Source organism: Ranitomeya variabilis, chromosome 5 (assembly GCF_051348905.1).
Source record: "Ranitomeya variabilis isolate aRanVar5 chromosome 5, aRanVar5.hap1, whole genome shotgun sequence".
Lineage (NCBI taxonomy): Eukaryota > Metazoa > Chordata > Amphibia > Anura > Dendrobatidae > Ranitomeya > Ranitomeya variabilis.
In genome coordinates, this window is record NC_135236.1 from 52559171 (window position 1) to 52681066 (window position 121896).

The following is a 121896-nucleotide window of genomic DNA, read 5'->3' on the forward strand; positions in this document are numbered from 1 at the left end:
TGCTGGGGCGTAAGAGGCGAGGATCTCGCCCACCTCTACTACCACTCGCCATGTTAAAGCTCGGTTTGGCTGGTCATGTTCCACCAAAATCCCCCAACCATGTCTGTTAGACCTTGTGCACTGGGCACAGTAATGGGGAACAGAAAAGGTCCTTCCACAAACTGTTCCCACAAAGCTGGAAGCTACAATTAAGATTTTCCTTCACTGGAACAAAGGTGACTAGGCTGACGACTGAAGAAAAACAAGCCCATAGCATTATCCTCCTCCAACAAGCTGTACAGTGGCACAATATATTCAGGCCGGTAACATTCTCCTGGTATTCACCAAACCCAGACTCCTCCATCAGACGCCAGATAGAGAAGTTACATAGTTACATAGATTAATAAAAAGGCCTACGTTCATCAAGTTTGATCTGTCACTTCACAGAACATGTTTTCTCTGCTCCAGATTCCAGTGGCGGTGGTTTAACACCATTGCATCCAAAGCTCGGCATTGTGCTTGGTGATGTAAGGCTGTATGCAGCTGCTCTCCCATGAAGCTCCCAGAGGAGAACATTTTTGTGGAGGAGGTTTGGACTCTGCAGTTATGGAGTCAGCAGAGCAGTGTGGTGACTTTTTTGTCCTCTGGTCTTCAGCACCCGGCCCCACTCTCTGTAACATTACGGGGACTCCACTTCGTAGAGGAGTTGCTACGGTTCCTTCCACTTCTCAATAATATCACTCACAGGTGATGGGGGAATATTGAGGAGGAATAAATGTCATTAACGAATTTGTTGCCCCGGAGGCTCCTATTATAGGACCATGTTGGGGTTAGGGAAGTCTTTACCACCGGCCGTTCTATCACATGTAAGAAAAGGCAAACGCATTGCAGGATTTTATAAATTGTGACAATGGGATTAAATGAAAAATACAAATTCGATGATTAATATATTTATCCCAACACTTTACTCCATATAGTTTGTTTAGGAACAGTTTTCTCCTTTCAATCATACACTAAGGGGAACTGAGACTTTCTTCTGTTAGGACGCATTTAAAGCGACCAGCCAAGACCCCTGTTATTGAGAAATCTAATGGTATACAAGTCCATTATTGCCTATTGGGCTCATTGATGTCCCTTCGAGAGGCAATTGGTGCTTCTGAGCCCTCTTATTGAGTTTTAAAAATCTGAACTTGTGGTTCCATAACTTTTCGAAAACCATAGAGGGAGGGTCAGCAGATCTACTGTATACATACACTGAAAACGTCAGTCACTTATGATCCTCAACACATCATGAACTGACTATTTACTGAGCAAAGTACATTAAAATTTCTCTGTAGAGCACACAGATAGGAGATCAGACAGCCCAGTCCTTGACTTGTGACCTGTCCGACGTCATTGCCCAAGGACGCCGGTTAGATCATCAGCAATATTAGCAACTATTCTCCAAAAGTCTAGCACATTCACTTTTTTACCCTTGAGCAGACATAGAAAACCAAATTAATCAGAAGCGTACATCATGTGTATTCTCTAGGAGTAGTCCGAAAGTTGAAGCCTTAAAGGGATTGTCCGAGTCTGCCGACACTCTATATGACTGCAGACTTGTGAGTCCTCCCAGTAAACTGCGAGGATTATCCAATGCTGGGAGCGGGCAGTCATGTGAAAAACTCTATGTTAAATGTGCAGAGTACCCCCAGCAAATGTTTTTTTCTAGGTAATATTTTGCCTTTTTATTTAGATATGTTCAGCACGCCATATTAATCGTTAATTTAATTACATGTGGGATGTGACAGAATGGTGACATATGTGTGACATGCATGTGTTATGTGTAGAGAGGTGAGTAATGAGTTCAGACCGAGTTATTACTGTAAATAGGAGGTGGTCTCGGTCACAAAGACCTGGTAGCGCTAGTAGTTTGACATATCGCTAGTAAAAGCAAGGATTTTGCAAGGTGTCCTGATATGTTCACTGAGTTTCTGGTGACATGCTTGGGACAGGGGACAACCTGGTGCCCACTTTAGCATGCACCTATATGCTTGTGTAACATCAAGTGGGCTTAAAAGTCAGGAAATTCCCATCAGTTAGGATGCAATTGCATATCCGTATTTTATTTGAATGCCAGGCTCCATCGTAGGCTTCCTGAACTGATGTAACGGACTGTTGGTTCAGGTCAGGAGACTCACAGTGTGGCCGTCCATTATTACACAGACCACAAATTATGATACTGTGAATGCACCCTAAACGCCAGACGCATGCATGTACAGTATATCAGGGTAGGAGAAATAGAAAACACTATTGCACACAGAAAAATGACTGTACTACAGCTAGCTGGCAAGTGGGGGTGAGTAGCACTCACTATAAAGTTGTGCTTTGCCAGGTTTTTCGTGAGGGAAACAGAGGAGCATATAAGAAGCACCAGCCTGAGCTGTGTTTGGTCAGGTTTGTCTCAGGTGAAGGAAACGAGCCCACCTGCATTTTTTAACTCAAATAAATTTTTATTAAGAATAACATTGCAATTGACATGTTACATTCTTGTTTTTAATACAAAGTTTTCCCCCCAAACGAACCCCGCAATCCCAACTTATCCCGCCCCCCCAATAAGACAGCCCTCCTTGTTTAACAGCTCCATCATCAAATCTATAGGATGACTATCCCCTCAGTTAGGACCATAGGCCACGTGTTATGTTTTCACCAATTCAGGGTCTTGATTCACCTGGTCTCTATAACAAACCTATCCCATGGCGAGCCACGGAGACCACAGCTTATCAAACATTTCAATTTTCCCTCTTTTCTGATAAAACCCCTTTTCCAGTTTCAGGCCGTGCTTCACATATTGGAGGAATTCTCTTCTTGAAGGCGGCTCGTCCTTAATCCAATTTCGCGCTATTACCTTCCGGGCCATATACAGTAATCTGGCAATAGCCGTCTTCAGGTTGTTATCCACTCCAATCTCATCCATGCACCCCAACAAGCACACCATCGGGTCCCTTGGCTCCGTGCATCTATATGCTCCTTCCACACGACTCAAAACTACCAACCAAAAAGCAGCCAATCTTGGACACGTCCACATCATATGAAATATATCAGCATCTGTAGATTTACACCTCGGGCACTCAGAATCATCACGCAAGCCTGCCTTATATAACACCTTCGGAGATTTGTAAACTCTGTGTATTACATAAAGCTGTGACAGCCTATACGGCTCGCTCAGAGACAGCCGTGGAACCCACTCCAGCACCGACTCCCAAGTTTCATTCTCCATGGGCCCAGATCCCATCGCCAGTATTGGAAACCTTAACAGGAAAGTGTGCAGCAAGTCTTTATAAAGAGTGGAAATAACCCCCCAGTAGTCCCTTCACCACACACATACTCTAACACTATATCCCTTTGAATTCTGATGCCTCCGTCCCTATTCTGAGCTCCAAATGTGTGTCTCATCCGCAAATACTGATATTCCCCCGCAGGCCCGAGATCAAATTCCACCTGCAATTGGGAAAAGGATTTCAACTCTCCCTGCTCAATTATCTGATAGACATATTGAATCCCCCTGGCCTGCCATTCTGGTAGTACCCCCATTGCCACAAACTCCTTAAAATTATTATTATGCCATAGCGGGGAGAATCTGGTCAGACCCACGTATATGTTTTAGTCTACCCCACAGCTTACATATCAATAACATAGTCGGATACAATTTCCCCAAAGCCCCCAGGGAGCCATCCTCCAGACATTGTACTGCTGGCCTTCTTTTTGTCACCTTTTCCATTAATTGCTGTACCGCCCTGGACGACCCTTCATGCGCCCAGCCCTTTAAGTGCTGACTCTGGGCTGCAAGAAAATATACTTCAGGGTTAGGCAATGCCAAGCCCCCATCTTCCATGGGTCGCTGAAGTGTCTCCAGTCTGATACGTGGATGTTGTCTCCCCCATACCAAACTCCTGAACAGGGAGTTAATCTGCCGAAATTTCCCGCGCGGTATCCAAACTGGCGCATTATGAAGAACATACAGAATCTTCGGCATCAAAATCATTTTGATAAGATTCACCCTGCCCACCACAGATAAATGCAGCTTAACCCAAGCATCCACTTTTGCCTTAACACCTAAGATCGGAGTCAGATTCCTATGTATGTAATCCGTAACAGGCATAGATACCCATATCCCAAGATATTTAAATTGACTTACTACCTTCAGTCGCCCATCCTCCAGCAGCTCACTCCCCTCCTCCCCTACGTCATCCACTTAACTAGCCCACCTGCATGACAGAAGGTTTGGTTTACTATAACAGAGGGGAGCAGAGAAGATTGTGAAAATTCCAGATGAAGAGAAAAAACTGAGAATATTTCAGTTACATGGTAGATTTTGAACTGTTTCAGACTATCAGATGCTATACTAACAACACCTCTCGTGCTCATTTTATTTATTAGTGCATAGGATGCCACTATTCTGTTTACACAGGACCAAAATGATGATATTTTGGCTTAAAAATTCACTTTGCCCATTCTTCGGGTGATTGGCAGCCTGTTTATATCGGATTGTGAGCGTTGCTCATTCGTGCAGTGTGAATGCACCTTAATATTACAGAGTTTCCTTTTATTTGGAAGGTAACAAAGAGAAAGAAAAACAGTGTTCTGCACATACCCATTAACCCCTTAATCCCATATGACGTACTATCCCGTCGAGGTGGGGTGGGCCTTAATTCCCACCGACGGGATAGTACGTCATAGCGATCGGCCGCGCTCACGGGGGGAGCGCGGCCGATCGCGGCCGGGTGTCAGCTGCCTATCGCAGCTGACATCCGGCACTATGTGCCAGGAGTGGTCACGGACCGCCCCCGGCACATTAACCCCCGGCACACTGCGATCAAACATGATCGCAGTGTTCCGGCGGTATAGGGAAGCATCGCGCAGGGAGGGGGCTCCCTGCGGGCTTCCCTGAGACCCCCGGAGCAACACGATGTGATCGCGTTGCTCCAAGCGTCTCTTACCTCCTATCCCTGCAGGAGACCCGGATCCAAAATGGCCGTGGGGCTGCATCCGGGTCCTGCAGGGATTACTTCCGGGTCCAGAGCAGGCGCTGGTAAGCCTGCAGCGCTCTAAGTCAGATCGCTGATCTGACAGAGTGCTGTGCAAACTGTCAGATCAGCGATCTGTGATGTCCCCCCCTGGGACAAAGTAAAAAAGTTAAAAAAAAAAAATTCCACATGTGTAAAAAATAAAAATAAAAAAATAAAAATTCCTAAATAAAGAAAAAAAAAATTATTATTCCCATAAATACATTTCTTTATCTAAATAAAAAAAAACAATAAAAGTACACATATTTAGTATCGCCGCGTCCGTAACAACTCAACCTATAAAACTGTCCCACTAGTTAACCCCTTCAGTGAACACCGTAAGAGAAAAAAAAAACGAGCCAAAAAACAACGCTTTATTATCATACCGCTGAACAAAAAGTGGAATAACACGCGATCAAAAAGACGGATATAAATAATCATGGTACCGCTGAAAACGTCATCTTGTCCTGCAAAAAACGAGCCGCCATACAGCATCATAAGCAAAAAATAAAAAAGTTATAGTCCTCAGAATAAAGCGATGCCAAAATAATTATTTTTTCTATAAAATAGCTTTTATCGTATAAAAGCGCCAAAACATAAAAAAATGATATAAATGAGATATCGCTGTAATCAAACTGACCTGACGAATAAAACTGCTTTATCAATTTTACCAAACGCGGAACGGTATAAACGCCCCCCCCCAAAAGAAATTCATGAATAGCTGGTTTTTGGTCATTCTGCCTCACAAAAATCGGAATAAAAAGTGATCAAAAAATGTCATGTGCCCGAAAATGTTACCAATAAAAACGTCAACTCGTCCCGCAAAAACGAGACCTCACATGACTCTGTGGACCAAAATATGGAAAAATTATAGGTCTCAAAATGTGGAGATGCAAAAACTTTTTTGCTATAAAAAGCGTCTTTTAGTGTGTGACAGCTGCCAATCATAAAAATCCGATATAAAAAATGCTATAAAAGTAAATCAAACCCCCCTTCATCACCCCCTTAGTTAGGGAAAAATAATAAAATTAAAAAAATGTATTTATTTCCATTTTCCCATTAGGATTAGGGCTAGGGTTAGGGCTAGGGTTAGGGTTAGGGCTAGGGTTAGGGCTAGGGTTAGGGTTGGGGCTAGTGTTGGAGCTAAAGTTAGGGTTGGGGCTAAAGTTAGGGTTAGGGTTGGGGCTAAAGTTAGGGTTAGGGTTGGGGCTAAAGTTAGGGTTAGGGTTTGGATTACATTTACGGTTGGGATTAGGGTTGGGATTAGAGTTAGGGGTGTGTCAGGGTTAGGGGTGTGGTTAGGGTTACCGTTGGGATTAGGGTTAGGGGTGTGTTTGGATTAGGGTTTCAGGTAGAATTGGGGAGTTTCCACTGTTCAGGCACATCAGGGGCTCTCCAAACGCGACATGGCGTCCGATCTCAATTCCAGCCAATTCTGCGTTGAAAAAGTAAAACAGTGCTCCTTCCCTTCCGAGCTCTCCTGTGCGCCCAAACAGGAGTTTACCCCAACATCAGCGTACTCAGGACAAATTGGACAACAACTTTTGGGGTCCAAGTTCTCTTGTTATCCTTGGGAAAATAAAAATTTGGGGGGCTAAAAATCATTTTTGTGGGAAAAAAAAGATTTTTTATTTTTACACTTGGGGGTTCAAAGTTCTCACAACACATCTAGATAAGTTCCATGGGAGGTCTAGTTTCCAATATGGGGTCATGTGTGGGGGGTTTCTACTGTTTGGGTACATCAGGGGCTCTACAAATGCAACGTGACGCCTACAGACCAATCCATCTAAGTCTGCATTCCAAATGGCGCTCCTTCCCTTCCGAGCTCTGCCATGCGCCCAAACAGTGGTTCCCCCCACATATGGGGTATCAGCGTACTCAGGACAAATTAGACAAGAACTATTGGGGTCCAATTTATCCTGTTACCCTTGTGAAAATACAAAACTGGGGGCTAAAAAATCATTTTTGTGAAAAAAAAATAAAATTTTATTTTCACGGCTCTGCGTTATAAACTGTAGTAAAACACTTGGGGGTTCAAAGCTCTCAAAACACATCTAGATAAGTTCCTTAGGGGGTCTACTTTCCAAAATGGTGTCACTTGTGGGGGGTTTTAATGTTTAGGCACATCAGGGGCTCTCCAAACACGACATGGTGTCCCATCTCAATTCCAGTCAATTTTGCATTGAAAAGTCAAACGGCGCTCCTTCCCTTCCGAGCTCTGCCATGCGCCCAAACAGTAGTTTACCCCCACATATGGGGTATCAGCGTACTCAGGACAAATTGCACAACAACTTTTGTGGTCTAATTTCTTCTCTTACCCTTGGGAAAATAAAAAATTGGGGGCGAAAAGATCATTTTTGTGAAAAAATATGATTTATTATTTTTACGGCTCTGCATTATAAACTTCTGTGAAGCACTTGTTGGGTCAAAGTGCTCACCACACATCTAGATAAGTTCCTTAAGGGGTCTAATTTCCAAAATGGTGTCACTTGTGGGGGATTTCAATGTTTAGGCACATCAGGGGCTCTCCAAATGCAACATGGCGTCCCATCTTAATTCCAGTCAATTTTGCATTGAAAAGTAAAATGGCGCTCCTTCCCTTCCGAGCTCTGCTGTGCACCCAAACAGTGGTTTACCCCCACATATGGGGTATCATCGTACTCAGGACAAATTGCACAACAACTTTTGTGGTCTAATTTATTCTCTTACCCTTGGGAAAATAAAAATTGGGGGCGAAAAGATCATTTTTGTGAAAAAATATGATTTTTTATTTTTACGGCTCTGCATTATAAACTTCTGTGAAGCACTTGTTGGGTCAAAGTGCTCACCACACATCTAGATAAGTTCCTTAAGGGGTCTACTTTCCAAAATGGTGTCACTTGTGGGGGGTTTAAATGTTTAGGCACATCAGGGGCTCTCCAAACACAACATGGCGTCCCATCTCAATTCCAGTCAATTTTGCATTGAAAAGTCAAATGGCGCTCCTTCCCTTCTGAGCTCTGCCATGCGCCCAAACAATGGTTTACACCCACATATGGAGTATCGGCATACTTAGAACAAATTGCACAACAATTTTCGGGGTCCAATTTCTTCTCTTACCCTTGGGAAAATAAAATATTGGGGGCGAAAAGATCATATTTTTTTGCAAAAATGATTTTTTATTTTTACGGCTCTGCATTATAAACTTCTGTGAAGCACTCGGTGGGTCAAAGTGCTCACCACACATCTAGATAAGTTCCTTAGGGGGTATACTTTCCAAAATGGTGTCACTTGTGGGGAGTTTCAATGTTTAGGCACATCAGGGGCTCTCCAAACGCAACATGGCGTCCCATCTCAATTCCAGTCAATTTTGCATTGAAAAGTAAAATGGCGCTCCTTCCCTTCCGAGCTCTGCCATGCGCCCAAACAGTGGTTTACCCCCACATATGGGGTATCAGCATACTCAGGACAAATTGTACAAGAACTTTTGGGGTCTATTTTCTCCTGTTACACTTGGTAAAATAAAACAAATTGGAGCTGAAATAAATTTTGTGTGAAAAAAAGTTAAATGTTCACTTTTATTTAAACATTCCAAAAATTCCTGTGAAACACCTGAAGGGTTAATAAACTTATTGAATGTGGTTTTGAGCACCTTGAGGGGTGCAGTTTTTAGAATGGTGTCACACTTGGGTATTTTCTATCATATAGACGCCTCAAAATGACTTCAAATGAGATGTGGTCCCTAAAGAAAAATGGTGTTGTAAAAATGAGAAATTGCTGGTCAACTTTTAACCCTTATAACTTCCTAACAAAAAAAATTTTGGTTCCAAAATTGTGCTGATGTAAAGTAGACATGTGGGAAATGTTACTTATTAAGTATTTTGCGTGACATATCTCTGTGATTTAAGGGCATAAAAATTCAAAGTTGGAAAATTGCAAAATTTTCAAAATTCTCGCCAAATTTCCATTTTTTCACAAATAAACGCAAGTTATATCGAATACATTTTACCACTATCATGAAGTACAATATGTCACGAGAAAACAATGTCAGAATCGCCAAGATCCGTTGAAGCGTTCCAGAGTTATAACCTCATAAAGGGACAGTGGTCAGAATTGTAAAAATTGGCCCGGTCATTAACGTGCAAACCACCCTCGGGGCTTAAGGGTTAAATAAGTTGCAAAATAGAATATGTTTTAGTTCATAAAAATGTGGTCAGAATTTTTTTTTTTTTTATTCCCTTTCCTATAAAGAAGCGGTATTCACATTGTATTGTACGATTTTTAGATTGTTCTATGCAGCATTTGTCCTGTTCTATGAATAGACCAGTGGATGATCATATATATATATATAGATTGATAGTAATGGCCAGGATTTAGCCTGTACATGTGATCACACATGCTTTACCCATGAATTTACCATTTCCATGATGACACCGTGACTTTTCCAGCTCAAACCCTGGAATAGAGGTGAATGAGAAACGACTTGTTTCCTTGTCATCCGTGTTCAACCATTTGCTAATACTGAAGGTACTGGGGGTGCAGAGAACCTTTCCTTGGCCACTTACTGATAAGTACTGGTATTGATCTTCTGATCTATATCGGTACCAGTTTATGATCAGTATAGGGCAGCCTACATAACCCACTAACATGATGAGGCAGTGGCCTTCGGCATCTACAGATGCCTAAATAATGCTGACACTGGATTCTCCACGGCTAGAAGGGTGTACTGATCGGAAAACTGTCTCCCCGAGAATCAGCTGGATACAGATATTTAATCGATGTATAAAAGGGGTTATCGGGGACTATTTAATTTTTTTTTACAATGTGCCAAAGCACTAAGTGGCAGGTAGTTGCTAACTACTTGCCTGTTGTGCTCGGCGCCGATCTCTGCCGACACGTCCCCAGACCGATCCCAGCGGCTTCTGCTGATGTCACGTCGACAGAGCAGTGGCTTCTCTCTGCTCTCTTGATGGGGCGATGTCATGCTGATTGACAGCCAGCTCTTCACTAGGAACCGACAAGTCAATCCGCATGACGTCGGCAGTCAGGACCCGTCGACAGATCAGCCCAGACGATGAAAATCTTCTCTGCTGATGTTGAGCAGCTGAATCGCCGGCAGGAGCGGCTGGTGACCGCTCTGAGTCAGCGCCGGGTAGAACGGGCAGGAAGTTGTCTCTGTTAACAACTACAAAGTCCTAGACAAGCCCTCTAAGAACTTTCCCTTTCAGGCAATTCCCTGATATGTAATTACATGGAAATAGAGAAAGATAAGAGTGGAGAAGTTACATTTTCTGCTGCCTCCTTGTAGGAACACGGGCAATATTACAGCACTGCATGTTCTGTTAATGGCCTTGTTCCCATATGTTCAATGATGCCACAACTGATTTTATAACTTTCTATAATTTCACCATTTTTGTCCATTTGTCGGGTGATTGACAGTGTGCAGACAATGGCCAATTATGAGACAATAGAAATGTCTGCCCTCAAAATCTGTGAGCATATCCCGACACCGTGGGGCAAGACATATGTCCCACAACAGGTAGACATTATTATCATCTGTGATAGATAGGAACGCAAGATCTAGATATTACAACTAGCAGGGAAATTAACAGTATATGTCAATATTATCGTGGTGCATGTTGGTGGTGTTATCAGAAGCAGTGATAACATATTCCTTACTTATAAACCGGATGATTGCAACACAACTTCCTTTTTTAAGACGGTTAGATAGCAGGTGAATCTATCAAAAGAAATTATAAAAGCAGCAATAAAAGATAATTATTGGATCAGGATACAATATTATTTTTGTATTATGATCAACACAATTTGAACTCAACCATTGGTCCATTACCAGACTTTCCCATGTTTTTGCTTTGTACTATATAGAAACAACATCACAGCTAGTAGTAACCTTTTCAGTAATCAAGTGCTTCGATACAATGATTGTAGGAAACTAGATCGACTCACACCCATTACCAGTCTGTGATATAGTTAATAATGCTAAACTACATTGTGAAGACTAGGTTCCTGATTAATTAAGACCGTCATTTTGTAATATACACAGGGGTGTGTTATAATACCGATATCTAAAATGATGACATAATATTGCCTATGTACAAGAATATAACTACTATAATACTGCCCCCAATATACAAGAATATAACTACTATAATACTGCCCCCTATGTACAAGAATATAACTACTATAATACTGCTCCTATGTACAAGAATATAACTACTATAATACTGCTCCTATGTACAAGAATATAACTACTATAATACTGCTCCTATGTACACGAATATAACTACTATAATACTGCCCCTATGTACAAGAATATAACTACTATAATACTGCCCCTATGTACAAGAATATAACTACTATAATACTGCTCCTATGTACAAGAATATAACTACTATAATACTGCTCCTATGTACAGAATATAACTACTATAATACTGCCCTCTATGTACAAGAATATACCTACTATACTACTGCTCCTATGTACAAGAATATAACTACTATAATACTGCCCCTATGTACAACAATATAACTACTATAATACTGCTCCCTATGTACAAGAATATAACTACTATAATACTGCCCCTATGTACAAGAATATAACTACTATAATACTGCTTCTATGTACAAGAATATAACTACTATAATACTGCTCCTATGTACAGAATATAACTACTATAAAACTGCCCTCTATGTACAAGAATATAACAACTATAATACTGCTCCTATGCACAAGTATATAACTACTGTAATACTGCTCCTATGTACAAGAATATAACTACTATAATACTGCCTCAATGTACTAAAATATAACTAATATAATACTGCTCCTATATACAAGAATATAACTACTATAATACTGCCCCTATGTACAACAATATAACTACTATAATACTGCTACCTATGTACAAGAATATAACTACTATAATACTGCTCCTATGTACAGGAATATAACTACTATAATACTGCCCCTATGTACAAGAATATAACTACTATAATACTGCCCCTATGTACAAGAATATACAGTGGGGCAAAAAAGTATTTAGTCAGTCAGCAATAGTGCAAGTTCCACCACTTAAAAAGATGAGAGGCGTCTGTAATTTACATCATAGTTAGACCTCAACTATGGGAGACAAACTGAGAAAAAAAAATCCAGAAAATCACATTGTCTGTTTTTTTTATCATTTTATTTGCATATTATGGCGGAAAATAAGTATTTGGTCAGAAACAAACAATCAAGATTTCTGGCTCTCACAGACCTGTAACTTCTTCTTTAAGAGTCTCCTCTTTCCTCCACTCATTACCTGTAGTAATGGCACCTGTTTAAACTTGTTATCAGTATAAAAAGACACCTGTGCACACCCTCAAACAGTCTGACTCCAAACTCCACTATGGTGAAGACCAAAGAGCTGTCAAAGGACACCAGAAACAAAATTGTAGCCCTGCACCAGGCTGGGAAGACTGAATCTGCAATAGCCAACCAGCTTGGAGTGAAGAAATCAACAGTGGGAGCAATAATTAGAAAATGGAAGACATACAAGACCACTGATAATCTCCCTCGATCTGGGGCTCCACGCAAAATCCCACCCCGTGGGGTCAGAATGATCACAAGAACGGTGAGCAAAAATCCCAGAACCACGCGGGGGGACCTAGTGAATGAACTGCAGAGAGCTGGGACCAATGTAACAAGGCCTACCATAAGTAACACACTACGCCACCATGGACTCAGATCCTGCAGTGCCAGATGTGTCCCACTGCTTAAGCCAGTACATGTCCGGGCCCGTCTGAAGTTTGCTAGAGAGCATTTGGATGATCCAGAGGAGTTTTGGGAGAATGTCCTATGGTCTGATGAAACCAAACTGGAACTGTTTGGTAGAAACACAACTTGTCATGTTTGGAGGAAAAAGAATACTGAGTTGCATCCATCAAACACCATACTTACTGTAAAGCATGGTGGTGGAAACATCATGCTTTGGGGCTGTTTCTCTGCAAAGGGGCCAGGACGACTGATCCGGGTACATGAAAGAATGAATGGGGCCATGTATCGTGAGATTTTGAGTGCAAACCTCCTTCCATCAGCAAGGGCATTGAAGATACAACGTGGCTGGGTCTTTCAACATGACAATGATCCAAAGCACACCGCCAGGGCAACGAAGGAGTGGCTTCGTAAGAAGCATTTCAAGGTCCTGGAGTGGCCTAGCCAGTCTCCAGATCTCAACCCTATAGAAAACCTTTGGAGGGAGTTGAAAGTCCGTGTTGCCAAGCGAAAAGCCAAAAACATCACTGCTCTAGAGGAGATCTGCATGGAGGAATGGGCCAACATACCAACAACAGTGTGTGGCAACCTTGTGAAGACTTACAGAAAACGTTTGACCTCTGTCATTGCCAACAAAGGATATATTACAAAGTATTGAGATGAAATTTTGTTTCTGACCAAATACTTATTTTCCACCATAATATGCAAATAAAATGATAAAAAAAACAGACAATGTGATTTTCTGGATTTTTTTTCTCAGTTTGTCTCCCATAGTTGAGGTCTAACTATGATGTAAATTACAGACGCCTCTCATCTTTTTAAGTGGTGGAACTTGCACTATTGCTGACTGACTAAATACTTTTTTGCCCCACTGTAACTACTATAATACTGCCCACTATGTACAAGAATATAACTACTATAATACTGCCCACTATGTACAAGAATATAACTACTATAATACTGCCCCTATGTACAAGAATATAACTACTATAATACTGCCCCTATGTACAACAATATAACTACTATAATACTGCTCCCTATGTACAAGAATATAACTACTATAATACTGCTCCTATGTACAAGAATATAACTACTATAATACTGCCCCTATGTACAACAATATAACTACTATAATACTGCTCCCTATGTACAAGAATATAACTACTATAATACTGCCCATATGTACAAGAATATAACTACTATAATACTGCTCCTATGTACAAGAATATAACTACTATAATACTGCTCCTATGTACAGAATATAACTACTATAATACTGCCCTCTATGTACAAGAATATAACAACTATAATACTGCTCCTATGCACAAGTATATAACTACTGTAATACTGCTCCTATGTACAAGAATATAACTACTATAATACTGCCTCAATGTACTACAATATAACTAATATAATACTGCTCCTATATACAAGAATATAACTACTATAATACTGCCCCAATGTACAAGAATATAACTACTATAATACTGCCCCTATGTACAACAATATAACTACTATAATACTGCTACCTATGTACAAGAATATAACTACTATAATACTGCTCCTATGTGCAAGAATATAACTACTATAATACTGCCCTTATGTACAAGAATATAACTACTATAATACTGTTCCTATGTACAAGAATATAACTACTATAATACTGCTCCTATGTACATAATATAACTACTATAATACTGCCCTCTATGTACAAGAATATAACTACTATAATACTGCCTCCTATGTGCAAGAATATAACTACTATAACACTGCCCCTATGTACAAGAATATAACTACTATAATACTGCCCACTATGTACAAGAATATAACTACTATAATACTGCCTTCTATGTACAAGAATATAACTACTATAATACTGCTCCTATGTACAAGAATATAACTACTATAATACTGCCTTCTATGTACAACAATATAACTACTATAATACTGCTCCCTATGTACAAGAATATAACTACTATAATACTGCTCCTATGTACAAGAATATAACTACTATAATACTGCCCCCTATGTACAAGAATATAACTACTATAATACTGCCCCCATGTACAAGAATATAACTACTATAATACTGCCCCTATGTACAAGAATATAACTACTATAATACTGCCCCCTGTGTACAAGAATATAACTACTATAATACTGCTCCTATGTGCAAGAATATAACTACTATCATACTGCCCCTGTGTACAAGAATATAACTGCTATAATACTGCTCCTATGTACAAGAATATAACTACTATAATACTGCTCCTATGTACAAGAATATAACTCCTATAATACTGCTCCTATGTACAAGAATATAACTACTATAACACTGCCCCTATGTACAAGAATATAACTACTATAATACTGCCCCTATGTACAAGAATATAACTACTATAATACTGCTCCTATGTACAAGAATATAACTACTATAATACTGCTCCTATGTACAAGAATATAACTCCTATAATACTGCTCCTATGTACAAGAATATAACTACTATAACACTGCCCCTATGTACAAGAATATAACTACTATAATACTGCCCCTATGTACAAGAATATAACTGCTATAATACTGCTCCCTGTGTACAAGAATATAACTACTATAATACTGCCCCTATGTACAAGAATATAACTACTATAATACTGCCCCTATGTACAAGAATATAACTACTATAATACTGCCCCCTATGTACAAGAATATAACTACTATAATACTGCTCATATGTACAAGAATATAACTAGTATAATACTGCTCCCTATGTACAAGAATATAACTACTATAATACTGCCCCCTATGTACAAGAATATAACTACTATAATACTGCTCCTATGTACAAGAATATAACTACTATAATACTGCTCCTATATACAAGAATATAACTACTATAATACTGCCCCTATACACCACTGGCTGGGGGCGCCTGGAGGAGTGGGGGCCCTAGGCAGCTGCCTGGTCTTCCTGTCCCTAATGCCGGCCCTGCCCATGGGTCAGTATAAATGGCCTTAAATACCCCATGACTCCTGTCCTTACAAGGGCAGTGCACAACATTAGGTGAGATATTTCCTGTTTTTCTTCTATAAGTGTAATATTTAGGTATTTCCTCATGCATTTCATATGTACTATATATGACCCTTGTAACTTCCAAGGGTTTTTATGACATATTGATCTACAGGTCTACTTTCTATAGAGATACATCGCCCACCCCTGTGGCTGTATGTTTCATTTAATCCTTATCTAAGGAAAATGGAGGCATTTTCAACTTTATCTTGCCGGAGCTGTTTTTACATACTCTACATTAAAAATTAAGTTTTATTAATTCTGACCTGGCTATTATGTGATGTTTGGGAAATACGAGATTGTTTGGGGCCCTTATTTCTTGTAGTCTTGGGCTATTTTTATTAAGACTAATGCATAACTCAGATACCAGGAGGAGTGAGGGTCCGGCTGCTCGCAAGCTACAATCTATGAGGAAATAGGGGAGACATGAAAGGTGACTGGTACAGTGTGCTTGAATTGTACGATATAACTAAGTAAATAGGGTATTCACACAACGCTGCATGACCCAGCCACCAGCCAATATGTGTAGAGTACAGACACAGAGGGCAGTTAACTGCATGGACAGTGTGTGAACAGATGCTACGAGGGTCATGCTTTTGAAGAAAATTTTGTATGGCCCAAATGGGGATAGTTAGATAAATGAGGTGGGGTGATAGGCCAGTCTAAAAAAAAACACTTGAAAGTGTGGGTATTGGGAATCAACTGAACCGTCCTGGCTAGTACACTCCAAAGAAATGGCGCAGCAGACGAGAAGTCTTGGAGACGGGAGTGGGAGGATTGGATTATTGAGGGTTTTAGCTTTACGTCATTAGCAGAACGGAGGGAATGGGTAGGATGGTAGACTGGGATGAGGAAGGAGATGCAGGGGGGTTCTGAACTGTGAAGCACTTTGTGGGTGAGAATTTTATATGGGACTCTATCGGATGGGCAACCGGTGCAACGACTGGCACAGAGTAGAGGCATCGGTGTAATGGCTGTCGACGAATATAATCCTGGCTGCTGCATTCTGGATGGATTGGAAAGGAGAGAGATTAGTAAGAGGGAGATGGATCAGTAGAGAGTTACAATAGTTACGATCTACACTAAGAGTTATTGCAGAGTCAACGGTAAGAAAAGGTCGAAATCTAGAGATGTTTTTGAGGTGTAAATGACATGAGAGGGCGAGTGATCGGATGAGGGGAGTGAAGGAGGGATAGGAATCAAATATAACACCAATACAGCGGGCATGTTACTGGGGAGTAGTGGTGGAACCACACGCGGAAATGGCAATGTCGGCATAGGTAGGTTAGTGGAGGGAGGAACCACAAGATCAGTTTTTGAAGATTCAGTGTTAGATAGAGGGAGGACATGATGTTAGAGACAGTGGACAGACAATCACTAGTGTTTTGTAGTAATGCAGGGGTGATGTCAGGAGACAATGTGTATAATTGGTGTCATCAGCATAGAGATGGTACTGGAACCTGAATCTACTGATTGTTTGTCCAATAGGGGCAGTATAAAAGAAGAAGAAGAGGCGGCCTAGGACTGATCCTTGAGGAACCTCAACAGTAAGGCTATGTGCACATGTTCCGGATTATTCCCAGATTTTTCACGTTTTTTGCTCATTTTTTTCGACGATATTCCGCTGCAAAAACGCATAAAAGACGCATACATTATGCATCCCATCATTTCCAATGAATTCCGCAATTTTTGTGCACATGTTGCGGATTTTTCCGGAAAAAAAAACGCATGCGGAAAAATACGCAGCACGTTCATTAATTTTGCGGATTTTTTGCGGATTTCCCACTATGTTATTGAATTGGGAAGCTCCGGAAAAAAACGCGAAAAATCTGCGCAAAAAAAAAAAACCGCGAGAAAAACGGGTGCGGATTTTATGCGGAAAATCTCCGGTTTTGTTCAGGAAATTTCCACATAAAATCCTGACGTGTGAACATAGCCTAAGGGGAAGATGAGAGGAAGAGGAACCGGCAAAAGATACAGTGAAGGAACGGTCAGAGAGATAGGAGGAGAACCAAGAGAGAACGGTGTCCTTGAGGCCGATGGAGCGGAGCATAGTGAGGAGGAGCTGATGATCCACAGTGTCGAATGCTGCGGAGAGATCCAGGAGAATCAGCAGGGAGCAGTGACCATTAGATTTAGCTGTTAGTAGATCATTAGAGACTTTAGTGAGGGCAGATTCAGTAGAGTGTAAAGAGCGGAGACCGGATTGTAAAGGAACTGAGCCGCAGTACCTGAGCATAGCTGCTACATAGTGTACAAAGACTCCGCTGTTCTGGCTCTGTGGTTCCAAACATAGGTAACAAGTATAGGTGAAAAGAAATGTGATTACTTTATGATGTGGAATTGTTCTCATAATGAAGTGACTGTGCAGGACTGGAGACTCCTCCATTATTCTCTCAGGGACACACTAAGCTGCCTGCAATGCACACCTACTGACTGCTCTTGTCATCTTGTAGGGTCACATACCTGTTTAGGGAGAATCTTGTCCCTGACAGAGGAGTGTGCGGTATAGAGTGAGTAACGCAGACGCAGCTCCAGCTAGGATTCCTGTATACACAGTGTACATTTGGTAAGGAGTCAAGGAAGCAATGCTGTCACTCCTAGCGCCATTTCCGGAGCACTAGACAGGAGCAGAGCCTTTAAACTAATCTCAGTTTCCTCGTAATATTCCGTTTATTGGACGCTGCTCCTGATGCTATAACATCATGCTGTTGTAGTCATTAATTATTTAAAGGCGAAGCTCATTTTTTGCCTACACAGCCAAAGATAAACTAAGTGGTATCCATAAATGTTCATTTCTCGTTCTACTGGCAGGGAGTAAAGCTCAGAAGGAAGAACGGGACATCTAAGGGTAGGTGCACACGATCAGTAATTGCTGCGGGTTGGACGCTGCGTACTTATGCAGCGTCCAACCCACAGCGGTCAGATGTTACAAGAAATCCCATGTCCACTATGCATCCAGAGACGCCCGCGGATCACCTGTGAAGACGGACGTACGGCGCGTCTCTCCAGACAGCAGCATGTCCATTTCTCTTGCGGAGATGGGTCGCCCGCCAGGGCCGTGGGGTACTCGGTACCGGGTCCCGTACTCAAAGGGGGATGTTACGGTGGCGGCAACCCGACCATAGCCCTGGGTGCCCATGTTAAAGGGAATGTCTTTAAAGGGGTTTTGAATAAAGTTTGTGTTCGTGACGCAACCTGTGGTGTTTGGTCAGTGGGGACCGACGCTGCTTAAAGGGGTCCTCTGGGGTGATGTTATGGCAGCTAGGATGGTATAATTTCCCACAGGTGAAGTAGGTCCCCAGGGCTCCCAGTATGTACAGTACAGACCAACAGTTTGGACACACCTTCTCATTTATAGATTTTTCTGTATTTTCATGACTATGAAAATTGTAAATTCACACTGAAGGCATCAAAACTATGAATTAACACGTGGAATTATATACTTAACAAAAAATTGTGAAACAACTGAAATTATGTCTTATATTCTAGGTTCTTCAAAGTAGCCACCTTTTGCTTTGATGACTGCTTTGCACACTCTTGGCATTGGTGAAGATGGTGCGTGGTGCAGTAAAGAATGGAGGACACAGGTGTGCAGTCTCTTTACCTGGTTTACTGGAGACTGGTTTACAGGCAGCCTCAGTCCAGGGCACCAGATCACAGGGCAGGCAGGGTCCGGCCGGCTTGGAAGCGAATTCAGAGTCCCCTTTACCAGGTGGAGTAAAAAGCCTTCCTAATAGCGCAGTGGTGTTGTAGTCCCTTACTGCCTATGGCTTCTGGCAAGGTCCTCACAGTTCTCTCTGTCCTCCATAAAGGTCGGACACAAACCCGTATGACAGGTGACTCGAGCCTTTTTACAGGGTCTCTATCATGACCCAGGCTCTATGCGCCACTGTGTCTCCTGGGTATTAGGTCAGACAGGTAACGTATAGTCCAGCTGTCCTACTGGTTTCTGCTGTGCCTCCAAGAGTCCAACACAACCTCGGTCCTCCGGCTACCAGTGTCTGCGCTCTGCCAGAGAGGTAGCCCAGTCGCAGCTTTCCTCCCCAAATGTCACTCTCCTTTGCTTCGCTCTCCTGCACGCTCACTACACGCTGTCCTTCCTTCTGTATTTTCTCAGTCCTGGAGCTGCAGCACCTCTGGCTGCACGGCCCCTCACACGCCTCTCTGCCTCAGACTGTTCCAGTCTGCTGTCTGGCATGCAAACTCCATCTCTTTCCCCCCAGACCAGAATATATACACTGTGTGCAGAATTATTAGGCAAGTTGTATTTTAGAGGATTATTTTTATTATTGATCAACAACTATGTTCTCAATCAACCCAAATGACTCATAAATATCAAAGCTTAATATTTTTGGAAGTTGGAGTGTTTTTTTTTTTTAGATTTGGCTATCTTAGGGGGATATCTGTTTGTGCAGGTAACTATTACGGTGCAGAATTATTAGGCAACTTAATAAAAACCAAATATATTCCCATCTCACTTGTTTATTTTCACCAGGTAAACCAATATAACTGCACAAAATTTGGAAATAAACATTTCTGACATGCAAAAACAAAACCCCACCAAAATTAGTGACCCATTTTGCCAAAAGAAAGGAAGTTGCCTAATAATTAAGCACACCTTATATAGGGTTTTGATGTCATTAGACAACACCCCTCCTCATTACAGAGATGCACATCACCTGGTTTACTTAATTGGTAGTTGGCTCTCAAGCCTGAACAGCTTGGAGTAGGACAACATGTATAAAAAGCATCATGTGATCAAAACACAACTTGCCTAATAATTCTGCACACAGTGTATGTAGGGAAGTTCCCCCTAAACCAGGTTTAGAGCTCCCCCTTCTGGCTTGGAGTGTGAACATGTTGTGTGCTTTGTGGTTACCTGATAAAAGAGATCCTTCCTCGCTTCCAAGCATGACATCACTCTCCCCGTGAGGAAAGCAATGCCACTGTGACAACCAGGACCCTGGGGTGTCACAGAGACACAAGTCTCCACAAAAGAAATGTCACCCATAGAATGTATTGGAAGCGGTGAATCCGCTCGGTTCAGAAATCACATGCGGATTCACCTGCATTCAATAGACGGCAGCGAGCATGTGCTGCATCCAAAGAGCTGCTACTGCCAGATCGTGTGCACTCAGCCTAAGGGTTTGCGCAAATGTTTAATTTTTGCTTAATTTTTTTCATGGCATTTGTCTATCTGAACAAAAACGTTAGCATTTTATAGTGCCAGCAAAGTGAACGAGATTTCTGATATCTCTTGCACACGCTACGTATTTTTTTCCTTGCAGATTTGAGACAGTTTCATATCTGCAGCCTGTCAATTCTTTCAGCGTTTTCCAGGGTTATTTTTCTGCCAACACATCAGTATTTGCAGCGTTTTCTATTGAGAATCCTGAACATGTGCAATAGATCCTAAAAACAACACGTAATTTTACTTCGACTGTGCTGAGAAAAGTGGACAACCACCATTTAAGTGGTTTAAAAGAGCATTTCATACAGTGTATGTCCACTTTTGAAGGAGACAAGTCAATATAAGCAGTGGAGTACGGACCTCTGTAAATACAGCATGGGTGACCTAACTCACCACAAAGGTGGCACCTAATCTCCACAGAAGACGCAGCAAGATGGCCGACATCCCTGCACAATGCACATTTCTGTACAGTGCCGTTTGCACTGAAGACCAAGAAGTGATCCCTACTCAGGAAGGAAGACAATGGAATAAGGGCAACCATACCACCTGAACACTTAAAGGGAATCTGTCAGCAGGTTTTTGCTTCCTCATCTGAGAGCAGCATGATGTAGGCAAAGAGAAGCTGAACCCAATGATGTATCACCTAGATTACTGAGTGCTGCCATTCTTACACAATCAGAGTTTTTAGATGCAGCAATGCAGCAGAGCTGAGGAAGCTAACCCCGCCCGCACCAGGCTCTGTCCATACAATGTCTATAGACAGTATGCTGCCTATCACAGGAGGGAGCCTGTTGGACCAAGGTTCACAGACCAACTAGTCACAGCAATGATAAGCTATTGGAGAAAAAACAATCATTGTAAGTAAACAAAACTTTGGAGATTGATAAGAGAGGCATCTGGGTTTGATCTGTGTTCACTACCACGCTTTGAGATCTTCCCGCGCCTTCGTATCGAATCCACAGCAGAAACCGGCAAGGGAAACAGGGCTTATACAGCGAGCTGACCCTGTGGCCGACTCAGTGGGTACAGGGATGGGGGCATATACATAGCTTACTGCTTCCTGAAGTTTCGGCATGGTCTTCTTAGCCTGTTTCTTCTGGCCCCCAGGTGCCTCCTCTAGTAGATGATCACCAAGGTGGAAGCTCCAAAGACACACTGGGGACTCCAGGAGCTTTATCTCTGCCATCCCTGGCGCTGTTGTCACTGTCGTCCTCTGACCCGTCAGAACTGCAAACGGATGTCACTGTCGCCTGTCCTGCAAGGAGCTCACTGCACGTGGTCTGCGGGTGACTGTCATCATCACTCTCATCATCCACCTAGCTCTCAGGATTCAGCCCTCTTAGCCTTTGCTTTCTTTTATCAGTCATATCTTTGAATCGGTCTACATTCATTAGTTTTTCTTTAGAGGTCCACTTTTTTCTCTGATGAAAGCTTTCCTTGCTTCCAGCTCATTAAGGCCGGAGACACACTGGTGCGAGATACGGCCGAGTCTCGGTGGTTAAAAGCAAGCTGTGGCACCTGCACTCCGGAGCGGAGCGTGCGGCTCCATGTATTGCTATGCAGCTGCACGCTCCGCTCCGGAGTGCAGGTGCCACAGCTTGCTTTTAACCACCGAGACTCGGCCGTATCTCGCACCAGTGTGTCTCCGGCCTAATTTCAAGTCTCTTTACCTCCGCCTGGAGATGGTGCTTCCTCGGTTTTGATGCACCTGCAGCTTTAGCACCTGATGGTCTTGCTTACTTCTTCATTCTCATGGAGGTGGCTCATTAAGTAGGAAGTAGGAGCCACATTACTGCGACTCCTGGTGCAGCGTCTCACCCCCAAGTCCTCCTATGTGCAGGCCGGTTGCTGGCTTCTCCTACACCCCGCCAAAATGGTTCGGGGAACAGAAGCCTGGGTCTTTTTCTCCGTTGCCCATGCCAGGAAACTCACTCTCTCCATGGGTAGGACAGAAAGCAGGTTCCAATGTGGAAAGGTCTTGGCTCTCTGAAGCTCAGGAGCACACAGCAGGATCAGTGGCGCCCACACTCTCAATTACCAGTCAGCAAAAGCTGATCAGATCTGCACTCACTATTCTGCTGGTGCAGTCACTGTGTACATAAATTACCTTACTGATCCTGAGTTACATCCTGTATTATACTCCAGAGCTGCACTCACTATTCTGCTGGTGCAGTCACTGTGTACATACATTACATTACTGATCCTGAGTTACATCCTGTATTATACCCCAGAGCTGCACTCACTATTCTGCTGGTGCAGTCACTGTGTACATACATTACATTACTGATCCTGAGTTACATCCTGTATTATATCCCAGAGCTGCACTCACTATTCTGCTGGTGCAGTCACTGTGTACATACATTACATTACTGATCCTGAGTTACATCCTGTATTATACTCCAGAGCTGCACTCACTATTCTGCTGGTGCAGTCACTGTGTACATACATTACATTACTGATCCTGAGTTACATCCTGTATTATACCTCAGAGCTGCACTCACTATACTGCTGGTGCAGTCACTGTGCACATACATTACATTACTGATCCTGTACTGATCCTGAGTTACATGCTGTATTATACCCCAGAGCTGCACTCACTATACTGCTGGTGCAGTCACTGTGCACATACATTACATTACTGATCCTGTACTGATCCTGAGTTACATCCTGTATTATATCCCAGAGCTGCACTAACTATTCTGCTGGTGCAGTCACTGTGTACATACATTACATTACTGATCCTGAGTTACATCCTGTATTATACCTCAGAGCTGCACTCACTATACTGCTGGTGCAGTCACTGTGTACATACATTACATTACTGATCCTGAGTTACATCCTGTATTATACCCCATAGCTGCACTCACTATTCTGCTGGTGCAGTCACGGTGTGCATACATTACTGATCCTGAGTTACATCCTGTATTATATTCCAGAGCTGCACTCACTATTCTGCTGGTGCAGTCACTGTGTGCATACATTACATTACTGATCCCGAGTTACATCCTGCATTATACCCCAGAGCTGCACTCACTATTCTGCTGGTGCAGTCACTGTGTACATACATTACATTACTGATCCTGAGTTACATCCTGTATTATATCCCAGAGCTGCACTCACTATTCTGCTGGTGCAGTCACTGTGTACATACATTACATTACTGATCCTGAGTTACATCCTGTATTATACCTCAGAGCTGCAGTCACTATACTGCTGGTGCAGTCACTGTGTACATACATTACATTACTGATCCCGAGTTACATCCTGCATTATACCCCAGAGCTGCACTCACTATTCTGCTGGTGCAGTCACTGTGTACATACATTACATTACTGATCCTGAGTTACATCCTGTATTATATCCCAGAGCTGCACTCACTATTCTGCTGGTGCAGTCACTGTGTACATACATTACATTACTGATCCTGAGTTACATCCTGTATTATACCTCAGAGCTGCACTCACTATTCTGCTGGTGCAGTCACTGTGTACATATATTACATTACTGATCCTGTACTGATCCTGAGTTACATCCTGTATTATACTCCAGAGCTGCACTCACTATTCTGCTGGTGCAGTCACTGTGTACATATATTACATTACTGATCCTGTGGTGATCCTGAGTTACATCATGTATTATACTCCAGAGCGGTATGCAATTCTTTGCAAACAGGCTGAGATGTTGAGAAAATACTAAATATTTCAGTCTCAAACGCTGCAGAATTGTGCATGCAGCTCTGGAGCATACTCCTGTAAATCAGCTGTGTCTGGTACTTAGCATCAGTGCATTTGCAATTAGGAGATAATTAATAAATGGAGGCTTCTTGTGCGATAGTCAGGAGCTTCCAGCATAGTCTCTGTCCATCCGAGCTGCTGCAGCCAAAGCTTCTGTCCCACCTCGTGTGACACTTCCGAGTCCGGATTGTGTTATGATTACACCATGAACCAAGATTTATCTAAGGCAGCTCCCTAAACGTTTGCTCAGGGCGCCTTTCACCTTTTCCTTTGTGTTAGGGTACCGTCACACAGTGCAATTTTGATCGCTACGACGGCACGATTCGTGACGTTCCAGCGATGCATTTACGATATCGCTGTGTCTGACACGCTACTGCGATCCGGATCCCCGCTGAGAATCGTACGTCGTAGCAGATCGTTTGAAACTTTCTTTCGTCGTCTAGTGTCCCGCTGTGGCGGCATGATTGCATCGTGTGACACAGGTTGTATACGATGTGCGCACAGTAACCAACGGCTTCTACATCGCAAATACGTCATGAAATTATCGCTCCAGCGCCGTGTATTGCAACGTGTGACCGCAGTATACAACGCTGGAGCGATACTTATACGACGCTGCAACGTCACGAATCGTGCCGTCGTAGCGATGAAAATGGCACTGTGTGACGGTACCCTTAGTCATGTAGCGATCCTAATGTTGACCTATGACAAGAGGTACGACTGTGAACCTGATTTTCTCCAATTACTGGGATCAGAGAAAGGGCCAGCATCAGCACCCGGGCAAGTGACGGGCCCTGACCAGGCAGGGGTGCCCACTCGCCGTCAGGCACACTGGCGCGCTATGAGGGCCCTGTGTTATTGACTGCGAGTGCACCCAGCCCACTTGTCCATGGCCCCGTTACTTGCAATACTTACCTCTCCTCGCTCTTCCACTACGGGGTCTTCTGACTGACATTTCAGGTCAGAGGGTGCGATAACGTCACTACTGTGAGCCCTGTGCTCTGAACAGTCACAGTGCAGAGCCAGAAGACGGTGACGCTGAGGAGTCCAGACCTGTAGCCAGCGAGGAGAGGTATTTCATTTTTTCTTTTATATGTTTGGAGCAATATATGGGGTTTATCATATACTGGAGCATTATATTAGGCCCATTATATATGGAGCAATATATGGGGCTCATTATTCTGCATTATGTGGTGCTAATTATACTGTATAGAGCATTACATGAGGCCGGCCCATTATACTGTACAGGGCAATATATGGGGCTCATTATTCTGTATGGAGCAATATATGGGGCTCATTATTCTGTATGGAGCAATATATGGGGCTCATTATTCTGTATGGAGCAATATATGGGCCTCGTTATATTGTACGGAGCAATATATGGGGCTCATTATTCTGTATGGAGCAATATATGGGCCTCGTTATATTGTACGGAGCAATATATGGGGCTCATTATTCTGTATGGAGCATTATATGGGGCTCATTATACTGTATGGAGGAATATATGGGGCTCATTATTCTGTATGGAGCAATAAATGGGGTCCATTCTACTGTATGAAGTGGGGTCATGAGGGCCAACAGCCTGAAACACCGTGTCTGCAAATTGAGATACTGATTTGGCTTTTTATCTTAAGTCATATTGCAAGACACGTTAAAGGGTTGATTGTGACTTGTAGGATCGCTACTTCCAACAGGTGGCGCTATAGAGTTCAAGTCCTCATTTTCTCTGAAGAGGCAATTTGCATATTACATTTCCCAGAGGAGCATTGCACGGCGAATAAGCCTCCCTACCTCGACAAGCCAGAGCTGGTATGTCACTCTCCACAAGGAGAAACCTTACCCCATAGACCTCAGTCCAGAGCCTCTCACCTAGCCTAATCAGTTCTCAGACTTTGCACTGATGAGGGCCAATAGCCTTAAACACCGTGTCTGCAAATTGAGATACTGATTTGGCTTTTTATCCTAAATCATATTGCAAGACTTGTTAAAGGGTTGATTGTGACTTGTAGAATCACTACTTCCAACAGGTGGCGCTATAGAGTTCAAGTCCTCTTTTTCTCTGAAGAGGCAATTTGCATACTGTATGGAGCAAATATATGGGGCTCATTATACTGTATGAAGGAATATATGGGACTCATTATTCTGTATGGAGCAATATATAGGGCTCATACTGTATGAAGCAATATATGGGACTCATTATTCTGTATGGAGCAATATATAGGGCTCATTCTGTATGGAGCAATATATGAGGTCCATTATTCCATATAAAGCAATATATGGGGTTCATTATACTGTGTGGAGCATTGTATGGAGTCCATTGTACTGAATGGAGCAATATATGTGGCTCATTATACTGTATGAAGCATTATATGGGGCTTATTATTCTGCATAGAGCACTATGTGGTGCCCATAATACTGTATGGAGCAATATATGGTGGGGCTTATTATTCTGTATAGAGCACTATGTGGTGCCCATAATACTGTATGGAGCAGTGTATGGGGAGCATTATATTGTATGTGGTGCCCATAATACTGTATGAAGCAATATATGGGACTCATTCTGTATGGAGCACTATGTGGTGCCCAGAATACTGTATGGAGGACTATACCGTCTGGTTTCTGACCTATTGTAGCATTTACAATAGCTATCACTCATGTAATGTAAGAAATCTTTGGCATTGTACTATACCTATATTTCTCTGCTGTATCTGTGCATCATGAATTGTGGTGTGTGTTAAAGGGGCCCACTGAGATTCTTTTGCCCAGGGCCAACGAAAACCTGGAGCCCGTCCTGGTTCAGAGATTTTCATTTGTAATCCACATCCAGAGTTCTCCTGTCCCTGTGCAGCCATCAAACCCGTAATCCAGGGCTGCAGAACCTGAAGACTAGAAAGCAAGGTCTCTTAGTTCGCGTGGAACGGAAAAGCAGCCCAATGAGGGATTTGTGGCGGTATGGGACCCAGTGACTGTTAGAGGGGTATTGTGGCTGCGATAATGGCCCTGTTTATGGGCACTGTATCGGTAACGGGGTCCAGTGGGGAAAAAATGTGGTGTGATAAAGGTCTCATGTCTCTCTTTAGTGTTAGTATGGCAGCATGCCAGTTATTGGGGCATGTGACTTATTATGGCACTATTTATGGTTATTTTGGCGGCACTAGTGACCCTAAATCAAAGTGACTATTTTTGGTGATCTGTGGCTAAAGTTGGGGCACTGCGTCTGTAATGGCAGAAGATAATGGTATAATTGCGTCAGTTTGGCTTTTATGGGCGCCTCGTGGCTACTATGGAGGCATGCTGGCTGTAAGTATTGTTATTCTTTTGGATTAATATGGGGTCACTGTGGCTGTAATGAGCATTGTGCAGGCAATGGGGCACCGCGACTGTGATGACTGCCCCGTTTAGGGTTGTTTTGGTGGCCCAGTGACGCCAATCGAACTAATTATTATTTTGGGACCTGCTCTATGTAGGTGCCTTGAAAGAAAATCTCCAGCATGTAGACTTATATTAAATCCCCCCCACACCTTAGTTATGGGATCACTATTGTATCACTGTTTACAAACAGTGTTTCCTTAGCGTCTGCTTTGTGCTTTGTTTCTCGCACCGCGAACTTCCCTCTACCCATGTACTCAAACAGACGTGCACACAGGCGGTTACCAGGAGGTGAGGGGAAACACGCCCGTGGAAGGATCACACCACTCCACAGCTCAGCCCCCTTCCGGCAGCAGAAAGAGATGGGAAGGAAATATTTACAATACGAGTGGGATTCGGGCTATCACTGTATATAGGAAGAAAATCAAGCACAAGCACAGCACTGGGCGAGTGGGGAGCCCATTGCTGTGCCCAAAATGCAATACTGAATGATGGGTACAAGTACTGATCGGGGGTGGTAAAACCTACGAAACTTGTAGGGGTTGCAAAAAGTTAGAAAAACATGGTTTCTATAAAAAAAAATACAGCACCACTCATGTCCATAGGCTGTGTCAGGTATTGCATGTAAAGGTTTTGTTCGTTATTACTATATGCCTCGCTTTCTTCTGTCGGACAAGTACAGTTGTAGCAATACTTCCTATTAATAGTACAGCAGCGGCCATCCCCTTATTATGTACAGTAAGTGCTCTTGTGGGGATGTACGATCCCTCCGTACAGAGGTTAAAGACAGATCAGAGCATATGACAGAAGCAGGATGTGGGCGCGTTGCCAAATGCTTCCTGTCATTAAGCCGTGTCATTGTGTACTGTACAGCGTGACGTTGGACACCTTCTTTTACAGCCGCTAGTTTCTATGAAAGGATTTAAAGGGAATCGTTCAGCAGTCTATTGCGACCCCATCCGAGAGCAGGATGATGAAAGGGCAGAGACCCTGAATCCAATGATGTGTCACTTACTGGGCTGCAGTTTTGATATAAAGTTTTATCTGCTGCAGATCTACCAGCTTTCTGAATGATGAGCTCTGTATAACCTCGCCCACATCACTGATTGGCAGATTTCTGTATACACTGTACATAGGCAGAAAGCAGCCAATCAGTGGTTGGGGCGGGGTTATACTAAGCCTATGAATACTTAGGACTACATGGCGGCAATCAGTGATGGGGGCGGTGATATACTAAGCCTATGAAGATTTAGGACTACATGGCAGCAGGTGATAATCTCCTGCTGATAAAACAGTGATTTTATGAAAACTACACTCAGCAGCCCAGTAAGTGACATCGCTGGAGTTCGCATCTCTTCCACTACATCATGCTGCGCTCAGATTAGGTGTCAAAAACCTTAAAACAAATTACCTTTAAATTCCTCTATATTAGTGATACCTTTAACAGTCCCTATTTACATGGGACTACGGGACCCTAAACAGGTTGTCCACTAATCGGACAACCCTTTCTTAAATATTGTATCCCAGTGTAAAATAAAAGATCATGGAAGGTTAGAGTTGGAAGGGACCTCCAGGATGATTGTGTCCAACCCCCTGCTACATGCAGGATTCACTAAACCATCTCAGACAGATCTCTGTCCAGCCTCTGTTTGAAGACTTCCATTGAAGGAGAACTCACCACCTGTCAAACAGTTATTTCTAATCTGTATCTTCTCTCTTTCAGTTTCATTCCATTGTGTCTCATTTTTCCATGGACAAATGAGAATGATGATCCCTCTACACTGTGACAGCCCTTCAGATACTTGTAGACGGCTATTAAGTCTAATCTTAGCCTTCCCAGATCCCCTAACCGTTCCTCGACACACTTTGCAGTCTGCTCACCATCCTGGTAGCTATTCTCTGAACTTGCTCCAGGTTTTCAGTATCTTTTTTAAAATGTGGAGCCCAGAACTGGACACAGTATTCCAGATGAAGCCTGACCAAGGAGGAGTAGAGGGGGATAATCACTTCACATGAGCTAGACACTGCTTCTCTTAACACATCCTTGGACAGTGTTTTTGCTGCTGCATTACACTGTTGACTCATGTGCAGTCTGTGATCTATTTGTATATCCAAGTCCTTTTCACACGTGCTGTTGCTTAGTTCTATTGCTCCCCCCCAACACTGATACAGTGATGTCAATGTCAGATCCACTACACTTGTTTGACATTATAGCACATGAGAAGTGTAGCCCATTAATGGCCACTGATTGGCTATAGTGCTTTCTCCTGAATGCCGGGAGACCTGTCACCAACATTGCACCAGTATCCGTTATTTATATTTTACACTTGGGAAAACAGTATTCAACATGGAATTGTACGAGTAGTATACAACCCCTTTTTGAAGTTGTAGCATATGCATGCTTGCATAAAAGGCAAGATAGGGTGGGGTAAGCAACTACAGCGCTACCTTACAGACAGTAAGAAGGGCATGCAGGCAGCAGTTATAAAAGCAATGAATGAACGGAGGAGAGGCTGACCTGGAAGGGAGGGGAAATAGGAATCTTCCTCCCTCCTACGAAGTAAGTGAAGTTTAATCCTTCTACTTCATACCGCCTCATGTGGACCTACCGTGCTCTTCGGCTGGCGCTCCCTTTTTTGTTTTTTCAGTTCTCTTATAAAAGCAGTCATGGAACGTGTAGTGCTTCACATTGGTAATCCCACCAACATCATTTCCTGGCTGCATCAAAACCACAGTTCTGCACAGGTAGTTAAAACGATAAAGCCATGTGCCCCGATCCTGCAGTATCAGTTTATGGAAGGAGAACAGGTGTCATTCAAGAGTTATGAAAAGAAAGACAGTAGCTTGAGGAAGTATTCACCCCCACCCCCTTGGCATTTTTTTGTGTTTTTCTACCTCAAATCCTAGAATTTCACTGGGGGTTTTTGAGGGTTTGCATCACTTCACGTAAAGAACATGCCTACAACTGTGAACATTTGGTTTTCTTTTTATTGTAAAGCAAAACAACAAATAGAACTAAATAACTAAAAACGTCAGTGAAGATAACAATTCACTCCCCTAAAGTCAGTACTTTGTAGAGCCTCCTTTTGTGGCAATTACAGCTACAAGTCACTTTGGATAAATCTCTGCGTTTTCCACATCTTGCCACTCAGATTTTTGCCCACTCCTCAAGGCAAAACTGCTCAGCTCCTTCACAAGTTAGATGGCGAACAGCAATCTTTAAGTCTGACAATAGATTCTCAATTGGATTAAGGTGTGGGCTTTGACTCAGCCACCCAAACATTTACACGTTTCCCCTTAAACCACTCGAGTGCTGCTTTATCAGTATGCTTTGGGTCATTGTCTTGTTGGAAGGTGAACCTCTGTCCCAGATTAAAATCACTGAGACACAAACAGGTTTTGCTCAAGAATATCCCTGTATTTTGCACCATCCATCTTCCCCTCGACTTGGACCATTTTCCCCGTCCCGCTGCTGAAAAACATCCCCACAGCATGATACTGCCACCGGCATGTTTCACTGTGGGGATGGTGTTTTTGGGGTGATGAGCTGTGTTGGTTTGGCATCAGACAAAGCGTTTACCTTGGTGGCCAAAAAGTTCTATTTTGGTCTCATCTGACCACAGCACCTTCCTCCATATGTGGGAAGTCTATCCATTATCTTTTGGCAAAATGAACCTTACATTTTGTGTGTAAGTAAAGGCTTCTTTCTTCCCACTGTAACATAAAGGCCACCCCTAATACGTAAGCAGCTCTAGCTGAGACCAGCTCAGGCATATGATCACATGTGAGGGCAGATGATCCCGCTTTTTAAAGACGTTTTTTCTCATAAACTGGTGTAAACGTTAGGTGAGGATAGTAACAAACTGATACTACACTAACATTTACACAGGTTTAAGGGGAAAAAAAATAATGGGAGACTTCATTACCAAAACATAATAATGGGCCTTATTCAGAACGCAATAGGTCCCCGACCCCAGGATTATTGAGGTTGATCTGTTAGTTCAGGTCATGAGATCACTGAGCAGGAAGAATGGGGATTGGACTGCAGAGGACGGGGGTAAAGTTACTTTCCCTGATGAAGCCCCCTTCTGACTATTTGTGACATCTGGCAGAACGATTGTCTGGAGAAGAAAAGGTGAGGCCGCCCTGAGTCCTGTGTCTGCCAACAGTAAAGTATTCCGAGACCATTCACGTGCGGGGGACTTTCATCCATCTTTGGGGGAGAGTCACTCACAATTTTGCCGTAAAAACACGGCCATGAATAACAAACGGGATCTAAATCTCCTCTAAGAGTAACATCCCCAACAATCCAGGAGCAATGTGGTGATGAACAAGGCCGGCATGATGGAGACCTTATGTCACAAGGCAAAAGTGATGACTAAGTGGCTCGGGGAGCAAAACGACGACATCTTGGGTTCATGGCCAAGAAACTCCCCAGATGTCAATCTTCCCGAGAACCTGGGGTCGATCAAAAAGATAAAGGACAAAGAAAAAACATAGAAATTGTGATACACTCCAAGCACTGATGAGACAAGAACGGGCGCTCATCAGTAAGGATCTGGACCAGAAACTGATTTATAGAAGAAAAAAAAAAGGGGGGGGCAAATGAAAAACAGGCAGAACCCCCACGAAAAACGAGACTACTGCAGTTTTTCCCCCTTTTTTTTTTAAATAAAAAATGGCTTACTTTCCGATGTGGATTTCTTTTGATGACAGTCTTTCTCAAGCATGAAAAAAAAAAAAGCTAAGCGAACATGCAGTAAATGTAGCTGATACGCAAACACATCAGGGAGGAAGGAACTAATGTGAACGTGGATCATGGCGTAAAAATGGAAACATCGGCGCAGACTGAATTACTTCAAGCAAAGCTGCAGCGCCCCCTAGTGATCAGTGTCACTCCAATGATGATGATGAAACTGAGGATGTTACATTATAAATTATAATGGAAAAGAGGTTGTGGCAAGTGAGGTGTGAACAGGACTGAAATGGGAGCAGGACACATGCAATGGCCAACTAACATTGCTCCCAAGCCTCTTCACACGCACCCTCAGTTTTGAAGAGCGTGCATGTGTTCAGTAAGAAGAGGGACGTAGGTGCTGCCAGAGCTCCCTGTTGGGGTTTTAGCTCTATTGAAATCCAATACGTCTGATCCTTCTTTCCCTTCTCACATCTGCCATCCCGTAGACATAATATCAGGGGCGGGAAATTCGTTTTTCCAAGGGAGCTTAATTTTGCTCAGTATTTTTAAGGTCTTAATATTGAGCAGAATTAAGCGTGTTGGGCAGCTGCTACTGCAAATACAATATGATGCCCCCACGGGTACAGACTGACCCCACACATCACCTATCCGCAGGATAGGAGATAAATTACTAATCGCTGGGAACCTCCCACTGGTCCAGAGAAAGGGGCTCTAAAGTGGCTGTTTTTTTCTTTTAATGGAGTTGTGATCATGCACAGTCCTTGGCTATGGCGGCATGCAAGAGTCAAAATTACTGTTATCGTGAACAGTCAAGCAAGTTGAAGATGAAATGATCTCTAAAAAGCCTAAAGTTAAAGCTGACACATTTCTCTTTTTTTTTTTGCTTAAAAAACAAAGTCCTCATTTATTTCATTTTAAAAAGTTACAAAAAGGAAAATAGAATTATTCTTACCGTTAATTCGGTTTCTAGGAACCTTCCACGACGGCATATGGAGGTTGCCTCTTTGCCCTAATGGGGAACAGGAAATGGAGAGGTTAAAAGGCCCTCCCACCTCCCTCTCACCAGTGACTTATAACTGAAAACCATAGCACCGGTTTACCTTGAATCCCAGATTTAAATCCAGGAGTATAGGGAGGGAACTAGCGCCGTCGTGGAAGGTTCCTAGAAACCGAATTAACGGTAAGAATAATTCTATTTTCTCTAGTCACCTTCCACGACGGCATATGGAGGAATACCAACTGATTGGCGCTAGGGAGGGACAACGGCCTGGAGTACTTTCCGGCCGAAGGCTAAATCCTTGTTGGGCATTACATCCAATCTGTAATGCCTGGAGAAAGTATGCAATGAAGACCATGTGGCTGCCCTGCAGATTTGCTCCGCTGATGCACCTGCTCTTTCTGCCCAGGAGACTGAGGTTGATCTAGTCGAATGAGCCTTGATTCCCACTGGAGGAGTTTTGTCTTGAGCAAGGTATGCTTCCGCTATTGCTTTCTTTATCCAGTTGGCAATAGTACTTTTGGCTACCTTTTTTCCCTTATTTTGTCCTGATGGATGGATAAATAGGTTGTGGTCAATTCTGTAAGAACTGGTTTGTTCTAAGTAAAACAATACAGTGCGCCTGACATCCAGCATATGGAATCTCTCTTCTTTGGAATTTGCAGGATTTTGGCAAAAAGAAGGTAGAATAATTTCCTGGGAGCGGTGGAAGTCCGATACGACCTTTGGAAGAAAGGAAGGGTCTAGGCGCAGTACTATAGAGTCATCTCGAATGGTTAGGTATGGTTCTCTTATTGAGAGAGCTTGTAATTCTCCCACCCTCCTTGCTGATGTAATAGCCACTAGAAAAATTGTTTTGTAGATTAGGTTTTTCTGGGAGCAGGAGGATAATGGTTCGAAGGGGGGACCTGTGAGCCCCTGTAATACTAGGTTGAGATCCCACAGTGGTACTGTTATTTGCTTCTTAGGGTTCATTCTGGAAGCTGATATCATGAATCTCTTGATCCAGCGATGATTTGCCAGATCCTGATCAAATATTGAACTGAGGGCGGACACCTGGACTTTTAAGGTGCTAGGCCTGAGGCCTATTTCTAAGCCCTTTTGCAAAAAGTCTAGAATTTTTGAAATATTCGGGTTGAAGGGATCCGGCACCTCAGGAAGACAGAAGGATGAGAATTTCTTCCAGATTTTATTATATATTGCAATGGTTACAGGTTTCCTAGATTTTTGAAGTGTGGAAACCACTGCTTCTGATAGTCCTCTGGCTCTTAATATTTGGGCTTCAGTAGCCATGCCGCCAGATTCCACTTGTGGGCATCTAGGAGATGGATTGGTCCTTGAGAAAGAAGGTCTTCTTCTATCGGAAAGTGGAGCGGCCCATCCACCTGAAGGTCCACTATCAGGTTGTACCAACTCCTCTTGGGCCACAGTGGAGCTACCAATATGGTAGGCGTTTGTTCTTCTCGCACTTTCTGTAAGACTTTCGCCAGTATTGGGATTGGTGGAAACGCATAAGCCAGTCGGAAATTCCACTTCTGGACCAGTGCATCCACTCCTTTGGAGCCGTCCCTGGGGTTCAGAGAGAAGAATGCTTCGACTTTCGCATTTCGGCTGGATGCAAAGAGGTCGATTTCTGGGAGACCCCATTTGTTCACCAGCATCTCGAAGCTTCGGTTGCTCAGGCACCATTCCCCCGGATGTATGTCTTGGCGACTTAGATAGTCTGCCTGAATGTTGGACGAGCCTTTCAGGTGAACCGCTGTCAGAGATAAGAGATGTCTTTCTGCCCAGGAGCATATCCGGGCAGATATATTCTTCAGGGAATTGTTTTTTGAACTGCCCTGATGTCTGATGTGGGCCACCGTGGTCACATTGTCCGAATATATCCGAACGTGATGTCCCTTGATCAGATGACCTCCTACTAGTAGGGCTTCTTCTACAGCTTTTAGCTCTCTGTAGTTGGAAGATTTCTTGCTTGTTGACTGGTCCCAGAGACCTTGGAAAGGGGTGTGATTTATCATGGCCCCCCAGCCTCTCTGGCTGGCGTCCGTTGTTACTGTGGTCAGTGGGACTTGCGTCCAGCTGACCCCTTTTTGTAGATTTTTTGGGGACATCCACCAAGCCAGGGAGGCCTTGACACGACCTGGTGTGTACAACCTCTTGTTTAAAGAATTGGGATGACCGTCCCAATTCTGCAAGATATGTGCCTGAAGAATTCTGGAATGGGCTTGGGCCCATGGTACCGATTGAATGCAGGCTGTCATCGAGCCCACAAGAGACATGCCTACTCTGACTGTAGGGGATCTGGTGTCCCTGAACGTTTTGACCTTTGATAAAAGGGTTTGACGGTGTTCCACTGGGAGGAAGGACATTTGTTTTGCCGAGTCCAGGAGAACTCCCAGGAATTTCCTGCATTTGGAGGGTCGTAGGTGAGATTTTTCCAGATTCGGCACCCATCCAAGAGATGTCAGGATTTCGAGAGTCTTGGATACATGGGACTCCAGGGCCTGTTTGGAAGGAGCTATTATCAGAAGGTCGTCTAGGTACGGTACTATACAGACGCCTTGCTTCCGGATAAAGGAGACTACCTCCCCCATTATTTTGGAAAATACTCTTGGAGCCGAGGAAATTCCAAATGGGAGGACGTTGAATTGATAGTGCTCTATCAGACGCCCTCTCTGTACAGCGAATTTGAGGTATTGGCGATGTCTTTGGTGAATAGGGATGTGAAAGTAGGCATCTTTCAGATCGAGAGTGGCCATGAAGTAGTGTGGACCTATCAAGGGGATGGCATTCTTCACTGATTCCATCTTGAATCTTCGGTACTTTATATGCCGATTGAGATTCTTTAGATTTATAATGACCCGGGACTCGCCCGATGGCTTGGGAACCAGGAATAAGCGAGAGTAGTGGCCGTGATCCCTCTCCGATTCCGGTATCTGGGATATCGCACCTGACATCTTTAGGGCTCTGAGACCGGACGCCAATTTTGACTGATCTTTCAGGGAGGGTAGGGAGGTGACTTTTAGACCCCGTGGGGGGGAGGAAATGAATTCTATTAGGAGACCCTCTTTGATGATATTGAGGATCCAGGGGCAAGAGGTGATGTTTTGCCACTGGGAGTAAAAATTTGAAAGTCTCCCCCCCACTGGATCGAAGTCACCGTTTCTCCTGTTGAGACTGCTGCTGCTGTTGCTGAGGGATGAGGATGTTTCTCCCCCCTCCCTTCGGGTAACTCCACCTCCCGGACTTGCCTTTCCCTCTCTGAGAGGTTTGGGACTGAAAGGGACGAAAAAACTTATTTTTGGGAGTTTTTTGTTCTGGGAGGGCTTTCTTTTTATCGGTTGCTTTCTCCAAGATGTCATCAAGAGAAGGCCCGAAGACGTAGTTACCTTTAAATGGTATGGCGCATAACTTGGCTTTGGAGGTGATATCACCAGACCACATTTTTAACCACAGCGCCCTTCTGGCCGAGTTAGTCTGTACTAACGACCTTGCAGCAATTCTGATCGTTTCCATGGAAGAATCTGCTAGGAAACCCGTGGCTCTAAGGAGACTAGGAAGGGAGTCTAACAACTCAGCTCTTGAAGTGCCCTGGGATATGTGAGACTCCAGTTCACCTATCCAGCGGAATAGAGCTCTAGCCACGCATGTTGATGCGATATTAGCTTTGAGGGCTACCGAGGAGGTCTCCCATGATTTTTTTAATAGACTCTCTATCTTCCTGTCCATCGGATCCTTTAATTGTGACGAGTCCTCAAATGGAAGAGCCGTTCTTTTAGCCACTCTTGCCACCTGAGAGTCAACTTTAGGGACATCCCATTTGGTCATTTCGCCTTCTAAGGGGAATCTACGCTTCATCTCGGATGGAGTACTGAGGCGCTTTTCAGGTAATTCCCACTCTTGGTCAATCATATCGGAAATATTCTGGTGGATTGGAAACCCCACCCGTTTACCCTTAGTTATGCCACCAAACATCTGGTCCTGTATGGACTGGGGTTCTGGTTCCTCCTCCAGCCCCATAGTACTGCGTACTGCGGCTACTAAGTCCTCAATCCAGTCAGAAGAAAAGAGATATTTTCTGGCCTCAGATGTAATAGAGGATGCAGATTCCTCCTGACGACCTGAGGATGAGGCATAAGAGAGGTCTGACTCAGATTCAGAATCCTCTTCCTGGATCTTCCTTTTTTTGGCTGGAGAGTGCGGAGGGGGTGGCGGAGGGGGTGGAGGGGTAAAGGCTGCTAGGGAGGATTGCACCTCTTGCTTGACCAGGGATCGGATTTCCTCTAGTAAAGAAGGTTGCTCTGCCCTGACAACTTTGTCAGTACAGGTCCTGCAGAGTTTTTTCTCCCATGAAGGTGGCAGCTTAATGGTACAGATGGCACACTTCTTTTTAACAGTAGTTTTGGGGGTAGACCTTTCTCCCTGCAATGAGAGGGGAGAGAGAGAGTGACCAAGGATACCCCAAAGTTACTACCTAAGGACCCCTGTCCCTGCGGCACTTACTGTGGCAGGGGCAGCGCTGGGCTCTGCAAGCGCAGGGCAGGTACCGCTCTCCATGACAGGAACAGTCTTACCTGCGACGTTTTCTGGCAGGTTTTATACACGGTGGAATGCACCTGCCCCCAGCGATCACCTCTTCCCCTCCATAGTCCAGCGTGGAGGACGCCGTCCTGCACGAGACACCGCCGGCGGAAGTGCCTCCAGGGAGCGCAGAAAGGACCGGAAGTGACGCGCGCGATCACTTCCGGGTTGCCAGCAGCGTGTGTGGAGGGGAAGGAGACCGGAGAGCTCCAGGAGGACTCCGGTCAGAAACACTAGCCTGCTTTGCCCTCACGGGGGCGCGGGAAGGCTAGGCACAGGTCCCGAGGACACCGCAGCGCGGCGCGACGGGAGCAGCATAGGAGGGGAGGTAAGATACGACCCCATGCTGCCCGGTTATACACAAGCCGACGCTTGTGAGATGCAGCAGTCACCGGCCACCACTGCATATGAAGTAAACCTCTCCTGTCCCATGGGGAACAGGAAAAGACACTGGTGAGAGGGAGGTGGGAGGGCCTTTTAACCTCTCCATTTCCTGTTCCCCATTAGGGCAAAGAGGCAACCTCCATATGCCGTCGTGGAAGGTGACTAGAGAAAATGGGCCGATGCAAATGTTTGGGCACCCTAGGAGATTTGTCTGTTTAGATAACTTTGACCAAGGTTTCAGACCTTAATTAGCCTGCTAGGGTTATGGCTGTTCACTATCATCGTTCGGAAAGGCTAAGTGATGCAAATTTTCCAACTTCATAAAAATCCAGCCTCCTCCAACCTTGTTAAAAAAAAACAAACAGCCATGGGTTCTGATAAGCAGCTGCCTAGCACTCTGAAAATGAAAATGCTGGAGGCCCACAAAGCAGGAGAAGTCTATAAGAAGATAGAAAAGCGTTTTCAAGTTCCCCTTTCAGTTTGAAATGTATTTAAGAAATGTCAGTTACCAGGAACAGTGCAGGTCAAGATAAGGTCTGGAAGACCAAGCAAAATTCTCAGTGAGCTGTTTGTAGGATTGCTGAAGAGGCAAATCAGAACCCCTGCTTGACTGCAAGAGACCTTCATAAAGATTTAGCAGAGTCTGCAGTTGTGGTATATTGTTCTACTGTTCAGAGACACCTCTAAAAATATGTCCTTCATGGAAGAGTCATCAGAAGAAAACCTCTCCTGTGTCCTCAACTGCAGGAAAAGAACATCTTGCCAACCAGTAAGCATGAGGGTGGATCAATCATGCATTGGGGTTGTGTTGCAGCCGATGGCAAAGGAACATTTCACGGGTAGAGGGAATAATGGACTCAATGAAATTTCATAAAATTCTGGATGCAAACATAACACCATCTGTAAAAAAGCTGAAGATGAAAAGAGGAAGAGGATGGCTTCTACAAATGGATGATGATCCTAAACACATGTCAAAATCCACAATAGATGGGCAAGCTGAAGGTTTTACAATGGCCCTCACAGTCCCCTGATCTGAACATCATTGAAAATCTGTGGCTGACGGCCCAGGACTCAGAATCTCACAGAACTTGGGAGAATTCTCCAAGGAATAATGGAGGAAAATCCCTCAAACAAGAACTGAAAGACTCTTGTCTGGCTACAAAATGTGTTTACTAGTTGTGATACTTGCAAAAGGGGGTGATACTAGGCACTAACCATGCAGGGTGCCCAAACTTTTGCATCATACCAGTTTCCATGTTGTAGTTTTTAAAATGTAAAACACAGCACAGATGTCAACCCTGACCCCATACGCACAATTTTTATGGGGGAAACAATTCTTGCCAGATTACACACAGGAGAATGAAGAATCTCATGAATCTCCTTGTCAGGAGACTTTTTTTTTTTCACTACAAAACATTCTAAAGCCATGTAAGGACTGTTTTCTCTAACAAATATGCCATGTGTGAAAATACAAACATTCATTTCAACAGTCCAGAAATCAATGGGCTTCTCTTAGCAGATTAATGAATCCAGTAGCATTATCCTCCTCCACCAAACTGGACAGAGCGGGCACAATGCAGTCAGGGGGTAACGTTCTCCTGGCATTCACCAAACCCAGACCCCTCCATCAGAAGCAGAGAGAGAAGTGTGATCCGTCACTGCACAGAACACGTCTCCTCCAGAGTACAGTGGTGGTGGCTTTACACCGCTGCATCCGACGCTCAGCATTGTGCTTGGTGATGTAAGGCTGCACACAGGGCCGGCCTTTGCCCTGTGCGACCTGTGCGGCCGCACAGGGCGCCAAGCAGTGGCGTAGGAAGGGGGGCGCAATGCGGGGGGCGGCACAATGCGGGGGGCGGGTCGCCGGCGGCGCAGAATTTACCTGTTCGCATGTCGGCTTCAGAAAAATGGCCGCCGCGATCTCCATCTGCGCATGCGCGGCATCCCGCGGCCATTTTCCTGAAGCCCCAGGCAGCAGAGCACTCCACCTGCGCACGCGCGGCCTCAGGAAGATGGCCGCCCCCACCGATAACCAGACAGAGCAGGATCGCGGTCAGGTAAGCAGAACTTGTTTTGTTTTTTTTTTTATTGAGAGCGGCGATCGGGGGGGGGCCCAGGGCAGAAAGCTGGACACTGGGGGGCAGAAAGCTGGACACTGGGGCGCAGAACGCTGGACACTGGGGCGCAGAACGCTGGACACTGGGGCGCAGAACGCTGGACACTGGGGCGCAGAACGCTGGACACTGGGGCGCAGAACGCTGGACACTGGGGCGCAGAACGCTGGACACTGGGGCGCAGAACGCTGGACACTGGGGCGCAGAACGCTGGACACTGGGGCGCAGAACGCTGGACACTGGGGCGCAGAACGCTGGACACTGGGGCGCAGAACGCTGGACACTGGGGCGCAGAACGCTGGACACTGGGGCGCAGAACGCTGGACACTGGGGCGCAGAACGCTGGACACTGGGGCGCAGAACGCTGGACACTGGTGCAGAACGCTGGACACTGGTGCAGAACGCTGGACACTGGTGCAGAACGCTGGACACTGGTGCAGAACGCTGGACACTGGTGCAGAACGCTGGACACTGGTGCAGAACGCTGGACACTGGTGCAGAACGCTGGACACTGGTGCAGAACGCTGGACACTGGTGCAGAACGCTGGACACTGGTGCAGAATGCTGGACACGGGCAGAATGCTTGACACAGGGGCAGAATGGAGACACGGGGCAGGATGACAGACATGGCGTCATGACTGGAGACACTGGAGGCAGGATTGGAGACAGATGGGGCAGGATGGATACGATGGAGACAGATGGGGCAGGATGGGAAGATCATATGGGGCAGGATAGATACTCATTAGGGCAGGATGGGAGAATATATGGCTGACGCCAGGAATGAGACACACGGGGGCCAGGATGGCGAATATTATTACCATAGGGGCTAATTAAGGGATATTATTACTGCAGTGATGTATTTATTTTATTTTTTGAGTATACTGTTTTAAATGGAGGGGCGGTCCTATTACTGTGTAGAGTGACACTGTCGCCTTCTTCATGTGGTGTAATGTAGAAGTTGGGAAAATTAAGTAATGTGTTCTGCAAGTGGAACTCGAGATAACTTATTTCCTGCAGAGACGAGTCCTGGCTGGATGAAGTGATGGCGGTCTGTGCGGGATGAAAGATGAAGGACTTCACCTAGAGATGTCACTGGTGAGTCAGTGTGTTACCTATACACTGACACTATACACTGTATACTATATACTGAGGTCCTGTGTATGTCACCGGTGATCACTGTATTACCTATACACAGACGCTGCATACTAAGTACAGATCTCCTGTGTATAATGGCACTTATGGTGATAGTATTGTGGGTTTTTTTATTATTGATCAGTATTGTAGTATTCAGTCACTATGTGGTGGTAATATGTGGTCTGGTCATGATGTTGTGGTATTCGTTCCTTGTATTTGATATTATTCGATCACTGTGGTGGTAATATGTCATCTGGTCATGGTGTGGCGGTGTTTGGCCTTGCAGGCCGCCGCTCTGCACTCTGATTGGCTGTCAGCCCATATGGCTTTGGACCAAGCGTCATTTTTTCCTTTTGGTCCGCTTTAAAGCACTTTATAATTCCCGTTATTGCAATATTAGTGTTTCTTCAAGTGTTTTGCAGGGAAACACAAGTTTTCTAAGTAAACGTGTTGTTGTGAATATTAAAGAGTTATTGTTTTCTTTCAAAGTTTGGAGGGGGGGGGGGGCGCCGTCCTGCAGTCTCGCACAGGGCGCCTTTTGGGCTAAGTCCGGCCCTGGCTGCACACAGCTGCTCGGCCATAAAGCTCCCAGCAGGCGCACAGTGTTTGTGCTGATGGTAATACCAGAGATCTTGCAGTTATGGGGTCATCAGAGCGTTGGTGACTTTTCTGCCCTCTGCTCCTCAGCCCACCGCTCTGTAATGTAACAGGGTCTCCACTTAGTGGCAGAGTTCCCAATAGTAGACAAGGAGGCCGACAGCGACATACCTGGGGGCCAACGGGGACCGGACGCTACACACCAGGGGGGACGACAGGGACCGGATACTACACACCATAGGGGGACAACGGGGATCAGATGCTACACACCATAGGGGGACGACGGGGATCAGACGCTACACACCAGGAGGAAGGGTGACGGGGATCGGACGGTACACACCATAGGGGGGCGACGGGGACCGGACGCTACACACAAGGGGGGACGACAGGGATCGGACACTACACACCATAGGGGGCTGACAGGGACCGGACGCTACACACAAGGGGGATGACAGGGACCGGACGCTACACACAAGGGGGGACGACAGGGATCGGACGCTACACACCATAGGGGGACAACGGGGATCAGACGCTACACACCAGGAGGAAGGGCGACGGGGATCGAACGGTACACACCATAGGGGGCCGACGGGGACCAGACGCTACACACCATAGGGGGCCGACGGGGACCGGACGCTACACACCATAGGGGGCCGACGGGGACCGGACGCTACACACCATAGGAGGCCGACGGGGACCGGACGCTACACACCATAGGGGGCCGACGGGGACCGGACGCTACACACCATAGGGGGCCGACGGAGACCGGACGCTACACACCATAGGAGGCCGACGGGGACCGGACGCTACACACCATAGGGGGCCGACGGGGACCGGACGCTACACACCAGGGGCACAGTAAATACAATCATTAAGACGCCCATGACTTTTCTCCCTCTAGAACATACACATAGTCCGATGCTCTATCGTGTGAAATAAAACCACAGTTGTCAGAATGAAGACAGACGCCTCCCGCTGTTCCGCTCTTTACCATGATTTCATCATTTTATTTTGTTGTCCCATGACATTAAAAAATAAAATAAAAAACACAAAAAAACAAAAAGAAAAAAAGAGCCCCAATCTATACAGAAAGATACCAGTCAGTCTGGACGAGGTATTTCATCTGGTTTTAATTTATAATCCAGTGACACTGACACACAGACATACAGCTACCACTGCCGGGCCCCTCCCTGTGCAGTGCGAGAAGGGGGAAGGGGATGCGGCGTCATCTTGACCTGTTTATTTTTTTTTCTTGTAAAATACAGTACTAATGAGTGGATTGCTACCTGCATGCATCCACGGCTGACACTATAGTGATTCCCATACTGTAACTCCAACAGTACTGCCGTAACAAAAAAAAAAAAAAAAAAAAAATAGATTTATATATAATCAAAAAAGTCATATTCCTCTTACCCTATCCTGAGAGGCCTCGTGGTGCCGCCAGATAGTTAATGCTACAGGCGGTACCGTCCCTACGACTCCTCAGTTATATAAATATGGAAGAATTTCATTTTTTTTTGTACAGTTCACTACATTTCAGGCTACCCGTTAGCGTCCTACGGAAAGAGAAGAGGGCGAAGGGCGGGCAGAGTGGCGGAGAAGGCGTCCTTGGTGGCACCCAATGGAATGAGACATGGAACCATCAGTCGGAATGGTCTGTAAGTGTCAGTCGTCCTCTGTCCCGCTGCCGGAGCGGTCCTGCAAAAGTAACCGGAGAAAGGAGGTCATGTACAGAGAGGGAGAAGGACGGGATGAATATCAGGTTTCGCCTCAACTTCTTCAGGGGGTGAAGTTGGTTTGGGTGAAGTGCTGCCATCTAGTGCTTGATCATGGTAATGCGATGTCTTGAATTATATTTAAATGTGTTTTTTGTTACATTTTGTAAAAAATTAGCAAAATAAAATTAATTTATAGCTTTAGTAATCAGGAGTACTCTTTCTATAGAATACCCATCTTGGCTCTATTACCAATCCCCCCCTGCTTTTTTGAGGATTGCTTTTTGGTATATAGGTTCAACAAAAAGAAAAAACAGGCTGAAGCTTCTAGGATTGGAACCACATCCTATTTCCCATGCAGATTAAGGCATCATTCAGATGTCTGTTTTTTTTTCTCAGAAGTGAAGAAAAAAAAAAAAAAAAAAGATTTCCATCATGTCAATAAAAAATGTGCCGATGTGTTGGGGCCTTCTGAGGGCTGCTATGGCTGAAGCCAATGGCCGAGCTTCAGAGGAAACTAGTAAATATATAATACCCTTCAACACTAACATTGCTGTGTATTGTAGGGGCGGTTCATGTTCCCTAAAATAACACGAAAAAAGTTATAAAACAATTTGCTTAAAAAAAATAAATAATAATAATACACATACATCAGAACAAGTTTAGATTCCCCTTTGTCCCAAACTTAAAATGGCACCATTTAAAAAAAAAAAAAAAAAGGAAAAAAAACACAAAAAAACACCACATTTTGCGTCGATGCTTTAGTAATTAAATAAATTAAAGTATTTATCCAGATACAATGAACATTTAAAGAGGGGGATGGGGGTGGGTAAAAAAAAAAACAAAAACAAAAAAACAAAACACTGAGCATAAACCCAAAAAGTGTAGTTTAAAAAAAAAAAAAAAAAAAAAAAAACCCCAACAGTCAAAATAGACCCCAACTGGTGGGGTGAGGAAATAGTGTTCGATCCATAAAGATAATGGTAACAGAAAGGTAAAAAAAACATGTAACATGTATTTTGGTGGTGTTCTGTTTATAACTAACCCCTTCACCACCCTGGGTTTTCTAGTTTTTGAGTTTCCGTTTTTTTTTTTATCCCCTTTTTCCCCAAAGCCATATCTTTTTTTTTTATTTTCCCGTCAATATGGCCGTGTGAGGACTTGTTTTCTGCAAGAAGAGTTGTACCTTTGAACGACACCATTGGTTTTGCCATATAGTAAATGAGAAAAAAATATGATCTTTTGACCGCCCGTTATTGCATTTTAACCCCTTCATGACCCAGCCTATTTTGGCCTTAATGACCTTGCCGTTTTTTGCAATTCTGACCAGTGTCCCTTTATGAGGTAATAACTCAGGAACGCTTCAACGGATCCTAGCGATTCTGAGATTGTTTTTTCGTGACATATTGGGCTTCATGTTAGTGGTAAATTTAGGTCGATAATTTCTGAGTTTATTTGTGAAAAAAACGGAAATTTGGCAAAAATTTTGAAAATTTCGCAATTTTCACATTTTGAATTTTTATTCTGTTAAACCAGAGAGTTATGTGACACAAAATAGTTAATAAATAACATTTCCCACATGTCTACTTTACATCAGCACAATTTTGGAAACAAATTTTTTTTTTGCTAGGAAGTTATAAGGGTTAAAATTTGACCAGTGATTTCTCATTTTTACAACAAAATTTACAAAACCATTTTTTTTAGGGACCACCTCACATTTGAAGTCAGTTTGAGGGTTCTATATGGCTGAAAATACCCAAAAGTGACACCATTCTAAAAACTGAACCCCTCAAGGTGCTCAAAACCACATTCAAGAAATTTATTAACCCTTCAGGTGTTTCACAGCAGCAGAAGCAACATGGAAGTAAAAAATGAACATTTAACTTTTTAGTCACAAAAATGATCTTTTAGCGAAAATGTTTTTATTTTCCCAAGGGTAAAAGGAGAAACTGGACCACGAACGTTGTTGTCCAATTTGTCCTGAGTACGCTGATACCTCATATGTGGGGGTAAACCACTGTTTGGGCGCACGGCAGGGCTCTGAAGGGAAGGAGCGCCATTTGACTTTTTCAATGAAAAATTGGCTCCAATCTTTAGCGGACACCATGTCGCGTTTGGAGAGCCCCCGTGTGCCTAAACATTGGAGCTCCCCCACAAGTGACCCCATTTTGGAAACTAGACCCCCCAAGGAACTTATCTAGAAGCATAGTGAGCACTTTAAACCCCCAGGTGCTTCACAAATTGATCCGTAAAAATGAAACAGTACTTTTTTTTTTTCACAAAAAAATTATTTTAGCCTCAATTTTTTCATTTTCACATGGGCAACAGGATAAAATGGATCCTAAAATTTGTTGGACAATTTCTCCTGAGTACGCCGATACCTCATATGTGGGGGTAAACCACTGTTTGGGCACATGGTAAGGCTCCGAAGGGAAGGAGCGCCATTTGACTTTTGAATGGAAAATTAGCTCCAATCATTAGCGGACACCATGTCGCGTTTGGAGAGCCCCTGTGTGCCTAAACATTGGAGCTCCCCCACAAGTGACCCCATTTTGGAAACTAGACCCCCCAAGGAACTTATCTAGATGCATAGTGAGCACTTATAACCCCCAGGTGCTTCACAGACGTTTATAACGCAGAGCCGTGAAAATAAAAAATAATTTTTCTTTCCTCAAAAATGATTTTTAGCCCAGAATTTTTTATTTTCCCAAGGGTAATAGGAGAAATTGGACCCCAAATGTTGTTGTCCAGTTTGTCCTGAGTACGATGATACCCCATATGTGGGGGTAAACCACTGTTTGGGCGCACGGCAGGGCTCGGAAGGGAAGGCACGCCATTTGGCTTTTTGAATGGAAAATTAGCTCCAATCATTAGCGGATACCATGTCGCGTTTGGAGAGCCCCTGTGTGCCTAAACATTGGAGCTCCCGCACAAGTGACCCCATTTTGGAAACTAGACCTCCCAAGGAACTAATCTAGATGTGTGGTGATCACTTTGAACCCCCAAGTGCTTCACAGAAGTTTATAACGCAGAGCCATGAAAATAAAAAATAATTTTTCTTTTCTCAAAAATGATTTTTTAGCCCACAATTTTTTATTTTCCCAAAGGTAACAGGAGAAATTGGACCCCAATAGTTGTTGTCCAGTTTCTCCTGAGTACGCCGATACCCCATATGTGGGGGTAAACCACTGTTTTGGCACACGTCAGGGTTCGGAAGGGAAGTAGTGACGTTTTGAAATGCAGACTTTGATGGAATGCTCTGCGGGCGTCCGGTTGCGTTTGCAGAGCCCCTGATGTGCCTAAACAGTAGGAACTCCCCACAAGTGACTCCATTTTGGAAGCTAGACCCCCAAGGGAACTTATCTAGATGTGTGGTGAGCACTTTGAACCCCCAAGTGCTTCACAGAAGTTTATAACGCAGAGCCGTGAAAATAATAAATGTGTTTCCTTTCCTCAAAAATATTTTTTTAGCCCAGAATGTTTTATTTTTGCAAGGGTAACAGGAGAAATTGGACCCCAAAAGTTGTTGTCCAGTTTCGCCTGAGTATGCTCATACCCCATATGTGGGGGTAAACCACTGTTTGGGCACATGCCGGGGCTCGGAAGGGAAGTAGTGACATTTGAAATGCAGACTTTGATGGAATGGTCTGCGGGCGTCACATTGCATTTGCAGAGCCCCTGATGTGCCTAAACAGTAGAAACACCCCACAAGTGACCCCATTTTGGAAACTAGACCCCCGAAGGAACTTATCTAGATGTGTGGTGAGCACTTTCAACCCCCAAGTGCTTCACAGAAGTTTATAACGCAGAGCCGTGAAAATAAAAAATAATTGTTCTTTCCTCAAAAATTATGGTTTAGCAAGTAATTTTTTATTTTTGCAAGGGTAACAGGAGAAATTGGACCCCAACAGTTGTTGCCCAGTTTGTCCTGAGTACGCTGGTACCCCAAATGTGGGGGTAAACCACTGTTTGGGCGCACGTCGGGGCTTGGAAGGGAGGGAGCACCATTTAACTTTTTGAACGCAAGATTGGCTGGAATCAATGGTGGCGCCATGTTGCGTTTGGAGACCCCTGATGTGCCTAAACAGTGGAAACCCCTCAATTCTAACTTCAACACTAACCCCAACACACCCCTAATCCTAATCCCAACTGTAGCCATAACCCTAATCACAACCCTAACACACCCCTAACCACAACCCTAACCCCAACACACCCGTAACCCTAATTCCAACCCTAACCCTAATCCCAACCCTAACCCTAATCCCAACCCTAACCACAACTGTAACCCCAACACACCCCTTACCCTATCCGTAACCCTAACCACAAGCCTAATCTTAACCCTATTTCCAACCCTAGCCCTAATTCCAACCCTAACCCTAAGGCTATGTGCCCACGTTGCGGATTCGTGTGAGATTCTTCCGCACGATTTTTGAAAAATCTGCAGGTAAAAGGCACTGCGTTTTGCCCGCGGATTTACAGCAGATTTCCAGTGTTTTTTTGTGCGGATTTCACCTGCGGATTCCTATTGAGGAACAGGTGTAAAACGCTGCGGAATCCGCACAAAGAATTGACATGCTGCGGAAAATACAACGCAGCGTTTCTGCACGGAATTTTCCGCACCATGGGCACAGCGGATTTGGTTTTCCATAGGTGTACATGGTACTGTAAACCTGATGGAAAACTGCTACGAATTTGCAGCGGCCAATCCGCTGCGGATCCGCGGCCAATCCGCACTGTGTGCACATGCCATAACCCTAACCCTACCCCTAACCCTACCCCTAACCCTACCCCTAGTTCTAACCCTAGTTGAAACCCTAACCCTAGTGGAAAAAGAAAAAAAAATAATTTCTTTATTTTATTATTGTCCCTACCTATGGGGGTGATAAAGGGGGGGGGTTTATTTATTATTTTTTTTATTTTGATCGCTGTGATAGAACCTACCACAGCGATCAAAATGTACTTGTAACGAATCTGCCGAACGGCAGATTCGGCGGGCGCACTGAGCATGCGCCTGCCATTTTGGAAGATGGCGGCGCCCATGGAGAAGACGGACCGACACCGGGAGCCTCGGTAAGTCTAAAGGGGGGGGGGGGAGATCGGGGCACGGGGGGGGGGGGCGTCGGAGCACGGGGGGTGACATAGGAGCACGGGGGGAGCGGACAGGAGGACGGGGGAGCGGAGCACAGGACGGAGGGGACTACGGGACAGATCGGTGGCTTGGGGGGGCGATCGGTGGGGTGGGGGGGTCACTTCAGTATTTCCAGCCATGGCCGATAATATTGCAGCATCGGCCATGGCTGGATTGTAATATTTCACCAGTTTTTTAGGTGAAATATTACCAATCGCTCTGATTGGCTGTTGAAAGTGAAACTGCCAATCAGAGCGATCGTAGCCACGGGGGGGGGTGAAGCCACCCCCCCTGGGCTGAAGCACCACTCCCCCTGTCCCTGCAGATCGGGTGAAATTGGAGTTAACCCTTTCACCCGATCTGCAGGGACGCGATCATTCCATGACGCATACGCTGCGTCACAGGTCGGATTGGCACCGACTTTCATGACGCAGCGTATGCGTCAAAGGTCGGGAAGGGGTTAATGCAATGTTGCAAAGACAAAAAGAATGCAATTCTGGAGTTTTGATTTTTTTTTTTCTTCACTCTATGCCGTTTACAGATCGGATTAATTATTTTAATATAAGGATAGATCAGGCGTCTCATCGCAGGGATACTAAATAGGATTTTTGGTTACTCACCGCAAAATCCATTTCTTGGAGCCTTTATTGGGGGGACACAGGAAACCATGGTATTTGGATTAAGGCGTGGCAGGCGGAACTCTCCTTCCAGATCTCGCTCCTTCCTCAGGCCAAACCTCGCCATCCTCCTTTGAAGCGCAAGTTTCGGTACTTTCTCTTCGACAGAGGATTTCTCCCGCCAAGAGAGGCCACAGGATGGCCAGGATAGGAAAAGGGTTTCCTTTAAGCCCACCCCCTCCTGGTGTCCCCGTAACGCGCCGGGTAGATCCACCAGGACCAGACCTGGCAGAGTTCCCTCTGCATGCCTCACCTCCAGATTCAAGGGAAGATGGTTTCCTGTGTCCCCCAATGAAGCAATAGAGAAATGTGTATTTTTTTAATTGTTTTATTTTGAATGGGCAAATGGGGGATGAGATATAGATATATATTTTTTTAAACACTTTTTCTCACTTTACACTTGCTTCAATAGACTCCATAGGAGACTAGAAGCAGCGACCATCCGATCGCCTGTGCTGCACACAAAAGGGCTGAAGCTGTGCTCTGTGTAGCAGAAATGCTAGTGGCGGCGTTCATATCTATCCGAATATGACAACCACAGGGTATGCTGCAGACCTCAGGTTGTCATCCCAATCCACTGGTGACCCGCGGTCATGTGACATGGGCGCTGATGAGCGGGATTAGTGACGCGCTTCCCGAGTGGGCACATTAAATGCTCCGGTCAGTGATTGACAGCGGCATTTAACATGTTAACATGTTAACATCCACGGGTGGATCGCGATTCCACCCGCGGCTGTCAGGGCACATGTCAGCTGTTCGACATGTGCCGTAAAAATTGTGGGCTCATCGCCGGAGCCCAATGCAAACAGGGTGAAGCCACCTTGTCCGTAACAAAAGAACTTGATTGATTTAAGTTCTGCTTGTGGCCAGCCATCCAAGTAGAGGTGACAAGCCTGTAGCCTTCATTAGTCGTCCTGCCGCCATTACAGACCAGCCCCTTTCAGATGAATGAGAGAGTCACAGACATTTTTTGTGCCACAAATGTGCCTTGTGTGACTATACCTTTACACTTCAGAGCTGCATTCACAATTCTGCAAGCTTCTCCTCATACACTCTCACTAATGCCTGCAATAACTTGAGCTGCGCCATATTCTTTAATCCCCACCATCGAGCTTTTCCCGTCCATTTGGCAATGTCAGGAGTTGATGCTAAACCTTAATGTGTGACAGTAGAGGAGCGCACGAGCTGCAGCAATGACACTCACCTCTTCTTGGTCCTCTTCACTGTCGTCATCACTGACTACCGGCTTGGCCCTGCATCCTCGGCTGGTGCGCCTGCGCCCCTTCATTCGCTCCTGCATCCTCTCCTTACGACCCAGTTTAATTTTCACCTTGACGGACCGAGCTGAGACAAAGGGCATGGACGACGTAAGAAAAGGCACAAAATATCATAATCACAGTTGCCTGACTGGGGGAACACAGCAGCATGTTGCCATCATCAGACGAGACACTCACACTCAGATTCTGATCCTTCCTCTTCCGCTTCCTCGTCTTCTTCGCTCTCGTCTCCCTCACTCTCGTCTTCCTTCTCAATCTTCTGCCTAACACTGGTAAAGACGGACTGAAGCACGATGGAGTCTTCATATATCTGCAGATTACAATGGATCACCATCAAACAAAATAAGACCCAAAACACCAGAACTGGACAAATTCCCCCCTTGTGGTGTGAAACCGCTGCGTGAGGATGTCGGTCTTTATTTAGCGCAAGTTTAACTAACTTTTTTAGGCTGAATCCAGACATCTGAATAGGAACTACAATGCATGGACCAGCCATGGGTCAAGACCAGAGCTCATCAGCCATAGAGACATGTTTGGGGCCAGAATATCCATGGCCGGTCTGTGTATGGACAGCGATTCTCAGTTTATGATTAGCCAAGATAGCGAGACATCACCTGTGCGCCACACAGACGACATTTCCCCAGCCTGGCTAACCAAACACCATGACTGTGAACCAGGAATATCAGAGAATTCACGTGGTTCCTGCCCACAGTCAGAGCACTCAACTGGACCATGTAGCAACTTATCATGGACGTCTGGAAAGGTTAGGTAGTTATGGGGGGTACCTGGGAATCACTGCCATGGACGTTGCATTAGCGGACGCGGTGGTCTACTGTGGACTGACTCACCAGAGATCCCTCCAGGTTGAAGGTCTGTGCGTTCTGACACAGCAGCATGACGTCCTTCTCCAGATCATTCAGATTGCGATATTTGTGATTTCTGATCCTCTCCTGAAACAAGAAACCACTTCCAGATCCATTCGTGTTTTACAGGAAAACCCAATATCGAGGGGAGATCAGGGCCATCCGATGCCAACCTTGATCTTTCTGAAGTCCACCGGCTTCCGGATCAGCTCGTAATACTCCGGGAGCTCCTTACGGGATGGAAGCTGGATGAAAACTTCACTGAGCTGCCGCCCGGAGCCACTGCCACAGGAAAAGACGGTGAGGCAGATTGTGCTTCTTAGCATACCACTAGCTGGTGACAAGGCGGGAGCCGTTACCTGTCCTTGTATTTGATCACAGCGTCTACGATCTTCTTCATTTTCCTGGTGAGATTAGGAGGGTTGGGGGAAAGCTTTTCTGCCGGGGGTCGACCTCGTTTTTTCTTTCTGCCATCATCCTCCTTCTCCCGTCGCGAGCTGGTAGTTGGGGTCCCGAAGTCCACATCTCGTTTCCGCTTACGGGTGGTCTTCTTCTGACGAACCTCTTCCTCGATTTCCTCTAATGTCCCTTCCTCGATGGCCTGCAGAGACTAAAGTACTTAGTTGCAGCAATCACTTACAACTTAACTTCAGCTTTACCGTCTCCTAGATGGCTGTCCGGCTGCTCACGTCAACATAAAAGATGGTGCCCAGAACGTCAGACCTCACGTGTATCATTAGAAGAGCACAAATGCAGGATGTCTACCGATGGTACATGTGGCTCAGGAGGCCATATCATCGGCACCATGGACGGGAACAGAACTATAACTGCAGTAGCGACTGATTGCCGCCACATGGGTGGCGTTCCGGCTCATAAGCAGTACCACTCGTCCGATAGTCAAGGTCTGAGCACGGACTGTTCTCCTGCCATGAACTCAACATCCTCAATGACAAACAGGAGGCCGAATTCGGGTCAGGAGACCAGCGACCGGCCATTGAAAAACACGGGAGTGTCCAACTGTCTTCAAAGACATAAGAGCAAAAACCTTTAGCCACTGCTTCTCTGTGAGCGAGTCGCTGTAGTCCACCTCCTTCCGATTCCGGGATCCACGTCCAAACATCTTCTCCTCCTCCTCTTCACACGTCAGACGCTCCACCTCGGCGTCATCTTTAATGATCCAGCACGGAAGCTCGTCCTCCTCCATTAATCGGGGTTTGCGTTTGGGGTTGCGGGCTTCCTCTCGCCGCCTATCTAAATCCATTCTCTGAAATTGTAAAAAAAATAAAATAAAGTATAATAATAATAAGAAGAAATAATAATAAAAAAAAAAAAAAAAAAAGGTAAAAATGAGAAAGTTCTGCAAACGCTAAAAAGATAATAAGGAGCAGAGGCCAAGAGCTGTGCAAAAATGGGGTCCCCAATAACCAGAATAGACATTACATTAACCCCGTAGTCCAGAATGGAACTTACCATAAATAAGTCGAATTCTTCCTCATGCCTTGCAATCATCTGATTGACCGTTTCGTCATCAGGTACCTCATCTTCCTCCTGATGGCAGACATAGCTCCATAGTTAGTATATGGACAGACCCATGTAAGTGAATGGACTGGTGGTCACAGACGTGCACTATTACTATTCAATATTGTATTCAGTGACCTAAAACTGAAGTAATCGAGTAGTCGTGGAACTACAACTCCCAACATCTCCACCAGCGGAATACTGCAGACCCCTAATGTGATTGTGCTGCTTCCTCACCTCATCCTGCTCCTCGTGCTCCAGGATGGCCTGCAGGAAGGCTTTCCTCTCGTGGCTGGAGGATTTCTGATCGAACATCCCGGCCTGGATGACTTTCTGATCCACGTTCAGTTTGTATTTAGCCGCCGCCAGGATTTTCTCCTCCACGCTGTTCACCGAGCACAGACGCAGCACGCGCACCTCGTTCTGCTGTCCGATACGATGAGCGCGATCCTGGGCCTGCAAGTCCTGAAAAATCATTAACGATTAAAGTGAATGGTCACTTGTGAAGGGGGGCAACCATAGCCTGGGCTGGAATATTAGGAAACTGCAAATATACTGTATTATCGGGATTATAAGACTCACTTTTCTTCCCCCAAATTTAGGGGTAAATAGGGGTGCGTCTTATAATCCAAATTGAAGCTGCGGTGGTTTGGGCTCTGAAGGAATATTCTGGCACCAGCGGAACGATGCCTAAGGCCCGGGTGTTCGGCGGTGCAGGGGCTCCGCCAACATTTTGTGAAAGCCCAGAGCCCTGTACTTTCCATACTCTTCAATGCAGTGGACTCCGGGAAAATGGCTGCCGAAAGCAGCGCTTGCACAGATTGAGACCTCGGCACCAAGATCCTGCCTCCCTAGATCTAACAGGCGCATGCGCTTCCTTCAGCTGCTATTATCCCGGAGTCCATCACATTAAAAAGCATGGAAGATGCGGGAATCCAAGCTTTCACTTAATGTTGGCAGAGCTGCCGCACTGCTGAACACCCCGACCTACCAGTTGAGGCCCTCAGCATCGCCTCGCTCCTGACGTCGACGAACAACCCGTCCTACCGGCATCTCCTGCAACGGCGACAATGCCACCTGAGACCCCGCTACATCACTGCTGACCCCAGTTTAGCTACCGTAAAAGTGGATTATAAAAACACGCCACCATTACATTTTTTTTCCCCAAAAAAATTTTGGGTGCGTCTTATAATCTGCAAAATAAGATACTTGTATAGCTGGGATTACTTTATGAGCAAGACAGCATTGGTCCACGGCAAAAAAAATGGCTTCTTTAGGCTATGGGTGACTCACTCAAAAAAAGATCCTAAGTTATCAGAAAGGAACCACTCGGCCATGTGGTTCGGTCTGGTACTGCAACACAGACCCAGGTGCTTCAGCTTGTTCCAGCCTCCGTCACACACAAATATATGGCGACGCGGCGTCAGTATATACATATATACCTGATGTGGATTCCAGTCGCTGTCATATATGATAACCGTGTCAGCCGACTGTAGATTGAGACCCAAGCCCCCGGCCCGGGTACTGAGCAGGAAGACGAAGTACTCGGACCCCGGCTCATTAAACGTCTTCAGTAACATACCACGGTCTTCGGCTTTCGTGGTTCCTGGGGGTGGAAGGAAGGGAAATAAAGACTCGGTTAGTGCAGACTATAGGGAAAGGAAAAACGTATATAGTAAAAGAATGAACGAGCAAGAGAAGTCTATAAGTGCAGGAGAAATATGGCTGACGCACTGATCGCGGGGGATATGGAGGGTCTGCACGCCCATACTTGTGGCTCCTAGTCCTACCATCAAGTCATTACGGGCTCAGTCCACCTGACCCAGTGATAGGGTCGGGGGTTTACACACCATCTAACCGGAGGTATTTAAAGCCCCGATAAGCGAAGTAGTCCTCCATGAGTGTCATGAGCGTGGTCATCTGACAGAAGAGCAGGACTTTGTGGTTGGTGGCTCGTAGCTTGGGAAGGATGCGATCAAGTAGCTCAAACTTTCCAGAGGCTCGGTAGAGGTCCTGCCTATAGACGGGGGCAAGAAAGGGATAAATGGGGGTCAGCGAAGTCTAACAGTACAGACCTACAGAATAGGATTGTGCCATTATATGGAAGACTCACCCCTGCACAATGCCTCCTGTGAAGCCCAAGTGTTCAGAAAAAGACTCCTGGAGAAAAACAGCGACAAAAGGGTCAGACGGAGGCGGTTCTCTGGCCCTTGTGAAATGAACAAGTAAACTCTGGGATATCGGTGGGTATAAAGAAGGTTCCTGAATCCCCCCCATATCACAGAGAGATACTACAAAGTGCCGCCATCATACACATTACTGCACACAACCCACCTCTATATGCTGGAACATGTACGGGTGGTTGCAGATCTTCCTAAGCTGCATGATGGTATTCATGAGGGTCTTGGTGCCACCTTTACCCTGCGGGAGAAAGTGACATCCCGTGAGCACCACGTGGCCTCCGCCCCACCACGTACAGATGGAGGCAGCGAGGCTTACCTTCTTATCCTTCTCCGATCCGTCTGTGAGGAGAACGCCCTTGGCCTGCATGTGTCGGTATAAGACCCGTTGTAGCGCAGACATGTCGCACTTAATCACGTATTCCACCTGAAGAAAGAGGAGACGTTGCCCAAATGGTGAAATGATCACATCGCCTCTAATGGATCATTAATACGACACCATGACATACTAAGCCCCGCCCACATGGCACTATAGCGGTGCTGCCCGTACAGGACCACCCACCTTCTCCGGCAGCTGAGCCTCCACCTCCTTCTTCAGTCTCCGCAGTAAGAAGGGACGCAGAACTTTGTGAAGACGCCGGATGATCAAGATGGTTTCTTCTTCATTTAAATCCACCTAGAAAGCGAGAGCCGAGATCAGTCACTCATATCGGCCCAGATATCAGGACGGAGACACTGCTCATCTGCCACCTCATGTGAGCGCAGCATGAAGGGGCAGAGACCCTGATTCCAGGGATGTGTTACTTACTGGGCTAGAGATCACTAGAGCATTAATACCCGCTGCCATCTAGTCCTACATATTCATGAGTTCTGTATAACCCCACCACCGATTGGCAGCTTTCTGCCTATGCAGTGTTCACGCTTGACTGACGGGTCAGCGGCTACAGATAACATAAGGGTCACGTTCTCAGTGTCCTAAGCTGCCAAGACTGAATGTACTATCCCCCAATTAGCACTGTCATGGTCGCTGTCAGCGCTGCTTTTCAGGAACAGAGGCGAACAATGTGGCCGCTGCAACAAGCAGCACCCAGTTTGTAGACATTTCAGGCCCTGGGTAAAAAGGTCTATAAACTGGGTGCTGCGTGTAAAGAACAATAAACTATATTAAAAATATGTGTACATTCTGTATGGGCAATGATTTGGGGGCTATCCTATACAATATGAACAAAGCAGAACTTATATCTCACTCACCCCTGACCAGACCTATCGACCACAACAAGTGACATACCCACTTTCCCCTGCATCACAAGTCCACTCCAGGAATGTAATAAAATGACCCACGTGACATAATTCAGACAGTAGCCTGTCCTAGTCACGTGTCAGAATGTGCTGCAGTCTGAAGAAACTACTCCAGAGAACACTGTCTCAACTGTCAGAGAAGCAGTATTCTAAGTAATGAAGATGAGTGGATCACTGCACACAACCCTTATCCATGGTCCAGATAAGTGCTCCCTGCTCGAGGACAGACTCTGCGCAAATTTCCTGAGCTTCCATGTTCCTCGTCGTAGTGTACATAAGCTGCTGACTTGGAGTGACATCATCTGTGCAGCGCATGGGTGGCTTCTCACCAATCCAGCTAAATCAAAAGCATAGCCTGGGATCCTGGAGGGTAAGGAATTTCGTCCAGCTTTTGTACACGGCCAGAGAACACCGACCTGGACCATGGATCAGGGTTTCATGTAGCAATTTTCTTATCTCTACAAAGCACACATACCAGAGCCTCAGGAGAATATTTCTTCTCCTGTCACAAGCCCTTCTCCAGAAGCTCCAGTGTGTATATTTACGACAGTTCCTCAGACAGTTAAGACACAGGTCTCAGGAGCTGTGTTTTTTTTGTTTTTTTTTTACACACTGCAGAAGATTCTGATACATGACTAGGAAAGCCTGCAGTTTGAATTATGTGATGGAGACCCTTTTACTACATTCTTGGACAACCCTGAACTCCTCTGTTTGATTAATCCTCCTCTACTCTAGCTACTCCTCACCCTCTGCCAATCACTTCATTAGCTTCCAATTCTCCAGTGAATCATGTGTAAAAAACAAACAAAAAAACCCCTAAAAAATTACTTGTAAGGTTGATCAATGTCTCCTCCACACATCTCCTGATACCTTTCTACACATAATCCTTGGTCATCAGAAGAGGCAGAAACCTACCCTAGATGAGGTCTTGCAATAGGGACTGCCATTTGCTAACACATCAGAACACCTAGAAAACTGCAGTGATAGGTGGTGGGAAAGTTCTCGTCTACACAGTAGCTAAACAGAAGCAACAGCTACGCCCCATACAGTTTACGGTTATTGATATACAAGGGGGTAGGAGTCAACTCTCACCCCTCCAGCCTCATACCTTCTCTCCAGTCATTGCGAACGGAGCGTTGAACCATTGCTCGAAGGTGCTGCAGCTTTTAAATATGGTCGGGAGCAGGAAGTTTAGGAGGGCCCATAGCTCTGGCAGCTTGTTTTGCAGAGGAGTCCCGGTGAGCAGCACGCGACGCGGAGCGACATAATGGGTGTTCAGGACCTGCGTCAGCTTACAGTGATGGTTCTTCATACGGTGACCTTCATCCACAATCATGTACTTCCAGCGGATCTAGACCCACGATAGAAAAACATTGGAGAATCCAAGACTTCAGATCCCAAACTATAAATGTTCCTACGAGCCGTGGCTGTGGGTACCTTGGCCAGGATGTGCTTGTCCTTAATGATGTATTCGTATGTAGTGAGGAGAACGTTAAATTTCCCGCTACGTAGTGTGGGAACAAAAGCGCGGCGAGCAGCAGGGGAGCCCTGGAAGAAGGAGAGGAGGTTACACAACCTACGGGAAGCCTCGGACTCTGCGGCCGAAAGATGGTCCACGTTACCTTGTACGACACCTTCACCACCGACGGCCCCCACTTGTCAAACTCATAAACCCAGTTAGACAGCGTCCTTAAAGGGAAAAAAATAATAAATAGGACAATTCCCTTTCATATATCAGACAGTGATCCTCCGCTCACATGGATGGGAAATAAAAGCCTTAACTTCTGCGTAAGAGGAGGAATCGCCCAATTACCGTATTTTCCGGCGTATAAGACGACTGGGCGTATAAGACGACCCCCCAACTTTACCAGTTAAAAAATAAAATCTTCTTAAAAGTCGGGGGTCTTCTTATACACCGTATGTCGTCTTATAGGACCGGTGAATATGTGCCTTTTGGGGGGGGGGGGGGGAGTGATCCTGATGACGACGAGGGGGCGTCTCACAGGAAAGTGAGTATCCCCCATTACCTTATCATAGCGCTGCAGCGTGGGGTCTCTGTGCTGGGAGCGGCGGCTGCTGTGCTGTGGTGCGGCGGCTCCTCTTCTGCAGTGTGGGGCCTCTGTGCTGTGGGGTGGCGGCGTCGGCGTATCTTTATGCAGTCGGGGCTCCTCCGGCATCTCATTAAAGCTCGGAGGCCCCGCCGGCAGCTCCATCGGTACAATGCGGTGGCCTCCGGGAAAATGGCCGCTGCTCAGATTCAGATCTCGTCCCGAGATCTCGGGAGACGAGATCTGAATCTGAGCAGCGGCCATTTTCCCGGAGGCAGCTCAATAGGTGCGATGCGGTGGCCTCCGGGAAAATGCCGCTGGGGGCTGCGCATGCTCAGATTCAGATCTCGTCCCGAAATCTCGGGAGACGAGATCTGAATCTGAGCAGCGGCCATTTTCCCGGAGGCAGCTCAATAGGTGCGATGCGGTGGCCTCCGGGAAAATGCCGCTGGGGGCTGCGCATGCTCAGATTCAGATCTCGTCCCGAAATCTCGGGACACGAGATCTGAATCTAAGCAGCGGCCATTTTCCCGGAGGCCACCGCATTACACCGATGGAGTTGCCGGCGGGGCTTCCAAGCTTTGAGATGCCGGAGGAGCCCCGACTGCATGAAGATACGCCGCCGCCACCGCCCCACAGCACCAGAGGCCCCACACTGCAGAAGAGGAGCCGCCGCACCACAGCACAGCAGCCGCCGCTCTCTGCACAGAGACCCCACGCTGCAGCGCTATGATAAGGTAATGGGGGATACTCACTTTCCTGTGAGACGCCCCCTCGTCGTCATCAGGACCACTCCCCCACCCACCCACCATATACACCCGGCGTACAAGGCGATTCCCGGCGTACAAGACGACCCCCGACTTTTAAGAAGATTTTCAGGGGTTAAAAAGTCGTCTTGTACGCCGGAAAATACGGTATCTGCCTACCAGACCAGTGGGTGCCATGTCACTATGCCAGTGTCGCCCACAGAGCGGCTCCATCCAACAGATATAACTATTGTTTTACCGCTGATACCAAAGTATGAGGATATTAGAAAATGGTGGGGGTGGGGGTTGGCAGCCGCAACCCTCCCCCCCTCAATTCTGCCATTGTTTTTATGACATTCGTTGCGTGGTAAAAATGACCTAGAAAAATTATTTTCAAGGTTTGTATTATTACGGCAGTAATGAAATTGTCAAAAAATATTTTTTTACATTTTAAATTTGTGAAAAAAAATAAAAAATGAAAAAAAAAAATAAAAAAATTGTATGCATGTATGTTTTTTTTTTTTCCAGAAAAATTGGAGGCAGCACACTGTTTTGTAGTGAAAAGGAGCTATTTAATCAGCCCAGAAAGCGACGTTTCGGTCCCAACAGCAAACCTTCTCAAACTTTTTTTTTCGGAATGATCTGATGTTTTTAGTTATACTTATTTTAGGGTACAAGCAAAGATTTGATCACTATATTTTCATTGGAAATGTGACACTCCCCCCCCCCCCCCCCCCCCTCTCCCAAAATGGTGATTTAACCCTTTCACCCCTGGGTATTTTCCATTTCTGCTTCTCCCTCCCCTCCTTTTTCCGTCAATATGGCCGCATGAGGTCTTGGTTTTTTTTTGGGGACGAGTTGTACTTTTAAATTACACCATTGATTTTACGTTATAGTGTATTGGAAAACTAGAACTAAATTCCAAGCGCGGTGAAATTGCAAAAAATGAAAAAAGGGCAATTATTATAATAATAATCTTTATTTTTATATAGCGCTAACATATTCCGCAGCGCTTTACAGTTTGCACATTATCATCGCTGTCCCGGATTGGGCTCACAATCTAAATTCCCTATCAGTATGTCTTTGAAAAGTGGGAGGAAACCGGAGTGCCCAGAGAAAACCCACGCAAACACGGAGAGAACATACAAACTCCTTGCAGATGTTGTCCAAGGTGGGATTAGAACCCAGGACTCCAGCGCTGCAAGGCTGCTGTGCTAACCACCGCGCAATTCTACAATTGTTTATTTTTTCCCCTTTTATTTACTATGTTCACTGTAAGCTAAAACTGACCCGGTAGTAAGATTCCCCAGGTCAGTATGAGTACGCAGACACCAAACATGTAAAATAGGGATTTTTGTGTACTCACCGTAAAATCCTTTTCTCAGAGTCATTCCTTGGGGGACACAGACCGTGGGTGTATGCTGCTGCCACTAGGAGGCTGACACTAAGTGATACAAAAAAAAGTTAGCTCCTCCCCTGCAGTATACACCCTCCTGCTGGCTCTCAGCTAACCAGTTCGGTGCAAAAGCAGTAGGAGATCAATAACAAATGAGCGTATAGCATGTCATATTATATATAAGAGTATAGCATGTCAAATTATAAAAACAAGCACAGGCTAATAATAGGGTGGGAGCGGTGTCCCCCAATGAATGGCTCGGAGAAAAGGATTTTACGGTGAGTACACAAAAATCCCTATTTCTCCTTCGCCTCATTGGGGGACACAGACCGTGGGACGTCCCAAAGCAGTCCCTGGGTGGGGACAACGTCAGATCAGGCCCTGTGTAACCGCTACTTACAAGTGAGCCACCGTGGCCTGCAGAGTCCGACTGCCCAGACTCACATCTGTGGAAGTGAGGGAATTATAGTGCTTCAAGAATGCATGCGGACTGGACGAATCCGCAAGCTTGCAGCCGTGCTTGCCAACGTCTGGTGCCTAGAGCCCTCAGACAGGGAGATAGGCTGACATGTAGCACGGAAGGACTCCTGGATGGTGAAACGAATCCACAAGGCTAACATGGCTGATGAAACGGCTACACCCTTCCTGTGACCGTCAGGAAGCCTTCTTCTTACTGTCGGGAAGCCCGAATAAAGTGTCTAACCTTCGGAAGGAACGCCGTCCTCGATACGTACCTACTCGGAGCACTCACTTCGTCCAGATTATGGAGAACCCATTCTGTTTTGTGGACTGGAGCCGAAAGAGATGAGAGAAGGACGAAGCCCCTGCAACAGTGGGAATACAATACCACCTTGGTAACAAGGGAAGGGGGTGGTCTGAGGACAACCTTGCCTTGATGGTAATAGGGAAAAAGGTCTGAAAGAACAGAGCGGCGAGTTCTGAAGACTCATCAGGATGACAAGAACTCAGAAAAAAGGGAGCCACCTTCCCTGATAGTAAAGTCTGTCCGGATCAAAAAAGGAGTCTACTGTAAGACCCCCCAGGACCATAAGGGTCCCAAAGATCTAACGGTATGCAATAGGGAAGAACCACAGGTGAAGACTCCCCACAAGGGGAGTCCATATCTGCAGTTTTATTGCATTAAGATGGAAAAATACTAGTACCGCAAGCGAGAAATCCTGACATGGTCAGTGCAGGTCTCCCAGGATCACTGGGGCCCTTTCTGCTTCCAAAAAGATCTCAGAAGTAGTGGAAGAGGGGTTATGGAAATTGATACCATGGAAGAACAGAGCATGCGCTGCGATGCTCTTGGATCTCGAGGTGAACCATGAACTCGAGTACATTGGCGTTCAGTTTGGACGCCATCCGACCTACATCATCTGGAGTATTCCAGTGAAGGCAGATCTGATGGAAGACTTCCGGGTGAAGTTCCCACTCACTTGAGGAGAAACCCTGACGGCTGAATATGTCTGCCGCCCAGTGTTCTACTCCAGGGATATGTACTGCCGAGATCACCGAATGATAGATCTCGGCCCATCAGAGAGTGTGAGGTACCTCGGCCATGGCGCTTGACTGTGGGTACCTGCTAGATGATTGATGTATGGCACAGCCATGGCATTATCCAATTGAAGTCGGATGGGGTGACCCACCTGAAGGCAGTGGACCTGCTGTAGGATTAGCCATACCGTTTTGGATCCCAAGAGCAATGATTGGGAGAAGACAACTGGCATTGGTATTCACTATTAACCATTCGACAAGGAGAAGGCCCTGGATGAGGAAGGAGCTCAGAGACTACCCTTTGAAAGCCTGATTGACTTGTTGAAAACGAGCGGAGCAAAGGAAACTGCTCCCATTGTCGTCACCATTTTTCCTCAGAACCCTTCTAGCGAATCGAATGAACTGAGGGGGATGAGTGATCAAGTGCGCGAGCTCCCTGTTGAAGGGTCACGACCTTGACTCGAGAGAATTACCATCCTTCTTGTGCAGGATCACCCTCAAACAGGATCTGCTGGGCTGGAAATGAGGAAAAGTTTAGCTGCCAGCCCAGGAGAGAGGGTATCGCAAGTGATATAGACGACTAATTGTAGTCCTGGAAGAGCGGCTAGAAAGTCGACCAAATAGGGCAGGACAACCACGCTACTAGGGTGCCAGAGGAACCTGACAACCGCCATGACCCTTGCGAACACTCTGGGTGCGGTAGCCAGGCCGAAAGACAAGGTCGTGACTTGAAAATGCTGTTCGCGAATGGAAAGGTGAAGGGATTTTTGTAGAGGGGAAAAATAGGAATGTGAGAGTAAGAATCCCGAATGTCGATGGATGCCAGAAACTCCACATTTTTCTGTTGAAGTAATGGCTGAGCGGAGGAACTCCATCCAAAAAAGGAGGACCTTGTCAAAGGTTGTTAGAAGTTTGAGGTCCGGGATTGGTCTTACTTTTCCTTCCCCTTTTTTGGAACCAAGATCCCTTAGATCTAGACTGTTCTGGACAACCCTTCCACTGCTGGTTGGGTCTGTAGAAAAAATACGATCCCTTGTTATTCTCCCGCTCAGAAGATTTGATTGGCCAGCTGTACTGTCTTCGGGGAAAGGTTACTTGTGTGAATCGAAGTAGTTAAGGTCTCCGACCAGGAGACCATTGCTCAAGCAACCCATGTGGCGGCTAAGGAAGGGTAGAGCGCTGAACCGGAAGGCACAAGACAGAACGAACCAGATTTGCAATCCGACTGTCTGTGGTATTTTTAATTTATGATACATCGTGCAGGGATACTGGTAGGTATGCCTCAGGAGATTCTACCCGGTTAGTCTGCGAAGTGGCAGAATGCGGTCAGGAAAAAAACGTCTCTTGCCATCGTCGCTCTCTTTTGACGGTGCAGAGTAGAAAATTAGGAACCCTCGATCCACCATCCTCTTGACAGGGAAGTGGAGAGGGATCATCCGCCTTCTTGCATCATCCGCTAAATAGTGGTGATGCAAAGGGGGGTGCTCGGACGCCAAAAAGGGGTGCCTCTGTACATCCCCAGAGTTAAGGTCCCCAGGTGGACAGGGCAGGTTGTCTGGCATTAGGCCTGGATGCAGAAAAGGATACATGGAGGCGACACTCCATGTGCTCGTCTGTTGATGGTGTGGGGAGATCGTGCCCTTTAAGGGACCTGTCGCCCTTAAAAATCAGACCAGGTATGGCATCCCACGTAGAGGCTTCTGTCCAGTGAATCGCTCGTCAATTTGGTTGATATAAATAGGCGAGTCCATCCTATCCTGAAGCTCTGGTAACCCAAGGCAATATCTGATCCATATTCAGAGCCTTGTTCTCAGCAAATCATTGGGGAGAGAGATCAGGAAATGAAACTTCCGCTTTCTAGATGCCTGTACGTTTCTAGACGCCTGTACGTTTCTAGAATACTTGCGGCCCCTGCTAGCTGATGGCTCCCATGTAGGAGAGGGACCATGTATATCGGTCCTGCGAGCACTCCGAGCCACAGAGGGTTCACAGAGGGATTCAATCTGTTGGTCATAGAAACCATGGATTGCGGTTAGTGACAAAGTCCACTGAGGGGGACTAGGTACTCTGGGATAAACTGGGATTAGTGGCGGAGGGCTCCAGAGCTCAGTTAGGGTGACCGGCTTCGGATTGATCATGTGCCTTTAAAGACCAGGGCATACTGGTCATGTGCCTTTAAAGACCAGGGCATACTGGTAATGTGCCTTTAAGACCAGGGCATACTGGTCATGTGCCTAAGACGAGGGGCATACAGGTCATGTGCCTTTGACCAGGGGCATGCTGGTCATGTGCCTTTAAGACCAGGGCATACCGGTGAAGTGCCTTTAAGATCAGGGCATACTGGTCAGGTACTGATGTAGAGTCGTTGTGCCCTTTTAATGCAAAAAAACGTCGCCCCTGTGTGAGCCGGCCGGGTGGACCAAGATGGCCACCGAGAGTTGCAGAGGTGGTAAAATCTCGCAGAGAGCGAGAAGCGCCAATTCAGCTGGCGGAGCCACAGACACTGTGTGCGGAGCCTCAAGACTTCCATGAATATGCCCAAGCCAGGGCCTAAATTTCTGCGGCCGGCAGGGGCTATACCAGCGGTAGAAGTGAGGCGAGAAAAATCGAGCGTTCCCGTGGCAGGCGAGAAGCGCCAGAAAAGCACCATAGTGCGGACATGGCTTCCGGGAGAGATCGGTGCCCTTGAAGGGACCCGTTGCTCCTAAGAATCAGCCCAGGCCTGGCATCCCACGTCGCAGGAGAGGCGACACTCTCCGTGCTCGCCTGTTGATGGTTTGGGGAGATCGGAACCTTGAAAGGATCCGTCGCCCCATTCGTCTGCGGCCTACACATCGGCCAAAGCCGGGGGCTAAATTTTTGCAGCTGGCCGGAGCATTACCTCAGGGAGGTGGGCCACAGGGAAGCTGAGGCCCATCGCTGACTGGATCCACTCACCATGGGTGCGCGTCCCGGCATGGAGCCGCCGCGATGACTGGGTTTCAGCGCCGAGGAAAGCGCTCACTCTATTCAGCTGCAGGTCAGGTTTTGCAGCGTGGACGGTGCAGGGATAAAGGTGTAAGGCTCAATCGACCATCCCTTTGTTAGTGAGGTGGAGAGGAACCGTCCGCCTCCTTGTGCCATCCGCTTTTACAGTGGTGGGACAGTTGGGGCTGCTCGGACGCCATAGAGAGGGGCCTCTGTACATCCACGGAGTTCAGCCCCCGGGTGGACAGGGCCTGTTGTCCGGCATTAGGCCTGGCTCCAGGAGAGGATACTTGGAGGCGACACTCCATGTGCTCGACTGCTGCTGGTGTGGGGAGACCGGGACCGTGAAGGAACCGTCGCCCCTGAAGTGAGCTCAGGCATGGCTTCCCACATCACAGGAGACGTATACTCGCCTGTTGATGATTCGGGGGAGATCGGAACCTTGAAAGGATCCGTCGCCCCCTTCACTCCGTTAATTAAAAAATAAAAAATGTATAGAAAAGTAAAAAATAAAATAAAAACGTTGGGGTCTGAACCAGACTGGTTAGCTGAGAGCCAGCAGGAGGGTGTATACTGCAGGGGAGGAGCTGAGAGCCAGCAGGAGGGTGTATACTGCAGGGGAGGAGCTCAGAGCCAGCAGGAGGGTGTATACTGCAGGGGAGGAGCTGAGAGCCAGCAGGAGGGTGTATACTGCAGGGGAGGAGCTCAGAGCCAGCAGGAGGGTGTATACTGCAGGGGAGGAGCTCAGAGCCAGCAGGAGGGTGTATACTGCAGGGGAGGAGCTCAGAGCCAGCAGGAGGGTGTATACTGCAGGGGAGGAGCTCAGAGCCAGCAGGAGGGTGTATACTGCAGGGGAGGAGCTCAGAGCCAGCAGGAGGGTGTATACTGCAGGGGAGGAGCTCAGAGCCAGCAGGAGGGTGTATACTGCAGGGGAGGAGCTCAGAGCCAGCAGGAGGGTGTATACTGCAGGGGAGGAGCTCAGAGCCAGCAGGAGGGTGTATACTGCAGGGGAGGAGCTGAGAGCCAGCAGGAGGGTGTATACTGCAGGGGAGGAGCTGAGAGCCAGCAGGAGGGTGTATACTGCAGGGGAGGAGCTGAGAGCCAGCAGGAGGGTGTATACTGCAGGGGAGGAGCTGAGAGCCAGCAGGAGGGTGTATACTGCAGGGGAGGAGCTGAGAGCCAGCAGGAGGGTGTATACTGCAGGGGAGGAGAGAACTTTCTTTGTATCACTTAGTGTCAGCCTCCTAGTGGCAGCAGCATACACCCACGGGCTGTGTCCCCCAATGAGGCGAAGGAGAAAGCTTATTTATTTTTTTATTTTTTATCATTTAAATGATAAACAATTTCCAAAATTTTTATGAAAAAAAGATTTTGCTTAGGTCGCCATTTTCCAAGACCCATAGCGTTTTCATGTTTCGGGATCAGGGGCTGGGCGAGGGGCTTATGTTTTGCACCCTGAGGGAACATTTTTATGGATACCATTTTAGGGCAGATACGATAGCGGAGGTCTGACACCCCTAAACTCCACCAATCTGATAGAGAAAGTTGTCAGTAAGAAGTTAGACAGTAAAGCTACTCACGACAGCGGCACGATGATGAGGAAGGGTCCGTTGATTCGCTTGTGTTCCATGAGGTATGTGATCAGGGCGATGGTCTGAATCGTCTTCCCCAGACCCATCTCATCAGCCAGGATCCCGTTCAGGTTATTGTTGTACAGAGACACCAGCCACTCCAGTCCCTTGATCTGAAAAAATAAAAATAACGACGTGGGGGTGAGATCAGCACGGGCCGCATGCGCCATGTTGTCCTCTCGCCCAGCCACCGCATAGCCCTTACCTGGTACTGCTTCAGGATACCGTTCACCAGCAGACTAGACTGCTTCTCCACCTTCTCGGTCACAGCGTGCGCCACGGCGTAGTACGACTGCAGGCCGGCCTCCAACTGCGAGATGCTGTACTCGTCATCCACATCTTGCCGGGCGCTCCTGAGTGGAGGGAAAGTCAGGAGTTGTTGGGTGAAAGGAGTCATCACCTATCCACAGATTAGGTAAAAACTTGTTGTTCGGTGGGGGTCCGGCCACTGGGACCTGCGCCGATTACATCCCTGTTAGAATAGTTCTGCAGTGCACATGTGGCAACGCTCTCCATTCTTTCTCCAGGGGACTGCGTTTGGCTTTTTCCAGCAGCCCCACAGAGAATGAATAAGATACCCTGTGGACAACCTCTTTCAAAAGAACAAGACGCACACTCCCAAAAATTGAGTGAAATCGCGTGTATAAATCTCTGCGCTCCCCCGATTCTGACACTTTTATCCATTTTGCTCTGCGTCGTTCCATAGTGGAGATATTCACATTTGTTTCTTCTGGAGCTCAGCATGTGAAATTTCCACTTGCAGCGCAACTGGGCGTTTCTTCAGAGTCTTCTGTGTCGTGAGCTTTAACCTCTCCCCTTACACATGCGGCCAATCCAGTCATCTTATGTAGCAGCCTAGCCTTCTCAGAGACTGTCAAGCTTGAGAAGCATCTATACCATTTACCAGAACGGAAATTGACAACACATGAAAGACCACCTGTACACAACATTAAGGCTTTCCATGGAGACCCTCTTAATGTTAGACGACACTGGAGTCTGGTTAAACACGCTCAATAACCTCCATCCAGCGTTACCCCACAAAAGAGAACTCACTCGATAATCACCCGAGCGTAGACTTCTGAAACGTCATCGCTATCTGGGTCGGGAATCTTCTCATCCACTGGAGGTAAGTTGGTGACAAGTGGCGCCGTCTGCTCCTCCTCCTCCTCCTGGAATTAAGACGTTAAATTATCAAAACACATGAAACAGACTGAATAAAGTAAAGGTATGGATGAAGACACGCTACGCGAATCTCTCACCTCATCTTCCTCCTCTGATCCACTCTCCTCGCTGTCCGATCTGGGGGCAACTTCATAGCTAGAAGAATAAGAATGGAGTCATGGACTTCACAAAAGTCAAAAACTGAACTTACCGCACAAGCACCACTAGGGGGCGCTCACTGCACAGAGATTTATCAAGCGGCAGTGCTAGCGACAAGCGAATGTGCTTGGATTTTCCAAGCATGCTCAGGTGACTTCGGCGTGTTTGGCTATTTGACAGCCGCAAAAGACGCAGAGATTGCCTAAGAAACATTGCAGCCATTTGATAAAATTAAAAAAAGTTCATTTTTTCTCATTATTGTACACTCTGCACCCCATCCTGACTGGAAAAAAACCCCAGAAATGTAGACATTTTTAAAAAAAGATAAACTGAAATATCACATGGTCATAAGTATTCAGACCCTTTGCTCAGACACTCATATTTAAGTCACATGCTGCCCATTTCCTGCTCATCCTCCTTGAGATGGTTCTACGCCTTCTACTCCTTCATTGGAGTCCAGCTGTGTGTAATTAAACTGATAGAACTTGATTTGGAAAGGCGCACACCTGTCTATATAAGACCTCACAGTGCATGTCAGACCAAATGAGAATCATGAGGTCAAAGGAACTGGCCAAGGAGCTCAGAGACAGAATTGTTGCAAGGCACAGATCTGGCCAAGGATACAACAGAATTTCTGCAGTACTCAAGGTTCCTAACAGCACAATGGCCTCAGTAATCATGGAAGAAGTTTGGAACCACCAGACATCTCCCTAGACCTGGCCGTCCAGCCAAACTGAGCAATCGTGGGAGAAGAGCCTTGATGAGGGAGGCAAAGTAGAACCCCAAGATCACTGTGGCTGAGCTCCAGAGATGCAGTAGGGAGATGGGAGAAAGTTCCACAAAGTCAACTATCACTGCAGCCCTCCACCAGTCGGGCCTTTATGGCAAAGTGGCCCGACGGAAGCCTCTCCTCAGTGCAAGACATATGAAAGCGCGCATAGTTTGCTGAAAAACAGATGAAGGACTCCCAGACTATGAGAAATAAGATTTTCTGGTCTGATGAGACGAAGATAGACCTTTTTGATGATAATGCTAAGCGGTATGTGTGGAGAAAACCAGGCACTGCTCTTCAACTGCCCAATACAATCCCAACAGTGAAGCATGGTGGTGGCAGCATCATGCTATGGGGGTGTTTTTCAGCTGCAGGGACAGGATGACTGGTTGCAATTGAAGGAAACATGAATGCGGCCAAGTACAGAGATATCCTGGATGAAAACCTCTTCCAGAGTGCTCTGGACCTCAGACTTGGCTGAAGGTTCACCTTCCAACAAGACAATGACCCTAAGCACACAGCTAAAATAACAAAGGAGCGGCTTCAGAACAACTCTGTGACCATTCTTGACTGGCACAGCCAGAGCCCGGACCTAAACCCAACTGAGCATCTCTGGAGAGACCTGAAAATGGCTGTCCACCAACGTTCACCATCCAACCTGATGGAACAGGAGAGGATCTGCAAGGAAGAATGGCAGAGGATCCCCAAATCCTTGTGTGAAAACTTGTTGCATCATTCCCAAGACGACTCATGGCTGTACGAGCTCAAAAGGGGCTTCTACTCAGTACTGAGCAAAGGGGCTGAATACTTATGACCATGTGAGATTTCAGTTTTTCTTTAATAAATTTGCAAAAATTTCTACATTTGTTTTTTTTTTCCCAGACATGATGGGTGAAGAGCGTACATTAATGAGGAAAAAATTAACTTTTTTGAATTTACCAAATGGCTGCAATGAAACAAAGACTGAAAAATGTAAAGGGGTCTGAATACTTTCCGGACCCACCGTACAAGTGTTGCAGCAGTCTAACAGCCACGAGACATGCAGCTGTGGGGACTCGAACATATTATTCGAGCACGCCGAAGACACTCGGTTAGCATGCTCAGATAACACCTTATCCCATCAGTAGTCACTACTTCTCACATACCCAGGGTTCATCTCCAGCCAAGTGTCCAGCTGTCCGGCCTTCGGAGCATCCACACCAGTCAAGATCTTGCCGCTCTCCACGTGCATGACTTTGACAGGAAGGTCACTCATCTGACTAGTCTCATCCAGAGGCTATGAAGGAGAAGAAGTAGCTATCCTAGGCAACCTGCACACCTGCTAACATGTACTTCACCGATATCCGTCTCCCCTCCTCACCTCTCCATCTGGTCCCAGAGCCGGTTGTCCTCCGTCTGCCGCGTTCTCCTGGATCTGGCACGTACAGGACATGGTATATCAGATGGTTCATGACACAGGAGCAGCACCATTTCTCTGAATCGACACATGTGACGGTCTCACCTTTTTCTTTTTCCTCCTTTTCTTCTCTTTTAGTACCTGGGCGGCTTTGTGTTGCCTCACCAGTTCCGTCAGGTTGGCCACGTACTCGTCCGTCTGCTGCAGGAGGTAGGCCAAGCGCTTGTCCTTCTTCTGGTCAATCAGTTTCCTGTAGCCCTCTTCATCTTCTGCCTGGAAGATCGCGGCGGGTAATGTTTAAGAAAGGTGAACTGATGTCGCTCACCTCCACTTTGCTGCTGACAAATAGGACGGGCGCACAAGACCTGGCCATAGGAGGTGAGGATGTCTGCGCACTGTGGGGGTGAACCCAGTTTGAAGAAAGATGGCCTTATCAGGACCTACCATGAGACGCCGCATTCTCTCCTTCTCGATCCTCTCATTTTCCTTCTTCTGCTCCCGTTCCGTGTTGGCATGATACGTGGCCACGGCCTTGGTCAGCTTCTGGATCTTCCCGGTGACGGAGCGGTGGAACTCCTTGAAGTCCTTGGCATGCTGGAGGATGCTATTGAGATATTCCTGCAGAGAAGACCAAACCATAAGTCTGCTGCAGCCGCTTTTACCTTTGAGAATAGTTTCCGATTATTATTGACCCTTGCTCACCTGGTGCTTCTGCCGTCTCTTGCGTTCCTGCTCGATCTTCTGCTGCTTCTCCAGTTTCTCAGTGATTCTGGCCTCACGTAGTGATTGACGTTTACTGCGCTTGTAAGCCTTGGAATTCAGAGCCGTTTCCAGAGCAGTGTCCCTCCTCATACAGACCACAACCTCTTGTCGGAGCTGGAAAGCAGAATAAAAAAAAACCTGAATGGTCTGGAGAGGTCCGGGCAGGACCACGCTCTCGCCTACCACATAGGACTCGGGGAACAAACCTGTCTCTGGAAGTTCAGGAGCCGGAGAGCTTTTAATTCTATGGTCGCTTTGGTCCTAAGGTCACCAGCTAAAGACCCGGGGAGGTTCTCCAGTTCCTGGATCCTGTGTGCGATGCGAGCCTGGAGTCTAAACACAAAAAATATAAATATTGATATGTCAGCATATCCTTTATGTCAGGGTCAGGTTAAGGAGCTGCTTCTTGGGACGTACCGATATTCACGCTCTTGTAGCACTTCTACTGGATCCAAGCCTCTGGGCTTCTGGATGGGAGTGATACGGTTGGCTTTGGAATGGTAATGAACCATAGGTGAGGGTTGGGCCGGCTGGCCGGGGGACTGCGTCTGGGGTGGCATAACGGGAGATGCCGCAGGCGGCACTGCAGGGGGTGCGGGAGAAGGGCGGCCAGTTGGCTGTGGAGGAATCAACTTCTGGGGGGCAATGGCGGGAGCTGCGGCATTAACCATTGGACCTGAAAGAATGAAAAATACTGATGAAACTGCACAGGACACGGGGGTGTTTAACCCGATCAGAGGGTTACAGTATCCTGGACATTAGGGTGGAATAACCGCACCAGGGTGGCAAGGGGCCGTTGAAGACGCAGTACAGAATAAACCAGGGGACGCCAAGGATCACATTTCCAGTAAGGTCTCAAGATTATGCTATTGTAACAATACCTTCAGGCCAAGGTTTGGGGGGAGCACCTGAAGGATGCCCTGGCATAACCGGAGGAGCACCTGAAGGTCCCGGAGGTGGCATGGCTGGTCCTGCCATTCCTACAATAGGAAGGAAACATCAGCCATGTAATATAGAAGATGGTATATAGCAGCGAGGCTCTTCTACTGAATGTCCGCCCATCAATACTGGGAATGAAGTCATTGTCAGACTCACCATGAGGTCTGTTGTAGCTGGGTGGTGCTGGCCCTGCGGTGGGCACTGGTCCAGCCCCGGAAGCTGCAGGTGGAGGTAGTGTTGGCATCTGTGGCTGCATCCCTGGCATGGGCCTCTTGCCTTGCACGGCCATCTGTAGTTGATCAGGTATTGGTTGCCCTCTGGCCAGCATTTTATATGCCATTATCTGCGCTCGTAACTGATGCAGCTGATTCTGGTTGAAAGGCGTCGGGCTGCGGCTTGTCTGCTGCTGTGGAGGCGGCTGTTGAGAAGGCGGCGGCTGCTGTTGGGGGTCTGCATTCTCCATATTCACCCCTACTGAGCCCGAGGGCATTGGAGGTCCGGAGGGTGGGCCATTAGAGGGCACAGGACTTGGTATATGCTCAGAGCTGCCCAGGGGAGAGGGGTAACCTGTCGGAAGGGGAAATAAGACCATGATATACCAGTCTCATCCCAAACGCCAGCAAGTTACTAAGGCCGTATATCGGGGAGATGGATGCTGCCATTTATAGGGGTAGCAGATCATAAGGTGGATCCATCTGTACCATATACCTTGTGAGTGTTGGTCCATCGGACTTGGCGGTGGCCCCATTCCAGAAAGGCCACCCGGCCGCATAGCCATTCCCTTCATCTGGGTATAACGGGGGTCTTCCGGCATGGGCTTCTCATGCATGGACTCCATGGGCTGCAATAAGAAAGGAAGTGGATTATTGGGCAGATATCATGTGAGGATGGCAGGTAACCCTCATAAGGACTGGGGAGAGGGGGGGAAAGTGTCTAATTTTTGTCTTGTCCTCAAATGGACAACCCCAGTGATTTGTAGGCACTCCCTGTCAGAGATTTTGGGCAGGGGTTAAGCTTTAGGCTTTGCTCCACTAAAAATCAGTGCGTAACGGTTTAAATATACGGCAGCACCAAGTCCTGGAGAGCAGCGACGGGTCGATTTGTCACGGTCTTCCAGCCAGTCGCACACAGAAAAGACTAACCTTATGCATCTGATGCATGTTTTCAGGAGGATATCCACTGGGGACTTGAGGAGGAATCGGTGGCCCAGGGCTTGGTCCCATCATGCTGTGCGCTGATCCAGGAGATGGCCCAGGGCTAGGACCCATCATAGCACCAGGAGAAGGGCCCGGCCCTGGGGACTGGACAGGCCTAGGAGTGCCGCCCATAGGCGGATCTGGGGTGGACATGGCGCCGGTGAAGAGGCTCGATCAATGATTATCTGTGAGAGAGAGAAGAGGATGACATTAGTCCTTTATCATTTGCAGCATTTACCATAAAGCAGGGAAGCAGAATCAGACCTTGAGCCATGACCTTGCTAAGTCCACTCCAGCTTTCGTTTTTTAGCGGCCCTTTAAAAAGGTCTAAGCGCCACTTTTCCTGCACATACGCATATAACACACCCAGGGGTATCGCGACTACGGAGAGCTGTGAGGACCATGCCACAAAGCGAGGATGATGTATGAGACGAGCTCCCCAGCAGCCGCAGCCAGGGTGCCCTTAATATCTGCACCGTCAGTATTCCTGGTGTAATTCAGAAATAATTGACCTTACTCCAAGGGACGTAGACTGCAGCCTCAGCCCGAGCGTGCAAATCAATGGCGGGCACCAGGGGCTGCATACATAGCAGGCAGTATGTTTGTGTTCGCTTTTTATCAAATCTGATACAGACCGAACAGAAGCTGTAGGGAACCGATGAAGGAGAGAGGGGTCTCAAAGCCAGAGAGGGGGTCCCAAAGCCAGAGAGGGGGTCCCAAAGCCAGAGAGGGGGTCCCAAAGCCAGAGAGGTCAATGGACCTCAGAGGGAAATACAATTTTAATTTGACGGGCCGCATTCCTTGTGAGACGAGATATAACTTTTTCAGTGAATATTTTATTCCACTTTTTCATCACTTTTCATTCTATTTTTCTGTGTCACTGTAATGAAAGACTTTTTTTTTTTTTTTTTTTTTACGGCGTTCATCAAATGGGTCATAATACAGTTTCATATCTTAGGACATTCCGAACGAGTCCAGACACTATTTGTTTACTTTAATTTTTACATTAAGAAAAAAAAATGTATTGTGGTAAAATATTTTTCCATTATTATTATTATTTTTTTTTTAAACACTTTATTTTTTATTATTTTTACAATTTTTTTTTCCGCAACTACTGCAAGTGTTTTTACGGTTTTTTAGCTTTTTCTTGCCCGCTTGCTGCACTGTACTGCAGTATATTAGATCTGTGAGCTTTACGCCCGTTAGACCCTGCACGGCCTTACAGGCCACCGTAGCTGGCTGATCTGAACACCACTACTTAGCCTTGGGCTGCCATTTCATCTACTGGAATGGCGCCAGCACAGGTGTTTTATTTTAACTGGGGGCAAACAATCAGATTGAGAAGGGGTTCTCCGAGTAGTGGACAACTCTTTTAAAGAGGCAAACCCCAATACTGCTTGTGGGCGTTGCAGCTAGGTGTCAGTTAGGATAGGTGGCAGATGATGGCGCTGGCTGCACGGTTGAGCAGGCGCCATCATGGTGCTATACATGTATGGCGGTTTGCAGCATGTACGGCGGGTGTCAGAAGGGGCGGCATTGTTGATACACCGGATCTAGAGGGATTACATCACTAAAATCAATAGATCACTCATTCCCTACATCTATAAGTCTACAGTTCCCATAGAGACCTATAAGTCTCCATGGTAACAGACTACGAGCAGACCTGGTGTAGTCAGATCCTGGAGTCATACTTTTTCCATTTCTTTTCCTACTTTTTAAAAAGGTTGAACTAGATAATTGCCGTCCAGCGAGTAGCAGATATAGTACAATATATCCATCCCGCTGACCCATTAAAGGGGTCTTCTGGACACTTTCCAAGCAGCGCTGGCTACCTGCCTCCTGAAAACTACCAGTCTTGGGCTCACAATGGTTAAGGGGGATAATGGGGACCTGTTCTTAGGATTGTTTAGGATAGGGGTGGAGGTCCATCCCCCAGCTGCCTGTGGGGCGGCCGGATGCACCAGGACAAAACGCCACCGCTCGGTACGCCGTGTAGTGGCCATTTTCGGTACTGCAGCTCAACTCCTATGGAAGTGAATGCAATCTGAGCGCAGAATGTAAACTCACTGCATTGCTAAGGCGACATGCCTCTATAATCCCCATCGATGCCCCCGGGCACGGACCCCCTATCTAGGAGTCTTCCTTGCTTTCGCCAACGTTAGCTCCATCGAGAGAAGCTGCAGACTCTCCGCACCGGGCGCAGATCCCCGCCGCATGCACAATGCAGAGGTGGAAAATTAATCAAGAACAGGAAAAAAAATTAAAATGATCAAGCGGCTCCCGGCAGAAAATGAAAATTGAGCTGTCAGGTTACACGTAGCCGCCCACGCCACCGACCGGCGCTGCCTGAACACAGGAGAAGGTTTGGTAGGTGCTCGCCACCACCCGCTCCCCAACAGTAATGCTGCGATTTATGGCGCGGAGGGGGCGGCCGGCGCTTCCTGGCAGCTCCTTTTATACGGCACTGGGAGATTTAATTAAAGCCAAGAATCTGATTAACGCCCTTCTATGATTGGAGCGGGAAATTACTTGCACTTTGATGTCTTGCTTGTGTTAATTACAAGGCCGGGCCGGCAACGTCCAGGTACGGCACAAAATGAATTAAATTAGGATGGAGGAGAGATAAAACGCAATCTGCTCTTCTCAAGGAGAAAGCACGAGGCGTCTACAACAAGACGCTGCTTACCCGGATGAAGGGGAAAGGCACAAGGGAGAGGAGGGGAAAAAAGCAGAAAAGAAGCTTCAAAAGAAAAGGCATTAATTATTGAACGATTTTTATCTGTGCCATGGAAAAGGCAAAGCGGTGAGGGGAGGCTAACAAACAGCGGAGGCGCGGTCTGCTGCTACTCCCCTCCATCTCCAGGGTGCGCCCACCATCGGCCTCTGTGCCCCCTCCAGGCAGAAAAAACAATTAACCTCCTCCTCTGCCATCCCCCCTATACCAATGCAACCATTGGCCTCCGCTGCTGCGCCCCCTCCAGGCCAATGCAACCCCTCCAGGCCACGCAACCATTGGCCTCATCAGCTGCCCCCCCCCCCAGATCAATGCAACCGATGGCCTCTACTGCAGCGCCCCCTCCAGGCCAATGCAACCCCCCAGCCCGATGCAACCATTGGCCTCATCCGCTGCCCCCCCAGACCAATGAAACCGATGGTCTCCTCTGCTGCACCCCCCTCCAGGCCGACGCAACCATTGGCCTCCCCCACTGCCCCCCCAGACCAATGCAACCATTGGCCTCTTCCGCTGCCCCCCCAGAATGGCGCAACCACTGGCCTCCTCCGCTGCCCCCCCAGACCAATGCAACCGATGGCCTCCTCTGCCGCACCCCCCCTCCAGGCTGACGCAACCATTGGCTTCCCCCGCTGCCCCCCAGACTGATGCAACCATTGGCCTCCTCCGCTGCCCCCCCAGACCGATGAAACAATTGGCCTCCTCCGCTGCCCCCCCCCCCCCAGACCAACGCAACCGCTGGCCTCCTTCGCTGCCCCCCCCAGACCGACGCAACCACTGGCCTCCTCCGCTGCCCCCCCAGACCAACGCAACCGATGGCCTCTGCCGCTTCCAGTCCAATGAAACAATTAACCTCCTCCACTGTCTTCCCCCAAAGCCAATGCAACTCCTCCAGGCTGACGCAACCGTTGACCTCCGAAGCCTCCCTGCTCCAAGCCTATTCAACCATTGGCCTCCAGCACAAAGGAGATGCAGCCATGGCCTCCAACCATTGCCCCCTCCTTATGCACCATTTTAAAGGGGGTCTGTCTTACTCTGTGGCTTCTATGTGACCAGCATGTGATTAAGGAGCCAGATCATGCACAATGCCCCCCGGGGTCCCACGCTGTCCTGCGCCTGGTGCACATGCGCCCCTCCCCAGGTAATCAGCCACTTCACAGTAGGGAACAAACCGAATGTGGCTCTCCCCATCTACAACATCATGGCCCCGATTCGCCATCGCAATTTATCCACTTTTCTGCTCTTTTTTTTTGGCGGGACTATTCACGTGGTCTTTTTTATTTTTCTTTGCTCATCCAGATGTTGTAGACTAAGGCTAGTTTCACACTAGCGTTAACTGCATTACGTCGCAAATCCGTTTTTTACCGAAAAAACGGATGCGTCAAAAAAAGTGAAAAACGTATGCAACGCATACAGCATTTCGACGGATCCGTTGCAAATCCGTTAAACGTTTCCGTCTAAAATACTGGATGCGTTGCATACGTTGCATCCGTTTTTACCATCCGTTGCATCCGTTTTTACGACTGATCCGTTTTTAAAATGGGAGGCTCCCACATTTGATTGGCTACTGGAAAATATGGAAAACTATATAGTAACTGTTTTTACAGCCCATCTTTGAGGGTTTTAGTTTTGTGGCAGCGATGGAAGGTGTTCTTGTGAGCATTGCTAGTTTGGTTACCGACATTATCTTTGAGACGAATCGCCTGGATATCATAGTGCGGGAGAAGGAGGCGGCAGCGGAAAAACGGAGGATGCTTCTGCAGCAACGGAGACGGAGGCGACTCTGGATACATCCGATTAATGAACTATGGATGATGATAAAGGGATCCAAACCCTAACCCTACCCCTAACCTCACCCCTAACCGTTTAATGAACATTTTCTGACAGTCATAGTGCCACGTATTTCAGTGCCACGTATTTCAGTGCCACGTATTTCAGTGCCACGTATTTCAGTGCCACGTATTTCAGTGCCACGTATATAAGTGCCACGTATTTCAGTGCCACGTATTTCAGTGCCACGTATTTCAGTGCCACGTATTTCAGTGCCACGTATTTCAGTGCCACGTATTTCAGTGCCACGTATTTCAGTGCCACGTATATAAGTGCCACGTATAACCACGTAGTTATAGTATTTATAGTACGTGGCACTTAAACACGTGGCACTTATATACGTGGCACTTATATACGTGGCACTTATATACGTGGCACTTATATACGTGGCACTTATATACGTGGCACTTATATACGTGGCACTTATATACGTGGCACTTATATACGTGGCACTTATATACGTGGCACTTATATACGTGGCACTTATATACGTGGCACTTATATACGTGGCACTTATATACGTGGCACTTATATACGTGGCACTTATATACGTGGCACTTATATACGTGGCACTTATATACGTGGCTGGCTGGGGTCTTGTGGCTGGCAGTCTTCTCTCTGGGTCTTGCTGGCATATGTGGGGTTGAAGGCCCAGGCCAGGTTTATATAGATTTGGGGGTGTCTGGCCAATTGGCAACAAAATCCAGCTTCTGAGCATGCTCAGTGTAAAAAAACGTATTGCAGCGCTGCATTGCGTCGTACGACGTGTCCCGACGCATCCGTCGCTCATAGGCTTCCATTGTAGCCAACGACGTATGCCGCAGGATGCGTCGCGACACGTTTTTTAGGCGGAGACAAAAAACGTTACAAGCAACGTTTTTTGCCGACGACGTGTGGCCAAATTTCGACGCATCCGTCGTAAAACGGACACGACGTATGCCAATCCGTCGCAATACGTCGCCAATACAAGTCTATGGGGAAAAAACGCATCCAGCAAAAACTTTTGCTGGATGCGTTTTTTCTGAAAAAAGACGTTTTGAGACGTAATGCAGTTAACGCTAGTGTGAAAGTAGCCTAAGTCATGAAATGTGACTTTTACCAAATGTCACATTTTTGGGGGCAAGCCTGATTGCGGTCTGTGCCGGAGTAACGTTTCTGGAGAAGTTTTCAATTTGACAAATGAAAAAAAAATTTGCAAATTTTTAAAGGATTTATGACCGCTGAAAAGTCTCCAAAGAAAAAGGGAAAAGACAAAAACAAAAAGCATGTTTGATTCTCTGCCGAATTCATGGAGGGCGTGCGCCATTTTTAAAAATTTGGTGCAAGACAGAGTTGGCGACTGCAAGAAGACAAAAAACAAAAACGTGACTCCAAGAAAAAGCAAATGATGGCCAGAATATTTAACGGGAGAGCGGGAGCCGACCCATGGAGAGAGGACGGAGGGCAGGCGAGTGGTCCGGGGGTTAATAATCCCTGGTACTACGGGTAAATCATAACTAAGGGGACGGTGGTGAGCAATGTCCAGCACACGGCACAGAGGGCACCAGGAGATATAAGAAAGCAGCAAGGCTTCTGGTGCAGGACAATGGGGCCATTCTGCTCCGTCACCTCCATTATTCCTCCTTTTCGCCCTCTGACAACGGCTTTTTTTGGGAGCATCAGGGACAGAAAACTACAAAGGTCGACAATAGGGGAGAACCACAAAGGACGACCACGCAACCTGCAATGCAATAAATTGTGCAAGACCCCATTAAAGTGAACGGGGTGGGTCCAGGGAAATTGTACACAGGGGACCCTGCTCTAAGCCAGCGCTGCAGCCCCCTGATTCAGTAGAGGACGGACCCCCACTGATCATAAAATGATGGCACGCAGGGGAACATAGGGATTCCTACAGAAGATCTACTGTACGTTGTCAGGTGTAAGGGGGTCAGGGTGGGCTCTGAAGATATCTAGTGAGAGGCCGAGGACCTGCCTACCACCAACAACCCCACAATCAACCCCCTTTCCTAAGAACTCAGCACCACCGAAGCACTACCAGCATCCCTCGAGCCACCAGGACCACTACCAGCTGCCCCCCCAACCACCTTGAGCCCCCAGGATCACCAGCTACCCCCTTCCCCATAGCACCAGGGCTGCTACCAACTACCCTTCAACCCTGAGAAACCAGGGCGGCTTGCAGCACACCCCCTTCCTTGAGACATCGAGCCCCATCCTCTCCCCCGAGCCACCAGGGCCAATATTAGAACTCATCCTTCTGAGCCACCAGTGCCGCTACCAGCTATACCCCATGAGCCACCAGCTAACCTCCCAACCACCTGGGCTACCACCAGGATCGCTACCAGCTACACCTCCCTTCTGTACCGCCATAGCCGCAAACCGCTACCTCCCATCCCTGAGCCACCAGGGCCTCGAGCAAAGCCCAAATCCCCCTCGTCACCAGGGCTGCTTACAGAACACCCCCATCCCCCAAGAGCAACTAGGGCTGCTACCAGAATCCCATGCCCCCTGACCAACCAGAATAGCTACCAGCATCATCTCTGATACAATCACCCCACCCCCCTGGGCCACCAGGGCCACTACAAGCACCAGACTGATAAGAGGTGGTAAAATGAACACACAGACTGAGAGGAACCATTGACAATCATCGTCCAATTGCACTGATAAAATAAAACCGCTGTGAAGGAGCCTTAGCAGGCCCTACTCAGCAACTGGCGCCATCATGGCAGGGGTCAGGTGATGACTTTTAGGCAGTGAGATTTAGGAGCTGCTTAGCATAAAGCAATGAGCTCCGGCAGCTCCATTAGCATCCCTCGGTCCGGCCTGTCCCTATAAGGCACCTTATCTCCAGTGCTGAAGAATCCCTTTAAGAGACGTGTTGTGATGCAGAGTTACACTAGTGTTGTCTGTATCCATCACGGCCAATTATTATTATTATTATTATTATTATTGCCAATGGGATCCGCCATCACCCCAGTGCGTATGGGGCAGACAAGGGGCCAACAATCCGCTCTAAGATGGGCAACGTGCCGGACCCCCTCTCCCCCATTCATGGCACGGTGCCCCGTCTGTAGGCGGCCATACACAAGCCCAACCGACCAATCATCTACTTGACGTCTCCACAGTAGAACTTCAGCTTTGTCCTCGGAGGGGTCTCGCGGCAGCTTACGCTTCTCGCCCACCGACTACACGTGCACATTCCGCCAAACCGAGCATGCATGTGTATGGTGGAGGTGATACGACCACTTGGGTCTTCAGCTACCACCTAGTCTAGAAATAACCTGCAACCACCTCCAGCCCCTGCAAACAAGGGGGTCTACACATGGCACAAGATAATACAGAGGACCACCATAGTGACCACCGGTCAGAAGACGCCCCAGATAAACCAAGGGCATAATAGTGGGCAGATCACCGTAGATGCCAGTCCCGCCACACACGGTATAACGGTCATATATGGCTCCTGGCATCTACCTCTTATTACGGGTGCAGCAATGAGCAGCCAATTCTGCCAGCCTGGCACCATGATGCCACCCTCGCCCAGGAGCAGTCTAGGAAGTGTCACCACCCAGCAGAGACCCACTACTTCAGACACAGAATGGCGCTGCCCTGGCACCTCCACACCGTGCCCTGGACCCAGCGGTGCCACCCAGCGCCCGTCTCCATCATACCCCACACTGTGCCCTGGACCCAGCGGTGCCACCCAGCGCCCGTCTCCATCATACCCATAGAGACGCCGCGGATTAGTGTACCGCGGGGCACGGACACCTGGCGACTTGCCCAACGTAGGCACCAAACACTAAGGTCAACGCCAACTTTTGGGTCAGAGCAGGCAACTTACAGAAAGTCCAGCCATGATGGATTGGCATGGGGGGCACATGATGCCAGGGGCACAAGTACTGGCAGTGCCCAGTGTCGCCCACCCTGCCCCTCACAGAGGGTCAGTGCCAGCCCTGCCCCCAGCACCCCAATACCTGGAGCTCCTCGCTGCTATCAGGCCCCTTTGTCCCGGCTGCGCCTCCCACTACCCGCCCACTTCATTCACTGACTGCCCAGTGCGCTCCCTCCTCCTGTGCGGCCGGGCACAGCGCCCTCTAGAGGCCGAGCCGCCCCCGCCACGCTCCGCCGCTCACCTCTCTCCACACCTCCGGCAGCCGCCGTTCTTCGGGACTCCGCCGGCTGCAGCCCCCTCTCCCGCGGCCAACACTGCTCAACTAAGCTGCCCTCCCCTCCCCCTCCGCATTATATACTCCAAGCGCGGCATGGGCGGCGTGACGTCATGACGTCGCTCCTTCTTTGTCCTATAGAAGGAGGATGGCATTGATCGCCATGGAGACGGCTGGGGGAAGCCGCCGCCATCTTTAATAAGGGCAGGTGCCACTTGGTACTAATAGGCTTCCCACTCACAAGATGCCACTTTTCAAGGGTTTTCATTAACTCTGTAACAACCATGTTGGAAAACTAATGTTGGCATCTTCCATGTGCCTTGTGTATGACCCCATGCAGGTATATGGCGCCAGCAGGGAGCGGGGAGCGCTGTCCGTTATATAATGACCCCATTATTAGCGATTGTGCCCCTAATGCACGGCCCGGGGGTGTGACTGGGGTTTACAAAGTGGAAAAGTTCTGTATAGATCTCCAGCGCCATCATGAAAGGAAAACATGCGAATCATTAGGGTCAGGCCCCGTCCTCCCCATTACGCCCCTGTGCCCCATTCTGCCCATTGTCCGGGATCCACTGGTCCCAGTAAGTGATCGCCCATCCCGTAGAGGGAAGATGGCACACCTCTGCTGGACCACCCCTTTAAGTTACCCTGTATTCATTGGATAGGGGCGTGTGCAGTGACCCCCTATGGCTAAGATCAGAGGGTTGTCCCCCCAGAGATCGGACCCCCAGAGATCGGACCCCCAGAGATCGGACCCCCAGAGTTCGGACTCCCAGAGATCGGACCCTCAGAGATCAGACCCCCAGAGATCGGACCCCCAGAGATCGGACCCCCAGAGATCGGACCCCCAGAGATCAGACCCCCAGAGATCGGACTCCCAGAGATCGGACCCCCAGAGATCGGACTCCCAGAGATCGGACCCCCAGAGATCGGACCCCCAGAGATCGGACTCCCAGAGATCGGACCCCCAGAGATCGGACCCCAGAGATCGGACCCCCAGAGATCGGACCCCCAGAGATCGGACCTCCAGAGATCGGACCCCCAGAGATCGGACCCCCAGAGATCGGACTCCCAGAGATCGGACCCCCAGAGATCGGACCCCAGAGATCGGACCCCCAGAGATCGGACCCCAGAGATCGGACCCCCAGAGATCGGACCCCCACAGATCGGACCCCCAGAGATCGGACCCCCAGAGATCGGACCCCCAGAGATCGGACCCCACAGATCGGACCCCCAGAGATCGGACCCCAGAGATCGGACCCCCACAGATCGGACCCCCACAGATCGGACCCCCAGAGATCGGACCCCCAGAGATCGGACCCCCAGAGATCGGACCCCACAGATCGGACCCCCAGAGATCGGACCCCAGAGATCGGACCCCCACAGATCGGACCCCCACAGATCGGACCCCCACAGATCGGACCCCCACAGATCGGACCCCCAGAGATCGGACCCCAGAGATCGGACCCCCAGAGATCGGACCCCAGAGATCGGACCCCCAGAGATCGGACCCCCAGAGATCGGACCCCAGAGATCGGACCCCCAGAGATCAGACCCCCAGAGATCGGACCCCCAGAGATCGGACCCCCAGAGATAGGACCCCCAGAGATCGGACCTCCAGAGATCGGACCCCAGAGATCGGACCCCCAGAGATCGGACCCCAGAGATCGGACCCCCAGAGATCGGACCCCCAGAGATCGGACCCCAGAGATCGGACCCCACAGATCGGACCCCCAGAGATCGGACCCCCAGAGATCGGACCCCAGAGATCGGACCCCCAGAGATCGGACCCCAGAGATCGGATCCCCAGAGATCAGACCCCAGAGATCGGACCCCCAGAGATCGGACCCCCAGAGATCAGACCACCAGAGATAGGACCCCCAGAGATCGGACCCCCACAGATCGGACCCCCACAGATCGGACCCCCAGAGATTGATGGGTGTTGGGAATAAGGGTTGTCGCAGCCGCGTTCCACCATGATACTCTCTCGAGCTCGTTTAACGTGAACCATGAAATAATCATGCACAGTTTTTATTATTATTATTATTATTATTATTATTATTGCCCCTTTATCAGTTATTTTATCATTGCCCCTTTTTCATGTTTTTTTTGCTTCCACAGCCTACAAATAAAGGTTTTACTTCCTGAATTATTTTTATTCCTGACCTTGGTGGCTATTACAGGCCAGCGTCTCTGGTCCTCGGGAACTTCTCCTCACAGCCTTTGTTCCCAGAAGACTGGAGCAGCCGCCCTCACTAAGATGGCGGCACCGGCCTCAGCACGCCGGCCACGTGATACCAAGGGGCGTGACAAAGGGCTGGAGAATGAGAAAGGGGCGTGTCCGCTCATTCATTCGCCGGCTGCCAATCAGCTGCTAGATGCGGCGTCTCCATCTCGGGCGAGGCTTGAACCGCACTGGGCCACAGAGCGACGCATGCGCAGTCAGTGCTCCACTGCGGCTGAGAGGGACCACGTGACAGAGCCCAGGCATCCAGCCCTTGGTGTAGTTGGAATTTCTTTGATATGATAGTGGAGTGTGGTGGTCGCCACCAGTGAGACCCCACTTCCATGATTGGCACCCCACCCCTGGCTCAGAAAGGAGACCCCTAAAAATAATATGCATGGGATGGAAAAGCAAGTAATGGCAGAGGATTATCAAAGCGCCGGTCCATCTACAGTCAGTAGTAAAAAATTACAATATTTAATTTTTTTAAGAACATTTGCATACATTTGCATAGATCTTTCTTGTGAATGTCCCTTTTAAAACAAATATGGCCCCTTAAGAAAATATTAAATTGATTTTTCCATTGTGCCATGACCTGAACTCGGGCGGAGCTGCTGAGCTCAGTGATTGGCTGCAGCGCTGTTGATGTGATGGGTAATGACAGGCAATGGGCTCAGCGTTAGACCTGGGGAGGGTGAATAAGCCCAGCTGTGTGTTGGCAGCCGCCCCTTGGGTACATAGTCTCGTGCTGAGGAACGTCCGGCAGCGGTTTCGGCTTTGATGACACGTGACTGACAGCCTCGTCCTGTTGTGTCGACGCGCCATCACTGCCCCGACCACTAGGGGGCAGGCATTGTGACCCTGCCGTGGAGATAAAGCCGCCCCCGTTCTCCAGCGCCATCTCCGTGTCTGGGGCTTGTGGGGGCAGAACAGCGACTGAAAAATGGAGGCTCATTTCTCTGCAGTGAAGACATTGGCGGCATGAGTCTGCAGGGAGGAACGCCGCCATCCTCACCAACCAGGCTGCTGGCACCAGAAATCCCCACCAGCTCCTAGCTTCCTCCTCAGATGAGATGGGTGCGGGCAATCAGTGATGACTGATCAGCTGCAGCCTTGTCGTTGTGTGTGATCCAGTGGCCGAGTGATGCAGCGCCACTAGTGGGAGTACAGGACACTGACACTAGGGGTGCAGGATAATGACACTGACACTCGGGGTACAGGATAATGACCCTGACATTGGGGGTACAGGATAATGACACTGACACTTGGGGTACAGGATAATGACACTGACATTGGGGGTACAGGATAATGACACTGACACTGGGGGTACAGGATAATGACCCTGACATTGGGGGTACAGGATAATGACACTGACACTGGGGGTACAGGATAATGACACTGACACTGGGGGTACAGGATAATGACACTGGGGGTACAGGATAATGACACTGGGGGTACAGGATAATGACACTGGGGGTACAGGATACTGACACTGACACTCGGGGTACAGGATAATGACACTGACACTGGGGGTACAGGATAATGACACTGACACTCGGGGTACGGGATAATGACACTGACACTGGGGGTACGGGATAATGACACTGACACTGGGGTACAGGATAATGACACTGACACTGGGGGTACAGGATAATGACACTGACACTGGGGGTACAGGATAATGACGCTGACACTGGGGGTGCAGGATAATGACACTGACACTCGGGGTACAGGATAATGACACTGACACTGGGGGTACAGGATAATGACACTGACACTCGGGGTACAGGATAATGACACTGACACTGGGGGTACAGGATAATGACACTGGGGGTGCAGGATAATGACACTGACACTCGGGGTACAGGATAATGACTCTGACACTTGGGGTACAGGATAATGACACTGACACTCGGGGTACAGGATAATGACACTGACACTGGGGGTACAGGATAATGACTCTGACACTTGGGGTACAGGATAATGACACTGACACTGGGGGTACAGGATAATGACACTGACACTCGGGGTACAGGATAATGACACTGACACTCGGGGTACAGGATAATGACTCTGACACTTGGGGTACAGGATAATGACACTGACACTCGGGGTACAGGATAATGACTCTGACACTTGGGGTACAGGATAATGACACTGACACTCGGGGTACAGGATAATGACACTGACACTGGGGGTACAGGATAATGACACTGACACTTGGGGTACAGGATAATGACACCGACACTGGGGGTACAGGATAATGACACTGACACTTGGGGTACAGGATAATGACACTGACACTGGGGGTACAGGATAATGACACTGACACCTGGGGTACAGGATAATGACACTGACACTGGGGGTACAGGATAATGACACTGACACTGGGGGTACAGGATAATGACACTGACACTGGGATACAGGATAATGACCCTGACACTCGGGGTACAGGATAATGACACTGACACTTGGGATACAGGATAATGACCCTGACACTGGGGTACAGAATAATGACCCTGACACTGGGGGTACAGGATAATGACGCTGACACTCGGGGTACAGGATAATGACGCTGACACTTGGGGTACAGGATAATGACACTTGGGGTACAGGATAATGACACTGGGGGTACAGGATAATGACACTGACACTCGGGGTACAGGATAATGACACTGACACTGGGGGTACAGGATAATGACACTGGGGGTACAGGATAATGACGCTGACACTCGGGGTACAGGATAATGACACTGACACTCGGGGTACAGGATAATGACACTGACACTCGGGGTACAGGATAATGACACTGACACTGGGGGTACAGGATAATGACACTGACACTAGGGGTACAGGATAATGACACTGACACTGGGGGTACAGGATAATGACACTGACACTGGGGGTACAGGATAATGACACTGACACTGGGGGTACAGGATAATGACACTGACACTAGGGGTACAGGATAATGACACTGGGGGTGCAGGATAATAACGCTGACACTGGGGGTACAGGATAATGACACTGACACTCGGGGTACAGGATAATGACTCTGACACTTGGGGTACAGGATAATGACACTGACACTGGGGGTACAGGATAATGACACTGACTCTGGGGGTACAGGATAATGACACTGACACCTGGGGTACAGGATAATGACACTGACACTCGGGGTACAGGATAATGACACTGACACTGGGGGTACAGGATAATGACACTGACACTTGGGGTACAGGATAATGACACTGACACTGGGGGTACAGGATAATGACGCTGACACTGGGGGTACAGGATAATGACACTGACACTCGGGGTACAGGATAATGACGCTGACACTTGGGGTACAGGATAATGACAGTGACACTGGGGGTACAGGATAATGACACTGGGGGTACAGGATAATGACGCTGACACTTGGGGTACAGGATAATGACACTGACACTGGGGGTACAGGATAATGACACTGGGGGTACAGGATAATGACACTGACACTCGGGGTACCGGATAATGACACTGACACTGGGGGTACCGGATAATGACACGTTGATATTTGAGGTACCACTACGTCCCTCGTCCTCCCTGACCTTCCATTAGTCGGGGAGTCGTACTCCGGTGTGAATGTAATCGGCCATAACACACAATCGCTGCCCTCCGGACTCTGAGGTAAATCTGTAACACGACACTGACGGTTTATTGGACTGTATTACAGATTACAATCACGGTCCGATACTTGTGTGACGTCCAGAAATGTCGGGTCGGGGCTGGTTGCGGGTTTCGGGGTAATTACATATATATGTGAGGTTCGGCTGACCTTGTGCTGCCATAGTAGCCATCAGACTCCAATACAGGGGGCTGTGTAATGGGCATCCTTAGTGCCCGCTGATTAACCCTTTATCAGCATCTGAAAACCCCATGTCCCCATAAGTGCTAGAAACAGCAGAGCCTGACAAGCCCATTTTCCCGCCATGGTTTCCTCGGATGCGGGCAGAGCAATGTCCTTGGCTCCACAGCCGTCGCTGCATCGACAACATACAGGACATATAGTGACAGTCATATAGTAGGCCCACGCAGTGTCACTCGCAGAATACCGTGTATACAGACACCACACAGAACAGACTATCATTCTGGTACACGTGAGCTGCGTAGTTGTCAGCATGGGGGTCCCACAGGCAGCGGCTGACCACTTTGATGTCTTCCTGACCTCTCTCGCCCATGGTGGCCACACACAGCATCTTGTATCGTGCAGGTAAGACCTTCTTCACCTGGCTCCTGATCTCCTCACTGATCTCCTTCACTAGTGATGGCACTTTTTGGGGGTCATAAGTGGTGTCCCCCAACCGTAATGGGAGGTAGCTTTCCAGAATGTTCCTTATGGCGGAGACCTGGACTTTCTCTGGTGGCCGGGAGGCAAAAGACGGAGGCTGTGGGGGTTAGAGAAAGCAGAAACAGGTCAGTACATGGCTAAGTCGCCCCAGCGGGACCCTCATCGCCTTCAATTTTTCCTCTTCGCTCCCCAATAATTAAAACTTACATTTTTTGTTTGATACGATATGAGCTGTAGTTTTTTATTGGTAACACTTTTTGGCCCTTGACATTTTTTTGTTGTTGTGGGGGTAAAGTCACCAAAAATATGTCATCTTGCCATTTCGATTGCACACATAATAATAATATAATTAAAAAATAAATATATATTTGTTAATTAATTATTCTTATTTATTATTTTTATTCTTATTTATTTTCTTTTTTGGGGGTGTTTTATTTACAGGAAAAAGTCGTCGATATGGACTTTTATAATTTTTTGATTTTTTTTTTTACATTTTTTATGTCCCCTCTAGGGGACTCAGACGATTTTCCAACCTCCCGAATGTCGCGGTCAGAATTGACAGCGGCACCTTTAAAGGTTACATTGCTGTGATCGGAGCGAGCAGTTAGTCCTGGGTGCCGGTCGTATAACACGGCTCCTGAGCCTTCTCCGTACATACCGTTGCCCCCCAGTCACCATGGGCCCCTGGTTTGCTGGCACCACCCCTGAGTAAGTAGTATGAATGGTATAACAGGAGCGTGGAGTGATCAGAGCCCTATTAATATCCATATTTTAATATCCATATTTCTTTGGTTCAACAGGACGCTAAAAAAAAAGGCATTTACTATTTTGGGAAAAATGTCCCCATATTTAATAAATGGGCCCTTTAAGTAAAATTTATTTTCTTGGGAACTGCAAAAAAAAAAGAAAAATGTCACCTCGGCTACGTTCTACTGTTGCCATGACTACAGAATTTGATGAAGTTCCGAGTTTCTGCTTTTTCCACTGCTGAACTCAGAACGATGGCAAATCTTGTCGCCATGGCAACGACAGCATGGGCCCGGGAGTTGTGCCGCATCTGCAATGTCAGCGGCCATCAAGGCGTTCACGACACGCGGATATAACGCCCGTGAAGTGGCCGATGTGAGGGGAGGATATGTATCACAATGGGGGGGTCCATGAGGAATTCATGGGTGGGGGCCACATCTGGTATGTATCATGTCTACCCTCCGACTAGGGTCCAAAATGCTGCCCCCGCCGCCATGGTGGCGCCTAACGGGCAAGATGGTGTCACTCACCTGAGGTTCTACTATTTCAATCTTCTTCACCAGCGCTACTTTCTGGGCTCGTCTCTCCTAGCCGAGATACAAGGGTATGAGTACAACATGGCTGCAGTCATCAAGGACAGAAAGCAGGGAGATTAAGTGCCCCAATAATCAGTGTCAGACAAAGTACCCCTATAACAAGTGCTATACACGGTGCCAGGCAATGTCTCAGTGCAGATGTCCGCCACTGAGCTGCCCGTCATGTCCCGTGTCTCTGAAGCCGCCGTTCGTCATTCATCTGCTGTAAGTACTTAGTTTATTATAATACACAATTTATTTTTATTTTTATTATTTCCCTTTTATAACCTGCGGGTGGCACTGTTGCCACTGCTACATAATGTGGCTAAGGAACTATGGAGTGACTGGAATAAGTGCTGACCCCTACTGGTGAATAGTGGTATTACAAAATATCAAAATAATCATAGCGTAACTATGTGTTGTAAACTTGTAATATAAAACCTGATAATATACTTTATTCTCTCTGACATGTCACATGCTTGCTTGTATCACAAGTTTATCCAGATCCTCCTGGTTCATGACTAGAATACCAGAACTACTTACTGTGGCGCTGACCTTCCAATCCATATACATTTACATCTGCTCTTTTAGAAAAGTCAAGACTCTGGAAATCTTTTTTTTTGAGGGGGGGGGGACCTCCAGCAGGCAGGAAGTGCTCATTTTCCCTGCAGCACCCCCGGTGGGGAAATAAAGCATTACATAAAAACTATTACAAAAAGTTATGGAAAAGTTGTGAAAGTTTAGTTCTTCAAATGGAAAGTTATGTAACTTTGCAAATCATTTATTAGTGGATTTGTCTGCATTTCAGTAAAAAAAAATAAAATGGATGCAAGTGGCTTCCACATCCGACTTTTCCCCTATTTGCCTTACTTTACATCACAGGAATAATTAGGAGGATCTGGGGAGAAAAACAAAAAGATTGCAGGTGCATCTTCCAACCAATTGCCCTATATTTAGGACTTACCTTCAAGTTCTTGGTCATCCTTTGGGCAGCGAGCAGACCGGTAAGACTCCAAGATGCTTGATTAATGATGGACACATTACCCAGGAAGGGCTTAGTCCTTATAGGCTACACATGGGAAAAGGGTGGCATTATTATATGTACTCGCTCATAAATCCTGGGTGCAATAAAATCATACTTCGCTTATTCCGGCTACCTGTAGAGCTCTGTATGGTTTTCACATCAAACCTGAAAGATTCTCTATTTATCCCTTTTTGTTTTGTACTTTTCATTGCCTTGTGTGTATATATAATTTTTTTTTTTTTCATTTTTAGCACTGTACTTTTTTTCCGTATATTAAATCTAACATGTAATAAGTTTGTTTCTTGCTGCTCTCAATGTACCCACAACCTCGAAGAGGGAAAGTAGAGCCTGGTTGTGTTATGCTGTGTATGACAAAGCGCAAGACGATGATGCTTGGGAAAGCTGGGTGTGAGTGTTTACTAATGTGGCAGCCGCTGGCCCTTGAATATGGCAAGTGGTGGCAGCAAGAAGCGTGGTTTGGATTGTGTGAGAAGCGGAGCCTCATCGTTAGGGCAGAGACGGACTGCCGTATTTCTCGTGTGAGAATCGCATTGTAAACCTCATACTGGCTGTCGGCTCTTCTGACCTGAGCTTGACAGCTGCATAGTAATCCATGGTCAGGCCAGTCCGTGCAGTGCGATGCGATTCTCGCACGAGAAATACGGCAGTCTGTCTCTGCCCTTATGGTCACATATGCAGTGGGTGGGCATTTTTTTTTGTGGGGGCTATGTGGGGGTTCATACTGCATATAGGAGGCTATGTGGGGCTCATACTCTATATAGGAGGCTATGTGTTGCTCTTACTGTATGTAGGAGGCTGTGTGGGGCTCATAATGTATATAGGAGGCTATGTGGGGCTCTTACTGCATATAGGAGGCTATGTGTGGGCTCATAGTGTATATAGGAGGCTATGTGGGGCTCTTACTGCATATAGGAGGCTATGTGTGGGCTCATACTGTATATAGGAGGCTATGTGGGGCTCTTACTGCATATAGGAGGCTATGTGTGGGCTCATACTGTATATAGGAGGCTACGTGTGGGCTCATACTGTATATAGGAGGCTATGTGCAGCTCATACTGTATATAGGGGCTATGTGTGGGCTCATACTGTATATAGGAGGCCATGTGGGGCTCATACTGTAGATAGGAGGCTGTGGGGCTCATACTGTATATAGGAGGCTATGTGGGGCTCATACTGTATATAGGAGGCTATGTGCAGCTCATACTCTATATAGGAGGCTATGTGGGGCTCATACTTTATATAGGAGGCTATGTGCGGGCTCATACTGTAGATAGGGGGCTATGTGCGGGCTCATACTGTAGATAGGGGGCTATGTGGGGCTCATTCTGTATATAGGAGGCTGTGTGTGGGGCTCATACTGTAGATGGGGGCTATGTGTGGGCTCATACTGTATATAGGAGGCTGTGTGGGGCTCATACTGTATATAGGGGGCTATGTGTGGGCTCATACTGTAGATAGGAGGCTATGTGGGGCTCATACTGTAGATAGGAGGCTATGTGGGGCTCATACTGTAGATAGGAGGCTGTGGGGATCATACTGTATATAGGAGGCTATGTGTGGCTCATACTGTAGATAGGAGGCTATGTGGGGCTCATACTGTAGATAGGAGGCTATGTGGGGCTCATACTGTAGATAGGAGGCTGTGGGGATCATACTGTATATAGGAGGCTATGTGTGGGCTCATACTGTATATAGGAGGCTATGTGCGGCTCATACTGTATATAGGAGGCTATGTGGGGCTCATACTGTATATAGGAGGCTATGTGGGGCTCATACTTTATATAGGAGGCTATGTGGGGCTCATACTGTATATAGGAGGCTATGTACGGTTCATACTGTATATAGGAGGCTGTGTGGGGCTCATACTGTGTATAGGGGGCTATGTGTGGGCTCACTGTATGTAGGAGGCTGTGTGGGGCTCATACTGTATATAGGGGGCTATGTGTGGGCTCATACTGTATATAGGGGGCTATGTGTGGGCTCATACTGTAGATGGGGGCTATGTGTGGGCTCATACTGTATATAGGAGGCTATGTACGGTTCATACTGTATATAGGAGGCTGTGTGGGGCTCATACTGTGTATAGGGGGCTATGTGTGGGCTCACTGTATGTAGGAGGCTGTGTGGGGCTCATACTGTATATAGGGGGCTATGTGTGGGCTCATACTGTATATAGGGGGCTATGTGTGGGCTCATACTGTAGATGGGGGCTATGTGTGGGCTCATACTGTATATAGGAGGCTATGTGCAGCTCATACTGTATATAGGGGGCTATGTGTGGGCTCATACTGTAGAGAGGATGTCCGTATACTTCACTCTGCTCAATATTAAGTCATAAAATTAATATTCAAATAAAATTATAATTAATATTGAGCAAAAATAATTTCAACCTATTGGTTTCGGTTTCCGCAGCAGTCATGGACTCTCCTGTGGGAAAATTAATCGCCCACCCCCTGGACTACAGGATTACATTCTAGGAGCCTGTAATCTCTCTACTATAATCTCTTCTCCACGGTCCGAATTGGATCGCGAGAGCCTGAGCGTCCGGGGGTCTCTCTCCTGACCCGAACATTAAACTGTTGAGTTTGGAACAGGCGAGCTGTGGCCGAACTCCTGACCACGAACGTGGGACAATGCTGCTGTGCGGCAGGTAATGAGGTCACGCAGTATCACATATAACCTGCAGATATCACGTTTTCTGCAGCACGTCAGGCACGTAATAAGCTTATAACGCTACAGAAGACATTATAAAGTGACAGCTTAGTAATGACTTTACCATTTTCGGCCCCGATTTGTCGGCGTTGTCCAGGCTGATCCGCACGCTGGCCACAGAGGATCTTTTCCCACTAGTCTTGGATGCCATGGTGGCCGGCGGTGTCCCCTCTGCAGGCAGCGGCACGGCGGCGTAGTGTTGGAGAAACGGCTCGTGGTAAATACAGCGCTGTGTACCTGGAGGAGGAGAAGCCGTCGTGTGTCACCTGCGCTCTGACAACTAAGCCTTTATGTCAATAACTAGAGCCGAGCGGCAGTGGAAGGGCGCGCTCCATTCACAGGGGAAAGCCGGGACACAAAGGGTAACCAGGGCTCCGAGAAAGGAGGCACGAAAAACAACGGGAAAACACAGACCCCACCTGCCAGGGTTGTAATGTGTGAGTATCACCTACTGCTGCCCCCAGAGACAGAAGCCACTCTAGTCACAGGGTTATAACTTACGATACGTCAGCGTCTGGGAAAGTTGGAGACAATCAACATGTCCGATACTCCTAGAGTTGTGTCTGTAAGTCCGGACCCTCGTCAACCGACGTATAACATCGGGTCCCTCCGGTCTATAAACTACAGCCCCTCGCCCCCCAGCATGTAACCTCCGCCCCCTGCACTCTGGAGGAGACGTGTTCTGGGCAGTGATCGCACTTCTGAGTCTCATGGAGGAGTCTGGGTTTGGTGGTTCTAGGAGGATGTTACCCCCTGACTACATTGTGCCCACTGTACAGATGGTGGAGGAGGATAATGCTATGGGCTGTTATCAGGGTCGGCATTGGGCCCTTAGTTTCAGTGAAGGGAAATCTTAATTTTTCAGTAAAAGACATTGTGGACAATTGTAGCTTCCAGCCTTGAGGGAACAGTTTGGTGAAGACCCTTTTCTGTTCCCACGACTGTGCTCCATACAGACATTGAGGGGGAATTTAAGCACAGAGCCCGGGCCTCAGCCCGATCCAACACCTGGACCACAGACTGTGAGCCCGGCCTCCCCTCAACATCACCTTCTGACATGCAAAATTCCTAGACGCTCAGGTAAGTGCACCTAAAATATAAGCCCCTATGACTGGGCCGAAACGTTGCCCCCTATGATGAATTAAGTGCATGCGGAGCTTTCCCCTCTCTCTATTAGGGTCTGGTTTGGCCAAGTCCTCCTGATCCAGCAGTGATGTAAGTACCTGGTTACACAAACAGTCCTGTCCAGACACGAACTGGATAATCACCTACAGATCAGAGGAGAGATACTGCCGAACAACAAGCTATTCACATGGCGGGATCTACTGTGCCCGAGAGTAATCCGCTGTGCCGGAGAGTAATCCTGCCTGTGTGTGCTGTACTGCTATAGTGTGTGCGCAGCCTCCATACAGTGCTGCCTCGCCTTTATTGGCACTCCTACAGACTGTACAATATCTTCAGACACAAGTGGAAATGAACCAGTTATATCCTCAGGATTTTTTAATTAGTGGTCCAAAGTAATACAGAAATAAAACATTGGCACTGATGACAGCCTCCAATCAATTCTTGTAGCCATCTATAAGCTTCTTGAACTTCTCAGCTGGTATTTTCTCCCACTCTTCCTTTGCAGTTTCTTCAAGCTCTTGCATGTTTGCAGGGTTCTTTTTCCCCAATGGCAGATTTCAGCTCACCCCAAAGATTTTCAATGGGATTGAGGTTAGGTCCATTTTAAAAACAGTCCTTTTTTTCTTTTTCGGCCGTTCCTGTGTACTTTTGGATGTGTACTTTGGGTCATTGTCTTGCTGGAGCACCCATGATCTTCGACTCAAACCAAGTTTCTTACACTGGGTAGGACATTTTGCTCTAAAATCTCTTGACAATTCTCTTATTTCATGATTTCTGTGATACGGTGAAGGCCTTCAGTACCAGACGCAGCAAAGCAACCCTAAAAGCAAGATGGATCCTCCACCATGCTTAACTGTTGTTAGGGTGTTCTTTTCCTTATAAGCTTCATTGCGCTGTCTGTAAACAAACTGTTGTTTTGCATTGCCAGAAAGTTCTATTTTTGTTCCATCTGTCCACAGAACATTTCCCCAGAAAGATTGTGCTTTGTCAAGGTACTCTTTGGCAATGATCAGTTGTTCATTTTAGGTGTTTTCTTCAGCAATGATTTCTTCCTTGGCTTTCGCCCATAAAGCAGCTCTGCTTGGTTTAGTATGCGGCATATGGTACTTGTTGAAACAGTGACCCAAGACTGTTCCAAGATGGCCTTCAGATGTTTCACGTGGTGTTTTTTCCACCATTCGCACCAACCTTCAAAGACATCTTGCAATTTTCCTCTATGTCCAGGGAGGTTCTTGATGGTCTCATGCTTGAAAAACTTCTTAACATTACGAACTATTGAAACAGGGATACCAAGCTCTTTGCAGATGGTTTTATACCCTTTGGAAGTCTTGTGTTTGCTAATAATAGCAGTTCTGATGTCGATGCTTTACCTACTGGTCACAGATGTAGTATACTCTAGTGTTATTTCCTCAGCTAGGAAATTAATGTTATTAATTATTTTTTTACTCCATAAAAACAAACAAAAAAAAACTTTCTGTATAGCGTACACAGCTCCTAGGCTGGCAGGAGGGGGTAGAACAGACCATCCTGTAAGTATGAGGTAGATATATAGCATGCAGGTGCTAATGTCTACATTCACCAGGGGAAATGCAAGGATCTCCATGCGCCGACAGTGCCCGGAAGACCAATCGGATTACCATCACATATACAGACCCTACATGATTGGCGCCAGGAGATATAAAATACCACACCGCTCCCTACCCAGACATGCCCCCTGCGAAACGTGCGTCGGGGTGAGGGGGGAAGCACCATCCATCCTTACTGTGTGCTCCTGCTCTAACTTTAGGTATTGTACCCTACTTTTCTTTTTGTGAGTATACTACGCTATGAAGTGCCAGATATTATTTTTATGGACCACATTTGATAAAATAAACCGTGTTTAGTCGGATCCAGCAGTAATAAGTATAATATGGGAGCTCCCAAAGGAGCTGTGCATGACCCGACATGTTCAGTCGACACTCGACAGTCATTTTCTTGCTCCCACTTCCCCAATAATCATGCACTCTCAGTGTGGCCGAGCGTGCATGTGTTCTGTAGGAGTAGAAAGCTGCTGCTACAATCCTCTCCTAAGATCATATTTTCCCTCTGAACCAAATGATCAGACATGTCGAATTCCATCTGCACAGTCTTTCTCTCCGTGTGTTGTGAGACCCCTGTACACAGCTGGACTCCACAAAATCAATCAGTTTGGGGCGACATTAATCTAATATCCTCTGACCTCTTTCAGTACCAGATGTGCACTGAACTACAATGCCCAGCATTACCTGTAAAGCCGCAAGCCCTCACGCTCACCTGACGCCACCGCTCCCTGGCAGTCTCGGGCTCCCCTTGCTCTGACGATACAACCTTTTATTACAAAGCTCTTAATTAGCGCAATTAATTCCGCCGCCGCCTTAATTATGGTGACGTCTCCGGTTGCTGCGGTAACTTTTTATCCGCATTGTTCCGCTCATTCTCTGCTTTTCTTGTTTAATGATGGATCAGTAATGTCAGGTCTAATCCTCCCACCCCCCGAGCGTCACAAAGACTGAGGGTAAGCTATTATCCTCTGTTATCAGCCACTGTAGGGAGAGGATCAGTGTTTCGCTCTTACATGGTATGGCCAGAGAGGAAGGTTATTGGGTGGGGGGGGGGGCATTCCATGCCGCAGGAAGCACTCATACTCGGCGAGGTTGGATGCCAGAGGGGCGCACACGTGCACGGCTATTTTTGTGGGGGGCAAACACTTTTGCTACTGGACTCAATGAGCCGTTCCCATTCATTGGCAATTAGGTTTCAGAGAGGAAAAAAAAAAGATAAAAATTTACGGCGTTTGCTGCAGAATGAGTTAACTGAGAATCTATAAGGGAGCTCAGTAGAACATGTGCATTTTTCCTACAGAATATAAACCCTCCTCAAACACTCGGACATTTCCACTCAGCAGCAGAGTGAAGGCTCCTTTAAATCATGTTCACAAGGAGCAGAGTTTTTTTTTCTTTGTATTTGCATTTTTTTATACAAATTAAAAAACTCCTTTTTGCAGTACGGCAAAAGCTACGAGATGTCAAATCGCACGCATTCGCTTTTTTTTTTTTTTTGTTCCTGACAGAACTTGAGATCTGCAACATTATTTGATAATCTGCAGAGTCAAGTCTTGCAGAATTTTTTTTACCCTAGAAAACCAGGAAAAAAAACTAAAAAAAAAAAAAGGAAAAAAAAAGTGCAAACATTCACCAAAATTGGACTTGAAAGCTTTTTTTTTTTTTCTGTCTGCAAAGAAAAAAGTGTGAACATAGCCTTACTCTCCCATCTGTCTTTTCCTGAGCTCTGCTTAGTGGATTTATGATGACATTAATTTGCAAAAAAACAACAACAAAAAAAAACTAAGAGGCTATAAAAGCAAAAGGGGAAATGTTTTTTATGAAACCCAACGACAAAAAAATATACATGCTTTTAAAAATAAAAATACCTTTTACATTGACCTGATTAGCAACACACAGACTGCCCTCTAGTGGCAATAACCGGTATATTATATATATATATATATATATATATATATATATATATATATATATATATATATATATATATATATATATATATATATATATATATATATATATATATATATATATATATATATATATAAAAAAAAAATAATTATATATATTAAAAAAAAAAATAATAATTTATTGGCAGAGTGGCACAGTGGACTGCGATAAGGAACAGGCGCTGCAATTTGAACGGGGTCTTTTGAACATATTTATTAAAAAAAAAAAAAAAAGTGCTAAGCTGCAATACCACTCACAACCTGTAGACGGGATGGCACTGTTCCTAGAAAAAGCAGCCATGTTTTCTAATCCTGGACAACCCCTTTCAGAGCACATCACGTTACTATGTCGGACCCCTTATAAGACCCCCGAGCGCACTAATCGATGCTTATTTCCAGTATAGAGCAGCATGACCTGTGTGTGATCAGAGCTGCGCTCCTCCAGCGATCTGCACATATAAATACACAGCAGTCCGCATACTGCAGCCCCCCCCCCCCGTCCCATCACTGGTGGTCTTCACACATAACGACCGGCTGGAATTTGATCTCATAGAGCTTCTCGTTTTCTTCCGAGTGCAGATCATTATACGCGATGGTTTTCATGCTGGGAGGAAGGTGACTGAACTCATCTTCATTGATGTCAAAGTCCTTCATCTTATTCCTAAGAAGCCACCATTGTCCGAAGAAGCCGACGTCCAGGACCCGGCCGGGAAAGTCCGCCACGCGGGGCCGCAGGTGCGGGCACTGGGTATTGTACAGATCACAGTCCGGGTCATACGGAGCCTCGTACACCAGAGACAGACACAGCAGCTTCACGTGTCGCAGGCGGCCCTGGTGGCTCAGGGCGAGGAGACGCTGCACATGGCCATCAGCCGTCCCGCTCCTCGTCCACGGGGAAAGAAGAAGAAGAGAGGACGACGCTTCCAGGAGGGAACACCGGAAAGAGTCCTCAGAGGGGGCTCTAGAGGAGCAGACCCCCACCCCCGCCAGCAGGGACAGATACACCGAGGCCTTAAAGGGGCGCTCCCTGGCTCCGACTACAATATCCTTACAGGCTTCCTTATAATCACGCAGAAGGCTCCTCGTCCAGATAACTGAGGAAAAAGAAAGAGAGAAAATAAGTAGTTGTGTATATAGGGGCAGTATTATAGTAGTTATATTCTTGTACATAGGAGCAGTATTATAGTAGTTATATTCTTGTACATAGGGGCAGTATTATAGTAGTTATATTCTTGTACATAGGGGCAGTATTATAGTAGTTATATTCTTGTACACAGGGGCAGTATTATAGTAGTTATATTCTTGTACATAGGGGCAGTATTATAGTAGTTATATTCTTGTACATAGGGAGCAGTATTATAGTAGTTATATTCTTGTACATAGGGGCAGTATTATAGTAGTTATATTCTTGTACATAGGGGGCAGTATTATAGTAGTTACATTCTTGTACATAGGGGCAGTATTATAGTAGTTATATTCTTGTACATAGGAGCAGTATTATAGTAGTTATATTCTTGCACATAGGGAGCAGTATTATAGTAGTTATATTCTTGTACATAGGGGGCAGTATTATAGTAGTTATATTCTTGTACACAGGGAGCAGTATTATAGTAGTTATATTCTTGTACATAGGGAGCAGTATTATAGTAGTTATATTCTTGTACATAGGGGCAGTATTATAGTAGTTATATTCTTGTACATAGGAGCAGTATTATAGTAGTTATATTCTTGTACATAGGGGCAGTATTATAGTAGTTATATTCTTGTACATAGGGGCAGTATTATAGTAGTTATATTCTTGTACATAGGAGCAGTATTATAGTAGTTATATTCTTGTACATAGGAGCAGTATTATAGTAGTTATATTCTTGTACATAGGAGCAGTATTATAGTAGTTATATTCTTGTACATAGGGGCAGTATTATAGTAGTTATATTCTTGTACATAGGGAGCAGTATTATAGTAGTTATATTCTTGTACATAGGGGCAGTATTATAGTAGTTATATTCTTGTACATAGGAGCAGTATTATAGTAGTTATATTCTTGTACATAGGAGCAGTATTATAGTAGTTATATTCTTGTACATAGGAGCAGTATTATAGTAGTTATATTCCTGTGCATAGGGGGCAGTATTATAGTAGTTATATTCTTGTACATGGGAGCAGTATTATAGTAGTTATATTCTTGTACATAGGGGCAGTATTATAGTAGTTATATTCTTGTACATAGGGGCAGTATTATAGTAGTTATATTCTTGTACATAGGGGCAGTATTATAGTAGTTATATTCTTGTACATAGGAGCAGTATTATAGTAGTTATATTCTTGTACATAGGGGCAGTATTATAGTAGTTATATTCTTGTACATAGGGGCAGTATTATAGTAGTTATATTCTTGTATATAGGAGCAGTATTATAGTAGTTATATTGTACATAGGAGCAGTATTATAGTTATGTGCTGATCAGTTCCTGCCGGTTACACATTCTCCAGTGATCTGTCAGTGTCAGCCTTGTCCTACGTCTTCCTCGAACACTATACATCACCGACATCGTCTATGGCCAGCACTCACCCATCTTCTTGTCCTTCATTCGCCCCCACAACCCCGGCTTGGTTGCTGCAGCCGATGCCGTCGCTGTCCCGGAGCACGACCTCCTGAATAAAACTCGCACACATCTCCCGGCCATGTCTGTCCTACAACACCGGGGCCACTTCCGGTTTCCGTACACTATCAGTTGGTGCATCCTAATACTTTTCCCTCCATGGAACACTAGCCCTTTCCAGAAGTTCCGTTATGTTTTTTTGTGATGGAAGGACTGTGCTATTTAACAATTACATAGGGGAGGTACATTTACTTGTAATGATCCATCTATTACACATGGACTCTGCGGTGCTTCCAGTGGAAGATGTGGACTCGGTGTGAGCTTTATAATTACCTTTATAGATGTAATCCAGTTGTGGGATAGCAGTACAGTCCACCCCCAGTGTTATGGAGCAGTTGGTACAGTCCGCTGAGTGGTGACGCGGCCTCTGAGCTGCTGGCAGTGCGGTGGTCACATGACCCGGGGAATGTCGCACAGGTGAAGATGGCGACTGCCGACCAGCTGCAATTCCAGGGTAACTGCGGGGACTGTGGGCTCCTGTGTGTAACGTGCTGGTGACGGAGCCGCACACGGCGGTGATACAGCTGCTTCACACTGCGCGGCAATGCTTCAGCTCCTGCGTTTGTTTCTTTTTGTCCTTTTCTCCCGAGAGACAGAACTTCTTATTTTCCATATTCGCAGGACTCGTTCTTATTTTTGCTGCCCGAGTTGTAGCTGTGACTGATCCTATTCCACCTTCTGTTAGTACCGTAGTGTATTCATTTTGTGGCTAATTACAACCCTATAATCTGTTCTGCTTTGTCTTTTTTTTTTTGTGCCCCGTAACATTTTTCTCCTACTTTGAGCTGGTTACCCTCCTGGAATAAATCATTTTAGGTTTCTATAGTTTGATATTATACACAGATTGGACATGAATCAACTCTCAGGAGCTCCATCCAGCCGCCATGTTAGGAATTTGTGTTAACACCTGCTGGCAGCCATGCAACACCCCCCTTCCCTTGTCAGCGTCCCTGTCTCCCCTTTCCCTGCCCCTTTCCCCTGCCGCAGTCCCCAGCCTCGTCTTCGCTTTCCCCGGCCTCGTCTTCCCTTTCCCCGGCCTCGTCTTCCCTTTCCCCGGCCTCGTCTTCCCTTCCCCTGCCCCCTTCCCTCACAACCGTCCCCGTCCTCCTTCCCTCGCCACCATCTCCTGCCCCCTTCCCTTGCAACCGTCCTCGGCCTCCTTCCCTCGCCGCCATCTCCTGCTCCCTTCCCTCGCAACCATCCCCGGCCTCGTCTTCCCTTCCCTCGCAACCGTCCCCGACCCCGTCTTCTGATCCTCAGCTTCATTGTTCATTATTGCAGTATATCATGTTAGTAATAATATTTGCAGCCTTGTATGAAGTTAAGCCAATGGTGATCTTTCACGGGAAGACCAAGATGATAAGGAAGGAGGGGGCTCTGACTAAGCCCCCAGAGGACGTGGCATCCCCTTGGCACGTTGCAGTCTCACTGATGGATGACCTGTCGGCATCATACCGCTTACCTGCTGCTATTTGTGGGTGACTGCGGCATTTAGGCGGTTGGGCAGGGTTGGTGTTATACGAGCAGTGCCAGGTCTCATAGGCAATCAGTCATGTTAGATCGTTCCCGGACAGTCAAGAATTCGGTCCGGGCACCTCACCCACACCCCTAGGCTCAGACAGCAGATAACAGGGAACAATAGAGTGAATAGATAGATGCCCATTTCCCTCTCTGCGCAGAGTTCGACGAGGCAGCGGACCTACTCGCTGAAACTCCAGATGCCGCGACGAAGAGTGTGAGCGAGGAGCCAAGACCCCAGCATGCCACACTACAGATGGGAGGTGACAGCGAGGAGGAGGGCGAGACGGATAAGACTGAGGTATGCAACCCCCTGTATAACAGCCGGCGACATTGCCCTCCCTGTGAGATCTCACGGTCTATTCTTTGTTCTTAGCTCCTCGCACCTCAGAAGAAATCCTCCAGCTTCTGGACCTTCCAGTACTACCAGGACCTCTACGATGTAGACACCTCCCAGGTGGGTCCTCCACATATCCGCCCATAGGTGGGTGCTGCCGCTCCGCCAGAAACCATCCTCAGGGCGCAGTCAGACGGCCATATTACTCTAGGGAGGATCTCACCGCAATGCTCGGACTGGCCGTCGGCTCTCCTCACCTGAGCGGGACAGTGTGTGTTTGTATGCATCCGTCACACTCTGGTCGGAAGAACCAATGGCCGGTCTGAGTATTGTGATCCTCATCTGAATAATATGGCGTCTGACTGCGCCCTTATATTGATAAGGGCGTCATTATTCGGGTGCTGGTTGCTGAGCGACTTCTTATTTTCGGACGGGCATACGGTGTAACATCCACGGCATCTATTCTGTGGCCCCTGGGCTGTTACCTTGAGTCTGGCCGTCCTGGGAGCTGCGGGTGTATTATCATTAGTAGAATATTAACCCTTTAAACATGAGCCAATCAGTTCACAAGACCTCAGGTCAGTCGCCTGTAGTCACCAGACAAGAGCCCTGCGAAACACCTCCTGCCTCCATCCCGGCTTATCTTGTGATGTGCGGCCCTAGTCCAGCATCATTGTTACTGGACTGGAAATGATGGCGGCAGGTAGGAGTCGTTTCGCTGGATGTCCATCCATCAGTTACGGGCGACTGCCCTGGCCGCTGAATCAGACTGCTGCAAATCAATTCTGTCATCTCTACCTTTCCAAACCTTTTACTTTTAAAGGGGATGTCCAGAGTCTCTTTCTTCCAGACGGCTCCTTTAATAGTACGTGTATGGAGTAGGTAGCACCAGCCATTGTATGGTGGTAGTGGTGCCATGATCGGCTGGTAACATAATAATTTCTCTTGCGCTCTGTCGTTCTGCGTCAGGTGCTGGACAGGATCCGCGCGTCCTTCATACCGATGCCTGGAAAGAACTTTGTCCGACACCACCTCCGAAATAATCCCGATCTGTACGGTGAGTGTGCAGGGCGCAAAGTCAACCGGCTCCTGCGGCCAGGAAGACGTAGCCGGGAATTTAAAGGGGGTTGTCCGGCCAGAATGACTTTAAAGTCCTGTCGTAAGGATAGGTCATTAATGAGATCGATGGGGGTCCGATACCCCAAGTCCTCACCTGTTATAGGCTCCGGACAGATCTAAGTGGTGAACGTTGCGGCAGCGCAGCTCCATTCATTGCTTATATGTTGCCGCCTCTGGAGTCTGTAGCAGCTGAGCAGTGGGGGTGCCAGGCGTCGGCCCCCACAGATAGGATATAGCAGGACCCCTTCGTTTATACACCCACCAGAGTAAGGTGCTGCTACACTGCACACTGCTCGTGGGATCTTCCCTCGATATTGATTTTTGCCCCTTTTTAGGCCCGTTTTGGATTTGCGCCACACTGGTGATCACCGTCACGGTGGTGGGGAACCTGTCGACCTTTATTCAGAAGCACGGCCATCCGGACTACATCTACAGCCCTCAGTTCCACAAAGGTGGGTGTGAGTCAGCGTCACGTGACGTGGGGGTGCTTCCGGCCTCGTCACCCATCTCTCCACTTCTATCCCCGTAGTGACGGTGGCCGGCATCGTCATATACAGCTACGCCTGGCTGGTGCCCTTAGCTCTCTGGGGGTTTCTTCAGTGGAGGAAAGGGGTGAGCTCAGCGGTGGGCACCTACAGCTTCATGGAGACCGTCTGTGTCTATGGCTACTCCCTGTCTGCGTACATCCCGTCCACAGTGAGTACGGCCTGCCCCGATGTCTGTTTATACCCCACGTGTGTGTGAGAACCAGAGATGTCGCCTGTGACCAGCAACGCAATGATAAGGCCCAAATGTTCAGGGGAGATGGGTCACCCTTCCGTCCACCAGGGGTCGCAGACTCTACCTGCATGGTAAAGGACTGGAAAACCACAGTGATCGTTAACTACTCGTGGAACCCCCCCATAGAGAAGGTAGAGGCGGTTTATTACCATCACCGCCATCTGGATCGCAGTAATGGGAAGTGTGAATGGCGGATCCTCCTCCTGACCCAGCGGTCATGTGATTGCTGGGACTAAAGAGGGAGCAGGAGCTGCTGGTTTATAGGATGCTCAGTCCGCTCTGCAGCCAGGAGGCCGAATTTCCCCTGTAACTGGGACTAATTCACAAGTCTCAGCTACAGGGGAAATAAGATACAGCATCTAAATCCTGAAATGCCCCCAGGAGATCCTTTTTTATGACCTTTTATTAGGGGGCACAATATGTGTAATAAATGTAAAAATAAATATAAAGTAGGTTTAAAAAAGAAAAAAAAAATCAATTCAAATCACTGTAAGTAGCACAAGTACCAAACGGAAACCACTTTTTTTTTTTTTTTTTTTTATAGATATTTTACTTGTCCCTTTTGGTTATTTGAAAATGATAATAAAACTACGTGTCTGTTTTTAACTTTTTCTATTTTCCCACTGATATAAAAAAAAAAAAAAATAAAGTCTAAAGATGAATCTCCATTTATCATGGAAGAAAAAGATGCATAAATATATGTCCGAATGAGAATTTTTTTTTTTTTTTTCGAGGTCTGTAAACCTGTATTTGTGGGGGAAAAAAATAAACAAACTTGAAAATGTGCCTGGTCAGATAGGGAGGAGTTAATTTGGGATGGCTAACCCCCTCAGATGCTGCAGTCAATAGCATGTGCAGTATCTTAAGGTGTCTGACGGGTGAAGGGGGCTCCGCTGTCAGCCCCTTAACTTATCTGCATTACTGTAAGAGCTGGATTCCTAGTAAAGTCCCTAAGTGAGGAGGAGGCCCTGACTACAAAGGGACTGGGTGTAGTCTGTTACCATGGAGACACTACATTTCCTTACCGTATTTCTCCCGGCAGGTCCTCTGTGTCCTTCCTTATGAGATATTCCGCTGGATCATCCTCCTGGTGGCAATGAGTCTCTCCGGCTTTGTCCTTGTCCTTGCTTTCTGGCCACAGGTTCGCAAAGACAATAAAATGGTGGCTGTCGGCATGCTTGCGGGCATGTTACTACTGCACGTGCTCCTGGCCATAGGCTGCAAGGTATGTATAACCTCTCGGGCTGAGATCTGCCAGCATCGCACATGGATCCCGTCTCTGCCGCTATGTATTTAAGGCCTTGGTCGGCGCGTGGAGTGGCAAGTCGCTAGAGATTATGGGGGGGGGGGGGGAGCACTCTTATTGACTTCACTTTGTTTTTACAGTCATTTATTTTTTTGGGCCCAAAAATACGCAATTAATTTAAAAAAAAAAAAAAAAAAAAAAATTGGAGTTTCACAAAAATTTTTTGCCCAGTCTCTCTTTTCCAGGCTCTTTTGTTTCCCTGCACGTTCATCATTAATGTCATAAATCAGCTAAGAGCTCAGAAAAAGGCCGACTGACAGATTCTCAGTTAACTCATTCTGCAGCCAATGTAATAGAAGGCAAATGGTGTAACATTTTTAAGGAAACCACCAATTCCAAAAAAATGATTTCAAGCCAAGAATGCATGCGTCTAAGTAAAATAATACCTTGCCCCAAAAGTTGGTCACCCCCTTTTCACTTATTATTTTTGCCCCTACGAACTTTCCTGTAATGTGTATGGACACTACAACGATTAGTAATGGACCCTTTTTTTTTTTTTTTTTGTGCAGGAATATTTTTTCCAGAAACCAGAAAATGCCAACCCGTCCTCACCGAGCGCCGCTACACCCACCAAGGGTCACATCACGACACACAAGGTGTAACTGCCTGGCGGAAGAGACCAGAATGAGCGTGGCCTGTTGTAAGGTCTTGTGTGGTCCTCTGGAGGGCGCTGCACTCCTCATCTACTTTATTTTTATTGGCTGAGATTATTTACTGATGTATAGATAATTATTCGTAATAAAAAAGATTTTTCTCATCTACATTCTGGCTATTGGTGCCCTTGCTGGCAGGAGGATCTGATGCCAACCACCTCATTCTACATACCATATTGTGCCCATTATCCCTAGGTCGTCATCAGGTCTTCAGACCCGTACTGCCTGCATTGTCTCACAACCCCAGCGTTGAACTTTGGTAGTCTGAACGATGCCTTACATTGGGTTTAGATGGCTGCCGGCTGTGTCATACAGATGACACTTGCAGAGATATCTTGGTGACTTAGACTACTTGCAGTTTTTTTTTTTTTTTTTTATTGCCTTCGCTTTTTATTTATTTAAAAATGACTACTAGAACACACAGACTATAAAAGTCCTGGCGGTCCCCACTTTACTCTGCACTGACGTTATAAAACATAGATGCAAAGTATTCTGCTTGCAGGTAATCGTACAGCTGTGGAGGCAGAGATCCGGCTGTTAGACACAGCCAGACTCCGCCGAGAAGAAAAACATGATTTATTACCAACTCTACCTTCTTGATCGCTGTATACATAGCCCTGAACTAGCGCTTGTGTATACAGTATAGGAAGTACTGACAGCGTCTCTTCCTCCCATACACAGCGTTCATGTGTGGGTTATAGGATACTTGGTCAGCTCTGCTATGCAATCGGGAGACTGAATTTTACCCTTCGCCACAACAGCACCCCACATGAGAGAGAGGGATCCGCCCATAGGAACAGGAAACCTACAGAACAAAAGGAGGCGGTCCCCTCTCCTCCTCAGTTTAGGTTTCCTGTTTCTATGGGGAACCCGAAGTACCTGCAGTTCAAGGATTCCTGGGCCATGCACCCGCCTGCGTCGGTCTCCGTGGGAACGGCAGGGGCTGCGGTGCCAGAAGCAGCGGCGGGGGAGCCACTGTTTGCAGCCTCCCCCCTCGTCTGATCGTCGCCATGGTCCGGGTTCGGTACCGCTGGGCCGCCCGGCTCCATGAGGACGCGCGCGCTCAGCGGTCGGCTTCTTATCCAGCAGCCGCCGCATGGTAAGGAGGAGCGGCGCGTCTAACCCGGAAGTCGCTGGAGCACTTCCGGGTTGGGTCCGGGGAGGCAGGAGTCTCGGCGCCAGATTTAAAAAGTGCAGCACTAGCGTCGGCCGGTGTGTGTAAGTATGGCTTCACCGGCCGATGTAGCGCACTTGCCTGCAACAGAGCGGTCTCCCAGTAAGGAGACAAGCGCCAGGAGCAGCACCAAAAGTGGAGATCGATCCAAGGAAAAGCGATCTACCACCAAACAGAAGGATGTTTCTTCAAAGAATCCGCCTCCAGAACCGGTACCTGTCAGCTTCACTGGGTGAGTTTTTAAAAGAGTCTCTTCCCATATGCTGATATATGTTCCTCCTGTATCCCCTTCCTCTAGACCAAGAAAAGGACACATAAAACCAAACATAAAGAATGTGCCTTATGTTTACAACCCCTCCCAGACTCATACACAAAGAGATTATGTGCAGAGTGCATCATATTGACCTTACGGCAAGAAAACGTAATGACTCCGTCTGACGTTAGAGCCATAATTCGCGAAGAGATGCAGGGTTTGGCGCATACAAGTAGCACCAGTACCCGTCAGCCTAGCAGGTCCCGATCTCCAGTAAGCTCGGAGTCAGAGGTAGTACAAAAATCCTGTGATGAAGAGGAGTACCAGCCAAGTTCATCGGAATATGAAGGAGGCCTTTGTCTACCAAATAGTAGTGTAGACAGTTTAATTAAAGCCGTCAGGAGCACGATGGGGTGCCCAGATGAGAAGGGAAAGAAGTCAGCGCAGGACATCATGTTTGCGGGGTTAGGACAGAAAAAACGGAGGTCCTTCCCCGTCATACCCACAATTAAGGAGATGGTTAAAAAAGAGTGGGAAAAACAACACACAAGAGGATTCTTACCATCCTCTGCTAAAAAACGCTACCCCTTCAGTGATGAAGAACTTAGTTCCTGGCAAAAGATACCAAAGGTTGATGCTGCAGTGGCTTCAACTTCTAAACAGTCGGTCTTGCCTGTGGAGGACTCAGGGACTCTAACTGATCCGTTAGACCGAAAGGCAGAAGCCTTACTTAAGAGGTCATGGGAGGCTAATACGGGGGCATTCAGACCAGCCATTTCTGGCACCTGTACTGCAAGGTCACTGCTAGTGTGGACAGAGCAGCTGGAGGAACAAATTAGAAGTGGAGCTTCGAGAAATACAATTCTGTCGAAAATCCCTCTAATGAAAGACGCAGTAGCATTTCTAGCAGATGCGTCGGTGGATTCGCTACGCCTAACAGCCAGGTCAGCCGGCCTAGTAAACACAGCCCGGCGAGCACTCTGGTTGAAAAATTGGAAAGGGGACGCACAGGCCAAAGCAAAACTTTGTGCGATCCCCTGCCAGGGTGAGTTCCTATTCGGGAAAGCTCTGGATGAGCTCTTAAATAAGGCAGGAGAGCGGAAGAAAGGCTTCCCTAACCAGTACCTTCCCTCTTACAGGAGAGCTTTCAGGAGACGCCCCTTTACCAGAAACAAACCTACTGAACAAAGGGAGCGCTGGGAGACAAAGGATCCAAAACAAAGAGGTGCTCTGTTTTCCGGATCCTATAACCAAAAACGTAACAAGTACCGTTAATTATGAAGTAGGCGGTAGATTGAAATATTTCTTTTCTAAATGGAAGCTGATAACATCTAGTCTTTGGATTCTGGACATTGTTGAAAACGGTTTAAAATTAGAATTTGATAGAATCCCTTGGGATTCTTTTATTGTAACATCTCCGAGAGGTCAGCAACAACAAGAAGCTCTAGAATCAGAGATCCTGTCGCTTCTATCTAAAAAAGTATTGATAGAGGTTCCACGAGATCAAGAAGGGAGGGGGTTCTATTCCCCTTTATTCTTGATCAATAAGCCAGATGGTTCATTTAGAACCATCATAAACCTCAAAAAACTAAATTCCTTTTTGCGTAACCACACTTTCAAAATGGAATCCATTAGTTCTACCATCAAGCTTTTGTTCCCTAGGTGTGTCATGGCCGGGATAGACCTAAAAGATGCATACTATCATCTTCCCATACACACCGAACACCAGCAGTATCTAAGAGTAGCAGTCATCCTGGAGGGACAGGTTCGTCACTTTCAATATGTAGCAATGCCATTTGGGCTTTCTATGGCCCCCCGCATCTTTACAAAAGTGATGTTAGAGGTGATGGCTCATCTACGCCAACGGGACACTTTAATAATACCCTACCTGGATGACTTTTTAGTGATAGGCAATTCTGTGGCTCAATGTAAATTGCGGTTGTCTAACACAATCTCATCCCTGCAGGAGTTGGGTTGGATTATCAACTTCGAAAAGTCCAGATTGAAGCCAGACACTACTCAAATGTTTCTAGGGATCCAGCTGGACTCCGTAAGTCAAAAGAGCTTCCTCCCACATTCAAAGAAGAGGACTATACAGTCAAAGGTGTCAGAAGCAATAAGAAACCCCTACATGACACTGAGAAACTGAGAAAGGCTATGTCCTTATTAGGATCATTGTCCTCATGTATCCCGGCTGTACCATGGGCTCAATTCCATACCCGCCAATTACAGTACGAAGTACTGTCAGCCCAGGGACGGAAAGGACACCTAGAGAGTAAACTAACTCTCTCTAGAGATGTCATAGAATCTCTATCCTGGTGGCTAGATATGGGACACCTTTCAGGAGGCGTACCTTGGATAGTAGATCCATCCAAAATAATTACTACCGACGCCAGCCCTACGGGATGGGGTGCACATATGGAAAATGATGTAGTCCAGGATACCTGGAATCAGGCAGAATCATCATGTTCTTCAAATTGGAAAGAATTAACAGCAGTAGGGAAAGCCTTAAATTATTTTCTTCCACAGATTCAAGGAGCAGATGTAAGAGTTTTCTCAGACAACTCCACCACAGTGGCCTATGTAAACCGTCAGGGCGGTACACGGTCAGGAAGTCTGATGACCATCGCAGGGGAGATCTTCCAGTTCGCAGAGATTCATCTTGCATCTCTAACAGCCCTACACATCAGAGGAGTAGAGAATACCAAAGCGGACTACCTCAGTCGAAACAGGCTGCGCCAGGGAGAATGGTCCTTAAACAGAACCGTGTTCAGACTAATAACAAGAGCATGGGGAGAGGACGTCTACCTCCGTGGGATTTAAATCTAGTGCTAGAAGCCTTAACCAGCTCCCCATTTGAGCCTCTAGATTCTATACCTCTAAATGTTCTCACATATAAAGTAGCCAGCCCTGACCTCAGCCAGACGTGTTAGCGACATCCAGGCCCTATCAGTAGACCCACCATTCTTACTGATATTCCATGATCGAATAGTCCTAAAACCAGACCCCTCATACCTCCCTAAGGTAGCATCCACCTACCACAGGTCACAGGAAATATTTCTCCCTTCCTTTTTTGATTCTCCTGTAACCCCTGAATAACATAAGTTCCACACCTTAGATGTCAGAAGAGCCATCCTGACTTATATAGAAAGGTGTCAAACATGGAGGGAGAGTAGGGCTCTGTTTATCTCCTTTCAGGGCCACAAGAAAGGACATGGGGTCAGGAGAGCTACCATATCTCGATGGATCAGAGATGCTATCTGCTTGGCCTATACATCAAAAGGCGAGATTCCTCCAGTGGGTATTAAAGCGCACTCAACACGAGCCATGGCTTCCTCCTGGGCGGAACAAGCGGATGTCCCGATCCATTTAATATGTAAGGCCGCAACTTGGTCTACACCTTCTACCTTTTACAACCATTATAGACTTGATCTATCTTCATCTTCTGATTTGACCTTTGGTAGAGCTGTTCTTAGTACAGTAATCCCACCCGAATAATGACTCTCTGAAAGTCTCTCATGTGGGGTGCTGTCGTGGCGAAGGGTAAAAAGCCGGATTACTCACCGGTAATGCTCTTTTAATGAGTCCACGACAGCACCCATTTACAACCCTCCCTGATTATGCACAGCTCTTTCTTTAATTCACAAATAATGGTTGTATAGAGTTTTTAAGATATTTTGCTGAATAAGAATTAATACTAAAGCTTTTGCGGTTCCCTTTTTATACTCTGTAAACTAAACTGAGGAGGAGAGGGGACCGCCTCCTTTTGTTCTGTAGGTTTCCTGTTCCTATGGGCGGATCCCTCTCTCTCATGTGGGGTGCTGTCGTGGACTCATTAAAAGAGCATTACCGGTGAGTAATCCGGCTTTTCCCCTGTAACTGGAGCCAATATACCAACCCCTGTTACAGAGGAAATCAACAGTGAAAGGAATGTAATAATATGCTAAAATGCCTAATTGGGGGGCCCAATGCGTAAAATAAATGAAAAAAGCATAATCTGACAGTCCGTGAGCCTTCCCAGCACAGGCAGCAACCTGGCACCAATACCCTAATGTGACATACGTAGAAGGTTTTTTTTTATTTGTGTTTTTTTTTTTTTTTTTTTTTTTTTGCTACTGCCACATTACAATGAGTCTGGTTTGGCTAGATTTTTGGTCTGCGCTCCATCTTTAATCTAAAAACAAGCGCATCTTTAAAGGGAGTGAAATCAGAAAAATGACTCGCTGCTTCAATAAGATGTGTATGTTAAATTTATTTTTCGTAATTTGTTTCCAACAGATTGTGAATAAAAAAAATCTTGCAATTTTCTATACCGGCCACTCGATCCAATTCTAGAATCACACTTGCTGTTTTTCCAGGAAAGCCACACAGACCTTGGCAGCAATAGACTGACACAGACCCTATGTAGTAGGTAATGAGCTTGCTCTAATTAGGACAAAGGCCAAGGTAAAGGAGGAAAAGGTGAGCTGTGACATAACCCAATTTTTTTGGGACTGTAAGCCGCACTTTTTCCTCCAAAAATATCGAGAAAAATGGGGGTGGTGGGGGGTGGTGTAACGTCTTATAGTCTGGGCTTACCTGCTGTGGGTTGGATGATGGAGGAGCATCCAGAGCAGGCAGTTGTGTCTTAACACCTGTGCCCGCTGCTAAGGAGAAATTAATATTCACTGCTCTCCACGTCCATGGGAGTGGAAAGCAGTGAATATTCATTTCTCTTTAATAGCGGACATGCTGTTAGCTGCGGCCTGCTTCCTGCTTCCTGTAGATGCTGGGCTATGAAGTGTGCCCACTAATTAAGGGAGTGGAGAGCAGTGAATATTCATTGATCTGTAATAGTGGGCACAGTAGCGCAGCTGCTGGTTGCCTGCAGCTGCCGGGCAATCATGTGTGCCTGCTATTAAAAAATGAATATTCACTGCTCTCCACTCCCATGGGAGTGGGGAGCAGTGAATATTCATTCCCTTTAGCGGGCACACGTGTTTTCCCGGCAGCTGCAGGAGCTTACGGCTGCGGCTAAGGCCCCTATGGGAGGTGGAGCCGCATATTCATCACTGTAATGAGCGGTACCATGTGACCGCTCACACAGGACAAGCTGCCGGCGCTGAGAGGAGGCATCGCGGGAGCTGGGTGAGTATTTCTCTGCGAGCGGCGGGCGCACGGGTGTGGGAGGCGGGAGGTGAACCCAAACTTTAAACAAAAAAAATTAAAAAAAACCTTGATTTTTCATTCCTTCCCTCCAGCGAATGCTGCTGGGGAGAAGGAATGAATGCCGGCTTCAGCACCAAAAGCAGGGGACAGCGCTTACTGTAGCGCTGTTTGTCCTGCGGCGGTAAGTGCACGCGGAGGAGAGTGCACACTGTTCTCCGTGTGCACGTGTGCGGGACGCTTTGCGGACAGTGTTGCCGGAGAAACGTGGACATGTCTCCGTGTTTTGCACACGGACACACGGTCCGCGAAAAATCACTGACCTCTGCAGAGACACATTGATTTTAATGTGTCTATGTGTCAGTGTCTCCGGTACGTGAGGAAACTGTCAACACACGTACCGGAGCCACTGACGTGTGAAACCGGCCTAACACTGTGCCGCTGTTAAAGGTCAATGAATATTCTCTATTCCACAGGCCCATTGACCTGGGGTGGAGGCAGTGAGTATTCCGGCAGCTGTCCTCTGCTTATAAGCAGCACATGATGTCACTGCCATGCGCTGCTTACAAGCATAAATCAGCTACTGGCATCGAAACAATTAGTAAACACAAAAACCTCAATGACATTGTGTAAATGTCACATATAAGGCTATATCATTAGCCAATATATAGCAAACAAAAACCGTCTCTGAGTAATATATTACAAATACGGAGGACAAAAAGAGCAATCAGGTATACTAAAAATAGAAAATTTATTGATACAAACTTCACGCTACATAACAACAAATCACAGAATTAATTGCAGGAAAAAACACCATAGAGGGAAGAGGGGCTCCACACTTTGTGCCTGACCGCTTTGTGCACAATAAGTTTTGTTACATAACATAAGGTGCAAGTGCAATGTCAAAGCCACATGTAGGCAGCATACCCATTCACCCCATGATCGATATCACAGGTATTATATTAGTAAATAAATAACCCAGGGGATGGATTGCTCACCAAAGGCAGAGGTTCTGGAGTCCTGGACCGGGTGTGAGTGCCCCGACGCGCGTTTCGCGGGTAAAAAACCCCGCTTTCTCAAGGGGAAACAACAGGTGGCATCGAAACAAGATGCTGTGAGGGAACACAGGAAGAGAAGTATAATGGTTGGGTTTTTTTAATGTTTTTCTGAAGGAGGGCCATGAATAGTAGGATGAGGGGACCATTTATACCAGAATTGTGGACATATATACCAAGATAGAGGATTAGTACAGAATTGACCACATATTTTTTGCATCAAATTTTTTTTCTTCTATTTTACTCCTCGAAAAAAAAATACAGTAATCTATTGTGAATGGTGGATCCTGTGTTATCTCCAGTATATTGTGGTTATCAGTCATTGTACAGGAGGAGGAGGAGGTGAGCTGTGACATCACCTATTGTGAATGGTGGATCCTGTGTTATCTACTGTATATAGAGGTGTTATCAGTCATTGTACAGGAGGAGGAGGTGAGCTGTGCCATCTAGTAACAGGATTTTTGGTTGCTTACCGTAAAATCTGTTTCTCGGAGCCTTCATTGGGGGACACAGGAACCATGGGTGTATGCTGCTGCCACTAGGAGGCTGACACTATGCAAATAAAAAAGTTAGCTCCTCCTCTGCAGTGTACACCCCACCGACAGGAAGTAGGATATTCAGTTAGTGAGAAAGCTGTAGGAGAAGCAACGTCTAAACGAGAAAGAATAATAATAATAATCTTTATTTATACAGCGCCAACAAACTTAAGCAGCGCTTTACAGCTTAACAGTTTCAAACGCTCAAAGAGCGTTCAAAGAACGCAAACGTTAACAGTATAACACAATAAACAGAGCTGTTCAACTTGGGAGGGTGCTGTGTCCCCCAATGAAGGCTCCGAGAAACAGATTTTACGGTAAGCAACCAAAAATCCTGTTTTCTCTATCGCCTCTCATTGGGGGACACAGGAACCATGGGACGTCCCAAAGCAGTACCTGGGGTGGGAACAGCAGAAAAACTCCATTCAGGTCGGAGGACTCACCACTGCCGCCTGCAAGATCCTTCCGCCTAGGCTGACAACTGCCGAAGCGCAGGTATGGAGCTTATAACCTTTGGCAAAAGAGTGAACGGAACACCAGGTTGCCGCCTGGCAAAGTTGTAGGGCGGATGCCCCATGGTGTACCGCCCAGGAGGCGCCCACTGCCCGGGGCAGAGTGAGTCTTAATACCAGGAGGAGTCACTCTGTTCTTGACCCGGTAAGCCTCCAGAATGGCAGGTCTGATCCAGAGAACAATCGTAACCTTGGAGGCCGGCAGGCCTCTTGGCGTAAAGTCTGGAATGACAAAAAGACAGTCCGTCTTCCTAAAGAAGGCGGTCCTAGACAAATAGATCCTCACCGCCCTGACCAGGTCTAGCCTGTTCAGCGAACGCCCCAGAGAATCGATCGGAGCAGGACAAAGATGGAAAGGATGATCTTATTCAAGTAAACGGGAAACGACGCACATTGAGGTAGATAAGGGTCTAATGAAAGACCCGTGTCCACCTCCTACTGACACTAAGCTAAATTGAATATCCTACTTCCTGTCGGTGGGGTGTACACTGCAGAGGAGGAGCTAACTTTTTTATTTGCATAGTGTCAGCCTCCTAGTGGCAGCAGCATACACCCATGGTTCCTGTGTCCCCCAATGAGAGGCAATAGAGAAATAGGGAATGTTGGATCTTGATATCTACTACAATATGTATTGTTACACTGACGAGCAAAAGGGTAACGATGTTTTGTACTTTTGACTTTCGCGATCCATATCTCACCATCCGTTACTGCTTCTAAGTTGAGACTACCATCATTTTATAGACAATCATCTTGGATATCTCATACATAAATTTGACTTCTAACTATTTCTCTATCGCCTCATTGGGGGACACAGGAACCATGGGTGTATGCTGCTGCCACTAGGAAGCTGACACTATGCACAAAAAAGTGAGCTCCTCCTCTGCAGTGTACACCCCACCGACTGGCATTATGCACTTCAGTTTAGCTTAGTGTCAGTAGGAGGTGGACACGGGTCTTTCTTTAGACCCTTATCTACCTCAATGTGCGTCGTTTCCTTTCAGATTTTCCGGAGGGATACAGGGTGAACAGTAACACCTGTAGTCCCACAGTACAGACTATGAGTACGGAGTGTACTGCCACCCCGTATCCTCATAGATACCTCAGCAGGACCATGATCCTAGCACACAAGCGTGCTCAGAAGTCCGGTCCTAGCTGCATTCTGACCAAATCGCTAACATGAGGGATATGGTTCAGAGCCTCATTGGAGCAATCAACAGACCTGTGGCTTCAAAGATTCCTCTACGGAATGCGCGGATCAGGCGGTTTCGTTTAGACGGTCGAAGCCCCCTTCCAAGGTTTTTGCTCCTCACCCTGAATTCGAGGAGATCCTGACCAGAGAAAAAGAGAATCCGACCAGACACTTTCAGAGAGGAAAGCGCCTTGGCATTTTATATCCTTTTTCTCCGGAGCTCACCGCTAATTGGACTGCTTCTCCCTCAGTGGATCCTCCAGTTTCCAGGCTGTCCACCAACACAGTCCTTACGCTATCTGGCGGAGCATCTCTGAAAGATTCTAACGATAGAATCATAGAATCCTTTGCGAAGTCAGCCTTCGAAGCGGCTGAGTCTACTTTTGCCCGGCCATTGCTTCCACTTGGGTTTCAAAATCCACATCCAAATAGGTCAATCAACTCCGTCGGGGCATCCTGGACGGGGCCCCACCTGGACAGCTGGCAGAGCTTGCCAACCAGATTTCTCATGCAGGTGAATACTTGGTCTCCGCTTCCCTGGATGCCGCGTCTTTTGCTGCTCAGGTGTCCAGCAGTGCTGTTGCCATCCGTCGGACCGTTTGGCTCAAGGCCTAGCAGGCGGATTTGTTTTCTAAAAAGTCCCTTACCAGCCTGCCTTTTCAGGATTCACGTCTCTTTGGTTCTAAGCTGGACCAAATCATTAAGGATGCCACCGGGGGCACAAGTTCCCTACTTCCCCAGCCTAAACCTCACCGCCCTCCTAGGCGGCAATTTCGGACCTTTCAGCCCTTTCGCAGCCTCAGATTCCTTTTCCCAACAGCAGAGGCCACAGGCACGTCAAGAGAAGAGGGTATCCTTTAGACCTACTCCTTCCTGGCGTTCTCGCTACTCGCAAGGTAGATCTTCCAGGTCTAGGACTGGAAGATCCACCTCGGCACGACTCGCGACAAGAACCCAACCCTACTTCCCAGGCTGGGCGGCCATCTCTTCTTCAGAGACATCTGGATCTCCTCAGTAGAGGACGCATGGGTCAGGGGGAAGTTGTATCCTCGGGATACACAATAGAGTTCTTTTCATGACCCCGGGATTGTTTCTTAGAATCCCGACCCCAAGAGACCCTGCTCTAGTTCCAGGTTTTTCGTAGCCATCACTTCTCTCCTCAAATCCGGGGTAATCGTTCCCATCCCAGAAAAAGAACGGTTCACAGGTTTCTATTCAAATCTTTTGTGGTACCAAAAAAAAAAAAAGACTTCAAAGTTCGTCCCATCCTGGATCTCAAATTGCTGAACAAGATAGTTCGTCTGAGACACTTCAGGATGGAATCCCTTCGTTCAGTAATTGCTTCCATGGAGGCTTAGGAATTTCTGTGCTCCATAGACATCCAGGACGTCTACCTCTATGTCCCGATATTCCCGGGACATCACCGATTCCTGCTCTTTGCAGTACTTCAGGAGCACTTTCAGTCCGTTGCCCTGCCGTTCGGTCTCGCAACCGCTCCCAGGGTTTTCACGAAGATCATGGCAGCGCTGATAGCCATCTTGAGGGTCAGGGACCTAGTACTTTTTTCCGTACCTCGACAACAACCTCATCTAGCCCGTTTTGGGTGGCTTGTCAACAGGAAGTAATCCTGTTCCTTCTCAGCGCCTATTTTTCCTGGGCATGCTCTTCGACACCCGTCAAACCAAAGTCTTCCTTCCCGAAGACTAGAGTTCCCAGGGTCCTCGGCTTCCCTCCTTCCGATCGGCCATGAAGGATCTGTGGACGATGGTTCCAACATTGGAAGCGATTCCCTTCGCCCAATTTCACTCTAGACCTCTTCAGCAGGCCATTCTATCACAGTGGGACAGGTCTGTTTTTTCCCTGGATCGTCCGATTCGTCTTTATCCCCGGGTCAAACGGTCCCTCAACTGGTGACTGACGTTACCTATCATCTCCCAGGGCAGGTCCTTCCTTCCAGTTCTCTGGCAGGTAGTGATGACAGGACGTAGTGATGACAGGACGCCAGTCTGCTTGGCTGGGGTGCGGTGTTTCGTCACCTGACTGTTCAGGGTCGTTGGTCGGCGCAGGAGTCCTCTCTGCTGATCTATGTCCTCGAGTTTCGGGCCATCTTTCTGTCTCTTCACTGGGAAGGGTCTGCCAATTCGAATCCAGATGGACAATGCCACAGCAGCGGCATATGTCAACCACCAGGGGGGGCCTTGTTCTCTGGCCGAGGTATCCAAGAACCTCCTTTGGGCAGAGGCAACGGTCCCGGTGATATCCGCGGTGCATATTCCCGGCGTGGACAATTGGGCCACCGACTTCCTCAGCCGCGAGGGCCTCGCGGCAGGGGAATGGTCCTTGCATCAGGAGGTCTTCCATCAGATTTGTCTTCGATGGGAGACTCTGGATGTGGACCTCACAGCATCCCGAATCAACAGGAAGGTCTCTCGGTTCGTCTCCAGGTCCCGCGATCCTCTCGCAGTGGGCGTCGACGCTCTGGCCATTTCTTGGTTACAGTTTGTGCTTCCCTATCGGTTTCCACCCCTGCCCTTGTTTCCCAAGCTGTTGAAGATCAAGGTGAAAGGGGTGCCGGTCATTCTGATCGCCCCGGTTTGGCCCAGGAGATCTTGGTTTGCAGAGATCGTCAATCTTCTCGCGGATGCCCCCCGGTGGCTCCAGACAGACCCGATCTGCTGTCCCAGGGTCCGATCTGCCACCCGAATTCTCGGTCGCTCAGTTTAACAACGTGGCTGTTGAGACCGCAGTTCTAAGAGCGTCCGGCCTTTCGGATCGGGTGATTCTCACTATGATCCAGACTAGGAAGCCTTTGTCTTCCAGGATCTACTATCGTACCTGGAAGGCTTACTTCCGTTGGTGCGAGTCCAACCACGTTTCTCCTATGTCCTTCTCACTCCCTTCCATTTTGGTCTTCCTTCAGGCAGGACTGGATTTGGCCTTGCTCTTAGTTCCCTAAAGGGCCAGGTTTCTGTTCTCTCCATCCTTTTTCAGAAGACGCTATCATCTCGGCCACAGGTCAAGACCTTCCTTCAGGGAGTAACCCATGCTGTCCCTCCGTACAGGGTTTCTGTGGATTCATGGGATTTGAATCTTGTGCTAGAAGTTCTGAGGGGTCCCCCCTTTGTGCCTCTCGAGCAGGTTCCTTGTCAGTTCTATTTTGGAAGGTGGCCTTTCTTGTGGCCATCACCTCCATCCGACGCGTTTCCGAGTTTGGCGGCCTTTTTCTTGCCGACCTCCTGTCTTGGTTATCCACCAAACAAAGGTCCTGAGGCTTCCATCTTCTTTCCTCCCTAAGGTGGTTTCCACCTTCCACCTCAACGAGGACATCGTTCTACTGTCCTTTTGTCCAGATCCGACCCATCCTCTGGAGCGATCTTTGAACAAGCTGGACCTCGTCAGGGCGGTGAGGATCTACCAGCCTAGAACGGCCTCTTTCCGGAAGACTGATTCTCTTTCCGGCGTTCCTGATGGCATGCATAGAGGCCTGCCGGCTTCCACGGCGACTATTGCTCGCTGGCTCAGAACGGCAATTTTGGAGGCTTACCGGGCCAAGAACAGAGTGCCCCCTCCTGGGATTAAGGCTCACTCTATCCGGGCAGTTGGTGCCTCCTGGGCAGTGCACCACAGGGCTTCCGCCCTACAGCTTTGCAAAGCGGCAACCTGGTCTTCCATCCACACATTCGCCAAATTTTTCAAGGTCCATACCTACACTTCGGCAGACGCCAGCCTAGGCAGAAGGATCTTGCAGGCGGCAGTGGTGAGTCCTCTGACCTGATGGAAGTCTGTTTTTTTTTCCCACCCCAGGGACTGCTTTGGGACGTCCCATGGTTCCTGTGTCCCCCAATGAGGCGATAGAGAAAACAAGATTTTTGGTTGCTTACCGTAAAATCTGTTTCTCGGAGCCTTCATTGGGGGACACAGCTCCCTCCCATATTATTCAATTTCTGTGTTCTATGACTGTTCTCATGTTTACAGTTCTCATGTTTGTTACTATGTTATTTCAACCTTATTGTTTTTCTCCTGCTTTCTCACTAAGTTCATAATGCCAGTCGGTGGGGTGTACACTGCAGAGGAGGAGTTAACTTTTTTTGTGCATAGTGTCAGCCTCCTAGTGGCAGCAGCATACACCCATGGTTCCTGTGTCCCCCAATGAAGGCTCCGAGAAACAGATTTTACGGTAAGCAACCAAAAATCCTGTTTTAGTTATTCCGATTCTTGTCTTGTCACTGCATTGTTACCATTTTGCTCCTGGTGTTGGAAAAATCTTTTTCTTCCTCAGTACTACAGAATTACAACCTGTTCTCACAATCGCTAATAGCTCAGTTGTGTAATCAGGCTGATTCCCAAGTGAAAGGTCATTGGTTCCAATAGAGGAGACATGAAGAAGATTTCCCAAGAAAAGAGAAACCTCATCATCCAGCTCATCGATAGCGGTCAAGAGACTGCTAAACTGCAACATGTGAGCGCCATGACAGCTGGAAGAATACGAGATGAAGTCTGTCTATCCATTCAGAAGCCAAGAGGTGGACATCCAGACAAAATATCGGAGTCAACAAGTCGGCTGGTGCTACAAACACAAGAGGCTCGTAGGCTTCGTAATAGTGAGATCACAGAAGTCCATGTGACGCACATAACACAAGTCTGGAATGGTGAAGAAGCCTCAGCTTCAATATCGTCA

The 121896-nt window shown here is 47.1% G+C and overlaps 4 protein-coding genes and 1 long non-coding RNA gene across 7 annotated transcripts; 2 read left to right on the top strand and 3 right to left on the bottom strand.

Moving 5' to 3' along the window:
* Positions 1–43749: 43749 nt before the first annotated feature.
* On the bottom strand, positions 43750–82864 carry SMARCA4 (SWI/SNF related BAF chromatin remodeling complex subunit ATPase 4). Of its 2 annotated transcripts, none has more exons than XM_077261981.1 (34): positions 82661–82864; positions 73919–74157; positions 73485–73617; positions 72933–73343; positions 72719–72817; positions 72255–72513; positions 72044–72170; positions 71778–71951; positions 71520–71693; positions 71181–71348; positions 71040–71093; positions 70825–70955; positions 68847–68904; positions 68641–68756; positions 67793–67940; positions 67537–67700; positions 58925–58991; positions 58740–58850; positions 58411–58653; positions 56566–56679; positions 56323–56430; positions 56158–56244; positions 55937–55983; positions 55674–55840; positions 55266–55429; positions 54061–54288; positions 53776–53853; positions 53351–53569; positions 52665–52906; positions 52479–52587; positions 52291–52392; positions 51620–51752; positions 51370–51509; positions 43750–44343 (listed from the first exon to the last, which is right to left on the bottom strand). In XM_077261981.1, exons 2-34 carry the CDS (start codon positions 74123–74125, stop codon positions 44311–44313), a joined length of 4815 nt encoding a protein of 1604 aa, XP_077118096.1. In that variant the 5' UTR covers positions 74126–74157; positions 82661–82864; the 3' UTR covers positions 43750–44310. The 2 variants fall into 2 exon arrangements, with proteins under 2 accessions (XP_077118096.1, XP_077118095.1); XM_077261980.1 differs by having other exon boundaries at positions 52665–52915.
* A 5724-nt stretch (positions 82865–88588) lies between these two features.
* Positions 88589–94616, bottom strand: LOC143774416 (dynein light chain Tctex-type protein 2B-like). Its single transcript, XM_077261982.1, has 4 exons — positions 94391–94616; positions 91534–91638; positions 90525–90581; positions 88589–89344 (listed from the first exon to the last, which is right to left on the bottom strand). Exons 1-4 carry the CDS (start codon positions 94475–94477, stop codon positions 88997–88999), a joined length of 597 nt encoding a protein of 198 aa, XP_077118097.1. The 5' UTR covers positions 94478–94616; the 3' UTR covers positions 88589–88996.
* Positions 90293–91463, top strand: LOC143774417 (uncharacterized). The gene is made up of 3 exons (XR_013215529.1): positions 90293–90435; positions 90558–90794; positions 91065–91463. It is a non-coding gene; the product is annotated as an uncharacterized LOC143774417 (long non-coding RNA).
* A 4558-nt stretch (positions 94617–99174) lies between the features above and the next one.
* On the bottom strand, positions 99175–101761 carry TIMM29 (translocase of inner mitochondrial membrane 29). Its single transcript, XM_077261986.1, has 2 exons — positions 101551–101761; positions 99175–100074 (listed from the first exon to the last, which is right to left on the bottom strand). Exons 1-2 carry the CDS (start codon positions 101720–101722, stop codon positions 99485–99487), a joined length of 762 nt encoding a protein of 253 aa, XP_077118101.1. The 5' UTR covers positions 101723–101761; the 3' UTR covers positions 99175–99484.
* Positions 101762–101938: 177 nt separating this feature from the next.
* On the top strand, positions 101939–107464 carry YIPF2 (Yip1 domain family member 2). Of its 2 annotated transcripts, none has more exons than XM_077261984.1 (8): positions 101939–102095; positions 103321–103460; positions 103536–103616; positions 104466–104553; positions 104951–105067; positions 105145–105311; positions 106438–106620; positions 107211–107464. In XM_077261984.1, the coding sequence occupies exons 1-8, from the start codon at positions 102065–102067 to the stop codon at positions 107301–107303; spliced, it is 900 nt and encodes a 299-aa protein (XP_077118099.1). In that variant the 5' UTR covers positions 101939–102064; the 3' UTR covers positions 107304–107464. The 2 variants fall into 2 exon arrangements, with proteins under 2 accessions (XP_077118099.1, XP_077118100.1); XM_077261985.1 differs by having other exon boundaries at positions 102088–102321.
* The last annotated feature ends 14432 nt before the right edge of the window (positions 107465–121896 follow it).

Bases quoted from the DNA above. Each gene is read 5' to 3' on its own strand.
- SMARCA4 (XM_077261980.1), bottom strand. From the start codon at position 74,125: ATGTCCACCCCAGATCCGCCTATGGGCGGCACTCCTAGGCCTGTCCAG. The intron at 73,344-73,484 runs GTATATGGTACA...CCCTTCCGACAG, and splicing joins GATGGACCAACACTCACAAG to GTTACCCCTCTCCCCTGGGC. The intron at 71,952-72,043 runs GTTTGTTCCCCG...TCTGCTTTCCAG, and splicing joins TCCTGAACTTCCAGAGACAG to CTCCGACAAGAGGTTGTGGT.
- YIPF2 (XM_077261984.1), top strand. From the start codon at position 102,065: ATGGCGACTGCCGACCAGCTGCAATTCCAGG. The intron at 103,461-103,535 runs GTATGCAACCCC...CTTTGTTCTTAG, and splicing joins GCGAGACGGATAAGACTGAG to CTCCTCGCACCTCAGAAGAA. The intron at 105,068-105,144 runs GTGGGTGTGAGT...CTATCCCCGTAG, and splicing joins CAGCCCTCAGTTCCACAAAG to TGACGGTGGCCGGCATCGTC.
- LOC143774416 (XM_077261982.1), bottom strand. From the start codon at position 94,477: ATGGCATCCAAGACTAGTGGGAAAAGATCCTCTGTGGCCAGCGTGCGG. The intron at 91,639-94,390 runs GTAAAGTCATTA...TCCCATGTGTAG, and splicing joins ACAAATCGGGGCCGAAAATG to CCTATAAGGACTAAGCCCTT. The intron at 90,582-91,533 runs GTAAGTCCTAAA...TATCTCGGCTAG, and splicing joins GGATGACCAAGAACTTGAAG to GAGAGACGAGCCCAGAAAGT.
- TIMM29 (XM_077261986.1), bottom strand. From the start codon at position 101,722: ATGCACCAACTGATAGTGTACGGAAACCGGAAGTGGCCCCGGTGTTGT. The intron at 100,075-101,550 runs GTGAGTGCTGGC...CTTTTTCCTCAG, and splicing joins AATGAAGGACAAGAAGATGG to TTATCTGGACGAGGAGCCTT.